This window comes from Cherax quadricarinatus, chromosome 64 (assembly GCF_038502225.1).
Source record: "Cherax quadricarinatus isolate ZL_2023a chromosome 64, ASM3850222v1, whole genome shotgun sequence".
Classification (NCBI taxonomy): domain Eukaryota; kingdom Metazoa; phylum Arthropoda; class Malacostraca; order Decapoda; family Parastacidae; genus Cherax; species Cherax quadricarinatus.
Genome location: NC_091355.1, coordinates 9,214,680 through 9,358,858, shown reverse-complemented (window position 1 = coordinate 9,358,858; position 144,179 = coordinate 9,214,680). Strand labels below are relative to the sequence as shown.

The following is a 144,179-nucleotide window of genomic DNA, read 5'->3' as shown; positions in this document are numbered from 1 at the left end:
TATTATGTCAGTGAGTTTAATTTATCATCAGCATTTATTTAACCGGTTATTTTTATATAGCCAGACTTGAGTCCTGGAAATGGGAAGTACAATGCCTGCACTCTAAAGGAGGGGCTCGGGATATTAGCGATTTGGAGGGGTATGTTGTGTATCTTTATACGTATATGCTTCTAAACTGTTGTGTTCTGAGCACCTCTACAAAAACAGTGATTATATGTGAGTGAGGTGTAGGTGTTGAATGATGATAAAAGTATTTTCTTTTTGGGGATTTTCTTTCTTTTTGGGTCACCTGCCTCGGTGGGAGATGGCCGACTTGTTAAAAGCAAAACTTTATAAAAGAAATATTTTGTTCACTTACTAGTTTGATTAATTACTTAGGACAGCAACACCTCAAATTTTACCTCTCTTTAAGATCAGATCTCCAAAAAGTCCTGAAGCTTAAGGTGCACCATGTAATAACATGTATTTCCAGTAAAGGAAGAGAAAATTGTCAAAGTAAATATAAACTAAAATCCAGTAAACAACTTTATATTAATCACTTTGACATGTCAGGGTGTGTCAGTAGGGACACTGAGCAGTAGTAGTAGTCATAGAAGCAGCACCAACAGTCTAGAGCGGCGGGGTTCCAGCAGCAGGACTAGCAGCGGATCCTGTATAGTGACTGTTGCTGAGGTCTACTCTTCACCAACACCATGCCTTACTCCTGCAAATACAGGTACTATTTCTAATGTCCCCTTCTCCACATATACTATCTTAATTATTATGTTCACAAACTCTTTACGTTAAATAAGTGAGAGGTTTTTCATTAGTAGATGATGTGGATAAGTGTCTTATACATATTTAATGCCACATGAAAATTAAGGATATACATTCAGAATTATATTGAGAGTTACGAAAAGAATTTTCTTGCGTTATTCTTATATGTTTTGAACAGTTTGAATTGGGAAACTAGTTCTGTACAGCAATTGATGTATTAGGCCCTTTCAATTGGCTTATGTTTGGTAGCTGTTTACAGAGAGTGATGCAGTAAAACTTCTAGCACGGAAACTAACAAATGTGCTGCAGGGCAGTGAAGCTCATCTGGAAGATAATCTTCCAGAGTCCACCCTCAGTGACTCTAGTCTCAAGGATGCTGCCATGCCAGACATGTCTAATGAGGTATGGAAGTCATATTGAGTTGACTGCAGACAACTGTATCAGTTTTATAGGAACCATATGTTTTTTCAGTATCTATGTCAAGAGATGAAAATTGCAAAATTTTTCTTATTTGGTCTCTTACTAATTGTGATGTTCTGATGTAATTTGCTTAATTTCAGAATTTGTTGTACAAGCAGTCATCTGCCTGTCTTTAATATTTATGCCATAAGTGAAACTCTTGGTGTATCTCATAAGAGCTCAATAATTAGTTTAACAAACTGCTATAAAAATATGTTAAATGTTTAATTGATGAACAAGGAGGCTTTAGGAAAGGTAGGGGGTGTGTGGACCAGGTGTTTACAGTGAAACATATAAGTGAACAGTATTTAGATAAGGCTAAAGAGGTCTTTGTGGCATTTATGGATTTGGAAAAGGCGTATGACAGGGTGGATAGGGGGGTAATGTGGCAGATGTTGCAAGTGTATGGTGTAGGAGGTAGGTTACTGAAAGCAGTGAAGAGTTTTTACGAGGATAGTGAGGCTCAAGTTAGAGTATGTAGGAAAGAGGGAAATTTTTTCCCAGTAAAAGTAGGCCTTAGACAAGGATGTGTGATGTCACTGTGGTTGTTTAATATATTTATAGATGGGGTTGTAAGAGAAGTAAATGCGAGGGTCTTGGCAAGAGGCGTGGAGTTAAAAGATAAAGAATCACACACAAAGTGGGAGTTGTCACAGCTGCTCTTTGCTGATGACACTGTGCTCTTGGGAGATTCTGAAGAGAAGTTGCAGAGATTGGTGGATGAATTTGGTAGGGTGTGCAAAAGAAGAAAATTAAAGGTGAATACAGGAAAGAGTAAGGTTATGAGGATAACAAAAAGATTAGGTGATGAAAGATTGAATATCAGATTGGAGGGAGAGAGTATGGAGGAGGTGAACATATTCAGATATTTGGGAGTGGACGTGTCCGGAGATGGGTCTATGAAAGATGAGGTGAATCATAGAATTGATGAGGGAAAAAGAGTGAGTGGTGCACTTAGGAGTCTGTGGAGACAAAGAACTTTGTCCTTGGAGGCAAAGAGGGGAATGTATGAGAGTATAGTTTTACCAACGCTCTTATATGGGTGTGAAGCATGGGTGATGAATGTTGCAGCGAGGAGAAGGCTGGAGGCAGTGGAGATGTCATGTCTGAGGGCAATGTGTGTTGTGAATATAATGCAGAGAATTCGTAGTTTGGAAGTTAGGAGGAGGTGCGGGATTACCAAAACTGTTGTCCAGAGGGCTGAGGAAGGGTTGTTGAGGTGGTTCGGACATGTAGAGAGAATGGAGCGAAACGGAATGACTTCAAGAGTGTATCAGTCTGTAGTGGAAGGAAGGCGGGGTAGGGGTCGGCCTAGGAAAGGTTGGAGGGAGGGGGTCAAGGAGGTTTTGTGTGCGAGGGGCTTGGACTTCCAGCAGGCATGCGTGAGCGTGTTTGATAGGAGTGAATGGAGACAAATGGTTTTTAATACTTGACGTGCTGTTGGAGTGTGAGCAAAGTAACATTTATGAAGGGATTCAGGGAAACCGGCAGGCCGGACTTGAGTCCTGGAGATGGGAAGTACAGTGCCTGCACTCTGAAGGAGGGGTGTTAATGTTGCAGTTTAAAAACTGTAGTGTAAAGCACCCTTCTGGCAAGACAGTGATGGAGTGAATGATGGTGAAAGTTTTTCTTTTTCGGGCCACCCTGCCTTGGTGGGAATCGGCCAGTGTGATAATAAATAATAAAATAATAAAATGTTTAATTTATTTAGTGATCCTACTTGTGTCATTGTTTGTACTGGCTAGTTATGGAGCAATCAAGAGGAGTTGTATGCACCACACCCCCTTTCTGGTTGTGAGTGTGTAGTGTGCGCACACTTGGCTGCAGACCCAAACTCTCACCTTTATATTCTCACCACAAAGTAAGTGTTATCTCAGTATATTCTGCCTACTTAATTGTTATCTGAAGCACTTGCATGTATAGTACAATATTTTGAAACATAAGACTTTTTTTTTTTCAACAAGTTGGCCATCTCCCACCAAGGCAGGGTGACCCAAAAAGAAAGAAAATCCCCAAAAAGAAAATACTTTCATCATCATTCAACACTTTCACCTCACTCATACATAATCACTGTAATGCCTCATGCACCTCCCCCACACACACATCCTGCTCCTCTTCACTCCTAAAAGATGTTATACCTCCCTGACATTTAAAAGTTCCTCAAAAATATTTCCGCCATCTACCCAATACCTCCAGTTCCCCATCTACTAATTCCCCTACTCTGTTTTTAACTGACAAATCCATTCATTCCCTAGGCTTTCTTAACTTGTTCACCTCACTCCAAAAAATTTTATTAATTTCAGCAAAATTTCTTTTTTGGACTCACCACTCTCTTCACCATTTTTTTTTACTCTCCATATACTCTGCTCTTCTTACAACATTTCTGCTTTGTAGAAACCTCTCATAAGCTACCTTTTTCTCTTTTTATCATACCCTTTACTTCATTCCACCAATCACTTCTCTTTCCTCCTGCACCCACCCTCCTATAGCCACAAACTTCTGCCCCTCATTCTAATACTGCATTTTTAAAACTATCCCAACCCTCTTCAACCCCTTCCCCCACTACTCATACTTGCATTAGCCCACCTTTCTGCCAATACTTGCTTATATCTCACCCTAACTTCCTCCTCCCTTAGTTTATACACTTTCACCTCTCTCTTACTTGCTGTTGCCACTCTCCTTTTGTCCCATCTACCTCTTACTCTAACTGTAGCTACAACTAAATAATGATCCCCTCTATAAACATGTACATCCTGAAGCCTACCCATCAACCTTTTATCCAGCAATACATAATCTAACAAACTACCTTTATTATGTGCTATATCATACCTTGTATACTTATTTATCCTCTTTTTCATAAAATATGTATTACTTATTACCAAACCTTTTTCTACACATAGCCTCCCCATTTTCATTTATCCCTGGCACCCCAAATTTACCTACTACTCCCTCCACAACATTTTTACCCACTTTAGCACTGAGATCCCCAACAACAAGTACTCTCTCACTTGGTTCAAAACTCTCCACGTACTCATTCGACAATTCCCAAAGTCTCTCTCTCTCTCTCTCTCTACACTTCTTTCTTCTCCAGGTGCATAAACACTTACTGTAACCCACTTTTCACATCCAACCCTTATTTTACACCATATAATTCTTGAATTTATGCATTTATATTTCCTCTTTTCCTGCCATAACTTATCCTTCAACATTATTGATAGAACTAAAGAAGGAGTAACTCTATTTGAAACCCCTGACCTAATCCCAAAAATCAGCTATGAACTTGTATTTAAATCCTTTATTTTCATTTTTTTTTTTTTGTAGTAATTGTGTACATGTAAGTTGTGTGTACACTATTAGGTGTACAGTAGAGTACTTTAGTGCTGCTGTTTGCTGTTTTGTAATATTCTGATTTAACAGATTTTCATATAGTCCTTTTCTGATTAGTCCATTATTTTTATCCACAGAGATGGATTACTGTTGCCACAGGGAAGTACAGTTTTGGTTCAAGGTGATCGCATAGGCACTGTTGTCTACTTTGGCCATTGTAAATATCCGTCAAGAAGTTCAAGTGTCCCTCAGCATCATCTACAGGGATCATCCATTACCAGCATCAATGAAAAAATAATTCCTGAAAATAAAGTTGAATCTTCCAAAAAGATTGCTGAAGATGGATGGTATACGTCTGAAGTTACTACTGCCAGTCCTCTCGGAGTAACTATTACACTCTGGCCACCTGGTAAGTTTGTTTCTTGCTGTTTGCCTCTTTATTGTGAGTACAGTATAATAATAATTATAAATAACAAAAAAAAGCACAATACTGTGACTGGAACAAAACACAAATAACCCACACCTAGAAGAGAGGAGTTTACGATGACATTTTGGTCAGACTTGGACAACTTGAAACAACTGCCTCTGGTTTTCATTTTACATGATGGTTGTAACATCAGATATTATGTAACTCATGAACTAGGCATCCTTTGACCTTCAGTAAGTTCATGTTTATTATACTGTTAGGAACATTTTGTCATACTCTACCCAGTTGCCAGCATAGACCTCAACAGATCAACTAGTTAAGGATATATTTGCTTTCATGAAAATTGGCGTTTTGTAAAAAAAAAAAATTTTTTTTTTTCAGATTATGGGGAAGTATTTGTTCCTCTAAGTGCTGTTGTCTGCCAATTGGATGATGAAGTAGACATTGCGAGAAAAGACCATCTCCTTGGTCTGGACTTAGAATATGTGGATATTGATAGATGTATAGCAGAAACTGGACCATCTGTTTTCCCGGATGTTCAGATTCATCCCACAGATATGACCATTGATGGAAAACATAGCGAAATAACAAGTGTGCACCAACCAGATGGCTCTTGTCCCTCTCAAGTGTATGAAGGTACAACTGGAAGGAGAAAAAACCCTGACGAATCCCAGGCACAGAGTATAAATATGCCACCAAACAACTCAGACTATGTCCAAAGATTACAGGATTTGTCACTGTGTGATCAAGAGAGTGAAGATGATGCTATTACAGCTTGTGGAAGAGTTAGTCTCCAGGTTCCTGAGCAAGGAAATAAAACAAGTAATTGCATTATATACTCACATGAAAATGGTCTGAACTCCACTTCACCTCATCATAAAAATACAACTAAATTAATCAGAAACTTCAAGTCTCCTTGTCTTAAAACAGCATTCCTTAATCATATTGAAAATGAGGACAATGTCACAAGCAAAAAGAAAGATACTAAATCTAAAGTTTTTCTGTATGATACTTCAGACTCTGCAATTAGTCTCACTTTTAGCCAAAGACCTCAGAGCTCTGAGGATAGCAGCCAACCCCCAAGCCTTACTGACCCAGACAAAGAATCTCTTAATTTGGGAGACACTTGGGATTCAGGCTGTTGCATGGAAAGGGAGAGGTATTTAAGTGAGTCATCTGAACAGTTTTCTGATGTTGAAGGTGAAAATATTAATTTAGGATCCCCATGGGCACTTAATCTGAGAGAAGCTCTAGAGTCAGTATGGGAAAAACACAGAAATCATGAAGATTTCAATCTGAATGGCACCTACAGCACAAATTACATAGATTTGTCAAAAAGAGAAGCTCAGGAGCGAGGTTACAGTAATCGCCTTCAGTTACTTCTTGAAAACACGGACTTTATATCAGTTCACTGTGATCACAGGTATGTTTGCATTGGAGTATTATTTATTAATTATGATGTTCATTACTTTTAACCCTTTCATTGTTGAGACCTCTGATCCTGTGTTGAAAAATATTAAAAAAAAAAAAAAAAAAAGTTTTTCTTACCAAAATATTTTCCTGATTGTTTTAAAAGAAAAAAACTTTTTGCAATCACCACTTACCAAGATATACAGGTGTGAAGTTGACGGAAAGTGAACCGCTTATGGCAACATCAGCGACTGCCGCTCACTCAGACTCAAGAGTCGTGTGGTATCCATTAATGCAATAAGATCACAGTAAACAGGTGATTTCAGAATATGCAAAACAACCACTGTGAAAGAATAGAGAAATTCCAAGCGCTTTTGTGACTACTCACATTATCAAGGAACAATAATTTTTTTTTTTTTTTTTTTTCAACAAGTCGGCCGTCTCCCACCGAGGCAGGGTGACCCAAAAAAGAAAGAAAATCCCCAAAAAGAAAATACATTTATCATCATTCAACACTTTCACCACACTCACACATTATCACTGCTTTTGCAGAGGTGCTCAGAATACAACAGTTTAGAAGCATATACGTATAAAGATACACAACATATCCCTCCAAACTGCCAATATCCCAAACCCCTCCTTTAAAGTGCAGGCATTGTACTTCCCATTTCCAGGACTCAAGTCCGACTATATGAAAATAACTGGTTTCCCTGAATCCCTTCACTAAATATTACCCTGCTCACACTCCAACAGATCGTCAGGTTCCAAGTATCATTCGTTTCCATTCACTCCTATCTAACACGCTCATGCACGCTTGCTGGAAATCCAAGCCCCTCGCCCACAAAACCTCCTTTACCCCCTCTTTCCAACCCTTTCGAGGACGACCCCTACCCCTCCTTCCTTCCCCTATAGATTTATATGCTTTCCATGTCATTCTACTTTGATCCATTCTTTCTAAATGACCAAACCACCTCAACAACCCCTCTTCTGCCCTCTGACTAATGCTTTTATTAACTCCACATCTTCTCCTAATTTCCACACTCCGAATTTTCTGCATATTTACACCACACATTGCCCTTAGACAGGACATCTCCACTGCCTCCAACCGTCTCCTCGCTGCTGCATTTACCACCCAAGCTTCACATCCATATAAGAGTGTTGGTACTACTATACTTTCATACATTCCCTTCTTTGCCTCCATAGATAATGTTTTTTGACTCCACATATACCTCAACGCACCACTCACCTTTTTTCCCTCATCAATTCTATGATTAACCTCATCCTTCATAAATCCATCCGCCGACACGTCAACTCCCAAGTATCTGAAAACATTCACTTCTTCCATACTCCTCCTCCCCAATTTGATATCCAATTTTTCTTTAAATCATTTGATACCCTCATCACCTTACTCTTTTCTATGTTCACTTTCAACTTTCTACCTTTACACACATTCTCAAACTCATCCACTAGCCTTTGTAATTTTTCTTTAGAATCTCCCATAAGCACAGTATCATCAGCAAAAAGTAACTGTGTCAATTCCCATTTTGAATTTGATTCCTCATAATTTAATCCCACCCCTCTCCCGAACACCCTAGCATTTACTTCTTTTACAACCCCATCTATAAATATATTAAACAACCATGGTGACATTACACATCCCTGTCTAAGTCCTACTTTTACTGGGAAGTAGTCTCCCTCTCTTCTACACACCCTAACCCAAGCCTCACTATCCTCATAAAAGCTCTTTACAGCATTTAGTAACTTACCACCTATTCCATATACTTGCAACATCTGCCACATTGCTTCTCTATCCACTCTATCATATGCCTTTTCTAAATCCATAAATGCAATAAAAACTTCCCTACCTTTATCTAAATACTGTTCACATATATGCTTCAATGTAAACACTTGATCTACACATCCCCTACCCACTCTGAAGCCTCCCTGCTCATCCGCAATCCTACATTCTGTCTTACCTCTAATTCTTTCAATTATAACCCTACCGTATACTTTTCCTGGTATACTCAGTAAACTTATTCCTCTATAATTTTTACATTCTCTTTTGTCCCCTTTCCCTTTATATAAAGGGACTATACATGCTCTCTGCCAATCCCTAGGTACCTTCCCCTCTTTCATACATTTATTAAACAAAAGTACCAACCACTCCAACACTATATCCCCCCCTGCTTTTAACATTTCTGTCATGATCCCATAAGTTCCAGCTGCTTTACCCCCTTTCATTCTATGTAATGCCTCACGTACCTCCACCACACTTACATTCTGCTCTTCTTCACTCCTAAAAGATGGTATACCTCCCTGGCCAGTGCATGAAATTACCACCTTCCTTTCTTCCTCAACATTTAAAAGTTCCTCAAAATATTCTCGCCATCTACCTAATACCTCCCTCTCCCCATCTACTAACTCCCCTACTCTGTTTTTAACTGACAAATCCATACTTTCCCTAGGCTTTCTTAACTTGTTTAACTCACTCCAAAATTTTTTCTTATTTTCATTAAAATTTCTTGACAGTGCCTCTCCCATTCTATCATCTGCTCTCCTTTTGCACTCTCTCACCACTCTCTTCACCTTTCTTTTACTCTCCATATACGCTGCTAGAGTACAAATGGATTTGTCAGTTAAAAATAGGAGAGGAGAGTTATTAAATGGAGAGTTAGAGGTATTGGGAAGATGGAGGGAATATTTTGAGGAATTGTTAAATGTTGATGAAGATAGGGAAGCTGTGATTTCGTGTATAGGGCAAGGAGGAATAACATCTTGTAGGAGTGAGGAAGAGCCAGTTGTGAGTGTGGGGGAAGTTCGTGAGGCAGTAGGTAAAATGAAAGGGGGTAAGGCAGCCGGGATTGATGGGATAAAGATAGAAATGTTAAAAGCAGGTGGGGATATAGTTGTGGAGTGGTTGGTGCAATTATTTAATAAATGTATGGAAGAGGGTAAGGTACCTAGGGATTGGCAGAGAGCATGCATAGTTCCTTTGTATAAAGGCAAAGGGGATAAAAGAGAGTGCAAAAATTATAGGGGGATAAGTCTGTTGAGTATACCTGGTAAAGTGTATGGTAGAGTTATAATTGAAAGAATTAAGAGTAAGACGGAGAATAGGATAGCAGATGAACAAGGAGGCTTTAGGAAAGGTAGGGGGTGTGTGGACCAGGTGTTTACAGTGAAACATATAAGTGAACAGTATTTAGATAAGGCTAAAGAGGTCTTTGTGGCATTTATGGATTTGGAAAACGTGTATGACAGGGTGGATAGGGGGGCAATGTGGCAGATGTTGCAAGTGTATGGTGTAGGAGGTAGGTTACTGAAAGCAGTGAAGAGTTTTTACGAGGATAGTGAGGCTCAAGTTAGAGTGTGTAGGAAAGAGGGAAATTTTTTCCCAGTAAAAGTAGGCCTTAGACAAGGATGTGTGATGTCACCGTGGTTGTTTAATATATTTATAGATGGGGTTGTAAGAAAAGTAAATACGAGGGTCTTGGCAAGAGGTGTGGAGTTAAAAGATAAAGAATCACACACAAAGTGGGAGTTGTCACAGCTGCTCTTTGCTGATGACACTGTGCTCTTGGGAGATTCTGAAGAGAAGTTGCAGAGATTGGTGGATGAATTTGGTAGGGTGTGCAAAAGAAGAAAATTAAAGGTGAATACAGGAAAGAGTAAGGTTATGAGGATAACAAAAAGATTAGGTGATGAAAGATTGGATATCAGATTGGAGGGAGAGAGTATGGAGGAGGTGAACGTATTCAGATATTTGGGAGTGGACGTGTCAGCGGATGGGTCTATGAAAGATGAGGTGAATCATAGAATTGATGAGGGAAAAAGAGTGAGTGGTGCACTTAGGAGTCTGTGGAGACAAAGAACTTTGTCCTTGGAGGCAAAGAGGGGAATGTATGAGAGTATAGTTTTACCAACGCTCTTATATGGGTGTGAAGCGTGGGTGATGAATGTTGCAGCGAGGAGAAGGCTGGAGGCAGTGGAGTTGTCATGTCTGAGGGCAATGTGTGGTGTGAATATAATGCAGAGAATTCGTAGTTTGGAAGTTAGGAGGAGGTGCGGGATTACCAAAACTGTTGTCCAGAGGGCTGAGGAAGGGTTGTTGAGGTGGTTCGGACATGTAGAGAGAATGGAGCGAAACAGAATGACTTCAAGAGTGTATCAGTCTGTAGTGGAAGGAAGGCGCGGTAGGGGTCGGCCTAGGAAAGGTTGGAGGGAGGGGGTCAAGGAGGTTTTGTGTGCGAGGGGCTTGGACTTCCAGCAGGCATGCGTGAGCGTGTTTGATAGGAGTGAATGGAGACAAATGGTTTTTAATACTTGACGTGCTGTTGGAGTGTGAGCAAAGTAACATTTATGAAGGGATTCAGGGAAACCGGCAGGCCGGACTTGAGTCCTGGAGATGGGAAGTACAGTGCCTGCACTCTGAAGGAGGGGTGTTAATGTTGCAGTTTAAAAACTGTAGTGTAAAGCACCCTTCTGGCAAGACAGTGATGGAGTGAATGATGGTGAAAGTTTTTCTTTTTCGGGCCACCCTGCCTTGGTGGGAATCGGCCAGTGTGATAATAAAAAAAAATAGTATATATATATATTTTTTTTTTCAACGTCGGCCGTCTCCCACCGAGACAGGGTGACCCAAAAAGAAAGAAAATCCCCAAAAAGAAAATACTTTCATCATCATTCAACACTTTCACCTCACTCACACATAATCACTGTTTTTGCAGAGGTGCCCGAAATACAACAGTTTAGAAGTATATACATAAAAAAATTACACAATACAGTGGAACCTCTACCTCTACCTCTGTTTTCCTCATTGAAATTAATTGAAATGCAATTAATCCGTTCCAGTGGAATTCTGTACTTAAATAATTTCGCTAATATCAACTCTACTGCTTGTTTATCTATCTCACTTCATCTAATATGACATAATAAACAATATAAATAACATAGAAACATGATATATACTCTAGAATGAATAAAATATGTCATTCATGTAGTGGTATGGGCGGTGGAGGAGAGTTTGTCTGGAGACTGGGCAAAATACTTCATGAATAATTTCGCTAATATCATCTATACGGCTTATTTATATATCACAGTTCTTCTAATATGACGTAACAGACAATATTAATAACATAGAAGCACGATATATACTCTAGAATGAATAAAATATGTCATTATGTAACAGGTGGAGGCGGCCACAACCGCAAGCCAAGCAATGGAATATTTCTCCTAGGTTGAGCTCTATTTCAAGGTACTTTTCATCATGAAAGCAATAAAAATCATGAAGATTGTCGGTTTTTCAAACCATTCATCACAACTGTCAGACACTGCAGCATCATGGGATCTTGTTACAAAGAATTCTTCAACACTTGTTCAATCTTTGGACGAAGACCTACTTTCACTAGTGGATGGTACCACTATGACCCCGCCTCCGCCTGCTTCACCTCGCCTCTCTACAGTATATAAGCCACGTCTACGGCCCTATGCTGTACATTCTACAAGATTGATGGACTGAACACATCGACTCCAGGCTGAGGGACTGATTACCTCATACTACTCCTCTCCTTATGCCTTCCTCTTTGTATTGGACTGATGAAGCCACTGTTTGGCGAAACGTTTCCTGAATAAATAAAAATCATATCTATTTCTGTAATATATCTTCCATTCTATCAAATGAGACCAAGAAAACGAGAATACAACCATAAAAACCATTCGAAATTACCACTAAGGAGTGGCTAATTGCTGGGAAGTGAACTCCATTATTTATGCTTAGATTTCTTTAATTTTTGGTGTACATTAAGAAGCATCTTTCCATCATACATTGCCCAAGTTTCAATAAGATAGTCCAACAAACAAATGAGATACAATTCCCAAGATCAAGAGCAAGAGCCCCTCACCAGTGTCAAGGAACCTGCCTTGAGGTCTGCTCGCTTGTGGAAATTTTGCTCGCGTATGAAAGCAAAAAATCGACCCATCGACTGCTCGTATTTGGAAAAACTCGCACATGGACACACTCGCGAGTAGAGGTTCCCCTGTATATCCCTCCAAACTGTGTGTGTATATATATGTATTAATTATTTATTTATTTATTTATTTTTATTTATTTATTTTAGTCTTATTTGATTCAGAAAAACAAACTATTGATCTGTAAGAATTTTTTTTTTTTTTTTTTCAAAATTTTCCCCTACACACAGGAAATTTTTTTCCAGGGTCTCCCACTGTTAAAGGGTTAATAAACATTTTTATCGATTAGGGTTTTACCAAATGTATTCGTGTTTTGAAAATGTTAAGGCATGCTTTCAAGGTAGATATTTTACAAGGCAAACTCATTAAAGGAGTGTCTCTAAATCTTGCTCAACTTTGTGTTGTTTATGTTTCTGCAACTTTTTTTTTTTTTTAATTCTTACCTTCTTCTTTTTTCAGTTTGACAGAATATACAGAAGTTTGAACATTAGCACTCAAGAATTTGCAGGAATGCAGGCAACAGGTTTTAAGTGATACAATCATGTTTTATTTTAAGGAATTGTTTTGAATTTTCGATAATTTTGATATTGTAAATCGTATGTGCCCTTTTTCCCGTTTTTTTAACTACAGTATTCCAGGAGCATAATTATAGTATCTGTTTGTTTAAACATTAAGAAAATCTACAGCTGTTAGTGATAAACACTGAAAAAAAAATTGTGTAAAATGAACTGAAATACAGTCTTGTCATTACCAGAATTTTTTATTGAATTATTAAGCACTGTATTTTGCCCATTGAGTGATTGGGTATTATATACAAGAAAAGTGTTTGTGACATAACTGCATGATATGCTTTATTTCAGTTTACAGGATTTTGTTTGACTTTTTAGTTTGCATGATCTTTTCACCTTGTGGTATCCAAAAGAATCATACATGAGAGTGGAAATCAAAATACTCTAGTATATGCATAGACCATCACCACATAAGAGGTAGAAATACTGGAATCATCTATTACAGTATATTAATGTACTCCATTATGTACTTCATTTTATCCAATGCTGTATCAATTTTTCAAAATTTTGTTTTATTTGTCAGTTCTGTTGTACAGTGCTTCCAGTTACCATTATTATTGAATTATTAATTTACAGTATAACTTGTAGTAATAGCTCAGTATAATTTTTTTTTGTTTTCAATTTGGCAGATACAGCATTTTTTTAATCCTAATTTTGGCTAAATGTTGCATGTAATAAAATACAAGGAACCTAGTATTCTCTTGTGATACACACACTTAAGAAATACTGCCACTATTAATATCATTTATTTAACCAGTGTGTTAGTGTATTGATAGTTATTTACAATTTCTTACCTTAACTTGCCATATACTGTGTCTACTTTTAAAGAAATCTTGCTTTATGTTCATTGGTAGGAGCGCTGTTATGCAGGCTCTCGCAGTTCTGCATCTTGACGGATCCTTTAAATAAACAATATTTTTCTTTTTATATTATGAAAGGGGTTGTGAAAAGTTTTGATTTTTCAATTCAAGTATGATTTTACTCCAATTACCAAAGTATTTTTTTAAATGTCATTTTAGCATTTTCTCAAGACAGTTTTCCTTTTAGCATTATTATTGATCTAAATGACATAACATTTGTGTTTGTAATCAGGGCGGAATATAAAAGATAAAAATAAAGTTTTAACTTTTGTGGAATATACTGCAGTATGAATTTCATCCTGAAAAACTTACATTTTTATTTTTTATGAACACACTGGGCATTCTCCACTGAGGCAGGGTGACCCAAAAAAGAAGAAACACTTTCTTTAATATTCACACCATCACTGTCTTGCCAGAGGCATGCCTATACTACAGTTAAAAAACTGCAACATATTAACACCCCTCCTTCAGAGTGCAGGCACTGTACTTCCCACCCACAGGACTCAAGTCTGGGTAACCAGCTTCCCTGAATCCCTTCATAAATGTTACTTTGCTCACACTCCAACAGCATATCAAGTCATAAAAACTATTTGTTTCCACTTGCTCCTATCTAACATGCTCATGCACGCTTGCTGGAGGTCCAAGCCCTTCACACAAAACTTCTTTTACCCCCTCCCTCCAACCTTTCCTAGGATGACCCCTACCTCACCTTCCTTCCACTACAGATTTATATGCCTTCCAAGTCATTCTATTTTGTTCCATCCTCTCAGTAACCCTTCCTTTGCCCTCTGAATAATACTTTTAGAAATCCCTGCACCTCCTAATCTCCAAGCTATGGATTCTCTGGATTATGTTCACGCTGCACATTGCCCTCAGACACGACATCTCCACTTCCTCCAGTATTCTTGTTGCAACACTCACTACCCATTGATACCACTATACTCTCATACATTCTCCTCTTTGCTTCCATGGATAACACTCTCTGTCTTCACAGACTCCTTAGTACCCGACTCCCCTTTTTCCCCTCATTAATTCTATGATTCTCACCTTGTCTTTCATAGCCCCATCTGCTGACAAAGTCTACTCCCAAATATCTGAATACATTCACTTCCTCTATACTCCCTCCCTCCAATCTGATGTCCAATCTTTCATTACCAAAATTTTTTGTTATCCTCATCACCTTGCTCTTTCCTACATTCACTTTTAATTTCCATCTTTTACATACCTTTTGAAACCCATTCACCAACCTCTGCAGCTTCCCTTCAGAATCTCCCAAAAGCTCAGTGTCATCAGCAAAAAGCAAGTATGACATCTCTTACATCTGTGTTATAATTAATCTTGCTTAGCTGAATTAACCCTTTGAGGGTCGCCAGACCCTCTCAGAGACTTGTTCTCAGGGTTGCCAAAATTTAAAAAAAAATAATTATTTTTTCTTATGAAAAGATAGAGAATCTTTTCCCGATCATAATGACACCAAAAGTATGAAATTTGATGGAAAACTTAAGGAATTGTGCTCTCGCGAAGTTACCAGTCTCGACGATGTTTACGCATTGGCGATTTCGCCCACTTTGAGCCCTATTTTCGGCCAATTCCAATGTACCAGTCGACAAAAATCATAACTATTTCGCTAGAACTCCATTTTTTCTATCGAATGAGTACAAGAAACCACCCATTTACCGATTTCAACTATCCAATAAAGTGGTCAGAAATTGGCAATTTTGACAATTTCATACAAATTTCAAAAGACGCCAATTTCCAAATATGGTCCAGAATAAACAAGACAGACATTCCTGGCACTAAAATAAAAATTTTTCTGTTCATTAGTCACATCTTCAGGCCTCTCTTACATTTCTTTTGTTTTCCACTTTGAATTTTTATTCTCACAAAAAAATAGAAGATTTACTGTTATGCAGACTACTGCATCAGTATAGAAATGGTATAAATAATATCAGCGCACTTGTGAAAGAATATCAGATTCACCAGTTAACGTGTATTGGACGCGTGGCATGATTTGTTTACTTTTGAACTTTGGCAAAAATTGAACATTTCTGCTATTTTGAGCTCAATTTCAAGGTACTTTTCATTGTGAAACCAATCAAAATCATCTCAAGTTCTGTAATATGTCTTCCATTCTATAAAATGAGACCAGGAAAACTAGAATACAGCCATAAATAGCATATGAAAATACAGTGCAAAGTCGCTGTTTTAAAGCAAAAACACGGTTGGAGTTGTTTTTGTTCTCATTATGCACTGTGTGCTGCAAGATTTTTTTTTTATACTGTGCACACTGACCACATAGACCCATTCTTTCATATGTAGACCTACCAGCTTTCTCTCGCTAGATATGAAGGCATTAGAATTTATGCATACTAGTACGGCACCAACCCGGGCGTACAAGCCGTACCAGTACAGCACCAACCCTGAAAGGGTTAAACCTAATGAACCAGTCATGATCATAACCATCAGTATTACTATATATGGCTTTGTTATTTCAATAATTTTATTATTGTAGTAGTGAAAATATATATAGTACTCAAGAATTTTATATAATGGTGTACCTTTATACCAAAATTACATGGTGCTAGTTTATTTTCTAATGTTTATTAAATGTCCTTAGAGAGGCTGCCTAGGATTATCAATCAATCCATACATTTTTTCTTTCTCTTGAGACAGCAGGATAATGTTTAACATTACGTAACTGATTGCTATATACATATATATTTTCTTTTTTTTTAACAAGTCGGCCGTCTCCCACCAAGGCAGGGTGACCCAAAAAGAAAATACTTTCATCATCATTCAACACTTTCACCTCACTCACACATAATCACTGTTTTTGCAGAGGTGCTTAGAATACAACAGTTTAGAAGTATATACGCATAAAGAATACACAACATATCCCTCCAAACTGCCAATATCCCAAACCCCTCCTTTAAAGTGCAGGCATTGTACTTCCCATTTCCAGGACTCAAGTCCGGCTATGTAAAATAACCGGTTTCCCTGAATCCCTTCACTAAATATTACCCTGCTCACACTCCAACAGCTCGTCAGGTCCCAGATACCATTCGTCTCCATTCACTCCTATCTAACACACTCACGCACACTTGCTGGAAGTCCAAACCCCTCTCCCACAGAACCTCCTTTACCCCCTCCCTCCAACCCTTTCGAGGACGACCCCTACCCCGCCTTACTTCCCCTACAGATTTATACGCTCTCCATGTCATTCTACTTTGATCCATTCTCTCTAAATGACCAAACCACCTCAACAACCTCTCTTCAGCCCTCTGACTAATACTTTTATTAACTCCCCACCTTCTCCTAATTTCCACACTCCGAATTTTCTGCATAATATTTACACTACACGTTGCTCTTAGACAGGACATCTCCACTGCCTCCAACTGCCTCCTTGCTGCAGCATTTAAAACCCAAGCTTCACACCCAATATAAGAGTGTTGGTACCACTATACCACTGCAACATTCATCACCCATGCTTCACACCCATATAAGAGCGTTGGTAAAACTATACTCTCATACATTCCCCTCTTTGCCTCCAAGGACAAAGTTCTTTGTCTCCACAGACTCCTAAGTGCACCACTCACCCTTTTCCCCTCATCAATTCTATGATTCACCTCATCTTTCATAGACCCATCCGCTGACACGTCCACTCCCAAATATCTGAATACATTCACCTCCTCCATACTCTCTCCCTCCAATCTGATATCCAATCTTTCATCACCTAATCTTTTTGTTATCCTCATAACCTTACTCTTTCCTGTATTCACTTTTAATTTTCTTCTTTTGCACACCCTACCAAATTCATCCACCAATCTCTGCAACTTCTCTTCAGAATCTCCCAAGAGCACAGTGTCATCAGCAAAGAGCAACTGTGACAACTCCCACTTTATGTGTGATTCTTTATCTTTTAACTCCACACCTCTTGCCAAGACCCTCGCATTTACTTCTCTTACAACCCCATCTATAAATATATTAAACAACCACGGTGACATCACACATCCTTGTCTAAGGCCTACTTTTACTGGGAAATAATTTCCCTCTTTCCTACATACTCTAACTTGAGCTTCACTATCCTCATAAAAACTCTTCACTGCTTTCAGTAACCTACCTCCTACACCATACACCTGCAACATCTGCCACATTGCCCCCCTATCCACCCTGTCATACGCCTTTTCCAAATCCATAAATGCCACAAAGACCTCTTTAGCCTTATCTAAATACTGTTCACTTATATGTTTCACTGTAAACACCTGGTCCACACATCCCCTACCTCTCCTAAAGCCTCCTTGTTCATCTGCTATCCTATTCTCCGTCTTACTCTTAATTCTTTCAATAATAACTCTACCATACACTTTACCAGGTATACTCAACAGACTTATCCCCCTATAATTTTTGCACTCTCTTTTGTCCCCTTTACCTTTATACAAAGGAACTATGCATGCTCTCTGCCAATCCATAGGTACCTTACCCTCTTCCATACATTTATTAAATAATTGCACCAACCACTCCAAAACTATATCCCCACCTGCTTTTAACATTTCTATCTTTATCCCATCAATCCCGGCTGCCTTACCCCCTTTCATTTTACCTACTGCCTCACAAACTTCCCCCACACTCACAACTGGCTTTTCCTCACTCCTACAAGATGTTGTTCCTCCTTGCCCTATACACGAAATCACAGCTTCCCTATCTTCATCAACATTTAACAATTCCTCAAAATATTCCCTCCATCTTCCCAATACCTCTAACTCTCCATTTAATAACTCTCCTCTCTTATTTTTAACTGACAAATCCATTTCTTCTCTAGGCTTCCTTAACTTGTTAATCTCACTCCAAAACTTTTTCTTATTTTCAACAAAATTTGTTGATAACATCTCACCCACTCTCTCATTTGCTCTCTTTTTACATTGCTTCACCACTCTCTTAACCTCTCTCTTTTTCTCCATATACTCTTCCCTCCTTGCATCACTTCTACTTTGTAAAAACTTCTCATATGCTAACTTTTTCTCCCTTACTACTCTCTTTACATCATCATTCCATCAATCGCTCCTCTTCCCTCCCGCACCCACTTTACTGTAACCACAAACTTCTGCTGAACACTCTAACACTACATTTTTAAACCTACCTCATACCTCTTCGACCCCATTGCCTATGCTCTCATTAGCCCATCTATCCTCCAATAGCTGTTTATATCTTACCCTAACTGCCTCCTCTTTTAGTTTCTAAACCTTCACCTCTGTCTTCCCTGATGCTTCTATTCTCCTTGTATCCCATCTACCTTTTACTCTCAGTGTAGCTACAACTAGAAAGTGATCTGATATATCTGTGGCCCCTCTATAAACATGTACATCCTGAAGTCTACTCAACAGTCTTTTATCTACCAATACATAATCCAACAAACTACTGTCATTTTGCCCTACATCATATCTTATATACAGTGGACCCCTGCATAACGATTACCTCCGAATGCGACCAATTATGTAAGTGTATTTATGTAAGTGCGTTTGTACGTGTATGTTTGGGGGTCTGAAATGGACTAATCTACTTCACAATATTTCTTATGGGAACAAATTCGGTCAGTACTGGCACCTGAACATACTTCTGGAGTGAAAAAATATCGTTAACCGGGGGTCCACTGTACTTATTTATCCTCTTTTTCTTAAAATTTGTATTACCTATAACTAAACCCCTTTCTATAGAAAGTTCAATCAAAGGGCTCCCATTATCATTTACACCTGGCACCCCAAACTTACCTACCACACCCTCTCTAAAAGTTTCTCCTACTTTAGCATTCATAAGAACATAAGAATGTAGGAACACTGCAGAAGGCCTACTGGCCCATACGAGGCAGGTCCTTATCAAAACGACCTCTACCTAAAGCTACCCAAGAAATAACTCCCTTACCCCATGACACCAATCAAACCCAGCCCCTCCCACTCATATATTTGTCCAGTCTCTTCTTAAAGCTACCCAAGGTCCTAGCCTCTATCACCCCACTGGGAAGACTGTTCCACGCATCTACAACTCTGTTAGAAAACCAGTACTTACCTATGTCCTTTCTAAATCTAAATTTATCCAACTTATATCCATTATTTCTGGTTCTTACCTGGTTCGACACCCTCAGTACTTTATTAATATCTACCTATTTTATTAATATCTACCTATTATATCTACCATTCAGGTCCCCTACCACAATTACTCTTTCATTTGGTTTAAAAGCTCCTATACATTCACTTAACATCTCCCAAAATCTCTCTCTCGTCTACATTCCTCTCTTCTCCAGGTGCATACACGCTTATTATGACCCACTTTTCGCATCCAACCTTTACTTTAATCCAAATTCTTGAATTTACACATTTATATTCTCTTTTCTCCTTCCATAACTGATCCTTCAATATTACTGCTACCCCTTCCTTTGCTGTAACTCTCTCAGATACTCCAGATTTAATCCCATTTATTTCCCCCCACCGAAACTCCCCTACCCCCTTCAGCTTTGTTTCGCTTAGGGCCAGGACATCCAACTTCTTTTCATTCATAACATCAGCAATCATCTGTTTCTTGTCATTTTGTGTGTGTAAAGAAGGATGAATAATGTTGAAGGTTTAATTTTGGCGGGAAAAAGGGGGACCCCTTGCATAAATTAAAGGGTTATGGGGGTAAAAAAAAGGTTGGATGTGAAAAGTGGGTTATAAAAGCGTGTATGCACCTGGAGAAAAAAAGAAAAGGGAGGGGAGAGATTCTAGGAAATGTTGAGTAATCTTGGGGAGTTTTGAATCAAGTGTGGGAGTAATGGGTGGTTGGGGTTTCAATGCAAAAATTGGGAAAAAATGTTATGGAGGGGGAAATGGGTAAATTTGATTTTAAGGGGAAAATTTAAAAAGGGGGAGCCTTTAATTGAGCTATGTGTAAAAAAAATTTGGTAAAAAAGTCCCCATATTTTATAAAAAAGGGGAAAAATAAATTACAAGGTATGATGTTACCGTAATAAAAGTAGTTTGTTAGTTTTGTATTGGTGGAAAAAAGGTTGATGGTGGGCCCCAGGATGTACATGTTTATAGAGGCAACTGAAAATTAGATCATTATTTATTTTGTAGCTACAGTTAGGTAAAATTAGATGGGAAAAGAAGGGGGAACAACAAGTGAGGAGGTGAAATTTATAAACAAAGGGGAGGAGGAAGTTAGGCGAGAAAAGCGACTATTGGCAGAAGGTGGGCAAAGTGAAAAGATGAGAAAGGGGGGTTAAAGGGTTGGAATAGTTTTAAAAATGCAGTATTAGAATGTGGGGCAAGTTTGTGGTTTATAGGAGGTGGGGACAGGGGGAAGAGGTGTTTGGGGGAATGATAAATAAAAGGGTGTGATAAAGAAAAAAAAACTAGGGGGGTTTTTACAAAGCAAAAGTGTTATAAAAAAGGGGCCGGGATATATAGAGAGAAAAAAGAAAGGTAAAAGGGGTGGTGAGGGGGAATTCAAAGGAGGCAGATGAAAAGGTGGGAAGGCACTGTCAAGAAATTTTAATGAAAATAAGAAAAAATTTTGGAGTGAGTTAAACAAGTTAAGAAAGCCTAGGGAAAGTATGGATTTGTCTATTAAAAACAGAGTAGGGGAGTTAGTAGATGGGGAGAGGGAGGTATTAGGTAGATGGCGAGAATATTTTGAGGAACTTTTAAATGTTGAGGAAGAAAGGGAGGCGGTAATTTCATGCACTAGCCAGGGAGGTATACCATCTTTTAGGAGTGAAGCAGAGCAGAATGTAAGTGTGGTGGAGGTACGTGAGGCATTACGTAGAATGAAAGGGGGGTAAAGCAGCTGGAGCTGATGGGATCATGACAGAAATGTTAAAAGCAGGGGGGGGATATAGTGTTGGAGTGGTTGGTACTTTTGTTTAATAAATGTATGAAAGAGGGGAAGGTACCTAGGGATTGGCAGAGAGCATGTATAGTCCCTTTATATAAAGGGAAAGGGGACAAAAGAGATTGTAAAAATTATAGAGGAATAAGCTTACTGAGTATACCAGGAAAAGTATACGGTAGGGTTATAATTGAAAGAATTAGAGGTAAGACAGAGTGTAGAATTGCGGATGAGCAAGGAGGCTTCAGAGTGGGTAGGGGATGTGTAGATCAAGTGTTTACATTGAAGCATATATGTGAACAGTATTTAGATAAAGGTAGGGGAAGTTTTTATTGCATTTATGGATTTAGAAAAGGCATATGATAGAGTGGATAGAGGAGCAATGTGGCAGATGTTGCAAGTTTATGGAATAGGTGGTAAGTTACTAAATGCTGTAAAGAGCTTTTATGAGGATAGTGAGGCTCAGGTTAGGGTGTGTAGAAGAGAGGGAGAATACTTCCCGGTAAAAGTAGGTCTTAGACAGGGATGTGTAATGTCACCATGGTTGTTTAATATATTTATAGATGGGGTTGTAAAAGAAGTAAATGCTAGGGTGTTCGGGAGAGGGGTAGGATTAAATTATGGGGAATCAAATTCAAAATGGGGAATTGACACAGTTACTTTTTGCTGATGATACTGTGCTTATGGGAGATTCTAAAGAAAAATTGCAAAGGTTAGTGGATGAGTTTGAGAATGTGTGTAAAGGTAGAAAGTTGAAAGTGAACATAGAAAAGAGTAAGATGATGAGGGTATCAAATGATTTAGATAAAGAAAAATTGGATATCAAATTGGGGAGGAGGAGTATGGAAGAAGTGAATGTTTTCAGATACTTGGGAGTTGACGTGTCGGCGGATGGATTTATGAAGGATGAGGTTAATCATAGAATTGATGAGGGAAAAAAGGTGAGTGGTGCGTTGAGGTATATATGGAGTCAAAAAACGTTATCTATGGAGGCAAAGAAGGGAATGTATGAAAGTATAGTAGTACCAACACTCTTATATGGATGTGAAGCTTGGGTGGTAAATGCAGCAGCGAGGAGACGGTTGGAGGCAGTGGAGATGTCCTGTCTAAGGGCAATGTGTGGTGTAAATATTATGCAGAAAATTCGGAGTGTGGAAATTAGGAGAAGGTGTGGAGTTAATAAAAGCATTAGTCAGAGGGCAGAAGAGGGGTTGTTGAGGTGGTTTGGTCATTTAGAGAGAATGGATCAAAGTAGAATGACATGGAAAGCATATAAATCTATAGGGGAAGGAAAGAGGGGTAGGGGTTGTCCTCGAAAGGGTTGGAAAGAGGGGGTAAAGGAGGTTTTGTGGGCGAGGGGCTTGGATTTCCAGCAAGCGTGCATGAGCGTGTTAGATAGGAGTGAATGGAGACGAATGATACTTGGGACCTGACGATCTGTTGGAGTGTGAGCAGGGTAATATTTAGTGAAGGGATTCAGGGAAACCGGTTATTTTCATATAGTCGGACTTGAGTCCTGGAAATGGGAAGTACAATGCCTGCACTTTAAAGGAGTGGTTTGGGATATTGGCAGTTTGGAGGGATATGTTGTGTATCTCTATACGTATATGCTTCTAAACTGTTGTATTCTGGGCACCTCTGCAAAAGCAGTGAAAAAAAAAAAAAATATATATATATATATTTCTTACATAATATGGTACAAAAGGCTTAAGAGATACATTGTTGATATAAAAATGACATATGCAGTACATGAGATGTGAGAGATACATGTCTGGTACATATTGTTATGTGTTTGTTACTGATTATAATGCGAAAATCTCATCCAGCTCTTCAGAGCTGGGGCGTGCCCAAAATACAGCATGCATTACCCCTCTGAATAGCCACACTGAGTTGGAACAGAAAATTAGCTGCCCTGGGATCCCTAATTACCCTGATGAGTCTTTTGCCTAGCTCCTTAAGGAACTTAGATGCACTCTTTACCCATGAGTGAAGGGTCTCTGAGCCTATGGGAACAAATGTATAATGATGGGCAAGTTCTCCATATTTTCTAGACTTTTGGGACTCCCTGAAGCTGGCGGCTGCCCCTCCTTCCTCCCTGGTGTATTGGAGATAGGTATCAGCCAAGGTAGATGCACATGTGTAGTCCCACACAACCTGCTTACCGTCTGTCCAGGCTTGAAGTGTGATACCATCTGGACGCTTCTGGCTGCCATCAGATCTGGATAGTTGGGGTAGCTTCCTTACTGCTGGGCATCCAGCTGTTGTGAGGCTCCTCTTGATAATGTTATTTATCTCCTCATGTCTTGCAATCTTTCCCTCGGATTTACAGCACATAAGACCATGGTACCCGAATCGGTCTGCTGCTTCACTGCCACAAATACACCTGTTCGGCGAGAACAGGGGCGGCAAGTTGAAGGGCAACACCAATGCAGATGGTCTGTGGGTCGAGGCGTGTGCCAAGGCTGGAGTTGGCAACAACCAACAGAAAGTCCCCTGCATGAGGAGCTCTCACTGCCAGGAGGTGGGCTCTATCCTTCCCTGAAGGATAGAGCATTGTTGAGGCTATTTTCTCCTCTATCGGGCCATTCCAGTGTGACTGTTAGTAGTTGTTGGGGGAGCAGGTCTGGTTTCAGAGCCCATTAGATTATCCCAGATCATGGCTCCATTAATGAACTTTTGGTCCTGGACTCCAATCTTGTCCCTAAGATGTTCAGGGAGAATCGCTGCTACAAGCCCTCTGGATGCAATGCACGAGGACAAAAAAGCATGTAGCGCAATTTGTGATGACTTGCAGACACCAACGCATCCTAGTCTGACTGGAAGTGTAGCTTGATTCCACTGCCCGTAAAAATCTGCCTCAGGATACTGTCATATTCGTGCAGTGTAGGGTTATATGAAGGTGCACATCTTAGGAAATATGTCAACCTGGGCAGACTCAAGCACTTTGTGAGAAGGTACAAGGCATCGTGGGTGTCAAGATTGCCTATTCGTTGTTCCATTCTCCTCAATTTTTCCAATTTCTTCCTGAGAATTGTGTCAATGGCATCGCTTCCCAGAGGTGCTCCAAGCAAGACACTATTTGTAGGGGCAATGACTGATGCTCCTGGTAGTTTTGATCTCACTGCATTTATCACTTGTTGACTGAGATGATTTCACATTTGGATGGATTCAGGATGAGACCCATTTCTTGTCCTTGTGTCATCACTTGTGTAAGATCATCTAGGAGGGACTCCTTTGTACCTGCTATTGTGCCATCATCCAGGAACCAGATGTTTAACTCACTGGTCAGTCTGACTGTGATTTCCCTAACCGCTATACAGAAGAGAAATGGTGCAAGAGGATCCCCTTGCTGGACACCCTCTGATGATGTGATTTCATGCTCTCCAAACAGGAGCACTGATTCCTTGCTATATCCAGCTGAAACAAAGGGGAAGAGACCAGGGAAATGTTCTTGTACTTCTGCTAATACCACATCTCTTTTCAGGATATTAAATGCATTCTTGGAGTCTAATTTTACCACTGCATTGTCCTCAGGCAGGTTGTAATAAAGTTGGTAGAATTACCGACAATATGTAAAGTAAAGGACACAAGTGCAACTAATGTGACATTTTATTGTGGCAACGTTTCGCTCTCCAGGAGCTTTGTCAAGCCGTTAATGGCTTGACAAATAAAATGTCACATTAGTTGCACTTGTGTCCTTTTAGTCAGGCAGGTTGTTGATACACACCCTTGTTGCATGAACTGCTGCTTCACTTCCTTGAGACCCTCCAAAGCCAAGCTGGTTTGGTTGAAGCATCATGGCTGCCTCTGCGCGAATGTTTCGGACAGCAGCTTTGGAAACGAGGCGGCGAAATAGGCCTAATTCCTCCATCCTTCTTTTTAAGTGCACAAAGTGTTGCACCAAACAAGAAAGGTTTAATTTCGTCAGGAATCAGACCAGCCAAGGAATTGTTGACAAACATTGTGATCTCTGAAAGCAGTGTCTCTGCAATCTCCCCAATAACTGGATTAACCACTTCCTTTAAATGCTGTGGCCTTATTCCAGTGTAACCCCTAGCAGAGCCAGATGGGAACAACATTATTGCTTTGTAAATGTCCGAGTCTTCCACAATCAATGGTTCCACAGTGGGGACAGGTGTTGGAACTGTTGGTGCCCCTGGTTTCCCTGGCAGGGTGCTTTCCTCTAAGTGCTTATGCTGTGTCAGCATCCCTGGGGGCAACTCTATCTTCACCGGTAATAATTCTGATTGCTCCCACTGTGTTGCCCTCTTCAATTTTCTTGCTTACCTGAACTCTGACTTTTTCACTGTCAGTGGAGTGAGTGAAGGTTCTGCCTCTCCCGTTTGTGTATTGATGGGGAAGGCGAATGAGGTTATCAGTTCTAGAAAAGTCTCTTAAGGATTTGATGATCATTGAGGCTAGCCTCTTTCTCTTTCTTTCTGGCACAGCTAAGCAGACACTGCCAAAAACAAGCAAGTTGTATCATGCCTTGATGGTTGGTGGAACATTTAGGATAGTGGAGCCATTGTTTACTTTTTTTAAGAGGTCTGTAAGTTTCCCAGCTGCATGTGGACAGGCTGCTTTGGGAATGTGTGAGTGTCCTAGTACCTGTTGCTTTAATTGCTCCTAAGATATCATCTGATGAGATGAGATCTGTTGGAGTGGGTTCAGGTACCTGAGGTGGATCTGGATCATCGCTTTCTACAGGAGGACATCCTGAACCAGGGCAACTACTGTGTTTGCGAAGGAAACCATTAGAGTTGAGACAACGAAGCTGTAAGCACGACCGGCACTTGCCTCTCCTAGTATGTATTGCCAGCCGTGCCATTTCCCTGGCTGTTTGCTTCCTCCTGGTTGGCTGCCTCCTCCTGGTTGGCATCCATCTGGCTAGACTGGACTGTAGAAGTGGAGTATGACATATATATATATACAGTGGAACCTCTACTTACGAGTGCGTCTACGTTCGAGTTTTTCCAGATACAAGCAGCTGCTCGGTTGATTTTTTGCTTCCAGACGCGAGCAAAATTTCCAGATGCGAGCGGGCCTCAAGGGAGGTTAATTGATACTGGTGAGGGGGCTCTTGCTCTTGATCTAGGGAATTGGATCTCAGTTGTTTGCTGGACTATCTTATTGAAACTTGGGCGATGATGAAAAGATGCTTCTTAACATACACCAAAAATGAAAGAAACTGGACCATAAATAACAGAGTTCACTTCTCAGCCATGAGCCTCCCCTTAGTGGTATATTTTCGTATGGTTTTTATGGTTGTATTCTCGTTTTATTTGGTCTCATGTGATAGAATGGAAGATATACTACAAAAATAAATATGATTTTAATTGGTTTCATGATGAAAAGTATGTTGAAATTGAGCTCAAAATAGCAGAAATGTTCGATTCTTTGGCGACATCAGTGGTAGACATCATGAGGTAGCAGTGGCAGACAACATGAAGCAGCAGTGGCAGACATCATGAGGTAGCAGTGGCAGACAACATGAAGCAACAGTGGCAGACATCATGAGGTAGCAGTGGCAGACAACATGAAGCAGCAGTGGCAAAGTGTAGCATTAAAAGTGTAGCAATTAAGTGTAGAATTAAGAGTGTAGCAATTAAGTGAAGCATTAAGAGTGTAGCACTTGTAAGTCACTCTGACTTTTTTGGGTTATCCTAGGTTCTCTACACATGTAGTCAGGAGCAGGAATGTCCGCTGTGGTGGCCCTATAAATCCCAGCAACAATAGCTGCTGTCACCCCCACTAGCCAGATACCTAATGACATGTATTTTATTCATTCTAGTGTATATATCATGTTTCTATGTTATTAATATTGTTTATTATGTCATATTACATGAATTGTGATAGATAAATAAGCTGTAGAGTTGATATTAGGGAAATTATTAAAGTATTTTCTTGTGCCTCGAATTCCACTGGAACGAATTAACTCCATTTCAATTAATTTAAATGAGGAAAATTGACTCTGCAAATGAGTGAGCAAGGTCATGGAACGGATTAAACTCGTAAGTAGAGGTTCCACTGTATATACATATATATTTATTTATATTTATATTAGATAGATATTCTGTATATTATTTACAGCTTCCTTTCAGTGCTTCACAAATATTTTCCTAGCACTGGAATAGAAGCCAATATGTATAAGTATGGGCAGCAGTTTTTCTGCTGTCCATATCTACACTTTTCTCAGAACATTCCTCCCACACCACACACTCAGTCACTACAGTCAGGGGGTAGTGAGACTATACAGTGTTGTATCAGATGCAATGAAAGAGAGAGTGGATGGAAGAGGAGGCAGCAAGAAATTAGGAGAGGAAAAGAATGGGAAGAGTGAGGAACTCATCTGAATAATATAACATGTATATTTTTTAAATTAATTTTATGTAACATATATGAAAGTAGATATAAAATATGGCTCAGGAACACTAAGGTTTCTGAGTGTCTATGGAAAAATAGGTTCCAAATTCCAAACACTTGAGTTATGGACAATATCCAAGACCACATTTCATCTTAAGTTGGGGGCCTACTGTATAGTATGATAATAATAATAATAATAATACAGTAATATGGTAATTCTATATATGTAAACCTAATGTATTGTCATTTGCTATCTTGAGTGATATCGTTGTAAGACCCACACGGGCAGGTCCTTCTCAAACCCAACCTTTCTCTTGTATATTTATTCAGCTTATTTTTAGAGCTACCCAAGGTCTCAGCTACAGTGACTACTTGGCAGATTTTCTACTTGACCCCAAATCTGCTGCTAAACCAGTATGTACTTTCTTATGTGCTTTCTAAATCTGGTTTTATTCAACTTACAGACAAAAGACACACTCCATGAATATAATAATAAAAGCAACTGTAAAAGATGTCATAGTTTTTAGAGGTCACAGTGTTTAGTGTTCTGCTCCAAAACTGGTTAAACATATTCTACATATTCTATACACACACAGATAGTTACTTTAAAATAAAACTGAAAAAACTCATTAGCTGAAATGGAGGATTTCCTCGCAAGATCTAAGCATCTTCTCCCAATATGGCCACTGTATGTGGTGGCTGTCAGTAGAAGAAGGTAAATACTTTATTCTTGCTAAGTAAGGCAACAGTGAAGATGTCTTAAAGTTCCTCATTTCGAATCTTCTTGTATGACACATGTCTGTCTCTTACCAACCACACACTATCAAGTATTTTTCCATTCTGGAAAGACAAAGAATTACATTAATCTTTCTTTCAACACACCGGCCATATCCCACCAAGGCAGGGTGGCCCAAAAGGAAAAACGAGAGTTTCTCCTTTTACATTTAGTAATGTATACAGGAGAAGAGGTTACTAGCCCCTTGCTCCCGGCATTTTAGTCACCTCTTACAACATGCATGGCTTACGGAGGAAGAATTCTGTTCCACTTCCCCATGGAGATAAGAGGAAATAAACAAGAATAAGAACTAGAAAGAAAATAGAAGAAAACCCAGAGGGGTGTGTATATATATGCTTGTACATGTATGTGTAGTGTGACCTAAGTGTAAGTAGAAGTAGCAAGACGTACCTGAAATCTTGCATGTTCATGAGACAGAAAAAAGGACACCAGCAATCCTACCATCATGTAAAACAATTACAGGCTTTCGTTTTACACTCACTTGGCAGGACGGTAGTACCTCCCTGGGCGGTTGCTGTCTACCAACCTACTACCTAGGAATTACATTAATGTACCTGTTTAATTAACAACACAGCAGCTATTTACCATCAAGGCAGGGTGACCCAAAGAAGTAGACTGGGGATACTACAAGTATACTGGGGATATTACAGTATAATTATTGGATTCATGGAGAATTGCTGAACCCATTAGGGTTTAGCAATTCTAGAGAAATGGGAGGTAATCAGGTTTGATTCAAGGAACGTGACGGTATACCTAGAGAGGGTTCCTCCGGGGGTCAATGCCCCCGTGGCTCAGTCTGTGACCAGGCCTCATGATGAATGAAGACCTGATCAACCAGGCTGTTACTGTTGGCCACACACAACCTGACCTACAAACCACAGCTTGGCTGGTCAGGTACTGACTTTAGGTGCCTGTCCAGTGCCTGCTTGAAGACAGCCAGGGGTCTATTGGTAATCCCCCTTATGTATGCTGGGCCCCTGACACTTATTGTGTTGTCTCTTATTGTACTAGTGGCACGCTTGCTTTTCATTGGGGGGACGTTGTGTCATCTGCAGAGTCTTTTCCTCTCATAGGGAGTGATTTTCATGTGCAAGTTTAGTACTAATCCCTCTAGGATTTTCTATGTGTATATAATCATGTATCTCTCCTGTTTGCATTCTAGGGAGTACAGGTTTAGGAACTTTAAGTGTTCTCAGTAACTGAGGTGGTTTATCACAGTTATACGTGCCATGAAGGTTCTCTTTACATTTTCTAGGTCAACAATTTCACCTGCCTTGAAAGGTGCTGTTAGTGTGCAGCAATATTCCAGCCTAGATAGAACAAGCGACCTGAATAGTGTCATCATCCCTAGTTTTGAAGGTTCTCATTGTCATTTTTCTAGCAGATGCGACTGATACAATGTTATGGTCTTTGAAGGTGAGATCCTCTGACATGATCACTCCCAGGTCTTTTACATTAGTTTTTTGCTCTATTATGTTGTTGGAATTTGTTGTATATGTACTTCGATGTAGTTTTAATTTCCTCACATTTTCCACATCGGAGTACAGTGGAACCTCAGTTTTCATATGCCCTAGTCTGTATGTAAAACTATAATTATTCTCTATAAAATGTCTTGCGGTGTCTTCAATGGAGGACACTGTCATGCAAATCCAGGTGTCATCTGCAAAAGAAGACATGGCACTATGGCTTATATACCTGTCTATGTCAGATATGAGGATGAGAAACAAGATGGGAGCGAGTACTGTGCCTTGCGGAACAAAGCTTTTCACCGTAGCTGCCTGAGACTTTACTCTGTTGACTGCTACTCTTTGTGTTCTGTTTGTGAGGAAATTATAGATCCATCTACCAACTTTTCCTGTAATGTATTCCTTGATCACTCATTTTGTGAGCTATTATACCATGGTCACACTTGTTGAAGTCTTTTGCTAAGTCTGTGTATATTACATCTGCATTCTGTTTGTCTTCTAGAGCATCCAGGACCTTGTCATAGTGGTCCAGTAGTTGGAACAGACAGAAGCGACCTGCTCTAAACCCATGCTGTCCTGGGTTGTGCAACTGATGGGTATCTAGATGGGTGTCGATATTGCTTCTTAGAACCTGTTCAAAGATTTTTATAATATGGGACGTTAGCACTATTGGTCTGTGGAGTGGGGCTATGTCTGTTGCTTTTAGCAGCTGTGGGATGACCCCTGTGTCCATGCTTCCTCTCCATAGGATGTTAAAAGCACATTATAGGGGCTGCTTGCAGTTCTTGATGAGCGCAAAGTTCCATGAGTTTGGGCCTGGGGCAGAGTGCATGGGCATGTCATTTATTGCCTTTTCGAAGTCATTTGGTGTCAGGAATTCAGACAGGTTTGTGTCTACCAAATTCTGTGTCTCATAAAAAATTCATTTAGGTCTTTGACTCTCAGTCTAGTTACTGGCTCGCTAAAAACCGAGTCATATTGGGACTTGAGTAGCTCATTCATTTCCCTGCTGTCATCTGTGTAGAACCAATCTTGTTTAAGTAGGGGCCCAATACAGGATGTTGTTCTCGACTTTGGTTTGGCATAAGAAAAGAAATACTTTGGGTTTCTTTCAGTTTCATTTATGGCTTTTAGTTCTTCCCACATTTTTTGACTAATGTAAGATTCCTTTAGCTTTAGTTCGATGTTTGCTATTTCTCTGACCAGTGTCTCACTACGTATTGCAGATATATTGCCTCTTTTAGCCGCTCGGTTATTTTTTGCCTTCGCCTGTACAGGGAGCGCCTTTCTCTTACTAGTTTACATCTTCTCCTCCTTTTCCTTAAAGGAATATGCCTTGAGCATACCTTGAGTGCCACTGAGTTAATTTGTTCTAGACATAGGTTGGGATCCATGTTGCTTAGGCTATCTTCCCAGTTTATATCATTTAGGACTTTTGGTTTTTGTTATTTAAGTTGAATTTGGTGAAGGCTCCCTCGTGACTGATCACGTTTTGTCGGTCTGGGGCCCTGCGCATACATGTCTGAACCTCTATTATGTTGTGATCTGAGTATATTGTTTTTGATATGGTGCCATTTTGTATCAGATCATTGTTATTAGTGAAGATGAGATCCAGTGTATTCTCCAGTCTTGTAGGCTGATTTAAGGTGAATTTGGTGAAGAGATTTAAAAGCTTGTGTGTGTGCAAATTTTCATTTGAGCTGCCTCCTGGTGTTATCTCTGCTACAACATTATTTGCTATATTCCACCATTTTAGGTGCCTTAGGTAGAAATCCCCCAGGAGCAAGATGATGGGGCCAGGAGCCCCCAAGAGCCCTTCACCATCACACCATCCCTTTTCTTCCCCACTCAGCCCTTCATATAATATTGTAGATGCTGACCAGCTGCTAATCCTAAAGTAATGACTAGCAATACACAATACTAAGAATCAAACTTCATTGTGTAATGTTTTGCCAAGGATCTAATATGGCTAGACTTAGAACTTCAAAGTATATAATGTGCAGTACAATGGCAAATTGTGCTTACATGTTTATAATGCACTGCATTTAAAAAATTAATATGAACTGCAAAAGATTAATCTTGAAATATCAAACTCACAAGACTGACTTTATGACAATATCAACCTTAAAAATTCCCGAAAAAATATAGCTACCTGATCATCAGAGACCTGCTCCCAGTAGAGATGTGTGTTGTTGTAGACACTGAGGCGGGTGTAGCCATAATCAATGGCACGGAAGGCTGACCAGTAAGGCTGCTCTGGCATGAAATGGTCGTGGTTTTCATCACAGCCTGCAGAGCCTGTTGTGAAGTGTACCGGTGCCCTGAGAAAATTTACATTACTGGCAAAACTTAAACATCACAATACTCTTTTTCTGTTTCTAACGCAATGGGATGCAGTAATAAGTTTTGAAGAATTATTAAATTTATGGGGATATGCTAAGCCCATAATTATTATTATTATTATTATTATTATTATTATATATCATAAAGTTATGAATAAGGTCATAAAGCACCTGGGAAATGGGAGATGATCAAGCTTCATCTGAGAAAGGGGAAAGTAGATCCAATAGCACCAAATCAATCCCCTCGAAGGGTTGAATGATTGTACTTATGGGAAAGCACTGAACCTGCACTAATTTTCCAAGGTATACCTTTCTCAGATTTTTTCAGTGGACCATCAGAACCCAAAAACATGTATTAGAATTGTACACTAATTACATTTCAGTACAGTACTAGGTATTATATAATCTACCCTTCTGAAATACTTTTCCCCTTACTTTGCCTAGAATGATGTTTATAAGACTTAACTGACAATCATACTTAGCATTAGTGTAGGGCTTTGATTCTGAGCCATTCATGACAGTAAAGTTGTACATGGGCCACAACCGCTCATATGAGTGTTCGTGTGCCCAGATAGCCAAGTCTACTCCATATTTATCAAGGACTTCCTCCATTGCATACCTGCAGAGAATTATGGAAAAAATCTAAAGAGGAATTCAGTATTGGCAAACACAAGTAAGGCTGCTGTCTATCATACATTTGCACAAGTTTGTCAAAATTAATTACTAATAGACAACATGTTTGTACAGATGACAACATATGTGTACACAAGTTTCAAGTCAACATTTATTGCACAACATACATGTGCACGAAGGGCACCATACATGTAAAAAGGGTAACATATGTGCACAAAGAACAATGTGTGTAAAAAGGACAGTATATGTGTGTAGAAATAGCAATTTATGTGCTCAGATAGGTCAGTACATATTTTTATATAAGTGTAACCACGAATGAGTGGTATTAAATCAATAACAACACTGCAACTAGCCGAGGATTTGAACCCATGTCATTTTGGCCTACCTCATGGTAAGTAAAAATCACATGACGCTCTAACCCACAGTACCACGCAATCCAACAAGAATCAAGCACCCAGCAGAGCTAGGTGTTATACCTTGATCCAAGGACATGTGGTGTGGGTGCCTCTGAGCTAATTTTATTCTAATCCCCGTTTGGTGTACTAGCCTTCATGAGCAGTATTGTAACCAAGAATGAGTGGTTACAATAATATATATATTATTGTAACCACTCATTCTTGGTTACAATAATATATATACTGCTCGTGAATGCTAGTACATCAAACGGGGATTAGAATGAAATAAGCTCAGAGGCACCCACACCACCATATGACCTCAGATCAAGGTAAAACACCTAGCTCTGCTGGGTGCTTGGTTCTTGTAGGATTGCGTGGTCCTGTGGGTTAAAGCATCATGAGATTTTCGCTCACCATGAGGCGGGCCAAAACGACATGGGTTTGAATCCTCAGCTAGTTGTAATGTTGTTATTGATTCAATACCACTCATTTGTGGTTAAAATAATATATATACTGCTCATGAAGGCTAGTACACCAAACGGGGATTAAAATGAAATTAGCTCAGAGGCACCCACACCACCACATGTCTTCGGATCAAGGTAAAACACCTAGCTCTGCTGGGTGCTTGATTCTTGTTGGATTATGTGGTCCTGTGGGTTAGAGTGTCACATGATTTTCGCTCACCATGAGAAGGGCCAAAACAACGTGGGTTCGAATCCTCGGCTAGTTGCAGTGTTGTTATTGATTCAATACCACTCGTTCGTGGTTTTATGTATATATACTGCTCGTGAAGGCTAGTACACCAAACAGGGATTAGAATATTAGCTGAGAGGCACCCACACCACCATATGTCCTCAGATCAAGATAAAACACCTAGCTCTGCTGGGTGCTTGATTCTTGTTGGATTGCATGGTCCTGTGGGTTAAAGCATCATGTGATTTTCACTCACCATGAGGTGGACCAAAACGACATGGGTTTGAATCCTCAGCTAGTCTTAATGTTGTTATTGATTCAATACCAATCGTTTGTGGTTACAATACATATATACTATATACATGTATCTTTCTTCTTTCAACACACCGGCCGTATCCCACCAAGGCGGGGTGGCCCAAAAGGAAAAACGAAAGTTTCTCCTTTTACATTTAGTAAAATATACAGGAGAAGAGGTTACTAGCCCTTTGCTCCCAGCATTTTAATCGCCTCTTACAACACGCATGGCTTAGGGAGGAAGAATTCTGTTCCACTTCCCCATGGAGATATATATACACCTACCATCCGACTTATGACCGAGTTCGGTTCTGAGAAACCAAGCAGAAGAGAAGCGGAGCTAGTGGGTCACCCTGCTGGACACCTTTTGATGAGAGAATTTCATGTTCTCCAAACAGAAGAATTGAGGGTTTGCTGTAGCCGGCTGAAATGAAGGGAAAATGACTGGGGAACCGATCCCGAACAGCTGGCAAGACAGCATCTCTCTTCACCATATTAAAGGCATTTCTAAAATCAAGTTTGACTACGGCCTTGTCTTCTGGTAGGTCCCTGATGTAGGCCCTTGCCGCATGAGCTGCAGCTTCACTGCCTTGAGAGACCCCAAAGCCCAGTTGGTGTGGCTGGAGTAAACTGGCAGCTTCTAGGCAAATGTTTCTTACTGCTGCTTTGGCAATGAGACAGCGAAGAGTGTTTCCAACCGCAATGGGTCTGATTTCCCCATCCTTCTTCTTCAACGCACATAGTGAGGCTCCAAAAAAAAAACGTTTAATTTCTTCTGGGATTCGCCCAGCCAGGCAGTTGTTGACGAAAGTTGTTAACTCGGTGAGAAGAATTGATGCAGATGCACCGAGTACTGGATTTACCATCTCTTTGAGGTGCTGAGGTCGAATTCCAGTGTAACCTCCTGCAGATCCTGCTGGAAATGACACAATCACTTTATAGACTTCTGATTCTGGCAAAATTAATTGTTCAGTGATGAGGTCTTCCTCAGGGTTGTTGTTGATGGCTATGGTGTCCCTGGTTGGATGCTTGTCTCTTAGTGCTTGGGCTGTGGTCTCATCTTTGGGGGCTACAGTGTTGTCACTTGTAATTATTCGGATTGCTCCCACTGTGTTGCCTTCTTCAATTTTTTTGCTAACCTGTGCGCAGATTTTCTCATTTTCAGTGGGACTTTTCTTGGGTCTACCTCTGTGATTCCTGCGATGATGGGGCAGAGGGACACAATTATCCGTTCTTGGGTAGTTGCGCACTGCCTTGATAACTGACGTGGTTAGCAGTTTGCCTTGTCTCTCAGGAACTGCAAGACAGACATTGCCGAACAGGAGTAGGTTGTGCCATGCTCGGATGGTGCCTCGGGCTTCTAAGTTGACTGCTCATGAAGGCTAGTACGTATACCAAACGGGGCATAGAATGAAATTAGCTCAGAGGCACCCACACCACTGTATGTCCTCAGATCAAGGTAAAACACCTAGCTCTGCTGGGTGGTTGATTCTTGTAGGATTGCATGGTCCTGTGGGTTAGAGTGTCATGTGATTTTTGCTCACCATGAAGCAGGCCAAAATGACATGGGTTCGAATCCTCGGCTAGTCACAGTGATATATGTACAGTGGTACCTTGACTTATGAGTGCCCCAACATACAAGTTTTCCGAGTTATGAGCCCTTGCTCAGTAAATTTTTTGCTTTGAGTTGCAAGCCAAAATCCAAGTTACGAGTGAGCCTGAGATACGCCGCCACTAATTGGCGGTACGTATATCTAAAGTCAAATCCAACTCTGTACCCAGAGGAATGTCAGGTACTTTGCCCTATTCCTCATGCTCTTCGAAGACATAACTGGAAGGGTAATACTCCCACATTAATCCCAGATTGTAGTGAGGCACCTCGTCCCTTGTTTGGTTCTCGTATAAATCCGGGGAAGAGGTAACCTCCATTTTGACACTCAGAGTTTTTCTAGAAACATGAACTAAGGTGGGTGGAGTACTGATAGTGGTGGGTGGAGTTGTCATAGTGGTCAGTGGAGTAGTGATGGTGGTGGGTGTAGTGATAGTGGTGGGTGGAGTAGTCATGGTGGTCAGTGGAGTAGTGATCGTGGTGGGTGGAGTAGTGATAGTGGTGGGTGGAGTAGTGATGGTGGTGGGTGGAGTACTGATAGTGTGGGTATAGTAGCGATGGTGGTGGGTGGAGTATTGATAGTGGTGGGTGGAGTAGTGATAGTGGTCGGTGGAGTAGTGATAGTGGTGGGTGGAGTAGTGATGGTGGGTGGAGTACTGATAGTGGTGGGTGGAGTAATCATGGTGGTGAGTGGAGTAATGATAGTGGTGGGTGGAGTAGTCATGGTGGTGGGTGGAGTACTGAAAATGGTGGGTGGAGTACTGAAAATGGTGGGTGGAGTAGTGAGAGTGGTGGATGGAGTAGTGATACTGGTGGGTGGAGTAGTGAATATGGTGGGTGGAGTATACAATATTTCTTATTTATAAATACATTTTTCTTATTTAAAAACCCATAACAAAAAAACTGGGGTGGTTTTCTGGGGGCTAGAACGGATTAATGGCATTTCAATTAATTTCAATGAGGAAAACTAATTTGATATATGAACGAGCAAATTGAGTTACTAGCTCGGTCACAGGACGAATTAAACTCGTAAGTCAAGGTACCACTGTATATACAAAGGCAACATAGGTGTACATAAAATGAAACATTTGTGCAATTACCTATTTGTAGCTACAAGAGCAGACCTATGCTCATGGTGTCTCATCATCATGTATGGTAATTTTTAAAAATTTCCTACGGTTGTTGTATTTACTATATCTTATGATTTATTCCGTCAATCTAACGCTCTGTGAACAAAAATTTTCTTAGTATCCTTCTGACTCCACTTTTTTCTTGTCATTCCTGTTGCTGGTACAAATTGCTACATACATGTGGATGATGGCAACAAAAGTACAGCCTCTCCTCACTTAGGTTAGGTTAGGCTTATTAATGAATTCGTTTACCGACGTTGTCTTAGGAACAGAACTCCATCATTAAGTGAGGAGAGGCTGTACATACAATTAGTATATATAAATGGCACAGCACTGTGTGACCCTTGTGGGTTTAGCACTTAGTTATGATTATAATAACAAAGGGAAACATACGTGTGCATTAAAGGCAGGCCAACACGGGTGAGACAGTTCACTTTGGTACAGTCATCGTGGTCATTGTTAGAGCAATACATAGGGCGGTGACCAAACAATATAATCCAGGGGTATACAGCACGAACCTCTGGTTTTGTTGCTTCCTGTAAATAAAAAAAAGATGACCCCTTTTATTTAGTGATAAATGTATAACTTTGTACTATACCTCAAATAAGTTTTATTAATATAAATGATAAATTAATCAAATAACACATGCAATACAGCATGGGTGTTCACAGAAATTTGTTCAGGTTAGTAAAAATATGTAACCTATTTAGGGGGTCAGCCATAACAAAGTAATAATTATGTAGAGGTCCGATAGAGAACCAAATTTTACACAATAAGTCCTCTTCGGGTATAGTGCCTATCTTCATTATATTATTACAGTGTATTACATATTAGGTCAATTACAAGAGATTATAGAAATTCTTAAGGTGGAGGCTACACTATCCCATGTGAATAATGTGATAATTCAATTCAAATTCAAATTCAAAGTTTATTCTCTATAAAGATTACAATGTTGAATTTACAGAATTTGGTTGTTGTGTGGTTTACATGTAGTTAAATAATGATTACAGAGTGTACCACTAGAACGCCTAGCATGGCTAGGCATTTTGGGCAGACTTAATTTAATTCTTTATTTTAAAATACAGTATTACAAATTATGAGGTAAGTTGGTATTATGGCTAAGTGACTAAATACTAGTTTGTGAGTTTAGCAATGTGAATGCTTTTGTTTTGGCACAGTACATAGTTTCAGTATTGGAGTATCATAGGATTCATTATTTTAAGATTGAGATTAATATTTCTGTTTATGGTCAAATGGGTGAGTGAGTGTAAGTGTGAACCACCAGGTGGTATTCGTGTAGTTAGTTGATGGGGTTTATCAGGGAGATAAGATGTTTTCTAATGGTAGTTTTGAAGGTGATGAATGTGTCTGCAGTTCTAGAGTTCAGAGGTAGGGTGTTCCAGATTTTAGGGCCTTTGACATACATTGAATTTTTGTAAAGGTTTAGTCGGAGATGGGGAATGTCGTAGAGATGTTTGTGCCTGGTGTTATGCCTGTGGGTTCTGTCACAACTATCAAGAAAGCGTTTTAGGTCAAGGTTGATATTGGAGTTTAAGGTCCTGTAGATGTAGATTGCACAGTAGTAAGTGTGGATGTACTGAACAGGGAGTAAGTTTAGATCTATGAAATGGAGAAACACCCAAGTTATCCTTACCAAACAGGAATTAAAAAACAAGTCACTGCTTAGGACACTCCCTTAAAAGACCCCAATGGAAATAAGTCACTCTGTCTAACTTTTTTGGGTTACCCTAGGTTCTCTACACATATGCTGCTATGCATGATAATCTATGTAACTGTATTTGTGTACACCTGAATAAACTTACTTACTATCTCCATTTCAAACATTGTTGAAAAGAAAGCAGGTAATTACATCTTAACAACATTGTCTCACATGATTATTGACCACACCTACATTGCAACATAGCTGTCAGGTGACCTCAGTTCCATAAAGCTTAACCTGACCTAAACATGCTTTGCCTCACATGTGCCTCAGCCTATATGTATATTGTATATATATACATGTATAGTGGTACCAACACTTATATTGGCGTGAAGCATGGGTTGTAAATGCTGCAGCGAGGAGGCAGCTGGAGGCAGTGGAGATGTCGTGTCTAAGGGCAATGTGTGGTGTAAATATTATGCAGAGAATTCGTAGTGTGGAAATTAGGAGGAGGTGTAGAGTTACTAAAAGTATTAGTCAGAGGGCTGAAAAGGGGTTGTTGAGGTGGTTTTGTCATTTAGAGACAACAGAACGAAGTAGAATGACTTGGAGAGCACATAAATCTGTTGGAGAAGGAAGGAGGGATTGGGGTTTTCCCTGAAAAGGTTGGAGGGAGGGGGTAAAGGAGGTTCTGTGGGCGAGGGGCTTGGACTTCCAGCAAGCATGTGTGAGTGTGTTAGATAGGAGTGAATGGAGACGAATGGTTTTTAGGACCTGACAAGCTGTTGGAGTGCGAGCAGGGTAATATATTGTGAAGGGATTCAGGGAAACCAGTTAGCCGAACTTGAGTCCTGGAAATGGGAAGTACAATGCCTGCTCTTTAAAGGAGGGGTTTAGGATATTGGCAGTCTGGAGTGATGTCTAAACTGTCGCATCTGAGTGCCTCTGTAAAAAACAGTGATTATGTATGAGTGATGGTGAAAGTGTTGAATGATGGTGAAAGTTTTTTTCTTTCTTTTTGGGTTTTTCTTGTACCCTGTGTCACTGAAGTGAACAAAGTCTCAGGATAGATTTTTTTTTTTACCATGTTGACTGCCACCTCCTACTGAGGCAGGGTGACCTAAAAAAGAAACACTTTCACCATCTTTTACACTATCACTGTCTTGCCACAGGTGCACTTACAACAATTTAGATGTCCCTCTAAAAAGCAAATATCCCAATTATTATTATTATTATCAAAACAAATCACTAAATCCACTAGCGTCAATATCCCAAACCCTTCCTTTAGAGGGGTTTGGGATTTTTGGGATACTTGGGAAACCACTCTTATATGGGTGTGAAGCATGGATTTTGAACTTTGCAGCAAAGAGGATGGAGGCAATGGAGATGTCATGTCTGGGAAATGTGGGGGTGTGAATATTATGCAGATAATTCATACTTTGGAGATTAGAAAGAGGTGCAGGGTTACTAAAAGGGAGGAATTGTTGAGGCGGTTTAGACGATCAGAAAGGATGGAGCAAAATAGGATGATTTGGAGGGTGCATAAATCTGTAGTGGAGGAAAGGTTGGAGGGAGGAGGGTAAAGGAGTTTTTGTGTACAAGGTGTATGTACGTGCATGTTAGATAAGACTGAGTGGAGGCAAGTAGGTTTTATGATTTTATGTGCTGTTGGAATGTGAGCAATATGCCATTTATGAAGGGATTCAGGGAAACCAGTTGATCAGACTTAGTCCTGCAGATGGACAGGAAGTACAGTGTCTGCACTCTGAAGGAGGGGTATATTGCAAGTTGGAGAGGTATTTGACCTGCAGGGGTCGGCACGCCTTTAGCAAGACAGTGATGGAGTAAGTGATGGTGAAAACGTTTCATCTTTTTAGGGCTACCATGCCTTGGTGGGAGACGACTGGTGTTAAAATATGAAAAATAAACTATATCCTACAATTTACGCAGAGAATATGAAGTACAATAGGCTTCGATAATGAGTGAGTTAGCTCAAAAACAACTCTCACCACATTCAAAAGGAAGGTTCATACAGCCATCCTAACCCTTCAACCCAACAACATTTATAGAACGTTCATCTGGCAATGCGACTGAATTCAAATTCGTACCCATTTAATCTCACCATTACATGGACACAAATGAAAATACAAGGATTTTATTGGTGAAACATAGACCCCAATGACATTACAATAACGTAAATAATTAAATTATTTAATTTGTCTTATCCAGAAGTGCACAAATGTTACAAAAATGTGACATTTATATTACATGGAAACTCACTTGTTATGTAGAGCACTTTAGGCAAACTAAAATTAGGCCTTAAAACTATTGGGTTGCCTGAAATGTTCTGCATTTCAAGCAGACTTAATGTTGGTGAGGGGCTCTTCATTTAGGGAATTGGATCTGTTTACCTGGAGAGTTTACCTGGAGAGAGTTTCGGGGGTCAACGCCCCCGCGGCCCGGTCTGTGACCAGGCCTCCTGGTGGATCAGCCCCTGATCAACCAGGCTGTTGCTGCTGGCTGCACGCAAACCAACGTACGAGTCACAGCCCGGCTGATCAGGAACTGACTTTAGGTGCTTGTCCAGTGCCAGCTTGAAGACTGCCAGGGGTCTGTTGGTAATCCCCCTTATGTGTGCTGGGAGGCAGTTGAACAGTCTCGGGCCCCTGACACTTATTGTATGGTCTCTTAACGTGCTAGTGACACCCCTGCTTTTCATTGGGGGGATGGTGCATCGTCTGCCAAGTCTTTTGCTTTCGTAGTGAGTGATTTTCGTGTGCAAGTTCGGTACTAGTCCCTCTAGGATTTTCCAGGTGTATATAATCATGTATCTCTCCCTCCTGCGTTCCAGGGAATACAGGTTTAGAAACCTCAAGCGCTCCCAGTAATTGAGGTGTTTTATCTCCGTTATGCGCGCCGTGAAAGTTCTCTGTACATTTTCTAGGTCGGCAATTTCACCTGCCTTGAAAGGTGCTGTTAGAGTGCAGCAATATTCCAGCCTAGATAGAACAAGTGACCTGAAGAGTGTCATCATGGGCTTGGCCTCCCTAGTTTTGAAGGTTCTCATTATCCATCCTGTCATTTTTCTAGCAGATGCGATTGATACAATGTTATGGTCCTTGAAGGTGAGATCCTCCGACATAATCACTCCCAGGTCTTTGACGTTGGTGTTTCGCTCTATTTTGTGGCCAGAATTTGTTTTGTACTCTGATGAAGATTTAATTTCCTCATGTTTAAATCTTCATCAGAGTACAAAACAAATTCTGTGCTCCAGTTCCCCGAATTAAGCCTGAATGCCTTCCACATATCCCCCCCCCCCAGGCGCTGTATAATCCTCCGGGTTTAGCGCTTCCCCGTTGATTATAATAATAATAATCAAGCAGACTTAGTATAGGAATATTAATAGTAGAACATAAAAATATACAAACCTCAACGTTAATGGAAATGACATTCTTTGATAATATGTAAGTATATATAAGCCCTTAATACTTGTGTGCCATTGTGAGGCCTTAATATTTCTGTGTCATTATGAACCCTTACTACTAGTGTGCCATAACTAACCAGCAGAGAGCTGAGAGCCCTGGACTCACAGTAACCCTTCAACCCAACAACAACAAACATTCAAAATAGGCTTCCGGTGAGACGGCACTCTTGCAGTTATTAAGGTCTTGGCCTTTATCAAACACGTTGAATATACCTTCAAGTGAGGATGGAGCAAGAGGGAAACAAGAGGAAACCTATAATGAGAGATAGTACAGAGAGGACTGAGAAGAAGCTTTCCTTTGCCACAAGATTGTCACAAGTGTTTGAGAGTCCAGTAACTGGAAGCAGCCGTTTACAAGCTGACATTATACCCACTAATATACAGGTTGTCTTCACTAACACTTTCACTCTGTTAAAGCTATGGGATGCTGTTGCTATGGGGGAATAATAGTTCTTAATTTAATCGGTTAAGTGTTTAGTTATGATTATCTTAATTTAACGCTGTATAGCCCTTGTGGCTTAGCGCTTCTTTTTGATTATAATAATAATAATCTTAATTTAACCAATATGACTAGTGCCACGAAAATCTTTTTCACTTCACCCACAGTCAAAGTTCATTTCCACTTACTACAGTGTTTATACAGAAATGAATAACATTTAAATGCATGCAGAAAGCCCATGATTATGTACGGCAATTTGAGCAAGCTTAAGCCTTAAGACTACGAGGGCAATAAACACTAAGTTCTATCTACAGCAAAATGTAGTATATGAATAAAGTTAAATCTTCTTATAGTGCCTCTTTTTATCATGTTTGTTGGCATGTCTTACTGACACACTGAAGGTCAGGGATCAATCCCAATACGAGTGGAATGAGCATGGTTTCTTAGACTTGCTGTCCCTGTTCACCTAGCTGTAAGTAGGTACCCAGGTGTTAGTTAACTTGTGGGTTACATCCTGGGGGGACAAAATTAAAAGACCCCAAAAGGAATAAAACAAGACAGTCCCTCATGACACATTAACTTGTTGGATTATCGTGGGTGGCTAACACTCCAGGTTAAAAATCTGACAGAAAAATGGTATAAAATACTGACATCATGGAAAATGACAAATACAGTATAATGCAATCCTTTGTTGACAATGTTACCTTCCAGGGAGGTTTCTTGATGGCATAAACCTTGGTAATAAATACTGACAAGTTGGTTTAGAAAGACACGTAAGCAAACACTATGACATGATACTTAAGCAGGCTAAGCACCACCAACCCAACAACACTGGAGTGACATGATCTCATCTTCTACCCAACCTCATTCCAACAGGGCATTCTTCAGGTCACCATGTGTCACTCACACCTCACTCTGCGCCTATATATAATGTCTTTCTACCTCTGTGTGTTAGAAGCGATCAAGGTCCCAGGACTGAAACGTTTTCTAATAAATATGTCACAGTGTCTGCTTACGTGTCTTTCTAAACCAGGTTTATTTATTTATTTATTTAGAAATTTAGCATACAAACAGAGGTACAAAAAATACAGGTAAGAGCAGCATGATGTTGGTGAGAGATTCTTGATTCAAGAAATTGGACCTGCCCTTCCATTCCTTGGATCGAGCTTAAATTCCCCCCCATTTCCCCAGGCACTGTATGACCTCTACAGATTTAGTGCTCCCTCATGAATGGAGTAATAAAAACACGAGCAAAACAGTATCAATAAAGTATTGCATTATACTGCATTTGTCTCTCATTAGTGACAGTGAATTTCACGGCTAACTTGAGCTAGAAGCAATCTATAAAACTGTTATAGTTATTTATTTACATACATACATAACCTTGGTTATACATACATACATTCATTACATACATTCATTCATTACATACATACATTCATTACATACATACATTCATTACATACATACATTCATTACATACATTCATTACATACATTCATTACATACATACATTCATTACATACATACATTCATTACATACATACATTCATTACATACATACATTCATTACATACATACATTCATTACATACATACATTCATTACATACATACATTCATTACATACATACATTCATTACATACATTCATTACATACATACATTCATTACATACATGCATTCATTGCATACATACATTCATTACATACATACATTCATTACATACATACATTCATTACATACATACATTCATTACATACATACATTCATTACATACATTCATTACATACATACATTCATTACATACATACATTCATTACATACATACATTCATTACATACATACATTCATTACATACATACATTCATTACATACATACATATTCATTACATACATACATTCATTACATACATACATTCATTACATACATACATTCATTACATACATGCATTCATTACATACATACATACATTCATTACATACATACATTCATTACATACATACATTCATTACATACATGCATTCATTACATACATACATTCATTACATACATGCATTCATTACATACATACATTCATTACATACATACATTCATTACATACATTCATTACATACATTCATTACATACATACATTCATTACATACATACATTCATTACATACATTCATTACATACATTCATTACATACATTCATTACATACATACATTACATACATACATACATATATACATACATATATACATACATACATATATACATACATACATATATACATACATTACATACATATATACATACATACATACATATATACATACATTACATACATACATACATACATTACATACATACATTACATACATACATTACATACATACATACATACCTGGAGAGAGTTCCGGGGGTCAACGCCCTCGCGGCCCGGTCTGTGACCAGGCCGCCTGGTGAATCAGAGCCTGATCAACCAGGCTGTTACTGCTGGCTGCACGCAAACCAACGTACGAGCCACAGCCCGGCTGGTCAGGAACCGACTTTAGGTGCTTGTCCAGTGCCAGCTTGAAGACTGCCAGGGGTCTGTTGGTAATCCCCCTTATGTATGCTGGGAGGCAGTTGAACAGTCTCGGGCCCCTGACACTTATTGTATGGTCTCTTAACGTGCTAGTGACACCCCTGCTTTTCATTGGGGGGATGTTGCATCGTCTGCCAAGTCTTTTGCTTTCGTAGTGAGTGATTTTCGTGTGCAAGTTCGGTACTAGTCCCTCTAGGATTTTCCAGGTGTATATAATCATGTATCTCTCCCTCCTGCGTTCCAGGGAATACAGGTTTAGGAACCTCAAGCGCTCCCAGTAATTGAGGTGTTTTATCTCCGTTATGCGCGCCGTGAAGGTTCTCTGTACATTTTCTAGGTCAGCAATTTCACCTGCCTTGAAAGGTGCTGTTAGTGTGCAGCAATATTCCAGCCTAGATAGAACAAGTGACCTGAAGAGTGTCATCATGGGCTTGGCCTCCCTAGTTTTGAAGGTTCTCATTATCCATCCTGTCATTTTTCTAGCAGATGCGATTGATACAATGTTATGGTCCTTGAAGGTGAGATCCTCCGACATGATCACTCCCAGGTCTTTGACGTTGGTGTTTCGCTCTATTTTGTGGCCAGAATTTGTTTTGTACTCTGATGAAGATTTAATTTCCTCATGTTTACCATATCTGAGTAATTGAAATTTCTCATTGTTGAACTTCATATTGTTTTCTGCAGCCCACTGAAAGATTTGGTTGATGTCCGCCTGGAGCCTTGCAGTGTCTGCAATGGAAGACACTGTCATGCAGATTCGGGTGTCATCTGCAAAGGAAGACACGGTGCTGTGGCTGACATCCTTGTCTATGTCGGATATGAGGATGAGGAACAAGATGGGAGCGAGTACTGTGCCTTGTGGAACAGAGCTTTTCACCGTAGCTGCCTCGGACTTTACTCTGTTGACGACTACTCTCTGTGTTCTGTTAGTGAGGAAATTATAGATCCATCGACCGACTTTTCCTGTTATTCCTTTAGCACGCATTTTGTGCGCTATTACGCCATGGTCACACTTGTCGAAGGCTTTTGCAAAGTCTGTATATATTACATCTGCATTCTTTTTGTCTTCTAGAGGCATTAGGACCTTGTCGTAGTGATCCAATAGTTGAGACAGACAGGAGCGACCTGTTCTAAACCCATGTTGCCCTGGGTTGTGTAACTGATGGGTTTCTAGATGGGTGGTGATCTTGCTTCTTAGGACCCTTTCAAAGATTTTTATGATATGGGATGTTAGTGCTATCGGTCTGTAGTTCTTTGCTGTTGCTTTACTGCCCCCTTTGTGGAGTGGGGCTATGTCTGTTGTTTTTAGTAACTGTGGGACGACCCCCGTGTCCATGCTCCCTCTCCATAGGATGGAAAAGGCTCGTGATAGGGGCTTCTTGCAGTTCTTGATGAACACGGAGTTCCATGAGTCTGGCCCTGGGGCAGAGTGCATGGGCATGTCATTTATCGCCTGTTCGAAGTCATTTGGCGTCAGGATAACATCGGATAGGCTTGTGTTAACCAAATTTTGTGGCTCTCTCATAAAAAATTCATTTTGATCTTCGACTCTCAGTCTGGTTAGCGGCTTGCTAAAAACTGAGTCATATTGGGACTTGAGTAGCTCACTCATTTCCTTGCTGTCATCTGTGTAGGACCCATCTTGTTTAAGTAGGGGCCCAATACTGGACGTTGTTCTCGACTTTGATTTGGCATAGGAGAAGAAATACTTTGGGTTTCTTTCGATTTCATTTATGGCTTTTAGTTCTTCCCGCGATTCCTGACTCCTATAAGATTCCTTTAGCTTAAGTTCGATGCTTGCTATTTCTCTGACCAGTGTCTCCCTACGCATTTCAGATATATTGACCTCTTTTAGCCGCTCTGTTATTCTTTTCCGTCACCTGTAAAGGGAGCGCCTGTCTCTTTCTATTTTACATCTACTCCTCCTTTTTCTTAGAGGAATAAGCCTTGTGCATACATCGAGTGCCACCAAGTTAATCTGTTCTAGGCATAAGTTGGGGTCTGTGTTGCTTAGTATATCTTCCCAGCTTATATCGGTTAGGACTTGGTTTACTTGGTCCCACTTTATGTTTTTGTTATTGAAGTTGAATTTGGTGAATGCTCCCTCGTGACTAATCTCATTATGTCGGTCTGGGGCTCCACGCATACATGTCTGAACCTCAATTATGTTGTGATCTGAGTATATTGTTTTTGATATGGTGACATTTCTTATCAGATCATCATTGTTAGTGAAGATGAGGTCTAGTGTATTCTCCAGTCTAGTAGGCTCTATTATTTGCTGGTTTAAATTGAATTTTGTGCAGAGATTTAAAAGCGTCGTGTGAGTGTAATCCAGAGATTTAAAAGCTCGCGTGATTTAGATTTTTTTAGATTTTGCCACCGAAGTGGCTAGTTTATTGTGCACCCCATTTCATCAGAGCTGCCTCCTGGTGTTATTACTGCGACAATATTATTTGCTATATTCCTCCATTTTAGGTGCCTTAAGTTGAAATCCCCCAGGAGCAAGATGTTGGGTGCAGGAGCTGGAAGATTTTCCAGACAGTGGTCAATTTTTAACAGCTGTTCCTGGAATTGCTGGGATGTTGCATCCGGAGGCTTGTAGACTACCACAATGACTAGGTTTTGGTTCTCGACCTTTACTGCTAAAGCTTCCACTACATCATTTGAGGCATTAAGCAGTTCTGTGCAAACAAGTGACTCTGCAATGTACAGGCCAGCGCCCCCCCCCCCCCCCCCTTTTGCCTGTTCACTCTGTCACATCTGTATAGGTTGTAACCTGGGATCCATATTTCGTTGTCCAAGTGATCCTTTATGTGGGTCTCAGTGAAAGCCGCGAACATTGCCTTTGCCTCTGCAAGCAGTCCACGGATGAAAGGTATTTTGTTGTTTGTTGCTGGCTTTAGACCCTGTATATTTGCAAAGAAGAATGTCATCGGACTGGTGGTATTGTTGGTACTGGGGGGGGGGATTTTTTTTCCGGCATTAGTATCTGTATCTGTTGGTTTGGAGTGGAGGCCATTGACTGTGGTTCCACTCCAGGAATGACTGGATTTGGTGTACGATTTCTGCCATTTCCTGCCAGTTTTTTTTCCTTCCTTGGCACTAAAAAACCTCTCCCTCTTGAGTGGCTGCGGCTACCCAGGTTATCCCATGGCCTGGATGTTTTGTATCTTTTTGTCCCCTTTAGATGGTGTGCCTGGCAATTTAAGTTATAGCACAGTCTTTCCTGTACTGAAGAGGTACACATTTCAGGGTGAAGAAGCTTACAGGAAGGGAGTTTGCATTTTCCTGTTGTCATATGGGCACGGCATTTTCTAGGGTGGTCATAGTTGCACGTCCCGTCTGTTTTTCCAGATATCCCATGCCTGCAGATACCAAGTGCATAGTATGTGCACAGGCTTGGTTTTTCCTTCTGCCTTGGGTTTCTGTGACTGTATTCCCTGTTGGTGCATGTTTACCTGTCTTATTCCTATCCTCCCTAGCACAACAATGGAACTCCCACCAGTTGTTTTTGGTAATATATCCTCACTATTGCTAGTGGAGTCCTCTTGTTTGCTATTTCCTGTGGTATTTCTAGTTTGCAATATTGGTTTTATCTTATCTTTGACTACACTTGTTTCCCCACTACGGCTCCTGTCCCCTATGAGGTCATTTATATGTATTCCTTCCTGCGTAAAATTCCCGACTACCTGGACAAAATCTCCAGCTTCACCATTACTGTCTCCCAGGACAGCACCTCCAGCTTCACCATTACTGTCTCCCAGGACAGCACCTCCAGCTTCACCATTACTGTTTCCCAGGACAGCTTCACCATTACTGTCTCCCAGGACAGCACCTCCAGCTTCACCATTACTGTCTCCCAGGACAGCACTATCAGCCCCACATTTACTGACTACCAGGACATCACCTCCAGCCTTACAGTTTCTGACTACATGGCCAGTATCAAGGGCAGTACCATTCAGCCCAGACTTTTTATGTTCCCATCTGTTGTAGAAAGCTTCCAGGTTTTCTATGAAAGCAGCTTTGATGTTATCCTCTTTTAATACCCTTGTGATTTTAGTCCACAGATTTATCTCATTTGGGCATACCCAAAAACACTTCCCTGTTTTAATACTGCTTGTAGCTAGTTCTTGGATATCTGCACAAGGGGCGTGACACCAATTTCCACAAAAATGACAATTTATCCATGTGGAAGCCCGTTTGTTTGATTGACTGCAGACTACACAGAGCTTCATAATGATTTGAATGGTTGATTTACTGTAATTCTACTAGCAACCTCTTGAATACTCTATTAATAACCTCCTTAAATGAAGCTCTAGCTATTTGTATTTCTATTTCTAACTGTACTTGTATATTGGACAGCTTACCGTATACGTTCCTGATTTATATTTATTGTTTGTGTTTGATAAGGGCGCCTACAACCCATCTGTTTACAGTCTGCTTTATTGTCCAACAAATCCATTTGAAACCAGTCAAGGGTTCGGACCAGTCAAGGGTTCGGACCAGTCGAGGGTTTGGAACCAGTCGAGGGTTCGGAACCAGTCGAGGGTTCGGACCAGTCGAGGGTTCGGAACCAGTCGAGGGTTCGGAACCAGTCAAGGGTTCGGACCAGTCAAGGGTTCGGACCAGTCGAGGGTTCGGAACCAGTCGAGGGTTCGGACCAGTCGAGGGTTCGGACCAGTCAAGGGTTCGGACCAGTCGAGAGTTCGGAACCAGTCAAGGGTTCGGACCAGTCGAGGGTTCGGAACCAGTCAAGGGTTCGGACCAGTCGAGGGTTCGGAACCAGTCAAGGGTTCGGACCAGTCAAGGGTTCGGACCAGTCAAGGGTTCGGACCAGTCGAGGGTTCGGACCAGTCGAGGGTTCGGACCAGTCAAGGGTTCGAACCAGTCAAGGGTTCGGACCAGTCGAGGGTTCGGAACCAGTCTGATCTGATCAGTGGGTCACTTATTTAAAATATACTGGTCGGTGATTTGGGCTAACACATGAAGGATCTACTTGAAATTATCTACCCGGGTAATATGTGATTTGATTGATACAAAAGTATAACTTGCGTGTTGAAGAACCGGTGATTACTGGCAGCTCCTACAATGACGAACGGTCGAGCCTCAACCCTTATCAATCGCTAGGTTTTTTTTCGTCTCCACCACAATAAATGCTATATTATCACTATAGTTGACTGGTGGAAATTTTGGAGGAAGGACGCTTTTTCTGTAGTAATAATTGCTTCTCGTTGTGTATATTGCGACCGCTGGTAACTACAGGTTATATGAGATTCATAGTATACATCTGGTATTTCAAGAAAAAAGAAACTAATGAAAGTCACTCCACTCCACTAAGTACCATTATAATACTGGTTAGTTGCTACTACAACATACATACATTACATACATACATACATTACATACATACATACATTACATACATACATACATACATTACATACATACATACATACATTACATACATACATTTTTATTTTTTTTATTTTTTTTTATTTAGTAATTTAAGCATACATACAGAGGTACAAAAAATACAGGTAAGAGTAGCATGCCAAACCCACTTATATGCATAGCATTACGGGCTGGCTTAAAATTAACTTAAGATTAACTAAGCAATGATGAAATCAGTGATAAAACATTATTGTAAACAGATAACTATAAAGCACAAATGAGTACGTATTACAAAGACAGGTCATATGGTTGCTTGCATTGCTGTACATTCAGTCGAATGGAGTATTCTGTTAGGTAGTGTATTTAAAAAAATAATAAAGTTAGATTGGGTCCTAGGTTTAACATTTGTGTGATATAATTGTGAGTAACATATAGGATATACAATTTATAAGGTTCAGTTATTCAGTATTTATTTGGTTTTGAGTGAGTAAGTGATCTTTGAGAAGAGACTTGAATTTATAAACAGGTAGTGTTTCTTTTATATTTACAGGTAATGAATTCCAGATTTTAGGGCCTTTTATGTTCATTGAGTTTTTGCATAGTGTGAGATGGACACGAGGAACATCAAAGAGTGATCTGTGCCTTGTGTTATGGTCATGTGTTCTGTTGAGGTTGGCAAGGAGATGTTTGAGGGGAGGGTTAATATCAGAGTTAAGTGTTCTATGTATGTAATAGATGCAATAATAAGTATGGATGTTTTGTATGGTGAGTAGGTTGAGTGTTTTGAATATTGGTGGAGTGTGTTGCCTGTAGTGAGATTTTGTTATCATTCTAACTGCAGCCTTTTGTTGGGTAATTAGTGGTCTGAGATGGTTAATTGTTGTTGAGCCCCATGCACAAATTCCATAGGTGAGATAGGGGTAAATAAGAGAGTGATATAGGGCCAGGAGGGCTGACTGTGGAACATAGTACCATATCTTCGATAGTATGCCTACAGTCTTGGAAATTTTCTTAGAAATTTGTTGTATATGTGTATGAAATTTGAGTCTATTATCGAGGTGGATTCCTAGGAATTTTCCCTCTGTTAGCTTTGTGATAGGTGATGATACATAGATGATACATACATACATTACATACATACATACATACATTACATACATACATACATACATACATTACATACATACATACATACATTACATACATTACATACATACATACATACATTACATACATACATACATTACATACATACATTACATACATACATACATACATTACATACATACATACATACATTACATACATACATTACATACATACATACATTACATACATACATTACATACATACATACATTACATACATACATTACATACATACATTACATACATACATACATACATACATTACATACATTACATACATACATTACATACATACATTACATACATACATTACATACATTACATACATACATACATACATTACATACATACATACATACATTACATACATACATTACATACATACATACATACATTACATACATACATACATTACATACATACATTACATACATACATACATTACATACATACATTACATACATTACATACATACATACATACATTACATACATACATACATACATTACATACATTACATACATACATTACATACATACATACATTACATACATACATTACATACATACATACATTACATACATACATACATACATTACATACATACATTACATACATACATACATACATACATTACATACATACATTACATACATTACATACATACATACATTACATACATACATACATACATTACATACATACATTACATACATACATACATACATTACATACATACATACATACATTACATACATACATTACATACATACATACATTACATACATACATTACATACATTACATATATAACATACATACATACATACATACATACATTACATTACATACATACATTACATACATACATACATTACATACATACATTACATACATTACATATATAACATACATACATACATACATACATTACATACATACATACATTACATACATACATTACATACATTACATATATAACATACATACATACATTACATACATACATTACATACATACATTACATACATACATACATACATTACATACATACATTACATACATACATTACATACATACATACATACATTACATACATACATTACATACATTACATATATAACATACATACATACATACATACATTACATTACATACATACATTACATACATACATTACATACATACATACATACATTACATACATACATTACATTACATACATACATTACATTACATACATACATTACATTACATACATACATTACATTACATACATACATACATACATACATACATTACATACATACATTACATACATACATACATACATACATACATTACATACATACATTACATACATACATTACATACATACATACATACATTACATACATACATTACATACATTACATATATAACATACATACATACATACATTACATTACATACATACATACATTACATACATACATACATACATACATTACATACATACATTACATACATACATTACATACATACATACATTACATACATACATTACATACATACATACATTACATACATACATACATTACATACATACATACATTACATACATACATTACATTACATACATACATACATTACATACATACATTACATACATACATACATTACATACATACATTACATACATTACATATATAACATACATACATACATACATTACATTACATACATACATTACATTACATACATACATACATTACATACATACATTACATACATACATACATACATTACATACATACATTACATACATACATACATTACATACATACATTACATACATACATACATACATTACATACATACATTACATTACATACATACATTACATTACATACATACATTACATACATACATTACATACATACATACATACATTACATACATACATTACATACATTACATATATAACATACATACATACATACATACATTACATTACATACATACATTACATTACATACATACATACATTACATACATACATTACATACATACATACATACATTACATACATACATTACATACATTACATATATAACATACATACATACATACATTACATACATACATTACATTACATACATACATACATTACATGCATACATTACATACATTACATATATAACATACATACATACATACATACATTACATTACATTACATACATACATTACATACATACATTACATACATTACATACATACATTACATACATACATTACATATATAACATACATACATACATTACATACATATATTACATACATACATTCATTACATACATATATACATACATACATATATACATACATTACATATATACATATATTACATATATACATACATTACATATATACATTACATACATACATTACATATATACATTACATACATACATTACATACATACATACATTACATACATACAATACATGCATACATTCATTCATTCAATAACACTTTCCATGAATATATAATAACTGTAGACCAGCTGTCTCACACCAGAGCAGGATAACCCCAAAAATAACTATGCTGGATGACTGAGAGGGGCTCAACCAGACTACGGGCAATAACATCATTATAATCAAAACAAACTGCTAAACGAAGACAAGAAGCAACACCCTGACTGATCAGGCAGTCTCCAAGCCATTTCAGTCTTCTAACACTAAATAGTCATAATTGTATCATAGTTCCAACAAATTACAGTAGACTGTTGTTTAACATGGTAGTTACCTTCCTGAAAAACGCCATTTTAGTTAAAACCATGTTAGACAAATGAAGAACTTATGGGAAAATAGGGCTACATTCCTGGGGGCCCCCAAAAATCCAAACAACTTTTTTTAGACCAACAGGTCTTACAAAAATAAAAGTGAATATGTAATTGTAGGTCATTGTCGTGATATATTACTGCTTAAGACTATAAATTCAATAGAAATAATAGTATTTCTTACCTTAGCCCTTAAACGGTCCAAACGTATATATGTATATGTTCTCTCGCGTAGCGCCCCAAACATATGTAAACGTTTCATTTGTCATTCATTCAACATTGGCACGATAGGCCTGAGTCACCTAGACATGAGAGAATGGGTGTGCGCACTCAGTGTGTGCCATATGAAAAAAAATTGGGGAGTGCCTGGGTACCACATGCTCTTTTTTTCCTATATTTTTTTTTTTTTTCCTCAAAATGTTTGGGGCACTGCGCAGGTGAACACATATATACGTTAGGACCGTTTAAGGGTTAAATTGTGGGTAATGGTGTTTGTGGATGATTGTGAATAGAGTGGATATGCATGGTGTGGCCCTACTGGGCTGAGGTGGATGGTTGTTGGTTGTCGGCAGAAGTGGATGGTAGAGGTTTTTGTACTAAAGTTGATAGTTGTATTGAAGTGTGCATAAATTCTGTAATGGATCTCTAGGCTCTTTTACCCTGTAGTACATTATACAGCTGATGGTAAGGCATCATCAGCTGGTCAACACCCCATTTCAAAGCACTGCTTCTAGATTTGTCAGGGTCTTCTTCAGTGAAAAAGTCTGCTAGTTTATCAGCAACATGGAACTGCTCACTTAATTGCTGCAGTGCTAACTGTTTTTCTTCAGGTTCTTCATTTTCTTTTGTTATGTGGCTCCCTAGTATCTGTGCATCGACCTCTGCCACCATTTCCTTAGGACTCCCCAATCCAGTGGTTGTATTAGAGATGTATTTGGAGGTAAAAATACAGTGGACCCTCGATCAACGATATTAATCTGTTCCTGAGAGCTCATCGTTAATTGAAATTATCGTTAGTCGAGTTAATTTTCCCCCATAAGAAATAATGGAAATCAAATTAATCCATGCAAGACACCCAAGAGTATTGAAAAAAAAAAAATTTTTACCACATGAAATATTAATTTTAATACACACAAACTGAAGACATGCACAGTTACATGACACTTACCTTTATTGAAGATCTGGTGATGATTGATGGAATGGGAGGAGGGGAGAGTGTTGATGGTGTTAGTGTTTAGAAGGGGAATCCCCTTCCATTAGGACTTGAGGTGGCAAGTCCTTTTTTGGGGTTACTTCCCTTCTTCTTTTAATGCCACTAGGACCAGCTTGAGAGTCACCGGACCTCTGTCGCACAACATATCTGTCCATAGAGGCCTGTACCTCCCGTTCCTTTATGACATTCCTAAAGTGTTTCACAACATTGTCAGTGTCACAATTAAACACTTGTTCAGGTTTCAATTCTTCATTGTCTATGTACTCCTTGAATTCCTGCACATATTTTTCAGCTGCTTTTTGGTCCAAACTGGCAGCCTCACCATGCCTTATCACACTATGTATGCCACTACAATTCTTAAATCTCTCAAACTAACCTTTGCTGGCCTCAAATTCACTCGCATCACCACTAGTTGCTGGCATTTTTCTAATTAAATCGTCATGCAACTTCCTAGCCTTTTCACATATGATCGCTTGAGAGATGCTATCTCTTGCTATCTGTTTTTCGTTTATCCACACCAATAACAGTCTCTCAACATCTTCTATCACTTGCGATCTCAGTTTCAAAAACATATTTGCACCTTTGGCAAGAACAGCTTCCTTGATTGCCGTTTTCTTGGCCACAATAGTAGCGATGGCTGATTGGGGTTTTGTGTACAACCTGGCCAGCTCGGAGACACGCATTCCACTTTCATACTTAGCAATGATCTCTTTCTTCATATCTATAGTAATTCTCACCCTTTTTGCTGTAGGGTTGGCACTAGAAGCTTTCTTGGGGCCCATGGTGACTTAATTTGCAGATGCAATCACTAAAAAGGCTGTGATAATATGAAATGTTCCGATTGTATGCTTGGAAGCGACCACGGTGGCTGGCTGGCTTGTAAACACTAGCCAGAAGTGGACGCATCTCGGACCGAACGAATAGCGTTGGTCGAGTTTTTTAGCGCTAGTCGAGGCAAAAATTTTGCGTTAAAATGTATCGCTAGTCGGATTTATCGTTAATCGATGCCAACGTTGGTCGAGGGTCCACTGTACAACTTTTACATGTGGGGTCGCATCCAGCAAAGCTTGTAAATGAGTACAGGAATTACGTATTAAGAATGAAAAGGGTCTTGAATGCAAAGGTTCTTGCTATGCAGGTAAAACTTGACTTCAGGAATAAAGTGATGCTTAAACCAGTCAATAAATATTTCCTCTGTCATCCATGCTGACTGGTTTGCCCTCCAAATTATTGGTAAGGTGTTTTTATCTACACCTTTCAAAGCATGAGGATTCTTAGAGCGGTAAATAACCATGGGCTTACACTTGAAATCACCTGATGCATTACCACAAAGGAGCAAAGTGAATCGATCCTTTGCTGTCTTGAACCCCAGTGCACTTTTCTCTTGCTGACTGATATAAGTTCGTGTTGGCATTTTCTTCCAAAAAACACTTGTCTCATCAGCATTAAACACTTGACGTGGCTCATAGCCACCCTCAGAAATAATTTCCTTCAATTGAGAAGGGAAATTACTTGCTGCTGTATGATCAACTGAAGTACTTTCACCAGAAAACTTCATATTATGTAACTTATTACACAAGTTAAAGTTGTGGAACCAGCCTGTGCTAAACATACACTCTTTTTCAGGCCTTCCTTATCACACACATTGCTTTAAACAACTGTAAGGCCTTTTTCCTTATTAAGATGAAATTAAGTGGTGCAGAGTGTATCCCGTGGGCGATGTGCTCTCCAAATTTTTTCCCCTCCTGCAAACTGAGCCATGTTAAGTTAATTTTATGAAGTGTTATACAAAAGTATGCCAAAATTCTTCAATAGTGCTATAACCAAAACCTGCCAAACAAAACTGTGTTAAACGATGGTCTAATGTATTCTAAAACTGATTTCTTCAAACAGGAGAGATTTCACGAACTTCAAGTCACCCCTCAGAAAAAAATGAAGAGGGCAACTATAGATTCCACAGTCACATCCTCTCCAGGAACTCAAGCCTCCAGAGTCAGTGGTCAGTCAGAGCTGCACACAAGCACAGCTATTGCTGCTCCCTTTTGCAAGTCCATCAGACATACTTCAATGGGTTTATGTTATGTTCCTGAGGAAACCTCTGTTACCCCACACTCAAACCACCTCCCAACTGTACCCATGAAGGACAATACAAGAAATGTGTTTAGGTCTATACTAAATAACACTTTTACAACCAAAAATGCTGCAAATGTTTTGGTAAGGAGAATATATTTCTTCAGTTAATTTGTTCTATAAATTGTGTGCAAATATTTGTTTTAGGGCAATTCAATAAAATCATATGTATGAGTCATTACCTGACCCTCACACAGTTATATAGTCAATTCAATTAACTATTCATTCTTTACTTCATTAGTTTTTCCTTTAAAGTAGAAGTTTGAGTATGAAGCTGCGTAGTAATTCACAGTATTGCAGTTATATTAATCACTTTGAATTCTGATAGCAGAAAAGTTCCCTGAAATACTTAGAAGGCATCTGAGATGGAAATGTTTAATTAAATAGTTCAGTTATGTATGGCATCATGTCCATACCAATAATTTTTATAAATGCATTGCATATATGAGGCATTGAAATATTTACAGAATACAGGTTTATTATACAAAAAGCTCTATTATAAAGCTTCTCTATATAGGGATGGTTTTTGCAAATGCAATTCAAAAAGTGCATCCAAAATTGAACAGCTAGTGAGGAGACCTTCATAGTACATGCTGTACAATTTTGGATGCAATTTTCCAATTCAATTTGCAAACAAACTACACAATATGGATCAACCAGACTGTGATGGATATGTGGGGCAGTAGGCCTCCAGCAGCAACAGCCTGGTTGACCAGGCAAGCACCAGACGAGCTTGGCCCATGGCTGGGCTCCGAGATTAGTGAGACTCTTGAAACTCATCAAAGGTATAGAACAGCTTTATAAGAGAGCTTACTGTACTAAATTGGGGTTTCTATTACACATGATGTAATGAAAATAGATGTAATTAACTAATGTATCCAGTTGCTATTAATGAGGTTTTTAGTTTTAGTAGATTTGCAGTTTTTATACCTTGACTTAATTCCACTTTCAGATACTTGGAGATAAACTTCATGGGGAGAAGATAAAAAATAATCTGTTATATCAGCATAGTCTTCAAAAAACAACAAGTTCTCTTGCATGTAGCAGCATAAACTTAAATATGTAAGCTTAACTAATTTTTTTTTTAAGACCAAGACACCAGTGTATTTTTTTTAAATATTGCCCATTTCCTTTCAAAGAATGAGTCGTGTGGGCTTATCTCTTATTTTGAGTATAATAATAATAAGAATAATAGTAATAATAGTAGGCTTGAAGACAGCAACCGCCCAGGGAGGTACTACCATCCTTCCAAGTGAGTTTTACATGATGGTAGGATTGTTGGTGTCTTTTTTCTGTCTCATAAACACGCAAGATTTCAGGTATGTCTTGCTACTTCTACTCACACTTAGGTCACACTATGCTTGCATGTACAAGCATATATACACACACCCCTTTGGCTTTTCTTCTATTTTCTTACTAGTTCTTGTTTATTTTCCTCTTATCTTTATGGGGAAGTGGAACAGAATTCTTTCATAAGGGATGTGTGTCATAAGAGGCGACTAACATGCCATTGGAGTACAGGAGGGCCCCACAAGCCGTAAAGCGGAAATCGGGCATACAAACACTAGATAACAAGTTTTAACATATATTAAGTTAGCAATAGAACCAGTCTTAATCTAGGGTGAGACAAGTAGTATTTATTGTAAGAAATCAAGTGTGGTATGTATTGTAATAGCCTCACCAGGCCACCCCACCCACACATACTATTCTAATTACTTACCCTTAATGTAGGGTCCGAATAAATGAGAGAGAGAAAGAATGAGTACATGAGAGGTGACAGGCCAGGCACAGAGTCTCCTGTGTGACTATTGTTATTATACATATTTATCTTATTTATATGTTATACTAAACTTGTGGAAGTCGTCTGCTACCACAGCTCACATTTATGTTTATTTATTCTACTGTGGGGTGTATTTATCTTATTTATATGTTATATTAAAAAGAGAAACTTTTGTTTATCTTTTTGGACCACCCTGCTTCGGTGGGATGCGGCCAGTTTGTTGAAATAATAATAATAATAAAAATACAGCCTCTCCTCACTTAACGAATTCATTGCTAAAACATAATAGAGGAAATCAGCTCTAATATACATGTACATTATTTAGGTATGAATACTGGTCAGAGAGCCCATCGTAAGTCCGAGTCATCAGTAAACGAGTACGTTGTTAAGTGAGGAGAGGCTGTAATAATAATAATAATGCTACCCAGGTATTAACAGACCATGTCTCCTGTTCCTATCTTGGTCAGCGAGTGGAGATGGACTGTGAGTGCATTAGAGTGAATGGAGATCAGTGATTTTCATGGCTTAACATGATGTTGGAGTGAGCAAAGTAACATTTACTAAGGAATTCAGGGAAACCTGTTAGCTGGGGTTGAATCCTGGAGCTGTTACAGCAAATACAGTGCCTGCACTCTGAAAGAGGGATGGGGATGTTGCAGTGTGGAGGGTCATCTGAATTATGATGTCTGCATATTTCTGGCAAGACAGCTAATTTTTTTTTTTTTTTTTTTTTTTTTTTTGGGGGGGGGGGTTCTATCTCAGTTTCTTTTCAAAAAGAAATGCAAAAGTGGTGCAGCATATAGAGCAGGTGTAATATAGGATTGCCCAATCACCTACCACAAATGTTGCTTTTCTTTTTATATTTTATTGTTTTCTAGCATATGAAAATAGCATAATTTTGGTTTGAAGAAAAAATCATTACTTCCTGGGCAATAATTCTTCACCTTGAGTTTGAAAATTATATACAGTACATTGTATTATTATCTGCTTTGGGCCAGCTAGCTTGTATCTTGAGCTAAACACTTCAATTTCTTATTCGCCAAAATAATATGATTTCAGAATATCACTTATTATGATTATCATCATCTAGATATGGGTTTTATTACCTATATAGTAATTTCCATACTTAGGGCACCTCTTGCATGCATTATTTTGAGAATGGCAAGTGATTACCAGTAAATTTTAATTGTAATTAATTATATATGTATACACCTTTTGATATGGAGGCAAAAATTTTGACATATTTTCAGAATCTGTGAGGAAAATCCACCAGAAAGCATTCTGCCAGATGTCCACTTTTGTTTCATTCTTATTTGCATGGATGACTTTCATGGGTAAGCATTATATAGTAGGCCAATTCGTTTTTTTTTTTTTTGTATATAGTAAACAGAACCTCATCTACGACTGAATATTTTTGGAGATGGATACCATAGTTCAGACAGTCATATGTTTTACTGTCTATGCAATGGATTAAATGTTTTTGGATTTAGACTGTGTGGGTGCATCTTTCTCAAATACTAACAGGGTTATTAAGCTTATAATTTTTGGATTTTGTGCAGAACTGGAGAATGCATCTTTTGATCACTTAAGACAGCTATGGAACAAATAATGGTGAGTGCCTTTCTTTCTTTGGATTATGCAGTCACTTGTTTGCACAGAAACGAAAACCCCCTCAATGATGTAGGGGAAGTTTTAGCAAAACAAAAAACCCAAAAAAAATTTGGGGATAGTCTACAAGCCTGGATGCAACATCTCCAGAAAATTCCAGGAACAGCTGTTAAAAATTGACCACTGTCTAAAAACCTTCCAGCCCCCTGCCCCCAACATCTTGCCCGGGGGGATTTCAACCCAAGGAACCCAAAATGGAGGAATATAGAAAATTGTTGCAAAAAACCCGGGAGGAGTTTTCTGATAAAAATAAACTCACGCAGCTTTTAAATCTTTTGCAAAAAAATTCTTTTTTAAAAACCAAGCAAAATAGAGCCTACAGACGGAGAATACACTAGCCCTCATCTTCACTAACAATGATGATCTGAAAAGGGGAAATCACCATAAAAAACAATATACTCAGATCACAACATAATTTAGGTTCAGTCATGTATGCGCCGAGGCCCGGGGCCCCCCAAAAATGAGATTAGGGGGGAGGAGCATTTTACCAAAACAACTTCAAAAAAAAACATAAAGTGGGACCGGAAAAACCCAAACCTAACCGAAAAGGGTGGGGGGATATATAACAACACAACCCCCAAATTAAGCCTAGAATAGATTAAATTGGTGGCACTCGAATGTTGCACAAGGCCCATTCCCTCTAAGAAAAAAGGGGGAGTAGATGTAAAAAAGAAAGAGAAGGCCCCTTTTCAGGCGACGGAAAAGAATAACAGAGCGGGAAAAGAGGTCAAATATCTGAAACAAAGGGGACACTGGCCCGAGAAATAGCAAGCATCGAACTTGCTTAAAAAAACCCAGAGCCCGAATCGCGGGGAAAAACCTGCTATAAAAGAAATCAAAAGAAATCCGTATTTCTTCCCATCCCAAAACAAAATCGAGAACAACGGGCCCCCCAAATTGGGGGCCCCCACTTAAACAAGATGGGTCCTTTAAAAAGATGACAGCAAGGAAATGGGGGAGCTTCTCAAGTTCCACATGACCCAGTTTTTAGCAACCCCAAACCCGACTGGGGAGTCAAGATCAAAATGAATTTTTAGAGAGCCACCTTTTATTAACACAAGCCTAACCGAGGGTTTTCCTGACCCCAAAGACTTCCAACAGGCAAAAGACATGCCCATGCACTCCCCCCAGGGCCAGACTTTATGGAACTCTGGTCAAAACTGCAAGAAGCCCCCATCACGAGCCTTTCCCTCCTATGAGAGGGGGGATGGAACGGGGGTGCTCCCACAGTTACTAAAAAACAGACATAGCCCCACCCAAAAGGGGGGAAAACAACAGCAAAAAAACTAAAACCAATAGCACTAACATCCCAAAATCATAAAAAACTTGAAAGGGGGCCCGAAGCAAGATCACCCCGCATCTGCCATCAGTTACCAACCCAGGGGAAAATGGGGTTTTGGAACAGGCCCCCCTGTCTGTCTCAACTATTGAACCCCCTACCCCAAAAGGGCCTAAAAAGCACTAGAAGACAAAAAGGGAAAGAGATTTAAAATATACAGACTTTGCAAAAGCCTTCGAAAGGGTGACCATGGCGAATAGCGACAAAAAAGCGTCAAAGGAATAAAAGGAAAAACCTTTGGTGGATCTATAATTTTCACTAACAGAACACAGAGAGGTCCCAGGCAAAACAGTGAAAAGCCTGTTCCCAAGGGACAGACTTTCCTTTCCCCTCTTTGTTCCTCATCCCATATCCCAAAAGAACAAGGGGGTGCCCGCTACACTGGGTTCCTTTCCCTTTTCAGATGACACCGAACCCGATGACAAAGGGCTTCCATTGCAAAACTCCCAAAACCCAGGCAGACATCAACCCAAAACCTTTTAGTTGCAGAAAAAATATGAAGTTCAACGATGAGAAATTTTGTTATCAGATATGGGGGAAAAATTAAAAAAAATCTTCATCAGAGTACAAAAAAAAATTTTGGCCCAAAATAGAGGAAACACCAACGTCAAAGACCCCGGGGGTGATCGTCGGAGGATCTCACCTTTAAGGAACCCTAACATTGTACCAACGTGATCTGCTAGGAAAAAAGACAGGATGGATAATTTAAATTTTTCCCCAAAACTAGGGGGGGCCGGCCCCTGATGAACTCTTCATCACTTGTTCACCCAGGCTGGAATATTGTTTCACACTAACAGCACCTTTCAAGGCAGGGAAATTGGGACCCAGAAAATTTCAGAAATTTTTGGGGCGATAAGGGGATAAAAACACCCCCAAAAATTTTTGGGGGCGCTTGAGGGGTTTCCTAAAACCCGTATTCCTGGAACGAGGGGGAGAAACAGGGTTATATAACCTGGAAAAAACCTAGAGGGGCTAGTACCGAACTTGCAAAAAAAATCACCTACTACGGAAAACAAAAAAATTTTGGGAGACATTTCACCATCCCCAATGAAAAGGGAGGGGGGTCAATAGCACGTTAAGAGACCACAAGGTCAGCCCAGACTGTTCAACTGCCTCCCAGCCCCACATAAAAAGAAACAAATTGAAATATGATATGTTAAAAGACAAATACAGGTACCATCCGACTTACGACCGAGTTCGGTTCCGACAAACCAGTCGAAATGGACGTAAGTCAAACCTTACTACTGAATATCAACATCACATTTTTTAAACGAGTTTATTTTATTTTTTTATTTTGGTATTTCATTTTTTACTTTACTTTTTATGCTGTTAGTACTGTATTTTATACTGAAAGGTTTACGATAAACACTATGTACAACACAGACAGTTGTTTATTTCCCAGAAATTTGGCATAGACAACACGTCCATAAGTCGAATGGTCGTATGTCGAGCAGGTCGTAAGTCGGATGGTAGGTGTATAGATAAACAATACAATTGGTTTTGTGAATATGAAGATGGTATCAAAAGGTTTATTCAAAAATGGACTAAAAGACCTAGCAGCAAGAGATGTATTAATAGAAGGTACTAGAGAGTTGTGAAAAAGAAAGGGTGGACTTGAAACAAATATAGGAAGTGTTCCAACCCACTCTGTGACATTACAGTACAGTATAGTATATAATATTTGAAGGTATATTACAAGATTCAATTATCTGATTATCCTTCACATAATTTAATTTCAAAATAAAGTACAATATAATGAATTTCTTGCAGTCTGACTTCTGCTTCAGATGGCCTAATGAAGTTACACAAGGCTAGTGTCCCTGTTCATCACATGTTAGTCCTGTCTGTATCTAATGCAAGAGAAGTATGTAAAAGTGTCATTGATCAGGAGGAGTATGAAGCATTCCTTGATGACCACAAACTAGCAGAGTTGCCATGGCAAGAGCAGGTTTGTGGAATACCTTTAACCTGTCTTTCTGGGTTGCACTATGTCTCTGTATTAGGACTGATGAAGACACCAGTAATAAAATATCTCCAAGAAATGTCTTGATTGTGCATGTCTGATTTCCACAATCTGTCAGTATAAACACACAGTGGAACCTCGGCTTTTGTGATTAATCCATTCTAAAAAGTGACAAAAACCAAATCATATGAAAACTGAAGCAATATTTCCCATAAAAAAATAATGTAACTCCAATTAATCCGTTCCAGACACCCAAAAAGTATGAAAAAAAAAACATTTTATAGAGAATAATTATAGTTTTACATACAGAAAACAATGAGGAATAAATATAAATGACTAATGAAATGGATAAATGAACATTTAACATCACTTTTACCTTTACTGAAGATTGAGACACTTATGCAGCATATGGGAATCTTTATTCAGGAAACATTTCGCCACACAGTGGCTTCATCAGTCCAATACAAAGAGGAAGGCGTAAGGAGAGGAGGAGTATGAGGTAATCAGTCCCTCAGCCTGGAGTCGATGTGTTCAGTCCATCAATTCTACAAGATTGATGGAGTGAAGACATCGACCCCAGGCTGAGGGACTGAATACCTCAGACTCCTCCTCTCCTTACACCTTCCTCTTTGTATTGGACTGATGAAGCCACTGTGTGGCGAAACGTTTCCTGAATAAAGATTCCCATATGCTGCATAAGTGTCTCAATCTTCAACTTGTCGGTTTTTCAAACCATTCATCACACCTTTACTGAAGGTTTGTTGGCATATGGAAGATGGTGAGGAGGGGAGAGGGAGGAGGAGAGGTAATTGTTTAGAAGGGGAGTCCCCTTCCATAAGGACTTCAGGTATCAAGGCCCTATCCAGGGTTACTGCCCCGGATAGGGGAAGTACAGTGGACCCTCGTTTTTCATAAGCATCGGAAATCATAATTTTAAAAAATCGTAACGTTTTCTTCGTCAAAATATTGACTCAGGAATCATTTGATTCGCAAATAAGTCATTCATCCCAGATGCATACACACTGCCCCACACGGCCCCACACTCCGTTCACAGCCAGTGTGCCACTGTTTATCAGCAAGTGAGGACAATCCCACGCGTTCATATGATACATTTCGTAATATTCCATTCGTTTTAGTGCTTGCAACTGCTAAATAAACCACCATGGCCGAAAAGAAAGCTCCTAGTGCTAGGCCTTTGGTAAAGAAGGTGAGAAACACAATAAAATTCAAGAAAGAACTTGCAGCAAAGTACATAAGTGGAGGAGGAAGAGAGAGAGGAGAATGTACCTTATTCAGTAATTCTACAATATGTACGACACTAAAGCAGCACGAGTCGATAAAGACTATAGTGCCAGCCAGCGATAAAGTGTAGCATTAACAGTGTAGCAAGTATGTTAAGCGATTAATCGATAGAAAAAGGACAGCACGAACCTAACTCCTCCAATGTTGTTGGAGTTATATAGGGCTGCTGACAACACCGCTGCCCTCCACCACCATTATGTACAGCTTATGCTCTCAGTAGCCCTTATACACCCAGTAACAAAATACAACACCACTCGTGACATACGTAATGACATTTTTTATTCATTCTAGAATATGTCATGTTTCTGTTATTAATATTGTTTATTATGTCATATTAGATGAATTGTGATAGATAAATAAGCTGTAGAGTTGATATTAGTGTCTTATTGAAGGACTATCTTGTCTTGCTTCCAAACACACACCCCTGCTGCCGCCACAGTTCCTAACATATGTAATGACACATTCATACACCAACAAGAGTCTTCAATAAAGGTAAGAGTGATATAATTATTGTTTTATTCTTCATGTCTCATTGTTTTCTGTGTATGTAAATCTATATTTCATGTAAAAAGAAATATTTCTTTTGTTAATACTTTTGATCTGAAACAGATTAATTGGATTTACATTTTTCTTGTGGGGAAAATGGTTTCGCAAATCATCAATTTTGCCATTAGTCACACTCTCTAGAACGGATTAATTATGAAAAACAAGGGTCCACTGTACATCTCGGCCAGATGTACTTCCCGTACATCCTGGTGAGATTGGCCATGCGTACGCCACTTGCGTACTTTACTATGAGTTCTTTCTTGAATTCTATCGTGTTTCTCGCCTTCTTTATCAAAGGGCACTTGGAACTTTCCTTGGCCTCATGGTGGCTTATTTAGCAGTCATACACAAACAAGCACAAAAAACAATGGATTATTATGAAATGTTTTAGATGAATGCTCAGGGTTGTGCTCACTCAATGAGAAACGAAGGCAGACTGAGTCACAAATATATGGAACGCTTTGTGTGGGCGCTTGAGTGGCCGAGTCACGCAGACGCGTTTGGTACAGACCATTTTCAACTCTACAACAACCAAGCAGATGTATGAAAACTGGGACAAAATTTTGACGAGAAAAGTCGTCGAAAACCGAATCCTATGAAAACTGGGGCATAGGAAAACCAAGGTTCCACTGTATCTGAAATTGTAGAACTCCTTAACCTTATCTAGATATTGTCCCTATAAATACTTCAGTGGAGACACAAAGAACTTTCACGCACACATAAGTACGATAAGGCACCTAAATTACTGGGAACGGTTGAAGGTCCTTGACCTGTATTCCCTGGAATGCAAGCGAGAGAGATACATGATAATATACACATGGAAGGTCCTGGAGGGATTGGTGCCAAACGTGTACACGAAAATCACTCCCTATGAAAGCAAAAGACTCAGCATGAGATGCAGCATTCCCCTAATGAAAAGCAGGAGTGCCATGAGTATATTGAGAGACAACACAATAAGTGTCTGGGGCCCAAGACTGTTCAACTGCCTCCTAGCATACATAAAGGGGATTACCAATTGATCCCTTATTGTCTTCGAGAAGGCACTGGACAGGCACCTAAAGTCAGTACCTGAATAACCGGGCTGTGGTTCATATGTCAGTTTGTGTGTAACCAGCAGTAACAGCCTGGTTGATCAGACTCTAGTCCACCATGAGGCCTCGTCTCAGATCGAGCCACGGGGGCATTGACCCCCAAAACCCTCTCCAGGTAAACATGATCTACACATCTCTTACCCCTTTCTAAACCTTCCTTGTTCCTCTACATGCCTATTTTCTGTTTTATCCATAATTCTTGCAATAATAATTCTACTATTTATTTTACCCAGTATACTCATCAGGTTTATTTCCCTATAATTCTTACACCCCCTTCTTTTTTTTTTTTTTTTTTTTTTCATAAGAGGTGTTATTTATGCTCTCTCTCGTGCATTTACTAAACAAATACACTAGCCACCCCAAAACTGTGTCCCCACAGTTTTGGGGTGGGCTGTAGCTGTTCCTTATTTCTATCAGATCTTATTTCTCCCTGCCTAGTGAAGAAATCTACTGTCTCCCTTTCATCATCCCCATTTAAGACCTCAAACTATTTCCCTCATTTCTAGCATCTCTACCTCATCAAGCATCTTCCATTTTTTGGTTCTTAACTGATAATTCCATTTGCTAATCAGGTTTTCCCAACTTACTAATCTCTCCAACACTGTTCCTTATTTTCAGCAAAATTTCCTGACAAGAGACTTACCCATTTTCTCATTTGCTGTCCACTTGCATGCACCACTTGTTTAACGTTATTTTTTTTATCTCCATATGCTCTGCCTTTTGTTTGTCATGCTTACATTTTAATAAACCACTCATATGCTAATATTTTCTCCCCTACCACTCTTTTCATTTCATCATGCCATGAATAATTTTTTTCCCCACCCGCACCCATGCTGTTATAACCTCAAACCTCACACATTAGCACTACACTTGACCTCATTGCCTGTATTCTTTCTAGCTTAAACATCTTACTTAATTGCTTATACCACCCACTAACTGATCCCTTCTTTAGTTCATTCACTTGCACTTCTCTTACCAGCTGACACCATCTCCCCGTACTCCATATACCTTGTACTTTTACTGTAACTACAACTTAATAATAGCTTGACATGACAGTCGCTCTAAAAACATACACATTCGGAAGGCTATTTAACACCTTTTTATCCACCATATGTAGTTTTAGGAAAGGTTGGAGGGAGGGGGTAAAGGAGATTTTGTGGGTAAGGGGCTTGGACTTCCAGCAAGCGTGCATGAGCATGTTAGATAGGAGTGAATGGAGTCAAATGGTTTTTGGGATCTGATGAGCTGTGTGAGCAGGGTAATATTTTGTTTGGAGTGAATCTAAACTGTCGTATCTGAGTGCCTCTCCAAAGACAGTGATTATGTATGAATGATGGTGAGTGTTGAATGATTTTTTTTTTTTTTTTTTTTTTTTTTTTCGGGGGGGGGGGGGGGGGGGGGGGGTCACCCTGCCTCGGTGGGAAACGGCTGACATGTTAAAAATATATATATATATATATACAGTGGAACCCTGAGTTTCGGCCATAATTCATTCCAGAAGGCTGTTCAAGTGCCGTTACCAAATAAAGTTGTTCCCATAAGGAATAATGTAAATTAGAGTAGTCCATTTCAGACCCCCAAAAATACACTTACAAAAGCACTTACAATAATACACTTACATAATTGTTCGAGTTGGAAGGCAGCCGAAACTTGGGGTACCACTGTATAGTCTTAGCAAATTACTATCATTAGGCACTTCATAATACCTAGTATGTATGCATTTTTTTTTCATCCTCTTTTTCTTAAAATAAGTGGCTGGTTTGTTAAAAAAAAAAAGTATAATTCAAAGTTTCTAACTATGCCATCTATAATAGTTACTCTCACTTTAGCTTATTATGACAGTAGAATGAAATTGAGAAAGAATATTTCAATAAATATTTCAAAAAAAAATATCAATTCTTGATGAATATACTTTGTAGACTATTACCTAAACTTTATAATATAATCAAAATGTTCTGTGTAGTGAATTTTAATTTTAGTCCTGAATGACAAACTGTTTTCTCTTTATTCTCAAACCTTAAGTTTAGTATAACATCTCTATTTCAGGAGAGAGCATGTGAGCGGCGGGTCATGCAGCTGCTGAACTTCATATACAGTAGTGTAGGATTTTATTCTGGGTCATCATTATTATTGAACTATACATTTCTGCATGGTGTCAAAGAAGTTTATTAACCAGGGTGTATAGATGGAATTGTGTATTTTGAGCTGCACTGTATTATTTCAATATCCAACCTCAACAGCAGGATAGCACCTAAATACAGTGGTACCTTGACTTACGAGTGCCTCGACTTACAAGTTTTCAGAGTTACGAGCCTTCGCTCGGTCAATTTTTTGTTTTGAGTTATGAGCAAGCTTCAGATACGCTGCCACTCGCAGGAGATACCGATAATAACCAATAATAACCAATGTGTAACATCCTTTCAGTTTTCATACCACTGGTAATGTCATCCTGCCAGAATGTTCTATAACATATGCCATAAGTAAAGAGAAACAATTCTGGAACATGTGTAATACATGTTCTGCTGGTTGGGTGGCCAGCTGGCTGATTTGCTTTGGCTATCTCTCCTTCTGTCTGTATCTATCTGTGTCTATCTCACAGGTACACATAAATACAGTTATACATAGTATAAATTACTTAGGATAACCCCAAAAATCCAGACTAAATGCTATGCTATGCTTGTAGATATAAGGCATAATAAGCATGACTGGCAAGTAATACACATTTTTACTTGTTAAGGAATCAGACGTGATGATTCTGCATCATGTGTAATACTTGTTGGTTCATGAGTGGCTCTCTGAGACAGAGACAGAAATACAGGCAGACAGATAAACATAGAAACAAACAGATAGACCAACATGTTTATGTGTAACAGTGAAAAATAAAGCCAAAGCACGATCATCAAATGTCACTCCACTGCTGCACTGTCAGCAGTGGAGTGACACTCATCTTACACTTCTTCAAAGAGTTTCATATATACTCCAGCATTTCTAAAACACTGCTGGGACCTGGCAAAAATCATATTTATAAATACATTTTTCTTATTTAAAAACCCATAGCAAAAAAAATTGGGTGGTTTTTTGGGGGGCTGGAATGGATTAGTGGCATTTCAATGAGGAAAATTGATTTGATATACGAGCAAATTGAGTTACGAGCTCGGTCACAGAACGAATTAAACTCACAAGTCAAGGTATCACTGTATATATAGAAAGGCAAGTATGTTTAGTACAATGTGGAATAAAACCATATGAAGAAACCAAATATTTTTTTTCTGGGTTAGGAGTCTTAATTATAGTTGAATATTATACAGTACAGTGGACCCCCACCTTACGATCAGCTTCCAATGCGACCAATTATGTAAGTGCTTTTGTACGTGTATTTTTGGGGGTCTGAAACGGACTAATCTAATTCACAATATTCCTTATGGGAACAAATTCGTTCGGTAACGGCACCTGAACATACTTCTGGAATGAAATTATATCGTAAGGCAGGGGTCCACTGTATTGTGTATTAAAAAATCAAGTAACACCAATATAATGTTGTGCTTGTAGTTATTTTTGTTATACAGTGGAACCTCAAATTTCAAACTTAATCCATTCCAGTAGCTAGTTCTAAATTCAAAAAGTTTGAAAGGCAAAGCAATATTTCCCATAAGAAATAATGGAAATACAATTAATCCGTTCCAGAAACCCAAAAATGTTCACAAAAAAAATACATTTTATAGATAGTATTACATTATAGTTTTACATACACACAACAAATATAGTGTACAATTATTAATAAATTTAAATAAACATATAAAATAACATTTTTACTTACCTTTAGTGAAGATTGGTGATGGCATCTAGAAGATAGGGAGGAGAGAAGGAGTTGGGGTTAGTGTTTGGAAGGGAAATCCCCCTCCATGACGTTAGGTATCAAAGATCTCTCTGGGGTTACTTCCCTTCTCTGTCTTTTAATGCCACTAGGACCAGCTTGAGAGTCAGGGGGCCCCTATCTCACAAAATAACTGTCCACAGTCCTCTGTTTCTGGTGCCTCTTGAAGATTTCCCTAAAATGGGACATGGTTCTGTCACTGAACTTGCTGCAGCTTACTCAGGGTGGTACTTCTCCACAAACATTTGGGAAAATTGACGATTCATTTGATCTTCCCATTCCAGCCAGCGATTTCATCGACCTTGTTGAACTATGTGTTGGCTTTACGTGTTTCTCTTTCGAAAATCACCTCTTTCAGCAGACTTTTGGAGTACCCATGGGTTCGCCACTCAGTGCAGTCCTGGTGAACCTATACATGGAACATCTAGAAGCCGAACGTTTCTCCACCATTATTCCTTCGTCTGTCACCTGGCTCCGTTATGTTGACGACATTCTCCTCATAACTCCTAAACGCTTCAACGTTCAAGCTCTCCAAGACAAGCTCAACCAGGTCGAGCCTTCAATCCAGTTCACACTTGAAAAAGTCGACAACACTCTTCCTTTCCTTGATGTTCTGCTCTGCAAAGCTGACCACGAACTTCGTTTTAAAGTCTATCGAAAACCCACCAACCAAAACGATCTTCTCCACTTCTACTCTCACCACGACACCAAAACCAAACGTGGTGTAATTATAGGCTTCTTCCTGCGTGCACTCAGAATCTGCAGCAATGAGTTCCTTGAGGAAGAATGCACTATAATTGAACAAGTATTTTCTAAACTCCACTATCCTCGTCACTTCATCAGAGACTGCAGACGGCGGGCATTAAACATCTTCAACACACCCAGAGAAGACACTGCCGAGAAGAGATACATAGTCCTCCCCACCAACTCCATTGCCAGACATGTTTCCAACATCTTTTCCAATACATCATTCCAAGTATCTACCTCCACAACCACGACCATCAAGGACATCACCAGTAGTAGACAAGACAAGCCTCCATCCTCTGCAGGGGTATACATAATCCCTTGTAATGACTGCAACAAATTATATGTGGGCGAAACATCAAGAGACCTCCAAACACGTATTTCAGAACACCAATATGCAAGCAGGACTGACGATACAAGGAATGCCTGTGTACAACATCGCAATTCACACAACCATTTAATTAACTACAGAAACTCAAGACTTATCGCCACAGAAGACAACACTCAATACCGAAGAATACTGGAATCATCGCTTATCTCTATAACCAACAATTTCAACCAGAACAACGGCTTCTATAACATAGCTGAACCACTCGCCAAGAAACTTCTTCATCGCTATCTCACATAAGAACATAGAACACTGCAGAAGGTCTACTCACAACTTGTCCAATACCCCTGCCAAGCTACCCAAGACTCTATAACTCCACCCGGTAGATCATCAGATGCAGCATTCTCCACCTGACCTCAACATTCTGAACATGACTATAAATACTCCTGTACTTTCCACCCCAGGTAGATCTGTGTGTGACTTGAAAAAGCCCACTGTGTGGGTGAAACGTTGTCAATAAAGGATCACATTATACTGCATATGTGTTTATATTTATTTCACAGTCCCACAAGCACTAAACACAATGAATTAATCGTAAAATATTTGAATGAGACCGCAGGTTAGTGTTCACTTAAACATCAACAAAGCCAGACTGGCTCATGGTGCCTGCGCTGGGACGTGAACAGAGCGGGCTGGCGGACGGGTCTGGTACCTGGCGATTCGAAAATAGGGGCGAGTTCGATAATAGGGACAAAGTTGGTTTGAAAAAAGCGGTTGATTTTCGAAGAGTTCAATAAGCAATACGTTCGAAATTTGAGGTTCCATGTTATATATATATATTTTTTTTTGTGACGAGGATTAACCCTTTGACTGTCGCGGCTGTACGTATATATACGTCTTACGAGGTACCGTGTTTGACATATATATACAGTGGACCCCCGCATAACGATGGCATCACATAGCGATTTTTCCGCATACCGATTACTTTTATCGCAAAATTTTTGCCGCGCATACCGATTAAAAACCCGCTCACCGATTTTCGTCCGAGACGCGTCCAATGTGCCCTCAGCCAGCCTCACATGTGCCGCCCGTCCCATTGTTTACCAGCCAGCCTCCGCGGTAACATCCAAGCATACACTCGGAATATTTCGTATTATTACAGTATTTTCGGTGCTGTTTCTGGAAAATAAGTGACCATGGGCCCCAAGAAAGCTTCTAGTGCCAACCCTACACCTCAAAGGGTCATAAATTCTAGCGGCTTCAAATCAAGGAGGAGAAAGCTGGTAGGCCCACATGTGAGTGAAGTGCGTATAGCCGACCTAGTCAAGCTGTACAAGAAACCCCAATCAACCATCGCTACTATTGTGGGCACCAGAAAGACAATCAAGGAAGCTGTTCTTGCCAAAGGTTCAACTGTGTTTTCGAAACAAAGATCGCAAGTGATGGAAGATGTTGAGAGACTCTTATTGGTGTGGATAAATGAAAAACAGCTAGCAGGAGATAGCATCTCTCAAGCGATCATATGTGAAAAGGCTAGGAAGTTGCATGAGGATTTAATTAAAAAAATGCCTGCAACTAGTGATGATGTGAGTGAATTTAAGGCCAGCAAAGGTTGGTTTGAGAGATTTAAGAAGCGTAGTGGCATCCATAGTGTGATAAGGCATGGTGAGGCTGCCAGTTCGGACCACAAAGCGGCTGAAAAATATGTGCAGGAATTCAAGGAGTACATAGAAACTGAAGGACTGAAACCTGAACAAGTGTTTAATTGTGATGAAACAGGCCTGTTCTGGAAGAAAATGCCAAGCAGGACCTACATTACTCAGGAGGAAAAGGCACTCCCAGGACATAAGCCTATGAAAGACAGGCTTACTTTGTTGATGTGTGCCAATGCTACTGGTGATTGCAAAGTGAAGCCTTTATTAGTGTATCACTCTGAAACTCCCAGAGCGTTCAGGCAAAAGAATGTCCTCAAGGATAATTTGTGTGTGCTGTGGAGGGCAAACAGTAAGGCATGGGTCACTAGGGAATTTTTCTATAACTGGTTACACCATGCATTTGCCCCCAATGTGAAAAATTACCTAACTGAAAAGAAATTAGAACTTAAGTGCCTCCTGGTGTTAGACAATGCCCCTGGTCATCCTACAGACGTGGCAGAGCGACTTTATGGGGACATGAGCTTCATTAAGGTGAAGTTTTTGCCTCCTAATACCACGCCTCTCCTGCAGCCCATGGACCAGCAGGTTATTTCCAACTTCAAGAAACTGTACACAAAAGCTCTGTTTGAAAGGTGCTTTGTAATGACCTCAGAAACTCAACTGACTCTAAGAGAGTTTTGGAGAGATCACTTTAATATCCTCAATTGTGTAAACCTTATAGGTAAGGCTTGGGAGGAAGTGACTAAGAGGACCTTGAACTCTGCTTGGAAGAAACTGTGGCCAGAATGTGTAGACAAAAGGGATTTTGAAGGGTTTGAGGCTAACCCTGAGAATCCTGTGCCAGTTGAGGAATCCATTGTGGCATTGGAAAAGTCCTTGGGTTGTGTGGTCAGTGGGCAGGACATAAAAAAGTTCCTGGAGCATGCAGTGCACAACTAACCACTGATGAGCTGATAGATCAACTTCAAGAGCAAGAGGCCAGACCTGGGGAAACTGGTTCAGAGGAGGGGAGAGAGAAATTGAAGAAGTTGCCTACTACAAAGATAAAGGAAATCTGTGCTAAGTGGCTTGAAGTGCAAACCTTCATGGATGAAAATCACCCTCATACAGCTATTGCAAGCCGTGCTGGTGATTATTACACTGACAATGTTGTGAAACACTTTAGGCAAGTCATAAAGGAACGAGAGGTACAGGCCACTATGGACAGATATCTTGTGCGAAAGAAGTCCAGTGACTCTGAAGCTGGCCCTAGTGGCATTAAAAAAAGAAGGGAAGTAACCCCAGAAAAGGACTTACTACCTCAAGTCCTAATGGAAGGGGATTCCCCTTCTAAACAGTAAGAAGATAAAATCAATCATCACCAGATCTTCAATAAAAGTAAGTGTCATGTAATTGTGCATGCCTTTTTCAGTTTGTGTGTATTAAAATTAACATTTCATGTGGTAAAAAAAAATTTTTTTCATACTTTTGGGCGTCTTGCACGGATTAATTTTATTTTTTTTTTTTATGGGGAAAAATTAAAATGCCGACTTTGTGGTCTATTTTCATATAGTATTTATGGTTATATTCTCGTTTCCTTGGTCTCGTTTGATAGAATGGAAAAAATATTATAGAAAAAGGGATGATTTTGATTGATTTTACTATAAAAAGAACCTGGAAATGGAGCTCAAAGTAGGGGAAATGTTTGATTTTTGCCGATGTTCAAAAGTAAACAAATGACATCATTGTCCAATAAATGTCCAACTAGCCATTCTAATATGCAGTCATGAATTGGTTCATGTTATTTATACAATTATTACAGTATTGGAGTAGTCTGCATAATAGTAAATCTTCTATTTTTTGTTTGAATAAAAATTCAAAATAGAAAGCAAGAGTAATATCAGAGGGGCCTGGAGACATGACTGATGAACAAAGAAAATTTTATTTTAGAGCCAGGAATGTCTGCATTGTTAAAAATTATCATATTTTTTAATTTTCGTGAAACTGGCCAAATTGCAAATTTCTGACCACGTTATTAAGTAGTTGAAATTAGTAAATGAGCAGTTTCTTGTACTCAATCGATAGAAAAAACGGAATTCTAAAGAAATAGCTATGAGTTTGGTCGACTGGAACAATGGAATTAGCCGAAAATAAGGCTCAAAGTGGGAGAAATCGCCGATTTGTAAATATCGCCAAGGTCGCTAACTTCGCGAGAGCGTAATTCTGTCAGTTTTCCATCAAATTTCTTTTTTTTTGTGTGTCATTACAATCGGGAAAAGATTCTCTATCATTTCATAAGAAGAATCTTTTTTTTTTTTTTTTTTTTTAATTTTGTGACACCACGAGACACCTCAGGATTGGAGGTTGCGACAGTCAAGGGGTTAAGCAATCCCACAGGTCAAAGCACATTTTGAATCTTACAACTTCTTTCCAATGTTGAAGCTATGTCACCTCTACTTTTCTCCTGGTTCAGTGGATTGCTAAGATTCAAATTTTTTTGTGTGTACGTGCGCATGCAGTTGTACGACCTGTATAAATTTGGTCAACACTGTATGACCCTAGTGGGTTTAGCACTTGGTTTTAATTATAATAATACAAGTTTATTGCTTCCCAATGTGTATAGTAATGTGGTTTAGCAGATGTCAATCCTGGCACTCCACTGAATTTTTATACATTCATGTATCAATTTTCAGCACATTACCTCTAGGTCGTTGATGAGCCAGTCATACTGACGAGAGAGCGGCTTCATCCCGTACTGAAGGTAGTAGTAGGCCTCAGTGTTGACAGCAATAAAATGTGCTTTACCCATGTTCCAGCTGTAGAACAAACTCTCTGTATCCTCATAATTGGGCATGCTGAATCTTGCCCGATAGTTACTGAAATTGCTGGAGGAAAATGTAAGTAGTATATTATTTTTTATTAAGCAAATCTTTAAACTATACTGAAAGGTAACTGTAGCTTTTATGATAAAAATAAATATGAACATAGTCTAAAAGCTATAACAAAAGTAGAGCATGTTGAATCTATGCTGATAAATAACTTACAGCATGAGCAAAGTTGTGTATTGTATAACAGGAGCCAGAGTGTATCACTACAATTAACCCTTTCAGGGTTTCGGCTTACGCACCAGGGTTTTTGACGTACTAGTACGCCTAAATTCTAGCGCCCTCAAATCTAGTGAGAGAAAGCTGGTAGGCCTGCATATGAAAGAATGGGTCTATGTGGTCAGTGTGCACAGTATAAAAAAAATCCTGCAGCACACAGTGCATAATGAGAAAAAAAAAACTTTGACCGTGTTTTTGGATTAAAACAGTGACTTTGCACTGTATTTTTGTATGGTATTTATTGTTGTATTCTAGTTTTCCTGGTCTCCTTTTATAGAATGGAAGACATATTACAGAAATTGAGATAATTTTGACTTGTTTTACAATGAAAAGTACCTTGAAATTGAGCTCAAAGTAGCAGAAATGTTCGATTTTTACCAAAGTTCATAAGTAAACAAATCATGCCAAGCGTCCAATACACGTCGACTGGTGAGTCTAATATTCTTTCACAAATGCGCTGATATTATTTATACCATTTCTACACTAATGCAGTAGTCTGCATAACAGTAAATCTTCTATTGTTTGTAAGAATAAAAATTCAAAGTGGAAAGCCAAAGAAATATAATAGGGGGCCTGGGGATGTGACTAACGAACAGAGAACTTGTTATTTTAGTGCCAGGCATGTCTTTCTTGTTTATTCTGGACCCTATTCGGAAATTGACATCTTTTGAAATTTGTGTGAAATTGGCAAAATTGCTAAATTCTCACCACTTTGTTAGATAGTTGAAATTGGTAAATGGGTGGTTTCTTGTACTCATTCGATAGAAAAAATGGAGTTCTAGCGAAATAGTTAAGATTTTTGTCGACTAGTACACTGGAATTGGCCGAAAATAGGGCTCAAAGTCGGCAAAATCGCCGATGTGTAAACATCGTCGAGACCGCTAACTTCACGAGAGCATAATTCCGTAAGTTTTCCATCAAATTTCATACTTTTTGTGTCATTATGATCGGGAAAAGATTATCTATCTTTTCATTGGATTTTTTTTTTTTTTTTTTTTTTTTTTTTTTTTTTTTTTTTTTTTTGGTTTAGGGTTTAGGATCTGGAATCACTACTACCACGATAGCCAGTTTCAACCCTGTCCAGGGAAATATTATCATGGAAAAAAATAAACCTGTATGCATTAGTCAGTGCTACACAACAGAGATGAAGCAATAGAGATGGAAAGTTTGAGGGAAGGACATCATCAGAAAGGAACCTGGGGGAGAATCATAGTTGGTGTAGTAAATTAGTGTCATTTTAATATGCATTCAAAGTGGGATAATCAGAGACAGCAGCCACTGTATTACCCCTAAGGGTTAGCACTTCCCTGTGATTATAACAGTAATAATGAGAGGTAGGTAGTAAGCATGTTAAGGAATGTAAGATAATGTCTGAGGTTAAAGCTGCAATCCTCTCTAATGAGTACAAGTGATCCAGAGATGTTGGCCTATCAGGATGACATTACAAGTCTTGCAAAGTGGCACTGAACATGTGTGAGTCAAGTGTGTCCAATGTACAGGAATGCAAGTATATTCTCTCAACTGGCAATCTACAACAGAAAAATCACTTGCCAGAAATTTGATATTAGAGTGATTACTTGATCAAGTTCCAGGCAATACCCCTCCCTTATTCGAAAATTAAAATTTGTTCACCATACAATTTTTTTTTTCCTCCAAGCTGGCCATCTCCTGCCTAGGCAGGGTGATAAAAAAAAAACTTTCATCATTCACGCATAATCACTGTCTGCAGAGGAGTGGAGATATGACAGTTCAGATGCCACATCATATAGTCACAATGCTTTATTTGTAAACTTAGATTAGTGTGCTGCAAGCTTAGAAAATTTTTGAGTAAATGCAGTGGTATCAATAGCTTTGTAATGCCTCTATTATGCAGTGCAGGCATTGCACTTTCCATCTCCAGGACTCAAGTCTGGTTAACATACAAAAATCTATGCATTATTATGAAACCCCTAAACTTTATACCCTAACGTGCATGCACTCAGCACAAACATTAAGCCAGGACTCAAACTCTTTGGCAGCTGCAACAATGCACACAGACAGTACAAGAAACAAGTACTATATCTCTCTCTATGGCATACCATGTGTTTCAAATTCAAATTCAAATTCAAAGTTTATTCTCTATAAGGATTACAATGCTGAGTTTACAGAAATTTGGTTACTGTTTGGTTTACATGTAGTAAAATTGTGATTACGGAGTGTACCACTAGAACGCTTAGCATGGCTAGGCATTTCGGGCATACTTAGTTTTATTCTTAATTGTAAAATATTACAAATTATGAGGTAAGTTGGTATTATGGCTAAGTGACTAAATACTAGTTTGTGAGTTTAGCAATGTGAATGCTTTTGTTTTGGCACAGTACATAGTTTCAGTATTGGAGTATCACAGGATTCATTATTTTAAGACTGAGATTAATATTTCTGTTTATGGTCAAATGAGTGAGTGAGTGTAAGTGTGAACCACCAGGTGGTATTCGTGTAGTTAGTTGACGGGGTGTATCAGGGAGATAAGATGTTTTCTAATGGTAGTTTTGAAGGTGATGAATGTGTCTGCAGTTCTAGAGTTCTCAGGTAGGGTATTCCAGATTTTAGGGCCTTTGACATACATTGAATTTTTGTAAAGGTTTAGTCGGACACGGGGAATGTCGTAGAGATGTTTGTGTCTGGTGTTATGCCTGTGGGTTCTGTCACAACTATCAAGAAAGCGTTTTAAGTCAAGGTTGATATTAGAGTTTAAGGCCCTGTAGATGTAGATTGCACAGTAGTAAGTGTGGATGTACTGAACTGGGAGTAAGTTTAGATCTATGAAGAGTGGGGGGGTGTGTTGCCAGGGATGGGATTTAGTGATTATTCTTACTGCAGCTTTTTGTTGGGTTATTATTAGCTTTAGGTGTGTTGCTGCAGTTGATCCCCAAGCACAAATAGCATAGGTGAGGTATGGATAAATAAGTGAGTGGTATAGTGTGAGAAGGGCATTTTGCGGCACGTAGTATCGTATCTTGGAGAGGATCCCAACCGTTTTGGATACTTTTTTGGCTATATGCTGGATATGGGTGCTGAAATTCAGGTTGTTGTCAAGGTATAAGCCTAGGAATTTTCCCCCATTATTTCTGGTAATTAGAGTGTTGTCAATCTTAATGTTAATTTGTGCATCTCCTGCTCTGCTACCAAACATAATATAGTAGGTTTTGTCAGTGTTAAGCGTAAGTTTATTGGCTGTCATCCAAGTCGATATTTTAATCAGCTCCTCATTCACAATGGTGTTGAGGGTGGCAAGATTAGGGTGAGAGATGACATAAGTCGTGTCATCAGCAAAGAGAATGGGTTTCAGGTGTTGGGATACGTTTGGAAGGTCATTGATGTATATGAGGAAGAGCAGGGGACCAAGGACACTTCCCTGCAGAACTCCAGTATCAAGTGGCCGTGTTGCTGATGCTGTGTCTTTAATGGTGACGTACTGATACCTATTAGTAATGTAAGATTTGAAATAAGCAAGCGCATGGCCTCTTATACCGTAGTGATCAAGTTTGTGGAGTAGGATGTCGTGGTCTACTGTGTCAAAAGCATTTCTTAGGTCAATAAAAATTCCTAGTGGATATTCCTTATTTTCCAATGCTGTGTAAAGCAGATCTAGCATTTTTATGATTGCATCATTAGTGCTTTTATTTTTCCTGAATCCAAACTGGCAGGGGTTGAGTATGTTTTGAGCCGTTATAAATGAATACAGTCTCCTGTGCACGAGTTTCTCAAAGATTTTGGATAGCAATGGTAAGTTAGATATTGGCCTATAGTTGTTTAAGTCTGTAGGGTCACCACCTTTATGTATTGGTGTAACCCTTGCCATCTTGAGTAGTTTCGGGAAGGTGCTAGTCTCTACTGACTTGTTAAAAAGTAATGAAATAGCATGCGAAAGGACATGGGCCGCTCGCTTGTACAGTAATGGTGGGACATGAGACAGATTCCCCGAGTTATTTTTAAGTGACTTTATGATCTCAATGACTTCCGTGGGCTCAGTTGGTGCAAGATAGAAGGAATTAGGGAAATTTCCATCTAGGTAATCCCCAGCATGGGCATTGGTATGTGGGATTTTACTGGCGAGATTAGATCCTATGTTTGAGAAGAAGTCGTTTATCTTGTTAGCTGTGTCAGTGGGATGTAGTGGTGTTTCATTAGGTTTAGTTAGGACAATATTCTTGGTTTTTCTCAGTTTGTGGGTCCCTAGAATCTGAGAGAGTGTTTTCCAGGTCTTTTTTATATCTCCTCTAGTGTCTGTGAATCTACTGGAGTAGTATAGTTGTTTGGCTTTTTTTATCACTTTGGTGAGAGCTGATGAATAGTGTTTAAGAGTATCTTTGTGTATTAAGCCCTGTCTCTATTGCTTTTCATATTGGTGTTTCTTGTCAATGGATTTCAGAATGGTGCTGGTTAGCCATGGGCAACCAAGCCGTTTGTTTGTGATCTGTTTTGTTTTTATAGGACAATGTTTGTTGTATAGTCTAAGTAATTTGTTAAGAAAAATGTCTGTCCAGTCATCAATACCATTGGCCTTGGAGAATTCTGTAGGCCTATTTAAAAATTCCATGCAGATAAATGTCTGAATTGCTCTATTACTGCTGTATTGTTAAAAAAAAAAAAACCTAACTAATGCACAGTAAATGTTAGATATTTAAATTGATTGTAAATGCTTACACATTATTGTCACCACTTTATATTCTGCCACTAAAACATACATCATAGATCCAATGTAAATTTAATTTAGATAACATCTGTAAATGTACATTATTGTCACTCTTACCACCACCCTAAAATTAAAACCAAAATTGTTAATACAATTAAAATTATTATCTCTTCATATCACATATTAAGTTAAATTTTGCTTTCAAACAATCTAATTCTTAACTATGCAGTACATATAGACTAGTCTTAAGTCCCAGTTTTAAGCAGCTCATCCATGTAAAATTTTAGTAATTAACATTAAGCCTAGTTTAAATATGCCTGAAATGCTGTGCATACTGTTTGAGAAATAAATTTTGTTACTGTTTTACGATCTACCTGGAGTACCTGGAGAGAGTTCCGGGGGTCAACGCCCCCACGGCCTGGTCTGTGACCAGGCCTCCTGGTGGATCAGAGCCTGATCAACCAGGCTGTTACTGCTGGCTGTACGCAAACCAACGTACGAGCCACAGCCCGGCTGATCAGGAACCGACTTTAGGTGCTTGTCCAGTGCCAGCTTGAAGACTGCCAGGGGTCTGTTGGTAATCCCCCTTATGTATGCTGGGAGGCAGTTGAACAGTCTCGGGCCCCTGACACTTATTGTATGGTCTCTTAACATGCTAGTGACACCCCTGCTTTTCATTGGGGGGATGTTGCATCGTCTGCCAAGTCTTTTGCTTTCGTAGTGAGTGATTTTCGTGTGCAAGTTCGGTACTAGTCCCTCTAGGATTTTCCAGGTGTATATAATCATGCATCTCTCCCGCCTGCGTTCCAGGGAATACAGGTTCAGGAACCTCAAGCGCTCCCAGTAATTGAGGTGTTTTATCTCCGTTATGCGTGCCGTGAAGGTTCTCTGTACATTTTCTAGGTCAGCAATTTCACCTGCCTTGAAAGGTGCTGTTAGTGTGCAGCAATATTCCAGCCTAGATAGAACAAGTGACCTGAAGAGTGTCATCATGGGCTTGGCATCCCTCGTTTTGAAGGTTCTCATTATCCATCCTGTCATTTTTCTAGCAGATGCGATCGATACAATGTTATGGTCCTTGAAGGTGAGATCCTCCGACATGATCACTCCCAGGTCTTTGACGTTGGTGTTTCGCTCTATTTTGTGGCCAGAATTTGTTTTGTACTCTGATGAAGATTTAATTTCCTCGTGTTTACCATATCTGAGTAATTGAAATTTCTCATCGTTGAACTTCATATTGTTTTCTGCAGCCCACTGAAAGATTTGGTTGATGTCCGCCTGGAGCCTTGCAGTGTCTGCAATGGAAGACACTGTCATGCAGATTCGGGTGTCATCTGCAAAGGAAGACACGGTGCTGTGGCTGACATCCTTGTCTATGTCAGATATGAGGATGAGGAACAAGATGGGAGTGAGTACTGTGCCTTGTGGAACAGAGCTTTTCACCGTAGCTGCCTCGGACTTTACTCTGTTGACTACTACTACTCTGTGTTCTGTTAGTGAGGGAATTATAGATCCATCGACCGACTTTTCCTGTTATTCCTTTAGCACGCATTTTGTGCGCTATTACGCCATGGTCACACTTGTCGAAGGCTTTTGCAAAGTCTGTATATATTACAGCTGAAGATTAAATTGTCCTGAATGAAGAATGCACAGAAGCCTCTAAGTTCATTTCCTCTAGCTCCCATGTGGCCAAACAAAAGACAATTTTTTGTGTGTCTGCTAAAGATGCAGCACAGCCAACAATGAATGTGAACGGTGGTGAGATGCTTGGAATCAACCAATTGAATGGCCTGTAGTGCCCTCCAAGAATCTGATTACAAAAGTGAGCTGCAGACTTAAAAGCATTTATCCTCTCTCCTTCCCTGTTTATAAATTGCCAGCATCTATCCCTTATTAATTTTTTTCTCCACTGCCATCACCTACTTCTTGTATCCTTCCTACCCTAGCTTCACATACTTCCATCTAACCCTTTTCTATATCTCGTCTGCTCTTTTTTTAACAGCTTACCTTCCTGTTGTGGCATATCTTCTTGGCTTCTCATATGTGGAGACTCTCTATATTTCATGTGGTTACCTGCTTCCTTACAAGTACGTACTGGGTTTGGTTCTGGTGCAACATGCCCTTTGTCATCTGCTTCATGGCTTACTACTCAATGACTGATAAATTAGACACATGTGCAACTCTTGGGTATCTTTATTGAGGAAACGTTTCGCCACACAGTGGCTTCATCAGTCCATACAAAGGAGAATCTTGAAGAACAGGAGGAGAATGAGGTAATCAGTCCCTCAACCTTGAGTCGATGTGGACTGACCACATCGACTCAAGGTTGAGGGACTGATTACCTCATTCTCCTCCTGTTCTTCAAGATTCTCCTTTGTATGGACTGATGAAGCCACTGTGTGGCGAAACGTTTCCTCAATAAAGATACCCAAGAGTTGCACATGTGTCTAATTTATCAACATGTCGGTTCTCTGAACCATTCATCTACAAATACTCAATGACTGCTGAATATTCCTGTGATGGTGTATACACTTCGCCTCTCCACTGAGACTGCCATACCCACATTTACTCTTGAGGTGGGTTTGTTCTGTGTTCTCTTTTCAAATTCCAGATGGTGCTCCAATCTTCTCTTTAGATTCCCTGAAGCTAACAACATTAGACTTTTTCTTCTGAGCATCCTGTATTACCACAACAACTGTAAGTTCATTGTTGTTTCAAATACTCTGATAGATTAGTTGAATTTCTTTATCAGGCAGGCATTCCATATGCTAGCAATAACAGTATAGGAACAAATGCTAGGATCTTTGGTCATCGTCACTGGTCTCCCCAGGGTAGTTGGGTCCTTAAATACAAATGACTTAACTCCCTTACACAACCATGCCAAATCAGCCTTAGTGTCTCCAGCACACCTCTCCTGGTTTAATTATGGCATTTGGGGTGCTGGGCTCTGTAGACATTCAGGAGCAGCTTTGACGGCCAGACTGATCTAGGAGCTTGTGGCCTCAACATGTTCTTGTCTGCAGTTGCTTTTCATGGTGTTTGTGTGTAAGCAAAGGCAGGGTCTTTCAACCTTGAAGGATGCCTTCTTTACTTGCTTTATTCCAATGCCAGCTCAGCCCTAGGCAGAGTACTGTACAGAGATCCAGTTTCACATTGAATTACAGAAGACTCTCTCTGGTGATAATGAAACAATCTCATGTACTTCTCAGATCATGGCCCCATTTTACCATGGGGCCACCTGCTCTCTGCAGCTCTAGGATGGTAAGACTTGGTTCTTTCTTGAGTTTATGAGGCTCTTCCTAGGCTGAATCCTATTAACTACCCTGTTTCCTTGAGGGCTACATCTGTTGACTGCTCTACTGCACAAACCACGTGTTTTCCTAAGATGTGACTAATAACAGGCAACTAACTCCTAGGTATAGTATCTATAAACTGCTAGATGAAAAGAGGCAGCAGGTGTAAATATGTCCAGTTATCTTCTATGAGCTGGGTTCCATGATACTATTTTGTCAGTTTTTCTAGTGTTGTTTCTTTATCATGTGCATTCATTTTTTATAAGGAAAATGGTGAATGTATATGTTCATAATTTTTTGGTACTAGTTTCTTATGAAACTACTGTATATGCAAACACAGTTAGTGATATTTAAAGAGATATGTTTACTGAGTATACCAGGAAAAGTGTACGGTAGGGTTATAATTGAAAGAATTAGGGGTAAGAGAATGTAGGATTGTGGATGAGCAAGGAGGTTTCAGAGTGGGTAGGGGATGTGTAGATCAAGTGTTTATATTGAAGCATATATGTGAACAGTATTTAGATAAAGGTAGGGAAGTTTTTATTGCATTTATGGATTTAGAAAAGGCATATGATAGAGTGGATAGAGGAGCAATGTGGCAGATGTTGCAAGTATATGGAATAGGTGGTAAGTTATTTAATGCTGTAAAGAGTTTTTATGAGGATAGTGAGGCTCAGGTTAGGGTGTGTAGAAGAGAGGGAGACTACTTCCTGGTAAAAGTAGGTCTTAGACAGGGATGTGTAATGTCACTATGGTTGTTTAATATATTTATAGATGGAGTTGTAAAGGAAGTAAATGCTAGGGTGTTCGGGAGAGGGGTGGGATTAAATTTTGGGGAATCAAATTCAAAATGGGAATTGACACAGTTACTTTTTGCTGATGATACTGTGCTTATGGGAGATTCTAAAGAAAAATTGCAAAGGTTAGTGGATGAGTTTGGGAATGTGTGTAAAGGTAGAAAGTTGAAAGTGAACATAGAAAAGAGTAAGGTGATGAGGGTATCAAATGATTTAGATAAGAAAAATTGGATATCAAATTGGGGAGGAGGAGTATGGAAGAAGTGAATGTTTTCAGATACTTGGGAGTTGACGTGTCGGCGGATGGATTTATGAAGGATGAGGTTAATTATAGAATTGATGAGGGAAAAAAGGTGAGTGGTGCGTTGAGGTATATGTGGAGTCAAAAAACGTTATCTATGGAGGCAAAGAAGGGAATGTATGAAAGTATAGTAGTACCAACACTCTTATATGGGTGTGAAGCTTGGGTGGTAAATGCAGCAGTGAGGAGACGGTTGGAGGCAGTGGAGATGTCCTGTTTAAGGGCAATGTGTGGTGTAAATATTATGCAGAAAATTCGGAGTGTGGAAATTAGGAAAAGGTGTGGAGTTAATAAAAGTATTAGTCAGAGGGCAGAAGAGGGGTTGTTGAGGTGGTTTGGTCATTTAGAGAGAATGGATCAAAGTAGAATGACATGGAAAGCATATAAATCTATAGGGGAAGGAAGGCGGGGTAGGGGTCGTCCTCGAAAGGGTTGGAGAGAGGGGGTAAAGGAGGTTTCGTGGGCGAGGGGCTTGGACTTCCAGCAAGCGTGCGTGAGTGTGTTAGATAGGAGTGAATGGAGACGAATGGTACTTGGGACCTGACGATCTGTTGGAGTGTGAGCAGGGTAATATTTAGTGAAGGGATTCAGGGAAACCAGTTATTTTCATATAGTCGGACTTGAGTCCTGGAAATGGGAAGTACAGTGCCTGCACTTTAAAGGAGGGGTTTGGGATATTGGCAGTTTGGAGGGATATGTTGTATATCTTTATATGTATATGCTTCTAAACTGTTGTATTCTGAGCACCTCTGCAAAAACAGTGATAATGTGTGAGTGTGGTGAAAGAGTTGAATGATGATGAAAGGATTTTCTTTTTGGGGATTTTCTTTCTTTTTTGGGTCACCCTGCCTCGGTGGGAGACAGCCGACTTGTTGAAAAAAAAAAAAAAATGTCCAAAATACTAAAAATGATGTGCAAAGAAAAATGCGATCATAATGAGTTTTTTAACGAACTGGCCATATCCCACCAAGGCAGGGTGGCCTAAAAAGAAAAATGAAAGTTTCATTTTTTTTAAATTTAGTACTTTATACAGGAGACAGGGTTAAAGCAGTGTTATCTGGCATTATTGAAAACCTTTCCCACTCCCCTCCATCAGCACTGGATATCTAATACTGATAACCACTAATTTGATATTGGCAATTATTAGTTTAAAACAATGATGGGTTTATATACTAAGAGTCAAAGTTATGAAAGAAATTGGAGACTTACTACTTTTGTTCGTGATTACCCGGGCAGGTCATATATGGAACATAGGCAGCAATTGGTTGAATCTGTCGCATGAACTCATCACCAACACGAGCATTGTCCTAATTAAAAATAAAACAATGTATTACTATTAAAGAGTTAGGATAACTTTCTGAATATTCATTATTGCATACAGAACAGTTTACATCATATACAGTCACAATGCTTTATTTGTAAACCTAGATTAGCTTGCTGCAAGATTAGAAAATTTTTGAGTAAATACAGTAGCACCAATAGTTTTGTAATGCCTCTATTATGCTATTTTAGGTAAATCTAAATTTTTTAATTCACCTTTTCAGTCACTCTCTGCATTACTGAATTATAATAAAGTTTTTAAGAAATTGGCTAGCCAAAGATACTCGTTTAGGAAAATTGTGCAGGAGATATATATGGCGTGATCGTTCTTTCAGTGTAAGAAGTTGTTCACTTGTTATTCTCACACTTTGTAGCACTATGTGCCGATATTTTACAAACAGATACTGGCAATCACAAACTGGAATAAGTTCTGACTTGTTTGCTCTTGTGGTAATCAAGTCAAAATGTAGTCTGCAATCTTAAAAGTTATAACTACTCACTGAATCTTCAAAACTTTCAGATATATAAAAAAATAAAACAGAAAATGATGTATTAAAGTAATATTGTGCAGTATCTATTAACTGTCTTGCCTCTGGGAAGACAGTGATGGAGTGAGTGATGATGAAGTGTTCCTTCCTTTTTTCTTCATTATTGGTAGTGAAGAAAAAATTCTTTAGAGGGGAAAAGGGCTCTATATACCAAGGAATTGGAGCCACCTCGCTGTTTCCTTGAACCCAACTTAATTGCCTCCTATTCCCCAGGCACTAGCTGACTTCTAAGGGATTAGTACTTTGTCGTAAGCATAAAGAAAATTACTGGAGAAACACAAAGACTGACTGATATGTAGATACTAACTGAGTCCATGTCATAAGCGAAGTCTCCAACATGAATTATAGCATCATACATTCCCTTCTGTGTCTCCTCCTGCAGCCTGAAATAGTCAATGAGAATACACTAAGAACAGACAACAACATCAAGGTACTAAGATGTCTTACAGAAGACACTGTCATTACATCATCTATATTTACAAGGATTACAATTAAGGCAAAGACGTTATCTAAGTTAATTTTTTTTAGATATAATGAACATATATAGTGATTCTCCATGGGGAAGTGGAGAAGAATCCCTCCTCTGTAAGTCATGCATGTTGTAAGAGGCAAGTGAAATGCCAGGAGCAAGGGAAGATTCTGGCAACTTGTAACAAATTACTGTAAAGCTATATATTTTGGGGCTTGAGTTATGCTAGTTTTGAGGTACGATACATCTGGAACAGATTAATGTCGTAACTCGAGGGACCACTGTACAGGCATACCTCACTAATACTACAGGGGGTCAGGCGGTATTCACTTTACGACAGTGGTCGTAAAGTGAATATTGCCTTCCAGTGAATTGCAGCTTTTTTTTCATTTGCCAGGGCATATAAAAGCCTAAAAAGATCTTTATACTTAAATTTATTTGTGCACAAAAGCAATAGGCCTCGAAAAATAATTATTATGATAAAAAGAAGTGCTAAACCTACAAGGGTCATACAGCACTCAAAAAACAATGCAAAAGTAAAAATAATGAAAAATTGTCAAAAACCATCTTAAGAGCACGGCAAGTGCCAAAAATAATAAACATGAACATAACTGAAAAGTGCCGTATTAGCGAGGCACTCTAGAGCAAGCGCCGTATTAATGAGGTATGCCTGTAATCCTCATTTCATTCAAAACTACAATAATTAACAAAATAATTTCAATATTACCAAATCACAAACCGAAGTACAATTTGCCTTACAAAAACTGTTCCTTATGAAACAAAGCTTGGATTACTATTCCACTAAACATCTTTTGCAGTTTTCCCATTGTTTGCCAGAAATTCCTAGCATTTCATGTCACATTAAATGTTAAATAACATACTACAGTACATACTTACCTAGAGAGAGACTGTGCATTGACAGCTCCCATGTCCCCATACATGGCAACAGAAACGGGCCAGTCAGTTCCATTTTTCCAAGTCTTGAAGAAAAAAATCTCAGACCAGCCAAGAGGACTTCCACAATGGTAAACTGTTGAAAATAAAACTAATAATGAACTGTCCGAAATGCACTGCATACCAGTATCTTTCTTTCGTGCCTAACAATGTTGTATTATACGTAAACTACATTGTTTTTGTACCGCATGAAAAGAAATAGAAGATTGAACATGATTTTGTATGCTCAAACAAAGTAAAATAATTAAATATATATAAAGTAACAAGAACATTTTGAACCCTGAAAGCTGCTTTTCTACATCAGGGGCACTTGGGGTCAACCTGGAATCATACCATAAGTATCCAAAAACAGAAGCAACTCTTGAGCAGATAGAATCTAGATGGGTAACTCCATCAGACAAGAACCCAAGAAATATGTGCCAGCAACTGTACGCAAGAGAATTTCTACACTCTACCCGGAGTAAAGTTCATACTTGAACACTTTACTGTGTTGGTAATGACATCCTGGGAGGTGAGTAGACCATGCTGTTACATGCGTACACAAGCACCAGAACATACAACAACAGGCAAGCACATGAGTATAGTTAATGTACATATACTAGAGGGGTTGGATTCAAGTATAAGTATGTACAGTAATTAAATACAGTACCAAAGATGGTGCTCCATCTCTGTTATATAACTGATCAAAAAAATTATGAATTTCCAATACATTAATCTTCTACTTCACTGTGATGGGATTAGAAACTTTTATCAGTTTTTCTGTATCCTATTACAACAGTAATTTCTTGTAAGGCTCTTCTATATAGTGTAATTTTTATGTAAATGTGATTGAAAAAGCACATTAAAAGGCATTCATAGAACAGGCTACTCAATTTTCAATGTACTTTTTCAATTACATTTACTAAAAAATCACACTATATAGAGGAGCTTTATACGAGAACTGACTGTATAATCTCTCATGTGGTTATGTCTCATTTTTCCTTCAATCAGCCAGTAAGGCATATTAAATGCCCTTACCCTTTCTTTGTAGCTCATATATTTTTTTAGTTCTGGAAAGACAACTACTGATTGAGTGAGGAAGACTATTTTTTCTTCATTGGGTCACCCTTCCTTGGAGGGAAATGGTCAGTGTAGTAAATCATATACAATATATTCCATTATGGGTATCATGGTGCCCATCACAGGAACATATTTTTCATAATTTTTCAAACAGATAATATAACACATGTACCATATCTTAACCATCATAGACATCTAGAATTTTATACAATATACGAGTCCTGTACTTATCAAAGTTATCTTGCCAAGGATGAGAAATATCGCCTGAACACATGTCACTTATCAAAGTTATCTTGCCAAGGATGAGAAATATCGCCTGAACACATGTCCACATTAAAAGTGTTCCCACCTAAAATGAGCTATGTGAGTGAGCTTTTGTGAACTCGCTTTTTCTTGCTCACTGATTAGATTATGGTCTCCACACTATTGTTTTTATGCCTACATAACAAAAATAAAATGCTACTGTATTGGTTTTGTGTAATGTTTATCAATCAGTGTTTGTGACACCAATATGTATGTGCATGCATGTGTATGTGTGTAAATTAACATTTTTACTTAATTATATAAAAAAAAGCAGAGCATAAATACAAAAAAAAAAATGCAATTTTTATCAAAAAGCTGAGGAAAAAGAGTCAAAATTCAATAGGTTTTGCCTGACATAAGAGGTACTTGTATGACTGAAAAATTTGCTCCAAGAGCAAGGTCTTAGGGTTTTCAGTTGCTATTTAAAATTACTATGGGACTGACTGTACATAACTCAAAATGCCAAGTGTTGCAGCATAATACAGTGCAGTACATGTATTATACATTAACATACAGTATGTAGTATTTGGCTGCAAGGTCTTCAGAGTCACTCTATGTATCCACATCTGCCGGTGTTCATCGCCTCCATCAGTAAATTCCTTCCTGCTGCCCAATGTAGAGTTGCTCAAATCTGTTGTCCCAAATTCGACTACTGATGAAGGCGTTTCATTTACTGTTAACCAGGTGATCACCATGTCTAGGTTGGATTCTGAAATAAAATTTAAATATAGTTAACATATGCCTACAGTAGGTGTCATAAATATGCACACACACTAACAGATCATACAGAAAATGAGACCACTTACAATAACCCATTAAATATATAATACTGAAATATGTATGTGTTCCTCACCTCAACTAGCATTCTGTAGGATTACCTTTCCTCTTGATGCACTCCTTATATCACCTAGGCACTGATAAGGTTAACTTATGAAGGACAGAAAAATCATTACCCTCTGTACCTGCTTAATGGCACTCAAAATTTTGGGGTTAGATGACATGTCCATGCCACAAAGCTTACGCTTAATAAGTTTTTAACCCTTTGACTGTTTCGGTCATATCTATACATGTACGTCTTACGAGCCACCGTTTTTGACATATATATACTCATAAATTCTAGCGGCTTCAAATCAAGCAGGAGAAAGCTGGTAGGCCCACATGTGAGAGAATGGGTCTATGTGGTCAGTGTGCACCATATAAAAAAATCCTGCTACACACAGTGCATAATGAGAAAAAAAACTCAGACCGTTTTTTTTTAATTAAAATGCCGACTTTGTGGTCTATTTTCATCTAGTATTTATGGTTGTATTCTCGTTTTCTTGGTCTCATAGAATGGAAAATACATTATAGAAATAGAGGTGATTTTGATTGGTTGTACTATGAAAAGAACCTTGAAATGAAGCTCAAAGTAGGGGAAATGTTTGATTTTTGCCAATGTTCAAAAGTAAACAAATGATGTCATTTTCCAATAAATGTCCAAGTAGCCATTCTAATATGCAGTCATGAATGGGTTGACAATATTTATACAATTATTACAATATTGCAGTAGTCTGCATAATAGTAAATCTATTTTTTGTTTGAATAAAAATTCAAAATAGAAAGCAAGAGTAATATCAGAGGGGCCTGGAGACGTGACTGATAAACAAAGAAAATGTTATTTTAGAGCCAGGAATGTCTGCATTGTTCATTCTAGACCCTATTTTGAAATTGTCATATTTTTTAATTTTCGTGAAATTGGCCAAATTGCAAATTTCTGACCACATTATTGGGTAGTTGAAATCAGTAAATGGGCAGAGTCTTGTACTCAATCGATAGAAAAAATGGAGTTCTAAAGAAATAGCTATGAGTTTGGTCAACTGGAACAATGGAATTAGCCGAAAATAGGGTTCAAAGTGGGCGAAATCTCCAATTCATTAACCCTTTCAGGGTCGACAGGCCCTCTCAGAGACTTGTTCTCAGGGTCAGCCAAATTTAAAAAAAAAAAAAAAAATTTTTTTATGAAAAGACAGAGAATCTTTTCCCGATCATAATGACACCAAAAGTATGAAATTTGATGAAAAACTTGCGGAATTATGCTCTCGCGAAGTTAGTGGTCTCGACGATGTTTACGCATCGGCGATTTTGCCCACTTTGAGCCCTATTTCGGCCAATTCCAGTGTACTTGTCGACAAAAATCATAACTATTTCGCTAGAACTCCATTTTTTTCTATCGAATGAGTACAAGAAACCACCCATTTACCGATTTCAACTATCCAATACAGCGGTCAGAATTTAGCAATTTTGCCAATTTCACACAAATCTCAAAAGATCCCAATTTCCAAATAGGGTCCAGAATAAACAAGAAAGACATTCTTGGCACTAAAATAACGAGTTCTCTGTTCATTAGTCACATTCCCATGCCCCTCTTACATTCTTTTGCTTTCCACTTTGAATTTTTATTCTTACAAAAAAACAGAAGATTTACTTTTATGCAGACTACTGCATTGGTGTAGAAATGGTATAAATAATATCAGCGCACTTGTGAAAGAATATTAGACTCACCAGTTGATGTGTATTGGATGCATAGCATGATTTGTTTACTTTTGAACTTTGGTAAAAATCAAACATTTCTGCTACTTTGAGCTCAATTTCAAGTTACTTTTCTTTGTAAAACCAGTCAAAATCATCTCAAGTTCTGTAATATATCTTCCATTCTATAAAATGAGACCAGGAAAGCTAGAATACAACAATAAATACCATATGAAAATACAGTGCAAAGCCACTGTTTTAATCCAAAAACACGGTCAAAGTTTTTTTTTCTCATTACGCACTGTGTGTTGCAGGATTTTTTTTATACCACGCACACTGACCACATAGACCCATTCTTTCATATGTAGGCCTACCAGCTTTCTCTCACTAGATTTGAGGGCGTTACAATTTAGGCGTACTAGTGCATCAAAAACCCTTGCAAGCCGTACTAGTACGGCTGAAACCCTGAAAGGGTGAATATCGCCTAGGTCGCTAACTTCATGAAAGCTTAATTCTGTCAGTTTTCCATCAAATTTTGTTCTTTTGGTGTCATTACAATCGGAAAAAGATTCTCTATCATTTCATAAGAAAAAAATAATTTTTTTTTTTTTTTGGGGGGAAATTTTGCAACACCAGGAGACACCTCAGGATTTGGGGGTTGCAACAGTCAAGGGGTAACATTCTCTGTCGAATTTAAGTCCTGTGAGTTTACAGTCCAGTCATTAAAGTACGGAAAAAAATCAAAATAATTTAGTTAATTCTTTGTGTTTTTGGCACTTACTTTATCTATCATTCAAATAGTATCCTTATGGACATGTATATTTATGATGTCTACTGTACACTGTACCATATTTCTACTTGTAATCATTCCCTTAATTCTTGTAACATTAATTCTGCCATACACTATACTCAGTATACTCAATAGTCTTACTTTCTTATAATTCTTATACACACTTTTGTCCCCTTTTACTTAAAATAGCCTAAAGGAAATATGCATGCTCTCTTCAAAACTTTACAAACCTTTTCTTCTTTCACTCATATAGTATGTAAATGCACTAAGTTATTTTTTTATTAACACATTGGCCATTTCCCACCAAGGTAGGATGGCCCAAAAAAGAAACTTTCACCATCATTCACTCCATCACTCTTGCCAGAGGTGTGCTTACACTACAGTTATAAAACTGCAACATTAACACCCCTCCTTCAGAGTGCAGGTCCCCTCAAGGAAGGATCCTTGATATTGGTGAGGGGCTCTTGATGTATGGAACTGGATCTCTGCTCCAGTTCCCTAAATTAAGCCTGAATACCTTCCACATCCCCCCACAGGCACTGCATAATCCTACGGGTTTAGTGCTCCCCCTGATTATAATATCAAAGTGCAGGCACTGTACTTCCCATCTCCAGGACTCAAGTCCAGCCTGCCAGTTTCCCTGAATCCCTTCATAAATATTACCCTGCTCACACTCCAACAACACATCATGTCCTAAAAACCATTTGTCTCCATTCGCTCCTATCTAACACGCTCATGCATGCTTGCTGGAAGTCCAAGCCCCTTGCTCACAAAACCTTCTCTACCCCCTCCAACCTTTCCTAGGCTGACTTCTACCCTGCCTTCCCTCCACTACATATTTATATACTCAGTCATTATATTCTGTTCCATCCTCTCTACATGTCCAAACTACCTCAACAGCCCCTCCTCAGCCCTCTGGATAATGGTTTTGGTAATCCCGCACCTCCTAATTTCCAAACTACAAATTCTCTGTATTATATTCACACCACAAATTGCCCTCAGACATGACATCTCCACTGCCTCCAGTCTTCCCCTTGTTGCAATATTCACCACCCATGCTTTGCAACCATATAAGTGTGTTGGTATAACTATACTCTCATACATTCCCCTCTTCGCTTCCATGGACAAAGTTCTTTGTCTCCACAGGCTCCTCAGCACACCACTCGCCTTTTTCCCCTTGTCACTTCTGTGAGTCACCTCATCTTTCATAGGCCCATCTGGTGAAACGTCCACTCCTAAATATCTGAATACATTCACCTCCTCCATACTCTCTCCCTCCAATCTGATATCCAATCTTTCGTTACCTAATTTTTTTGTTATCCTCATCACCTTACTCTTTCCTATATTCACTTTTAATTTTCTTCTTTTACATACCCCATGAAACTCATCCATCAACCTCTGCAGCTTCTCTTCAGAAACTCCCAAAAGCAGTGTCATCAGCAAAGAGCCACTGTGACAACTCCCACTTTATGTTAGATTCTTTATCTTTTAACTCCACACCTCTTGCCAACACCCAAGCATTCACTTCTCTTATAACCCCATCTATAAATATATTGAACAACCATGGTGACATCACACATCCTTGTCTAAAGCCTACTTTTACTGGGAAATAATCTCCCTCTCTCCTACATACTCTAACCTGAGCCTCACTATCCTCATAAAAACTTTTCACTGCTTTCAATAACCTACTTCCTATTCCATACATTGGTATTCTAAAATTATATTGCCACCTTCTTTAAGCATTTCAAGTTTTAATCCCATCCATTCCTGCTACCTTACCCCCTTTCAACCTTCCCACTACCTTACTACTAGTATACACCTCTAGCTTCCACTTCCTCCTCCTAGTTGATCTATCTTATTCTACCCTGCCCCATGCATGGAATTACAGCTACCCTTTCATCCTCTACATTTAAAACCTCAAAATATTCTCTCTATCTTCTTAATATCTCTATCACCCCATCTAGAATAGATATCCTTAATTGCCCTACTGATATCTATGTATGCATGCATACGTATGTGTTTGCATTTGCATGTGTGTATACACATACACATATACTGCACATGCACGCATATACTCATGCACACACATTAGTTACTGGTCTCAGAAAATGAAAATGGTCATAGTGCACACTCATCCTTAGACTTAGTTTTAGGGTATTATGAACTAAGACAAAAGAAGTACAATTGACTGCATACAATGCAAGCCTATGATGTACAAAAGAGAGTTTGCACTTGACACTGCTTCAGTGCATATCATCACATAAGGTTTGTATCATAATTTGAAAGGAATGAAATCAGATTTGCAGGCAATCTAAAGTGAGTAATAAAAACTTTCTTACCTCCTATGGAAATATGAACCTGCTGAGGTTGAAAGTCCTCTGTTGCAAGGTTATCAATTTCAATAACAATGGGAACAGCTGCTGATGCACAACTGATCAGCATTGGAATTGCCAAAATGACTCCAGACACTTTCATCTTTCCTAATACTGTAGGAAACCTGGAGAAAACAAAGTATTGATTTTGAAATATGTAGTGTATTGTACTTAATGCCAAGGATAAAAATGCTGCAGCAAATATCTGTCATCTGCCTGGATATCTATGTAAGTACTACTGTGCTACAAAAATATAGCAGGCACTCATTTTTTCTCTATGTATATTTTAAAGAAATTTCTCCCTCCATGTTTTTCTGATTTTTTCTGGAAACATCAAAGACAGATCCATTGTCAGTACTGACATCCAAATAAAAATTAAACTGCCATATGATCAACAGAAAAATTTCCCTTTGCATCTAAAATAAAAATTAATAGTACTGTATCACTAAATACTATATATAAATCATAGTACCATTGAAATTTGCAGCAGGACATTTGCAGTACTGTACAGGAAGGTCCTGCTTATATTGCAGGTTAGGTTCTAAGCTACCACTGTAAAGCAAAAATCTCTGTAAAGTGAAACAGTTTTTTTCACCTTCAAATGCACATAAAAGTCTGGTAACATGTTTACACTATCATATATTAAGTGAGCAATAGAGCCAGGCCTAAAAAATGCATATACATGCACAGTACACACACATTACCTACTTTAAAATATTTTTGTCCTTAGCCTTTAGCGAGTGGTGAATATATTTACTGTAGGAAGTCTGACTAAATAAAGAATTGGTATAAATGAAAACTGCTGTATTAGCAAAATGCTGTAAAGCAGGGACCACCTGTACTACACAGTACAGTAGCAAGAACTCGCAACTAACTTCAGTACAGGTGTCCTTTGTTTTATGATGTTACCTGGAGAGAGTTCTGGGGGTCAACACCCCCGCGGCCCGGTCTGTGACCAGGCCTCCTGGTGGATCAGAGCCTGATCAACCAGGCTGTTGCTGCTGGCTGCACGCAAACCAACGTACGAGCCACAGCCCGGCTGATCAGGAACCGACTTTAGGTGCTTGTCCAGTGCCAGCTTGAAGACTGCCAGGGGTCTGTTGGTAATCCCCCTTATGTATGCTGGGAGGCAGTTGAACAGTCTCAGGCCCCTGACACTTATTGTATGGTCTCTTAACGTGCTAGTGACACCCCTGCTTTTCATTGGGGGGATGTTGCATCGTCTGCCAAGTCTTTTGCTTTCGTAGTGAGTGATTTTCGTGTGCAAGTTCGGTACTAGTCCCTCTAGGATTTTCCAGGTGTATATAATCATGTATCTCTCCTGCCTGCATTCCAGGGAATACAGGTTTAGGAACCTCAAGCGCTCCCGGTAATTGAGGTGTTTTATCTCCGTTATGCGCGCCGTGAAGGTTCTCTGTACATTTTCTAGGTCAGCAATTTCACCTGCCTTGAAAGGTGCTGTTAGTGTGCAGCAATATTCCAGCCTAGATAGAACAAGTGACCTGAAGAGTGTCATCATGGGCTTGGCCTCCCTAGTTTTGAAGGTTCTCATTATCCATCCTGTCATTTTTCTAGCAGATGCGATTGATACAATGTTATGGTCCTTGAAGGTGAGATCCTCCGACATGATCACTCCCAGGACTTTGACGTTGGTGTTTCTCTCTATTTTGTGGCCAGAATTTGTTTTGTACTCTGATGAAGATTTAATTTCCTCGTGTTTACCATATCTGAGTAATTGAAATTTCTCATCATTGAACTTCATATTGTTTTCTGCAGCCCACTGAAAGATTTGGTTGATGTCCGCCTGGAGCCTTGCAGTGTCTGCAATGGAAGACACTGTCATGCAGATTCGGGTGTCATCTGCAAAGGAAGACACGGTGCTGTGGCTGACATCCTTGTCTATGTCGGATATGAGGATGAGGAACAAGATGGGAGCGAGTACTGTGCCTTGTGGAACAGAGCTTTTCACCGTAGCTGCCTCGGACTTTACTCTGTTGACGACTACTCTCTGTGTTCTGTTAGTGAGGAAATTATAGATCCATCGACCGACTTTTCCTGTTATTCCTTTAGCACGCATTGTGTGCGCTATTACGCCATGGTCACACTTGTCGAAGGCTTTTGCAAAGTCTGTATATATTACATCTGCATTCTTTTTGTCTTCTAGTGCATTTAGGACCTTGTCGTAGTGATCCAATAGTTGAGACAGACAGGAGCGACCTGTTCTAAACCCATGTTGCCCTGGGTTGTGTAACTGATGGGTTTCTAGATGGGTAGTGATCTTGCTTCTTAGGACCCTTTCAAAGATTTTTATGATATGGGATGTTAGTGCTATTGGTCTGTAGTTCTTTGCTGTTGCTTTACTGCCCCCTTTGTGGAGTGGGGCTATGTCTGTTGTTTTTAGTAACTGTGGGACGACCCCCGTGTCCATGCTCCCTCTCCATAGGATGGAAAAGGCTCGTGATAGGGGCTTCTTGCAGTTCTTGATGAACACAGAGTTCCATGAGTCTGGCCCTGGGGCAGAGTGCATGGGCATGTCATTTATCGCCTGTTCGAAGTCATTTGGCGTCAGGATAACATCGGATAGGCTTGTGTTAATCAAATTTTGTGGCTCTCTCATAAAAAAATAATTTTGATCTTCGACTCTCAGTCTGGTTAGCGGCTTGCTAAAAACTGAGTCATATTGGGACTTGAGTAGCTCACTCATTTCCTTGCTGTCATCTGTGTAGGACCCATCTTGTTTAAGTAGGGGCCCAATACTGGACGTTGTTCTCGATTTTGATTTGGCATAGGAGAAGAAATACTTTGGGTTTCTTTCGATTTCATTTATGGCTTTTAGTTCTTCCCGCAATTCCTGACTCCTATAAGATTCCTTTAGCTTAAGTTCGATGCTTGCTATTTCTCTGACCAGTGTCTCCCTATGCATTTCAGATATATTGACCTCTTTTAGCCGCTCTGTTATTCTTTTCCGTCGCCTGTAAAGGGAGCGCCTGTCTCTTTCTATTTTACATCTACTCCTCCTTTTTCTTAGAGGAATAAGCCTTGTGCATACATCGAGTGCCACCAAGTTAATCTGTTCTAGGCATAAGTTGGGGTCTGTGTTGCTTAGTATATCTTCCCAGCTTATATCGGTTAGGACTTGGTTTACTTGGTCCCACTTTATGTTTTTGTTGTTGAAGTTGAATTTAGTGAATGCTCCCTCATGACTAGTCTCATTATGTCGGTCTGGGGCTCCACGCATACATGTCTGAACCTCAATTACAGTGACCCCCGGTTAACGATTTTAATCCGTGCAAGAGGGATAATTGTTATGCGAAATAATCGTTATGCGAATGAATTTTCCCCATAAGAAATAATGGAAATAAAATTAATCCGTGCAAGACGCCCAAAAGTATGAAAAAAATTTTTTTTTACCACATGAAATGTTAATTTTAATACACACAAACTGAAAAAGGCATGCACAATTACATGACACTTACTTTTATTGAAGATCTGGTGATGATTGATGGGATGGGAGGAGGGGAGAGCATTATCTTCTTACTGTTTAGAAGGGGAATCCCCTTCCATTACGACTTGAGGTAGCAAGTCCTTTTCCGGGGTTACTTCCCTTCTTCTTTTAATGCCACTAGGACCAGCTTGAGAGTCACTGGACCTCTGTCGCACAACAAATCTGTCCATAGAGCTCTGTACCTCCCGTTCCTTTACGATTTGTCTAAAATGGGCCACAACATTGTCATTGAAATAGTCACCAGCACGGCTTGCAACAGCTGTGTCAGGGTGATTTTCATCTATAAAGGTTTGCAGTTCAACCCACTGTGCACACATTTCCTTAATCTTTGAAGTAGGCACAATGGATTCCACAACTGGCATAGGCTTCTCAGGGTTAGCCCCAAACCCTTCAAAATCTTTCTTAATTTCCATACTAATTCTCACCCTTTTTACCACAGGGTTGGCACTAGAAGCTTTCTTGGGGCCCATGGTCACTTATTTTCCAGAAACAGCACCGAAAACACTGTAATAATACGAAATATTCCGAGTGTATGCTTGGATGTTACCGCGGAGGCTGGCTGGTAAACAATGGGACGGCCGGCACATGTGAGGCTGGCTGAGGGCACATTGGACGCGTCTCGGACGAAAATCGGTAAGCGGGTTTTTAATCGGTATGCGCGGCAAAAATTTTGCGATAAAAGTAATCGGTATGCGGAAAAATCGCTATGTGTGATCTGAGTATATTGTTTTTGATATGGTGACATTTCTTATCAGATCATCATTGTTAGTGAAGATGAGGTCTAGTGTATTCTCCAGTCTAGTAGGCTCTATTATTTGCTGGTTTAAATTGAATTTTGTGCAGAGATTTAAAAGCTCGTGTGAGTGTGAGTTTTCATCAGAGCTGCCTCCTGGTGTTATTACTGCAGCAATATTATTTGCTATATTCCTCCATTTTAGGTGCCTTAAGTTGAAATCCCCCAGGAGCAAGATGTTGGGTGCAGGAGCTGGAAGATTTTCCAGACAGTGGTCAATTTTTAACAGCTGTTCCTGGAATTGCTGGGATGTTGCATCCGGAGGCTTGTAGACTACCACAATGACTAGGTTTTGGTTCTCGACCTTTAATGCTAAAACTTCCACTACATCATTTGAGGCATTAAGCAGTTCTGTGCAAACAAGTGACTGCAATGTACAGGCCAACCCCCCCCTTTTGCCTGTTCACTCTGTCACATCTGTATAGGTTGTAACCTGGGATCCATATTTCGTTGTCCAAGTGATCCTTTATGTGGGTCTCAGTGAAAGCCGCGAACATTGCCTTTGCCTCTGCAAGCAGTCCACGGATGAAAGGTATTTTGTTGTTTGTTGTTGGCTTTAGACCCTGTATATTTGCAAAGAAGAATGTCATCGGACTGGTGGTATTGTTGGTACTGGGGGGGGATTTTTTTTCCGGCATTAGTATCTGTATCTGTTGGTTTGGAGTGGAGGCCATCGACTGTGGTTCCACTCCAGGAATGACTGGATTTGGTGTACGATTTCTGCCATTTCCTGCCAGCTTTTTTTCCTTCCTGGCACTAAAAAACCTCTCCCTCTTGAGTGGCTGTGGCTACCCAGGTTTTCCCATGGCCTGGATGTTTTGTATCTTTTTGTCCCCTTTAGATGGTGTGCCTGGCAATTTAAGTTATAGCACAGATAGATACATAGGTAGATACACAGGTAGATACATTCCAGGGCTATACCAGCTCTACTAAGCATTAATCAGGTCACTGATATTTAATTCTGCATAATAAGACTTCAAAACACTTTGTAAACTGTATCACTGTATATGGCATATGTACATTGCATAATTAGAATTATGTACTAATAAATTCAAAATCACATAATAGAAGTTCATCTGTATGAATTTAACTAGCCTATCAACTAAATTTTAAACTACTGTACAACCAAAACTAATACACACACTTCAGATTTTATTATTATCATGGGAAGTGCTGAACCCATGATTACCTATTTCTGATACCCTACTTGTAGCTACAGACACAATTTATGCTCATGGTCCATCAAACTACAATTGGGCTATTGGTCATCCTCTGTCATTCTTGTTGTGGGAAATGGTTCTTGCATGCCTATACATTGACCACACTAGACTCAAATATGATCATCCTATGGAGGAGGTGAGCAAGGAATATCAGACTGCCTTGACAATCTAACATCTCTGAACCAACTACCCTATTCGTCAGAGAACATGCCAATTTTTATTTCAGATACCCTCTCCAATGCCCAGACTTGCTTGCTTTGAATGCCATCCTCTCTTAAAATTCCATCTTTTCTGCATCAACTCTTTGATTTCCTAACTGACACTGTATTGCTTCATGGACTGTAACCACTTTGTCAACCAGTAATCTTCCCTCAACACTTCCACCTCTCTTTATCCCCTTATGATCCTTATAACACTTTCCATAAATATAATAATAAGTTCCTGGTATTCTGAGTAAAGTGTATATTTTTTAGTTTACAATGGCTAAAGACAGAGTGAAATTAAACTAGAGGTATGCCTACAAAATTGCTACAAATTATATCCAAACTATTTTGCCTCAAATTTAAGGAACTGGAACCAAAATCAATATTGTACCATAGGTGGTGATCATTATTTTGCATTACACATAATGTGCAACTAAGTACTACCTTCCATACAGCTCTAAAAATCTGGAATGAGTAACAATCATGGCAAGGCCAGTAATATTACAGAGTAATTTAATACTGAAGTTGAACTGTGCCTAATAAATGAAATTGCAGAAAGGGATAAAGGTAATTTCTTGTATATTAACATACAAGCAGCTTCTGTATAGTTTATATAGTAACCTTAAAAATTTAAATATAATATTTTTTCATTATCTGTAGTAAGTAAAGCCTCCATTTAATGGAGTAATAAGGGGAAAAGCAAGTGGGGTGATAATGGTGATCGTGGAGTGAAATGTGGTTGTTTTGTGATCAATGAAGAATTCTGTAGCCAATGGACTTTGTCCATTATTTCTGAATCAGTTGATTCAGCCAATTTTATTATATATATATATACAAAATCTGTTAAACTGCAATCCATCAAATAAGGTTTTACAGTATTATTTATGGAACACAGATAGGAAGGATACAAACAAAGGAGACCTACAGTGGAAATAAATCGCCTGTTATGCTATCATAGACTAAATCTTGATCATTTGTCACCACAGTATGCTTAAAATAATTATATATATGTGATATAATCTTTGTTGAAATTTAAACTATATAGTTAAGCTAAATATAACTTATCTTTGCCTTAGATTTGGCTAGGTTACCCTGGATTAGGTTTCTTAAAGTTAGACCCTAGGTTGTTGCCTTCATTTTGGCACTAACATAGGTTACCCTAGGTTAGGTTAACTTAGGTTACTGTTCGTTAGAGTACTCTTGGTTTGGCCACCCTAGGTTAGGCCATTGAGCTGAAAAAAAAAACTATATTAAAATGTTTACAAGAAGAAAGTTGATACAACTGTCGCTTTGCTTTTCGGTTTTCAAGCATGTTTCTGTTGGCTCATACAGACAGTGTGTTCCACTGTTCTTGTGGCACCTGAAAAATGAGTTTTATACAAAAAAAAAGTTTGTATAACTTAAGAGGGAATATGCAGTTTCAAAATTTCTTTATAAATAATGGTGGGAAAATAGAAGAAATTAAAATGAGGGGGTAATAAGTACTACAACCATTAGAAACTCAAATATAAATTATATATATATATATATATATATATATATATATATATATATATTTATATATTTATATATATATATATATATATATATATATTATATATGGAACACCTAAAGAATAGCATATTTCTGTTTCTTTAACAAAAAAAAAATTGCCAGTAGTTAATTAAGTTGACTTTTGGGTTATCTCAGGTCAAAAACCACAATTTACCACCAATATATGTCAATAAGAACTGTGTTTATTACAAATACTGTATTAATGTATTGGTATAGTAAAATTACAATATCATGGGTTATGAGCATGACTAATGCTTGACTTATCATGACGTGTGCAGGATAAAATTTTTATGCATGTGTATAGAACAGGAGAGAGGCGGGGCCCAGAGCTGTGACTCAACCTCTGCAATCACAACTAGGTGAGTACACACACACCAGGCAATACACAATATTTTTATTAAAATTATTTTTATTATTGTAGTAGAGTAAGTAGTAGTATGTACAATCATGAAGGAGCACTAAACCCATAAGAGTCATACTGTGAATGAGGGATGGAAAACGATCACATTTGTTCCCAGGAAAGCGAGAAACTCGCCATAAGTCACAACACTAAAGTTAAAATATATATATATATATATATATAATATCAATGTTATTCACTACAAAGAGCATTATTAATTACCTCATATTAAACGATATAATGAAGGCAGCAGATTATTATTATTATAATCAAGGGGAAGCGCTAAACCCGGAGGATTATACAGCGCCTGGGGGGGGATGTGGAAGGCATTCAGGCTTAATTCGGGGAACTGGACCCCTCAAGGAAGGTTCCTTGATGTTGGTGAGGGGGGGGGGGGGTTCCCCGAATTAAGCCTGAATGCCTTCCAATCCCCCCCCCCCTGGGCGCATCCTCTGGTTTAGCGCTTGATTATAATAATAATAATCGGGGAACTGGAGCACAGATCCAATTCCCTAAATCAAGAGCCCCTCACCAACATCAAGGAACCTTCCTTGAGGGGTGAAGGCAGCAGAGCCTCTGATTCTGTAGAATGTCACTCGCTCGGGTTTAGCGCTTCCTCGTCAATGTAATAATTAAAATCCCCCTCATGAGGTTCCTATAAGTCGCTGAGGGCTCTTGATCCAAGGAATTTGACATATCCCTCCCTTGGTATGATTAAACCTGATTACCTTCCATTCCTCCAGGCGTTATATGACCCCCAACGTGTTTAGCGCTTTCCCTCAATACAATAAAAGTGACTCACTGTGGTGTGGCACCCTGACACTCCCTGTGGCACTCTGCTACTAACAATAATATCAATGTAGACTATTTGATCATATATATAAAACTGTGGCGTCCCGGTCGTCATGGTAATGGTCAGATAACGATTAAAAAACTTGTAATAAAAATATAAACTGGAGTTATATTTAAGTTTTGTGTATTTATAACAAATTTTCAATTTCTCGACGAGAATAAATTTTATAATAGATTTGTTTGATTATAAAGTTACTGTGTGAGGTGTAAGGATGTGCTATGTAAATTTAGCTCTTGTTGCAACATTATAAAATGTTTAGGTAACATCCTGGATGTTGCTGAAGGACTCTTGATCCAAGAAACGAGATCATTCTTCATCCCTTAAAAACCTGAATGTCTTCCATTCCTCAGACGATGTATGACCACATTAAGAGTCATACAGCGTCTGTATAATTTACGTCTGTACATTGACGTAGTAAGTTTTTTGTTAATGAAACAAAAGTTTACCTCACAGCGCACCCCTCCCGGTGAGGGGCTCTTGATCCAAGAAATTTTGGATTAATCCTAACTATTTAACATTCCTTAAGGTCTGTCTGGCCCCAATGGAAATAAGTCACTGGCTTTTTTTGAGTTACCCTAGATAATTCACGCTGTATGAAAATTGACCTTATATGTACCTGTGCCTATATAAACTTAAGGGTTTAGCATTTCCCCCAATATAAAAATGTACCTAGGTTACTGTTATTGGTCCCCTCAGGGAAGGTTCCTTGATGTTGGTGAGGGGCTCTTGATTTAGGGAATTGGATCTGTGCTCCAGTTCCCCGAATTAAGCCTGAATGCCTTCCACATCCCTCCCCCCGGGCGCTGTATAATCCTATGGGTTTAGCGCTTCCCCCTTGATTATAATAATAATAATCCCCGAATTAAGCCTGAATGCCTTCCATATCCCCCCATGCGCTGTATAATCCTACGGGTTTAGCGCTTCCCCTTACTATAATAATAATACTGTTATTGGTATTTCATTGGTAGGACTTTCCACGCCTTATATCTGATAATTGCTCTTGTTCACCTAGCAGCAAACAGGTATGTGTTGAGTCACATCCTGGGCAGCAGCTGGAAGGAAACCATTAGAAATAATCCATATTACTCAACTTTTCTCGAAGGTAAGCTGTCCAATATACAAAAACAGTTAGAAATACAAATAGCTAGAGCTTCATTTAAGGAGGTTATTAATAGAATATTCAAGAGGTTGTAGTAGAATTGCAGTAAATCAACCATTCAAATCATTATGAAGCTGTGTGTAGTCTGTGGTCAGTCAAACAAACGGGCTTCCACTTGGGTAAATTGTCATTTTTGTGGAAATTGGTGTCACGCCCCTTGTGCAGCTATCCAAGAACTAGCTACAAGCAGTGTTAAAACAGGGAAGTGTTTTTGGGTATGCCCAAATGAGATAAATCTGTGGACTAAAATCACAAGGGTATTAAAAGAGGACAACATCAAAGCTGCTTTCATAAAAAACCTGGAAGCTTTCTACAACAGATGGGAACATAAAAAGTCTGGGCTGAATGGTACTGCCCTTGATACTGGCCATGTAGTCAGAAACTGTAAGGCTGGAGGTGATGTCCTGGTAGTCAGTAAATGTGGGGCTGATAGTGCTGTCCTGGGAGACAGTAATGGTGAAGCTGGAGGTGCTGTCCTGGGAGACAGTAATGGTGAAGCTGGAGGTGCTGTCCTGGGAGACAGTAATGGTGAAGCTGGAGGTGCTGTCCTGGGAGACAGTAATGGTGAAGCTGGAGGTGCTGTCCTGGGAGACAGTAATGGTGAAGCTGGAGGTGCTGTCCTGGGAGACAGTAATGGTGAAGCTGGAGATGCTGTCCTGGGAGACAGTAATGGTGAAGCTGGAGATTTTGTCCAGGTAGTCGGGAATTATACGCAGGAAGGAATACATATAAATGACCTCATAGGGGACAGGAGCCATAGTAGGGAAACAAGTGTAGCCAAAGATAAGATAAAACCAATATTGCAAACTAGAAATACCGCAGGAAATAGCAAACAAGAGGACTCCACTAGCAATAGTGAGGATATATTACCAAAAAACAACTGGTGGGAGCTCCATTGTTGGTGCTAGGGAGGATAGAAGTAAGACAGGGAAACATGCACCAACAGGGAATACAGTCACAGAAACCCAAGGCAAACGGAAACCAAGCCTGTGCACATACTATGCACTTGGTATCTGCTGGCATGGGAAATCTGGAAAAACAGATGGGACGTGCAACTATGACCACCCTAGAAAATGCCATGCCCATATGACAACAAGAAAATGCAAACTCCCTTCCTGTAAGCTTTTTCACCCTGAACTGTGTACCTCTTCAGTACAGGAAAGACTGTGCTATAACTTAAATTGCCAGGCACACCATCTAAAGGGGACAGAAAGATACAAAACATCCAGGCCATAAGAAAACCTGGGTAGCCACAGCCACTCAAGAGGGAAAGGTTTTTTAGTGCCAGGAAGGAAAAAAAACTGGCAGGAAATGGCAGAAATCGTACACCAAATCCAGTCATTCCTGGAGTGGAACCACAGTCGATGGCCTCCACTCCAAACCAACAGATACAGATACTAATGCCGGACAAAAAATCCCCCCCCCCAGTACCAACAATACCACCAGTCCGATGACATTCTTCTTTGCAAATATACAGGGTCTAAAGCCAGCAACAAACAACAAAATACCTTTCATCCGTGGACTGCTTGCAGAGGCAAAGGCAATGTTCGCGGTTTTCACTGAGACCCACATAAAGGATCACTTGGACAACGAAATATGGATCCCAGGTTACAACCTATACAGATGTGACAGAGTGAACAGGCAAAAGGGGGGGGGGGGTTGGCCTGTACATTGCAGAGTCACTTGTTTGCACAGAACTGCTTAATGCCTCAAATGATGTAGTGGAAGTTTTAGCAGTAAAGGTCGAGAACCAAAACCTAGTCATTGTGGTAGTCTACAAGCCTCCGGATGCAACATCCCAGCAATTCCAGGAACAGCTGTTAAAAATTGACCACTGTCTGGAAAATCTTCCAGCTCCTGCACCCAACATCTTGCTCCTGGGGGATTTCAACTTAAGGCACCTAAAATGGAGGAATATAGCAAATAATATTGTTGCAGTAATAACACCAGGAGGCAGCTCTGATGAAAACTCACACTCACACGAGCTTTTAAATCTCTGCACAAAATTCAATTTAAACCAGCAAATAATAGAGCCTACTAGACTGGAGAATACACTAGACCTCATCTTCACTAACAATGATGATCTGATAAGAAATGTCACCATATCAAAAACAATATACTCAGATCACAACATAATTGAGGTTCAGACATGTATGCGTGGAGCCCCAGACCGACATAATGAGACTAGCCACGAGGGAGCATTCACCAAATTCAACTTCAATAACAAAAACATAAAGTGGGACCAAGTAAACCAAGTCCTAACCGATATAAGCTGGGAAGATATACTAAGCAACACAGACCCCAACTTATGCCTAGAACAGATTAACTTGGTGACACTCGATGTATGCACAAGGCTTATTCCTCTAAGAAAAAGGAGGAGTAGATGTAAAATAGAAAGAGACAGGCGCTCCCTTTACAGGCGACGGAAACGAATAACAGAGCGGCTAAAAGAGGTCAATATATCTGAAATGCGTAGGGAGACACTGGTCAGAGAAATAGCAAGCATCGAACTTAAGCTAAAAGAATCCTTTAGGAGTCAGGAATCGCGGGAAGAACTAAAAGCCATAAATGAAATCGAAAGAAACCCAAAGTATTTCTTCTCCTATGCCAAATCAAAATCGAGAACAACGTCCAGTATTGGGCCCCTACTTAAACAAGATGGGTCCTACACAGATGACAGCAAGGAAATGAGTGAGCTACTCAAGTCCCAATATGACTCAATTTTTAGCAAGCCGCTAACCAGACTGAGAGTCGAAGATCAAAATTAATTTTTTATGAGAGAGCCACAAAATTTGATTAACACAAGCCTATCCGATGTTATCCTGACGCCAAATGACTTCGAACAGGCGATAAATGACATGCCCATGCACTCTGCCCCAGGGCCAGACTCATGGAACTCTGTGTTCATCAAGAACTGCAAGAAGCCCCTATCACGAGCCTTTTCCATCCTATGGAGAGGGAGCATGGACACGGGGGTCGTCCCACAGTTACTAAAAACAACAGACATAGCCCCACTCCACAAAGGGGGCAGTAAAGCAACAGCAAAGAACTACAGACCAATAGCACTAACATCCCATATCATAAAAATCTTTGAAAGGGTCCTAAGAAGCAAGATCGCCACCCATCTAGAAACCCATCAGTTACACAACCCAGGGCAACATGGGTTTAGAACAGGTCGCTCCTGTCTGTCTCAACTATTGGATCACTACGACAAGGTCCTAAATGCACTAGAAGACAAAAAGAATGCACATGTAATATATACAGACTTTGCAAAAGCCTTCGACAAGTGTGACCATGGCGTAATAGCGCACACAATGCGTGCTAAAGGAATAACAGGAAAAGTCGGTCAATGGATCTATAATTTCCTCACTAACAGAACACAGAGAGTAGTCGTCAACAGAGTAAAGTCCGAGGCAGCTACGGTGAAAAGCTCTGTTCCACAAGGCACAGTACTCGCTCCCATCTTGTTCCTCATCCTCATATCCGACATAGACAAGGATGTCAGCCACAGCACCGTGTCTTCCTTTGCAGATGACACCCGAATCTGCATGACAGTGTCTTCCATTGCAGACACTGCAAGGCTCCAGGCGGACATCAACCAAATCTTTCAGTGGGCTGCAGAAAACAATATGAAGTTCAACGATGAGAAATTTCAATTACTCAGATATGGTAAACATGAGGAAATTAAATCTTCATCAGAGTACAAAACAAATTCTGGCCACAAAATAGAGCGAAACACCAATGTCAAAGACCTGGGAGTGATCATGTCGGAGGATCTCACCTTCAAGGACCATAACATTGTATCAATCGCATCTGCTAGAAAAATGACAGGATGGATAATGAGAACCTTCAAAACTAGGGAGGCCAAGCCCATGATGACACTCTTCAGGTCACTTGTTCTATCTAGGCTGGAATATTGCTGCACACTAACAGCACCTTTCAAGGCAGGTGAAATTGCCGACCTAGAAAATGTACAGAGAACTTTCACGGCGCGCATAACGGAGATAAAACACCTCAATTACTGGGAGCGCTTGAGGTTCCTAAACCTGTATTCCCTGGAACGCAGGAGGGAGAGATACATGATTATATACACCTTGAAAATCCTAGAGGGACTAGTACCGAACTTGCACACGAAAATCACTCACTACGAAAGCAAAAGACTTGGCAGATGATGCACCATCCCCCCAATGAAAAGCAGGGGTGTCACTAGCACGTTAAGAGACCATACAATAAGTGTCAGGGGCCCGAGACTGTTCAACTGCCTACCAGCACACATAAGGGGGATTACCAACAGACCCCTGGCAGTCTTCAAGCTGGCACTGGACAAGCACCTAAAGTCAGTTCCTGATCAGCCGGGCTGTGGCTCGTACGTTGGTTTGCGTGCAGCCAGCAGCAACAGCCTGGTTGATCAGGCTCTGATCCACCAGGAGGCCTGGTCACAGACCGGGCCGCGGGGGCGTTGACCCCCGGAACTCTCTCCAGGTAAACTCCAGGTTAACCAGATTAGACGAAGCGCAGTTATTGCAGATATAGCAGGCCAGAAAGCTTGAAAAGGTCCAGGGTTTGGAACCAGACTAGTACCAGAACTGAAAGAAATGAACCTGACGACTTTAACGAAGAGGAAACATGATTACTACATACAAAATCTTAAGAGTAATTAATAGGTCAGATAGTGGCAAACTGAATTAAGTGGACCAGGATCAAGGGAACAGATGGAAGTTGAAGACATAGATAAGGCAAAGGGATGTAAGAGTGGTTAAAAAGTGAATGACTTTAATGGGACAGTGGTTGATGCAAAATCAATTTACAGCCTCGAGAGTAGATATGACAAATTCCAAGAGGCAAGAAATCAGTGATGCATATCAAAGTGGTCTCGGAGGCGGGGTTAGGAGCTAAGACACGACCTCTCACAAACACAATGGGTACACACAGAGCTGCAGTGATCGACCCCTGCAACCACAAATAGGTGAATACACACCAGCGTTGGGTAAGTCTAGTTCTCACGCTTCTTATCACACATGGGCAAGTGTATATACAGTTTACACTTTCGCTCCATTACACTATCTGACTATCTACCTTTTTTGTTTATTCATTAAATATGAGTATTTGCTAGTCTAGATATCGGTGTATACCTATCTAGATACGAGAAATGTACGCATCTAAATATGTGTCATGAGGTACGGTTGTACAGTTGTATACTCGTCGGGGTATGAGTGTGTCCATAGACATATGGGTGTTACACCTATATCAAGATGAGTACACACAGGGTGTTCTCCTAGATACGAGCTTTTTGTTCTTTTAAAAAGGCACCTCATTCGTACCCTGGTGGTAAGTCACCCATGTCCACCACGTGGGGTGGTAGTCAAAATATTTGAGGTATATCATGGGCTCAAGAAACACGTCTCTGCATTATTTGCTAAGCAGGTTACAGTAGTAATGAACTGTTAATAAAAAAATACATGGTTGCAGTAACAAAGGTTCGGTTTCCCAACTATTTATCACAAACATTACAACAACAGCCTGGTTGATCAGGCGCTGATCCACCAGGAGGCCTGGTCACAGACCGGGCCGCGGGGGCGTTGACCCCCGAAACTCTCTCCAGGTAAACTCCAGGTAAATCATATCCAAAAAGTGATATAATACATTAGGTTATAGTAGAAGTTGCCCTGCTAGATTAGATAAGTTCCAATGGATATGAATTATTCCAGCTCCGCTATATGACTCTTGTAAGTTTAGCGCTTCTTTTTTATAATAATGATAATAATATGAGCTATTCCAGTCAAGGGAATAACTCATACCCATGTAGTTTCTTCATCCAAAGAATTGGAGTTGCAGTTCCTTTCCTCGGATCAAACCTGATTTGCTTCCATTCCTCAAGCGCTGTTACGAACCTTACAGGTTTCGTGTTTACCTGGAGTTTACCTGGAGAGAGTTCCGGGTGTGTGTATATATATGTATATATATATATATATATATATATATATATATATATATATATATATATATATATATATATATTATGTATATCAATAACAACACTGCGCTAGCCAAGGATTCGAACCCATGTTGTACTGGCCTGCCTCATGGCTAGCCCAGTGTTGTTATTGATCAATACCACTCGTCCGTGGTTACAATAATATATAAATGCTGCTCGTGAGGCTAGTACACCAAACAGGGATGAGAATGAAATTAGCTTAGAAGCTCCCACACCTCCGTATGCCCTCGGATGGCGGCCCAACAGCTAGCTGTGTGCTGGCTGCGCCATTCTTGTAGGGTTGGGTGGTCCTGTGGTTTAAAGCGTCATGTGGTTCTCGCTTACCATGAGGCAGGCCAGTACAACATGGGTTCGAATCCTTGGCTAGCGCAGTGTTGTTATTGATCAATACCGCTCGTTTGTGGTTACAATAATATATATATATATATATATATATATATATATATATATATATATATATAAATGCACCACGCAGAAACAAGCGGGTATATACAGAGAAAGATCGCAGGCAGCAGGATTCCATACTACTACTGAGAGACTGGCAAGGTTCCCAGGCAGAGCTCTTATCCACTCGGCCACAAATGCTTCAAAAAGCTGGGCAGCCTATAATAATAATATCTTTATTTCTACAAGTACATGTACAAGGTATACAGGCCTAGCTGACATCAATGACATACTACTATATAGAAAACCCCTTGTTATTACCTAATGCAGAGCATTTCGGGCAAATTAAGTCAGTTTTGTCCCAGGATGGGACCCACACCAGTCGAGTAATTCCCAGGTTCCCATTTTACTGATGGGGATCATAGACAACCGGTGTAAAGAAACATACCCAATGTTTCTACCCTCGCTGGGAATTGAACGCAGACCCTCGCCGTGGCTAAAGAGCTTTAGCCACCAGGCCACAGGGCACCGTAGCTCATTAGCCATATTTTTTTCCCAGCCCGGCACGTCAGTGAGCCTCAAGCATGGATTTAAACTATTTCAATCTCCTCCTGTATATTCTGACCTCTCAAGGGATTTTTATATCAATGCACCACGCTGAGTGGTGACTGAGTGAATAAGAGCTCTGCCTGGGAATCTTGCCTGTCTCTCTGTAGCGGTTTCAACTACTCCATTATGGAAAACTGTAGGAAATAATAGCTAGAACTGAGTATACTACAAACTCTGGTCACACAATAGTGGATAAGCAGTGTGAAAACCCTGGGAGTGTTAATGTCAGAGGATTTAACATTCAAGGATCACAACAGTGTCATTATCACATCTGTGAGGAAAATGATAGGATAGATAATAAGAACCTTCAAAACAAGGGATGTCATACCAATGATGATCCTTTTTGTATCACTTGTTTTATCTAGGCAAGAATACTGCTTTACACTAACAGCCCCATTCAAGGTAAGTGATATAACAGATCTAGAGAATTTACAGATAACCTTTACTGCGCATATCAGTTATCAAGCACCTTAATTACGGGGAATGCTTAGAATCACTTGACTTGTATTCACTGGAGTGCAGGCAAGAGCGATACATCATAATCTACACCTGAAAAATTCTAGAGGAACTGGTCCCAAATCTGCACACAGAAATCACTCCCTACGAAAGCAAAAGACTGGACAGACAGTGTAACATACCCCTCAATGAAAAGTAGGGGCGCCATTAGTATGAATCTTAGTTCTGGCTTTGTCTCTGTAGATGCCTTCCTTTCCCATTACATTGTAAAATGCTCCAAACTTCAGAACACCCGTGACTTTACCTGATTCTTTTTCATCCTTCTCCCTCTACCCCTTTCCTCTTTCTTCTTTCTCCTTTGGGTTTTCTTTCTTCTGCCTTGGGCGTTTGGTCCATTATTATTCCCCCCCCCCGTCTGTTCTTGTTCCTACCCTCTGTGGGCCCCTAGCTCCCTTGCAGTGTTCCTCTTTCTTAGTCTTCGATTGATTCTACTACTACTACTACTTCTACCACCTCTACCGCTACCTCTCTTCCTTTCCTGCTACCTCTCTTGTCCCGTCCGTCTACTGGCCTATATATACTCCCTTCTCTTCTTTATGTTAGTATGACTTTGTAAATGGTCCAAGTCGGACCGAAACGTCGTCGTAAGCTCCTCTCTCGTGTGCGGGTTATTTGTGTATTAATCCAATCACGGTGTTGTGCCTTTATGTTATTTAAGGGGAATTACCATAGAACCCCTGGCTGCCTTCAAGAGGGAGCTGGACAGATACCTAAAGTCAGTACAGGATCAGCCGGGCTGTGGTTGAACTACGTGTGGCCAGCAGTAATTGTCTGGTTGATCAGGCCCTGATACAACGGGAGGCCTGGTCAAGGACTGGGCCACGGGGACGTTGACCCCTGGAGCACCCTCCAGGTAGACAACAGCTGGTAGTACAAACTTAGATATAGCCTTGTTGAAGGTGAGTGCAGATAGCGCCCGAGAGTCTTAGAATTTGTTGAATGATCCATAGACATATGGCTCTTCTGCATAACAGAATAATAGATGAAGTGACTGGTGCCAAATTCGCTCTGTCTTAAGTCTGTAAGTACTAACAGTTAAGGTTCTTTCCGTAGTATTGTCTTCAAACTGCTATTAGACAGTTTAGCTGTAGTAGGCTTTCCTTGAGGCCATACATTCCTGATAGCTTATCAGTTTTATGAAGTGTCTGAGGGCCATTGGTGCGTGGGAATTAGACGGTGGACTTTGATTCCATTGTTCACAAATTTACCATACCTATGTTTAACCTGTCACAAGCATGCCTTTAGAGGTTTGGAGTATTTGGGGATTACAAAGTAGTATTTACAAAATGCCCGAAGTGACTCGGCATGATAGCAGCTTTCTTTGCTCCAGTCATATTACGTATATGTAAACACATTGTTGATAAATTAGACACATGTGCAGCTCTTGGGTATCTTTATCGAGGAAACGTTTCGCCACACAGTGGCTTCGTCAGTCCATACGTAGGAGAAACTTGAAGAACAGGAGGAGAATGAGGTAATCAGTCCCTCAACCTTGAGTCGATGTGTTCAATCCATCAATCTTGATAGATTCTATTCAAGATTGATGGACTGAACACATCGACTCAAGGTTGAGGGACTGATTACCTCATTCTCCTCCTGTTCTTCAAGTTTCTCCTACGTATGGACTGATGAAGCCACTGTGTGGCGAAACGTTTCCTCGATAAAGATACCCAAGAGTTGCACATGTGTCTAATTTATCAACATGTCGGTTCTCTGAACCATTCATCTACAAAAAACACATTGTAACCTTAGCAAAGAAATATATATTTTATTTTAATTAAGGTATCAAGATGGCCGCATTTAAGTGTTAGGAGGACAGAAAGCAATTTGCTCGAAATGCTCTTCATAACAATGAGCTCTCTGCATGCACAAACAAATGTCACCCATCTTTGTACAAACATTGTATCATATGGAAATAAATCCTTAACTCTGAAAAGGTACAAGACCAATTATTTTTGGTGGTCCCAGTTACTGGGTAGGAGCCGTCACTGGGTTTCACTAGCAGCTACACCGCTGGCTGGGAGCATCAGTGAACCTTAAGGTTACCTGGAGGTTATTCCGGGGATCAACGCCCCCGCGGCCCGGTCCATGACCAGGCCTCCCGATGGATCAGGGCCTGATCAACTAGGCTGTTATTGCTGGCCGCACGCAGTCCAACGTACGAGCCACAGCCCGGCTGATCCGGCACTGACTTTAGGTATCTGTCCAGCTCTCTCTTGAAGGCAGCCAGGGGTTTATTGGCAATTCCCCTAATGCTTGATGGGAGGCTGTTGAACAGTCTTGGGCCCCGGACACTTATGGTGTTTTCCCTTAGTGTACCAATGGCGCCCCTACTTTTTATTGGGGGCATTTTGCATCGCCTGCCCAGTCTTTTACTTTCGTAGGGAGTGATTTCTGTGTGCAGATTTGGGACCATTCCTTCCAGGATTTTCCAAGTGTAGATTATGATATATCTCTCCCTCCTGCGTTCCAACGAGTACAAGTCAAGTGCTTCCAAGCGTTCCCAGTAGTTAAGGTGCTTGACAGAACTTATACATGCAGTAAAGGATCTCTGTACACTCTCTAGATCTGCGATTTCACCTGCTTTGAATGGAGATGTTAATGTACAGCAGTATTCCAGCCTAGAGAGAACAAGTGATTTGAAAAGGATCATCATTGGCTTGGCATCTCTCGTTTTGAAAGTTCTCATTATCCATCCTATCATTTTCTTTGCACGTGCGATCGTGGTACTGTTGTGATCCTTGAAAGTGAGATCCTCAGACATTACTACTCCCAGGTCCCTTACATTATTTTCCGCTCTATTGTATGGCCGGAGTCAGTAGTATACTCTGTTCTAGTTATTATCTCCTCCAGCTTTCCATAACGGAGTAGTTGGAATTTGTTCTCATTGAACATCATATTGTTTACCGTTGCCCACTGGAAAACTTTGTTTATATCTTCTTGGAGGTTAACCGCGTCCTCAGCAGATGACAGCCTCATGCAGATCCTAGTATCATCCGCAAAGGATGATACGGTGCTGTGGTGTATATCTCTGTCTATGTTTGATATGAGGATGAGGAATAAGATGGGGGCGAGTACTGTGCCTTGTGGAACAGAGCTCTTCACTATGGCAGCCTCCGATTTAACTCGGTTGACCACTACTCTTTGTGTTCGATTTGTTAGGAAGTTAAAGATCCATCTCCCTACTTTCCCAGTTATTCCTTTAGCACGTATTTTATGGGCTATTACGCCATGATCGCATTTGTCAAATGCTTTTGCAAAGTCTGTGTATATTACATCTGCATTCTGATTTTCTTCCAGTGCATCCAAGGCCATGTCATAGTGATCCAGTAGTTGTGAGAGGAAGGAGCGACCTGCCCTGAACCCATGTTGCCCTGGATTTGTGCAGATTTTGGGAATCCAGGTGAATGTTGGAGAATGTTATAACTATAGTATCTGTATAACTTTAGGCGTCATTTTTTCCAAGACGAATCCTGGTTTAATTAAAAAAAAAATATTTGAGGGCAAATGGAAAATAACATAGAAAGGTAATTTTCCATACTGCAGAAAAGTGTCGTTGTTGTCTTGGTATAGATCAAGGATGGGCAAGTTCTTCGATAAGAAGAACCACATATAATACTTTTCATCCATTTTTGAAGGTTCAAGAGCCACAGAAAATATTAGTCTTAAGTATTTATTAACCAGAAAAGTACTTATGTACACTGCACAGCACCAATTATATTCCGCTACCACCGCAAGTTTACTGCATAAAGAGTGATAGAGGAAACTACAGTTGCATGCATCATCCGTACTTGTTTAAAACATGTTTTGATTATGTTCAGCGAGTTTAAACAGCAGTTTGGATGTTAGAAAAGACAAAGCGAATCACCCCGTGCACACAGACACACACACACACACACACACACACACACACACACACACACACACACACACACACACACACACACACACACACACACACACACACACACACACACACACACACACTAACATAACGACATTTATTTATTTATTTATTTATTTAAAAATTTGAGCATACATACAGAGGTACAACAAATACAGGTAAGAGCAGTATGCCAAAGCCACTTATACTATGCATAGCATTACGGGCTGGCTTAAAATTAACTTAAGATTAACTAAGCAATGATGAAATCAGTGATAAAACATTAATGTAAACAGGTTACTATAAAGCACAAGTGAGTATTACAAAGACAGGTCATATGGTTGTATGCATTGTTGTACATTCAGTAGAATGGAGTATTCTGTTAGGTAGTGTATTTAAAAAATAATAAAGTTAGATTGGGTTTTAGGTTTAACATTTATGTGATATAATTGTGAGAAACATTTAAGATATACAATTTATAAGGTTCAGTTATTCAGTATTTATTTGGTTTTGGGTGAGTAAGTGATCTTTGAGAAGAGACTTGAATTTATAAACAGGTAGTGTTTCTTTTATATTTACAGGTAATGAATTCCAGATTTTAGGGCCTTTTATGTGCATTGAGTTTTTACATAGTGTGAGATGGACACGAGGAACATCAAAGAGTGATCTGTGCCTTGTGTTATGGTCATGTGTTCTGTTGAGGTTGGCAAGGAGATGTTTGAGGGGAGGGTTAATATCAGAGTTAAGTGTTCTATGTATGTAATAGGTGCAGTAGTAAGTATGGATGTTTTGTATGGTGAGGAGGTTTAGTGTATTGAATATTGGTGGAGTGTGCTGCCTATAGTGAGAATTTGTTATCATTCTAACTGCAGCCTTTTGTTGGGTAATTAGTGGTCTGAGATGGTTACTTGTTGTTGAGCCCCATGCACAAATTCCATAGGTGAGATAGGGGTAAATAAGAGAGTGATATAGGGCCAGGAGGGCTGACTGTAGAGCATAGTACCGTATCTTCGATAGTATGCCTACAGTCTTGGAAATTTTCTTAGAAATTTGTTGTATATGTGTATGAAATTTGAGTCTATTATCAAGGTGGATTCCTAAGAATTTTCCCTCTGTTAGCTTTGTGATAGGTGATCCGTTTATCATTATGTTAAGAGGGACATCTGTAGCTCTGTTACCAAACTGAATGAAGTAGGTTTTGTCAATGTTTAGTGTAAGTTTGTTAGTTCTCATCCAGGTAGATATTTTCTGTAATTCGGTATTTACAGTATTGGCTAGCGTGACTGGGCTCGGGTGGGAGAAGACGTATGTAGTGTCATCTGCAAATAGTGTGGGTTTGAGTAATTGCGAAGCATTTGGTAGGTCATTTATGTATAGGAGAAAGAGAAGAGGGCCAAGGACACTTCCCTGTGGGACACCAACTGTAATTGGTTGTGCAGAGGAGTTTGCCCCATTTGCATACACATATTGGCTTCTGTTGCTGAGGTATGACTTGAGGTAGTTGAGGGAGTGCCCTCTTATACCATAGTGTGACAATTTTACGTGGAGCAAGTCATGGTCAACTGTATCAAAAGCTTTACGTAAGTCAATGACATACAAGATACTGCGAGGAATAGACAAGGTGGACAGAGATAGGATGTTCCAGAGACGGGAAACAGGGACAAGGGGTCACAACTGGAAGCTGAAGACTCAGACGAGTCACAGGGACGTTAGGAAGTATTTCTTCAGTCATAGAGTTGTCAGCAAGTGGAATAGCCTAGCAAGTGAAGTAGTGGAGGCAGGAACCATACATAGTTTTAAGAAGAGGTATGACAAAGCTCAGGAAGCAGAGAGAGAGAGAGAGGACCCAGTAGCGATCAGTGAAGAGGCGGGGCCAGGAGCTGAGTCTCGACCCCTGCAACCACAATTAGGTGAGTACAATTAGGTGAGTACACACAAATATATATATACTTTCGTTTTTCCTTTTGGGCCACCCCGCCTCGGTGGGATACGGCCGGTGTGTTGAAATATATATATATATATATATATATATATATATATATATATATATATATATATATATATATATATATATATATATATATATATATATATATATATATATATATATATATATATATATATATATATATATATATATATATATATATATATATATATATATATATATATATATATATATATATATATATATATATATATATATATATATATATATATATATATATATATATATATATATATATATATATATATATATATATATATATATTCTAATATTGGTACATACTATACTACTATAGGTTATTAATATAAAATTTTAGGAAAAATGACAATGAAACCCAATATTGTCTGGGAAGCCGAAGAGAGCAGCTTGGCGAGCCGCAGCTGGTCTAGCGTTGGAGACTGTGTAGCTCATTCATTGGGTAGTCAGTTGCAGGTTTTGATTCGTTTGGAAAAATTCCGAAGAAAGTTTTGATGGCTTCTGTTCAAGGGCTAGAGGAGAGTTTGCCTGAGCATATTTCCAGTAAGGACATTACTTTCAAAAAGTCTATGAAGGTTGGAATATGATTTTTTTTTTTTGGCAAGTATTTTGGTAGTTAATAGATTTCCTAGCATGATTCGCATCGTTTTGCTTTGCATTTTTTCAAGTCCTCCAAGCAGTTTATTAAGACATCAGTTCAAGTCCGGCATAGTCACCAAAGGATCATATTATGATATACTACATATAACAATTCTGGTTTTAGCACCATGTTTGGGGTGTAACTAGTGGCAGACCTACATTTTTGGGGCCCTAAAGCTTGAACTGTTATGAGGGGCCCTTCGCAATTCCTTCTCATACAGTAGACCCAAAATTTTTAAACAATGTGGACTAAAGTGGCTTCTGGGGCCCCTCCGGGATTAGGGGCCCTGAAGCTTTAGTTTCATGGTAGATCCGCCCCTGGGTGGAACCCTGCCACAACCGCTCGTAGCCTTTTTGTATTGGCGACAACGCTTAATTACTGCAAATCCAAATAGATGGACCGAAAGTTCAAGTTATCTGCATCTGGTTACATAAACTGAGACCAACAGCGCAGCTGGATCCTGCAGATTTTGCCTCTGTTGGGAAGTTGGATCCTGCAGATTGTGCCTCTCTGTACTCGACTGAAGAAGCCTGCTGTGTAGGCGAAACGTTTCGAAATAAAGATACCTAACTGTTGCATATGTGTCTTACCTAACAACCTGTCGGTATTTTATACCATTTTAATGTTCAATAAGGGGGATTACCAATAGACCCCTGGCTGTCTTCAAGCAGGCACTGGACAAGCACCTGAAGTCGGTACCTGACCAGCCGGGCTGTGGCTCGTACGTTGGATTGTGTGCAGCCAGCAGTAACAGCCTGGTTGATCAGGCCCTGATCCACCATGAGACCTGGTCACAGAATGGAGCGCGGGGGCGTTGACCCCCGGAACTCTCTCCAGGTAAACTCCAGGATATTTTGAGTGTTGACAGATCCGGTGACGTGAATCATATCAGTAAAGTTAATCAAATAAAAGATGAGGTTGCAAAGGAAAAGAATTTAGTAAAGAATTGTTTGAAATGCTAAACCAAGTTGGGATTTTGGACACCTCGCTGTGGGACGCTTAGTTCAGAATCTTTAGTTACATTTTTATTACCCTAGAATAGCAAAGAGCTTTTGACATGCAACATTTGATCTACAGGTGAAGCCATCCAGTTGAACACGTTCTGAAAAGTTAATTTATGATAACACGTCCTTTGGCAATATAAAATGCGGATTTAAGATCAAGGAAGGTAGTTCAAGGAATGTGCTTCAAGGAAACACATTTCTCCAAGCATGAATCCATTACCTGGGGGGATGACACAGATGCTTTGATTTTATAGAGACGGTATAAGACCATCCTCACAAATGCTGAGTACATACAACTAGTGAGAGACATTGGACGAAACACGTTTTGTTAATTGGATTTAGTATTAGGAAAATACGACATGGAACTGTGTAATTACTTATTTGCTTTCTTCACGAGAGTTAATGGTGACTCTTGATTCCAAGAATTGGAACTACTTTGTCTTTCCTTTGAATTTGATTGCCTCCTGTTTCCCTAGCGCTCCATGAACAATATGGATTCTATAGCATTCTTTATTTGTAATTGCCTATTTATATGTACAGGGTACAGGTACAAGGAGTCGTGCTCTCGGTGTCATGTCTTCAATAATTTGTTCATATATCTGTGTGAAGTATGACAGGCACACGAAAATCACTCACTACGAAAGCAAAAGACTTGGCAGACGATGCAACATCCCCCCAATGAAAAGCAGGGGTGTCACTAGCACGTTAAGAGACCATACAATAAGTGTCAGGGGCCAGAGACTGTTCAACTGCCTCCCAGCATACATAAGGGGGATTACCAACAGACCCCTGGCAGTCTTCAAGCTGGCACTGGACAAGCACCTAAAGTCGGTTCCTGACCAGCCGGGCTGTGGCTCGTACGTTGGTTTGCGTGCAGCCAGCAGTAACAGCCTGGTTGATCAGGCTCTGATCCACCAGGAGGGCTGGTCACAGACCGGGCCGCGGGGGCGTTGACCCCCGGAACTCTCTCCAGGTAAACTCCAGGTATTGTGTGAAGGAGTATGACAAACCATTCTTGTGAAATATATCATGGTAGAAAAGTAAGGCTAGGCAGATTATTAACCAGGACTAGTAATTCTGCTAAAGCCAGTCAGTGAGACATTCTATTGAAGATCTTGGGTCTTCTTCCCATGATGCAACCCACAATTTCCAGCAAACACCCAGATAAAATGTTTGTTAGCAAACATGTCTAACATCTCCCCTCGCCCCAAGATAGAGTCCGAGTCATATAGTTGGGTATATTTCCTTACAGTTCCTGTCCCTGTTCACCTAGCAGTAAGTAGGTACCTGGGTGTTAGTCGACTGGTGTGGGTAGCATCCTGGGGGACAAGACTGAAGGACCACAATAGGAATAAGACAGACAGTCCTCGACCCGCTGAAGGTTTTCAAGTTTTAGGTAAATGGCATCCGCACATAGCGATATATCTAATTACAGTATGTTTATGAAAAAATGTGTAATTTTGCTAAGAAAATTCGCAGACTATTAGAACAAAGCACTATTAAGGGAAAATAAGTTCGAGCTCTCTATATATAAAATAAGTTCAACATTTTAGTGTTTCAGAACTTGCAAGGTTCTCATACATTCTAGTTAGGTGTTCTTTGTGACTTCTTATACAATTTCTTTCTTTCACGACGCAATTAATTTACCACTTAATAATTTTATATTTTGTAAATCAGTTTAAGAAATACTGAATACAAGACAATACATGTGTATATTGAGGTGACATACCTGCAAATACCGATAAAGTTTAACATTATTTTTTGTCATCTTCGCTGTATGCGGTATCAAAACCCGCATTTATAAGAATACGCATACTTATATATATTTTATATAATAAGACACGCAGCATAAAGTTATATATATAGTGTCTGTAGTTTATTCTGGAATATTCGCCTCGGGATCCCTGGTTGGAGGTAAACATTGGCTGGCAGTCACTGTACATCCCTCCACTGGAATAGTATCCTCTTTTTTCCCTCTTAACCCTGACTACCGGTCTTCGGCACTATATATCTGGCAGATATTATCGCCAGAGGAAGCCTTAAGGGATATATTACAGGGCGGGAAAAGCCTCAATTACGAATTATCAAGGAGTAATAGCAGGTGGATATCACGCCGGTCCTCTGACCCCGGTCTGACCTGCTGATTTTACCTGCTACATACACTAATTGACCCGTAATGGCCAAGTGGGGAGAAGGTGACCCCAGGTGGATTGTTGAGGAACGACCCGATGCTACTAATGTTAACAACTGGCACTGGTAAGTTCTCTGACCTATCTAACTGTATTATGTCATACTTCAGCCTCTTATATCCTTGATAAGTAAGTTTATTTAGGCATAGGTAAACATAAGTATAATTATCATACATAGTGTAAATTACCGAAGATAACCCAAAATAGTCAGTGACTTATTTCCATTGGGGTCCTTGGATTTCCCTTGGGGTCCTTGGATTTCCATTGGGGTCCTTGGATTTCCATTGGGGTCCTTGGATTTCCCTTGGGGTCCTTGGATTTCCATTGGGGTCCTTGGATTTCCCTTGGGGTCCTTGGATTTCCCTTGGGGTCCTTGGATTTCCATTGGGGTCCTTGGATTTCCCTTGGGGTCCTTGGATTTCCATTGGGGTCCTCGAGTACAGCGTCGTTTAGATTATGCTACTCAGTTCCTGTTTCCATATTACAGAGTGGACATAACTGTGCTGGAAAATATACAGAGGAGAATGACAGAGTTTATGCCATGTATCAGAAACCTTTTCTATGAAGATATGCTGGAGGCATTGAACTTCAACTCTCTGGAAAGACTTAAAATTGGAGAAGGGGAAGATTTTATTTAAGTGTGTAAATGGAAACCAAAAAATAATAAAGGGATATTTAGATAAGCTTGCTGAATATCTAACAAAGACAAGACTTGCAGCATTGAATTTAAAGTTGGACAGATTTAGATTTGGGAGTACTGCATTGGCATAGCATCATGGAGTCAAACTATGGGTAGTTTTACATAGAGGTTAGATGGGTACATAGAATGGGTGTGGTTGGATATATTTTTTGACCTGCCTAGCATAGGTTAGTAGGCCTATAGTGCTTCACCATTATGTTCTCAGTGGTTGTTCCTGACACTTATAACCCAAGGACTTGAGTTCAATCTTGGGGGCAAATGAAAATGTTGGGCATCTTTTCTCATACCTATTGCTCTTGTTCACCACACAGTAAATAGATATCTCAGTGTTAGCTGACTATTGTTGGTTATATCTTGAGAAGATGTCACTTTCCTTGACTTTCTTAGGGTTACTAACTTTCTTGGTTAATAATACTATTGAGAAATTCTAGGGATATTCTATTTTATGTCTTCATGTCATTTTTTGTATATTTTTATTCAAAGTATGTGATACAAATGACTTGTAAGTTGTATAATATGTTTGCTCTAAAAAATAAAACTTGCCTATCTGCATAAATGAGTATCAGTTGTTCTAACATCATAGCTTAGTGATAGAGATTCAGAGCATAACTGAAAGGATCCAGGCTCACTCCCCAAGCTAGTCATGATGTATGGGCAAGTCTTCTTAAAACTACCCATGTTTAGATAGCAGTAAATAAATACCTGCATGTTTGTTGACTGTTTAGGGTCTGAGTGGTGTGAGATGCATGCTGAACATGGTGAGGGTGTGTGAGCACGAGGAAAGGAAAAGAAGTTGTAGATGTGAATTCTGTGAAGAAATTCTAATTTGCCTATAACTATAGCCATGGGGTTTGATTGGATACCATGCTGGTTGGTTAATGGTATGGGCCTTTCAAGGAAAGCACCTTGATGCTAGTGAGGGGATTCTTGATCCATGGAATTGAACCTATCTTTGGACTGAACCTCATTACCTCCCATGTTTACAGGTTCTGTAAGATCCTTAGGAGTTTAGTGCTCCCCCTCCATGTTTGTAATATGGCAGTAGAGAACACAAGCTGTAGCTTTTGGGCTACATCATGTCTTTTGAGCCAAAGTTATTAGGCAGGACATGAACTAGAATTTCACCTCCCATAAATTAGGTTAGCATAGCAGGCAAACACACCTTTGGTCAAGGGAGGAAGCTGTTTGTAGCTTGTTTTAAGAGTTCATTTACTTGTTAGTTTAATAACTGCCTGATCAGTAAGGCTGTTGCTGCTTGCTGTTCATGAACCTACATATCTGACATCTGGCTGATCAGACCCTACCTGTACCTTTGTTCTAGTTTGCATTTATTTTTTTATTTATTAACACACTGGCTGATTCCCACCAAGGCAGGGTGGCCCGAAAAAAGAAAAACTTTCACCATCATTCACTCCATCACTGTCTTGCCAGAAGGGTGCTTTACAATACAGTTTTTAAACTGCAACATTAATACCCGTCCTTCAGAGTGCAGTTACTGCCAGTTTCCCTGAATCCCTTCATAAATGTTACTTTGCTCAAACTCCAACAGCACGTCAAGTATTAAAAACCATTTGTCTCCATTCACTCCTATCAAACACGCTCGCGCATGCCCGCTGGAAGTCCAAGCTCCTCGCACACAAAACCTCCTTTACCCCCTCCCTCCAACCTTTCCTAGGCCGACCCCTACCCCGCCTTCCTTCCACTACAGACTGATACACTCTTGAAGTCATTCTGTTTCGCTCCATTCTCTCTACATCTCTGAACCACCTCAACAACCCTTCCTCAGCCCTCTGGACAACAGTTTTGGTAATCCTGCACCTCCTCCTAACTTCCAAACTACGAATTCTCTGCATTATATTCACACCACACATTGCCCTCAGACATGACATCTCCACTGCCTCCAGCCTTCTCCTCGCTGCAACATTCATCACCCATGCTTCACACCCATATAAGAGCGTTGGTAAAACTATACTCTCATACATTCCCCTCTTTGCCTCCAAGGACAAAGTTCTTTGTCTCCACAGACTCCTAAGTGCACCGCTCACCCTTTTCCCCTCATCAATTCTATGATTCACCTCATCTTTCATAGACCCATCCGCTGACACGTCCACTCCCAAATATCTGAATACATTCACCTCCTCCATACTCTCTCCCTCCAATCTGATATCCAATCTTTCATCACCTAATCTTTTTGTTGTCCTCATAACCTTACTCTTTCCTGTATTCACTTTTAATTTTCTTCTTTTGCATACCCTACCAAATTCATCCACCAACCTCTGCAACTTCTCTTCAGAATCTCCCAAGAGCACAGTGTCATCAGCAAAGAGCAACTGTGACAACTCCCACTTTGTGTGATTCTTTATCTTTTAAATCCACGCCTCTTGCCAAGACCCTCTCATTTACTTCTCTTACAACCCCATCTTTTCTTCTTCTTTCAACAAACTGGCCGTATCCCACTGAAGCAGGGTGGCCCAAAAAGGAAAACAAATGCTTCTCTTTCCAAATTTAGTAATTTATACAGGAGAAGGGGTTACTAGCCCCTTGCTCCTGCCATTTTAGTCACCTCTTACAACACGCATGGCTTACGGAGGAAGAATTCTGTTCCACTTCCCCATGGAGATAAGAGGAAGTAAACAAGAACTAGAAAGAAAGTAGCAGAAAACCCAGAGGGATGTGTATATATATGCTTGTACATGTATGTGTAGTGTGACCTAAGTGTAAGTAGAAGTAGCAAGACGTACCTGAAATCTTGCATGTTCATGAGACAGAAAAAAAGACACCAGAAATCCTACCATCATGTAAAACACTTACAGGCTTTCGTTTTACACTCACTTGGCAGGACGGTAGTACCTCCCTGGGCGGTTGCTGTCTACCAACCTACTACCTAGAACAACCCCATCTATAAATATATTAAACAACCACGGTGACATCACACATCCTTGTCTAAGGCCTACTTTTACTGGGAAATACTTTCCCTCTTTCCTACATACTCTAACTTGAGCCTCACTTTCCTCATAAAAGCTCTTCACTGCTTTCAGTAACCTACCTCCTATACCATACACCTGCAACATCTGCCACATTGCCCCCCTATCCACCCTGTCATATGCCTTTTCCAAATCCATAAATACCACAAAAACCTCTTTAGCCTTATCTAAATACTGTTCACTTATATGTTTCACTGTAAACACCTGGTCCACACACCCCCTACCTTTCCTAAAGCCTCCTTGTTCGTCTGCTATCCTATTCTCCGTCTTACTCTTAATTCTTTCAATAATAATACTACCATACACTTTACCAGGTATACTCAACAGACTTATCCCCCTATAATTTTTGCACTCTCTTTTGTCCCCTTTGCCTTTATACAAAGGAACTATGCATGCTCTCTGCCAATCCCTAGGTACCTTACCGTCTTCCATACATTTATTAAATAATTGCACCAACCACTCCAAAACTATATCCCCACCTGCTTTTAACATTTCTATCTTTATCCCATCAATCCCGGCTGCCTTACCCCCTTTCATTTTACCTACTGCCTCACGAACTTCCCCCACACTCACAACTGGCTCTTCCTCACTCCTACAAGATGTTATTCCTCCTTGCCCTATACACGAAATCACAGCTTGCATTTAATACTCATTAAATAACGTGGAATAATTTTCATTTCTGCTTGATATAGCGTAAGATCTTGACACATTTTGCCATAATTTATATAAATTACAGTAGTACATTAACAATTCTTTATTTTAGTATTAGAATTAGTTAATTGTCATTTAATTTTAATTTCTCTCAAGCAGTCAAGACATAACTATAATAGATAAGTAAATAAAGCATGCTGTGTAAAAATTCTATTAATGAGGACTGTTTCATCCCTGAAGGTCGGAGAAGAATGCCAGTGGCTGGAGTAAAGAGAAACTGAAGTCTTTGTTTGAGGGCATGATCATTGAAGAACCAGGATTAGGTAAGGTTTGCCTTACAGTGTTGATACCTACATAAGTGCTGAATGTTTCCAAAATTAAATCTGTGATTAAAACCTTATTCTACACACTGTAGCATAAAATAAAAGGTTGTTGGATGTTATTTTACATTGTTGTAATTAATTTTCCTTAAAATTATATTAATGTGGTTTAAAAATTTAGTTTGCCATTTATGGAATGCTTATGTATTTCTTCATTTTCTGTATATAGTGGAAATATAAACACACATGCAGATTAATGTGATCCTTTATTGACAACATTTTGCCCACACAGTGGGCTTTTTCAAGTCACAAACAGAAAGCCCACTGTGTGGGCGAAATGTTGTCAATAAAGGATCACATTAAACTGCATATGTGTTTATATTTCCATTGTGTCGGTATTTTATACCATTTATTTCCATTCTGTATATAGTACATATGTACTTACTGATGGTACTGTAGTCCTCTTGATGTTCACCACAATACTTAATTTCTCAACAGATTGCCAGGGGCTCCTTCAAGAAGGAAGTATTTACTGGTAGTAATTTGATGCGCCTGAAGAATATACATGTGGGCCACCCGTTAAGGGTGGGAAATAGCCTGCATAAGAATAATACATGTACAGTGGACCCCCGGTTAACGATATTTTTTCATTCCAGAAGTATGTTCAGGTGCCAGTACTGACCGAATTTATTCCCATAAGGAATATTGTGAAGTAGATTAGTCCATTTCAGACCCCCAAACATACACGTACAAACGCACTTACATAAATACACTTACATAATTGGTCGCATTGGGAGGTGATCGTTAAGCGGGGGTCCACTGTACTGTATATACATAGAAGTGTGATATTGAACCCGTAGGTTTGTGCTAGTAACATAAACTTTGTCAACACTTGTTGATATTCTTTTAACCCTTAAACTGTCCAAATGTAGATCTACGTTCACTTGCGTAGTGCTCCGAACGTAGATCTACGTTTTTTTTACGTGCTTTCAAATGTAAAAAAAAGTGGATCTACTTTCGGAGTGCTACGCACGTGAACGTAGATCTATGTTTGGACAGTTTAAGGGTTAAAAATTTTAATAAATATGATCTACTGTGGTACCTCAAGGGATGCTTCAGCTTGAAACAAGATAGTAAGCAAATAGTAACATATTTTGTGTTCAGGCAATGAAATGGTGCTTCAGTTTGTTAGGAAACTGTTTTTTTGATAGACATTATTGTCCTGTGATTACTAGAGTAGCATTGCCATCCATTTTTTTTTTTTTTTTTTTTTTTCCACTTTTTAAAAAACTGCAAATAAATTAATGTGTTTCTTTGACTTTCAGGTATAATTACAATAAAGGAATTAACAAAATGTGAAGGTGAAGCCACTGCTAGTAACCGCAAAGGTAAACTTATATTCTTCTACGAGTGGGTGGTGCATTTGGATTGGACTGCCATAGTGACTGAGGATCCTGAAAAGGATATCAAAGGCACTATAGACATACCCAACTTATCAGAGGAAAACGACCCTGAAGAAATTGATGTAAGTCATTGTCTGTATTTTAGCTTTTCTATGATCATTAAAAATAAAATACAGTATCTGATGGCACAGCATGAGATAAATGAATAAAAAAAGCCTAATTAGAGTAAAACAAATGCAGAGAACAGACCTCTGTTCACTTAAATTTTGCCACAGTGACTTCCTCAGGACAGTATCGAAATACGAATGGAAATTGTCTTGGTAGGAGACTCACAAATTACAAACAGATATCAACCATATTTTCCAGTGACCAGTGGAAAATAACTTGTTCAGCTGTGACATATCCCAACTGCTCAGATTTGGAAAGAATGAAGAAATTAAAAGAAGCATTAGACATCAATATGGGAGGACCATCTTGTAGAATGAAAGGACAAGTACAAGATTTGAGTAAAATAATGTCATATGTCATTTAGAGAATGCAGTAAAGGAAGTGCCATAAAGGCCAGGAAAACTGTCAGGGTGGATAATGAGAATTTTCATAATGAGGAACAATGTCAGTTGTGATATTATTCAAATCCTTTTTCTCTTTAAGAATATTGTTTAATGTTCACAGTTCTGGTCAAGAAACCCCTTAAGGGAGGATACTTTATGCTGGCAAGGGGCTCTTGATCTAAGGAATTGGACCTGTGCACCAATTCCTTGAAATAAGCTTGAATGCTTTCTATTCCCTCAGGTGCTGTATAACACCAGCATGGCTGGCCATGCTGGTGTGAGATTCACTTGTAAAAACCATCATTTGTGGTCATGGTGTGGCCCCCATGCTAACTTTCCTATAGTGTATAGAACTATATCTAGTTGAATGAGTCTTATTAGAGCCAGCTGGCCAAGAGGTTAACACACTGGTCTGCAAGTTTTAGAAGTTACTTGCCATGGGTTCAAATCGCACCTGTTCCCTAATTTAATTTAATCAAAATTGGATTGCATGTACCAGTAACACTAATTTTGAGGTGATTTACTCTCTTAAGTTGCCCGTTGCCAATCTTCCCTTTGGACTATTTCTAATAACTGTTTCTTTAAGACTACAACAATTGATAATTTAATAGTTCTGATTTTATTGCTTCAGGTTAATGTTACTCTGTCTGCCGGAGGATCACTTGGGGACAAAGTGAAGGAGTTTCTCAGAAAGAAGGGTGCCAATAATATTAGGGAGAAGATTCGTGAATATATTGAGACACTAAAGAAAGGTTAGTATGGATTATTAGAAATTATATATATTTCAGAAATCACTTCCTAAATTGGGTTTACTTTTATCCATGTTGGGTTTTGGACTTTCACATGTATTTATTAATAATAATTTGTAACTTCTATACTGAAATATAAGACCTGGTGGTAGAACTTACTCTGCCATAGTTTGAGCAACTTGTATATTTCCTTTCCACTTTCCATTGTATCTTAAATCTGTAGGAGGTAGAAAATTAATTTCTGGATTTCTCTTGCTTTTTCCTTTTACTGTTTTTTTTTTTTTTTTTTTTTAACCCGCTGGCTGTCTCCCACCAAGGCAGGGTGACCGGAAAAAGACACTCTCACCATCATTCACACTATCACTGTTCCTTTTATGTCTAAAAAAAAATTGTGTAAAGTTTTGTGATGGTTGGACTTCTTTTAGAGATACTCTAGAACTTTGAATATCCACTCCCTCATTATTCTTATGCAGTGGTCCCTCGATAATAGTCGGGCTCGATAGTCGTCCTTTTCGGAAATCGTCGCATTATTTTAGTCCAAACATTGGCTCGCCAATGGTCGGTTGACTCGCTAATCATCGTTCATCCTGGACGCGTACTCACGGCTCTGAGCCGCCTCGGTCTCCCTTCCCAGCCAGTGTGCCATTGTTTACCAGTGAGCGACGGTCCCCTCACGTGTTCATACGAAATATTTCATAATATTCCATTCATTTTAGTGCTTGCAAGTGCTAAGTAAGCTACTATGGCTCCAAAGAAAGCTCCTAGTGCCAAGCCTTTGGTAAAGAAGGTGAGAAATACAATTGAATTTAAGAAAAACATCATTGAACAATATGAAAGTGGCATACACGTGGCCGAACTGGCCAGAATGTATAACAAATCCCGTACAACCATATCTTCCATCGTGGCCAAGAAAAAGGAAATCAAGGAAGCTGTTGTTGCAAAGGGGGTAAATATGCTGACAACAATGAGATCACCAGTACTCGAAGAGGTTGAGAAGTTATTATTGGTGTGGATAAACGAGAAACAGTTAGCAGGAGATAGTCTTATGACGTTGATTATTTGTGAAAAGGCTAGGCAGTTGCATGATGATCTGGTAAAGAAATTACCTGCAATGAGTATTGATATTTGTGAATTTAAGGCCAGCAAAGGTTGGTTTGAGAGATTTAAGAACCGTAGTGGCATACACAGTGTGACAAGGCATGGTGAGGCTGCCAGTTCGGACCAAATTGCAGCTACAAAATTCGTAAGTGAATTCAAGGAGTACATAGAAGCTGAAGGACTGAAACCTGAACAGGTGTTCATTTGTGACGAAACAGGCCTCTTTTGGAAGAAAATGCCAAAGAGAACCTACATTACTCAGGAGGAAAAGGGACTGCCAGGACGCAAGTCTATGAAAGACAGGCTGACGTTCATGTTCTGTGCTAATGCTAGTGGGGATTTCAAAGTGAAGCTGTTACTAGTGTACCATTCTGAAAATCTCAGAGCGTTCAAAAAAAACAATGTTATGAAGAGTAAATTGTGTGTGCTTTGGAGATCTAATAATAAGGCATGGGTCACGAGGGAAATTTTCGCCGAGTGGTTCAATGAAGTGTTTGGCCCTAGTGTGAAGAATTACCTCCTGGAAAAGAAATTGGATCTCAAGTGCCTCCTAGTAATGGACAGTGCACCTGCTCATCCTCCAAACTTGGATGACCTAATTCTGCGGGAGTTTGGGTTCATCACAGTAAAGTTCTTGCCCCCGAATACCACTCCTCTCCTCCAGCCCATGGACCAGCAGGTCATTTCAAACTTTAAAAAACTCTATACCAAAGCAATGTTTCAAAGGTGCTTTAATGTAACCTCAGACACTCACTTGACCCTAAGAGAGTTTTGGAAAAAACACTTCAGTATCCTCCATTGCATAAGCCTTATAGGTAAGGTTTGGGAGGGGGTGACTACCAGGACTTTGAACTCTGCTTGGAGAAAATTGTGGCCAGATTGTGTCCACAAGAGGGATTTTGAAGAGTTTGTGGCTGACCCTGATGAGCCTGTCAGTTGTGAACTTTCTTGTGGTATTGGGGAGTTCCATGGGGTTGGATGTGAGTTTGGAGAATGTGGAAGAGTTGGTGGAGGACCACAACGAAGAGCTAACCACTGAGGAGCTGCAAGAGCTTCAGCAGGAAGAGCAACAGATTGCAGCTCAGAATCTTGCTGCAGAGGAGGAGGAAGAGAGATGGAAGAAGGTGCCTTCAGAAATTAAGGAGATTTTTGAAATGTGGGGTAGGATGGAAAGATTTATGGAGAAACATCACCCTAAGAAGGATGTTGCAAGCCATATCGGCAACTTGTACAGTGACAGAGTCTTGTCCCATTTTAGGGAAGTGTTAAAGAGATGCCAGAAACAGAGCTCTCTGGACAGTTATTTTGCGAGGCAGGACTCCAGTGACTCTCAAGCTGGTCCTAGTGGCATTAAGAAACAGAGAAGAGAAGTAACCCCAGAAAAGCACTTGGTACCTGCGGTGTTGATAGAAGGGGATTCCCCTTCCAAAGAGTAACTAATGCAATCTCTCTCCTCCTCCAGTCTTCCATACACTAAGAAGAATCGCCAATAAAGGTAAGTGTTATGCTGTTAATGTTTCATTCATCATGTCCCATTGTATTGTTTATGTACTACATCTATATTTCATTTAAAAAATTTTTTTGTTTTAATATTTCTGGGTGTCAGGAATGGATTAATTGTATTTACGTTATTTCTTATGGGGAAAATTGATTCGAAAATCGTCTTTTTCGATAATCGTCGCACTTCCAAGAACAGATTAACGACGATAAATGAGGGACCACTGTATTATTATTTTTATTTTTCTAATTTATTTTCTGTTGTGCTAATGCTGCACAGAAGAGTGGTTTTGGCTGCTCTTGATTTCATTTTCTTCTAGAGAAAAAAAGATAATTCCTGCCAAATGGGGGGAAAGTTTTTAAAGCTTGTCATGGATTTTTTTTTTCTTAAAGTGGAAGTTAGTGACAAGGTGAGACAATAAAATTTCAAACTTGTATTTTTGTAGACTACCCTAATATATCAACTTACAGTGGCCCGTGGCCTGGTGGCTAAAGTTCTCACTTCACACACTGACTGTCCGGGTTCGATTCCCGGCAAGGATAGAAACATCAGGCATGTTTCCTAACGCCGGCTGTCTATGTTCACCCATCAGTACAATGGGTACCTGGGTGTTAGTCGACTGGTGTGGGTTGCTTCCTGGGACAAAACTGACCTCTGCATAACAAGTGGCTTTCTATATATAGTAGTATGTTATTGATGTCAGTTAGGCATGTATACCATGTCATGTACTTGTAGATATAAAGATATTATTATTATTATAAAATAAAGTGCTATAATTACATATACACAGATGAAATAGGGTGATGAAAAGGAAAAACCTAACCGATATACACTGAAATCATATGGCACACATCTTGATACATTGACCCACATGGAAGGCTGTTTGTTTACATCCCTTCACTTTGCTTCACACCCTTCCCCACACTGTTAAAACAATGGAGTTGTCCAATGTGTGAGGAGGAGGAGGAGGGTCTTCCTGCCTGCCAGCCCTAGCACTCCTAAACGGAAATACATGCCACCACTGAAAATGAGTTCTGCTGCATCATTCCTTAATGGAAATGGCACACTTCTGTCATGCTTAAACTTGATCTTTCAGCAAGTTCTACTTCAGTTGTGTGAAACCTTTCTACTTTTGGGCAATTTCACACCAAAGTAAGAAAGAGATTAGGTGATGAAAAAGTGAAAAAGCTGTATAATAGGATACTTAAGGGCAAAGCAAACGACTGGTAAATACTACAAGGCATACGCATACTGACAATCTTCACTCGTCAGTGTCATAACATACTGGTGTTAATAAAGTCTTGTTAATTTAAAGCTATATTTGTTGGTTGTAAATTTGTAATGTTGAATTCCTTAATTTCATATACAGCAGTACCCCAAGTTTCGTACAGCTCCCAACTTGAACATTATGTAATTGTATTATTGTAAGTGCTTTTGTAAGTGTATTTTTGGGGTCTGAAATGGACTAATCTAATTTACATTATTCCTTATGGGAACAAATTCATTTGGTAATGGCACTCAAACAGCCTTCCGGAACGAATTAAGGCCAAAATTCTGGGTACTACTGTATTGGTATAGTTGCCACTTAGGTTGCTTCATATATTGGTGTAGTTGCCACTTAGGTAAAGAAACATTGTTTCTTTAAGAACAAGAAGAGTGAAAGTATAAAATTAAGAGCACATTTTTTAATAATACAGGGAAATAGTATTGTACTCAAATAGCTTTTTTTTTCTTTCCAGAATATGCAGTTGATCTCATTAAACCTACCAAAGGCCAGGCTGTGACCAAGCCAGTTAAAACACACAACCCACCATCTACCGATATTTCCTTCAACTCCAATGTAAGTTATGCAGTAAGAATATTATTGCCCACTATAAGAGATTCTCATGCCTTTTAATTAGTACGTATTTACATAAAATAGCTATAACTACTATATTTCAGTACTAAAAGTTCATAATTGAAAATAGATTTAATGTTGAGTTAATGTCTGTTTATTCTAAAGTTATCTTTCATTTACTTGAGCTGGCTTATGCCACCTTGCATATTTTTCTCTTTAAGCCTCAGTCAGAGTGATCTCTATCCTAATATTGGTGGTGGCTATCCACATAGTCTGTGTTTGGGGCTTACTTGAGGTTTCTTGCCAAATGTTGCTTGTTCAGGTGGATGGTTATGCATACAGTTGTCAGGGTCTTGGCAGTGCCTGACTGGCATCCAGGCTGATGTAGTTGTGTGAATTTCTGTCTCTTTGACATGGCTCTTGGATACCATACTCTGTTCTGCAGCTGCCTCCACCATGATTTGGGGTTTTAGTGATAGTTCACAGTGGGTCATTAGAGCTTAAATGCAAAATGGAAAACAAATTTCAGCAAAATGGCCTGATGGTTCATAGAGACTGCCATCTTCTCCAGCTGTTCTGCACTGGTTGTCAACTGATGGTTCATTTAGCAGGCTGCAACTAGATGGCTCAAGTCATAGTAAAACAACAAGCAAAATGGAGACGGGGCAAAACTTTAGTGGAAAAGTGAGAGATGCGGTTATACTTACTGGGGTATCTATAGTTGTGTGGAGTATGATGGTTGTTCGTGGATCATCAAGTCCTGATGTGGAAATGCATTTTTTATTCGTCAGAACCATTTATTCATAGTATCATCAACAGACAAAACAGAGGGTGCAATTAATAAACTGGAATAGCATTAAAGATGTATATGTTAACTTTTTGGGTGCTTCACAAATTTGAGAATACCAAATATTGAAAGAAGACCACAAGCATAGATGTGCTCTTGTAACAAATCCTGTAATCTTGTAATGTTTCATTGCTGGCACATGGTGATTATTCTTCCATGGTAGTTTTCTATTTGGAGGGTGAAAGTAGCCATGGAAAAACATGTATTCCTAATGTAGCTATATAATGTCTTCTGTAAATGACCATCACTTTTTTTTCTTCAGATGAAAAGCACAACCAATGATATACAGAAGATGGAGCTAGGATGCAAGATAAGTACCTCCAAGATCAATGTCAGCCAGACCTTTAAATGCACAGCAGATGAGCTTTATAGAGCACTTACACAGCGAGAGGTAAGTGCACTAGTTTATCTCGTCTCTTTTACACATCTTTTTTGTTTTTTCTTCTTTTCTATTACATTGAGGCAAAAATTTTCTTTTTTTTTTTTTTTTTTTTTTTTTTTTTTACATTTGTAATAATTTTCATTTTAAAAAGCCATATTGAAGTGTTAAAATATAGTGACATTATATGAAAGGTACAGTACATATTGGAGAGTATATTTGAACACCACTATTTTAGACTCATTAGGGCTACTAACTTTCTCTTAATGCTGTAATTATGTTAGTACAACACACACTCCTTTCCTTATCATTATCTCTGCTTGTCTCTCTCTTCTTTCGTATCAAACAAATACCTATATGACAATGCATGAGGGAATGACTTCTCTTGCCTCCCTAGCAATGTATTGCCTTAGTTATTTACAAGCTAGCTAAAGAAGAAATCAGTACATTACTTTCTCTATGTGATGTCAACACCTGTGTCTTTATCACAGTCACCAGTGTGCAGAACTAGCGTAGACTTACCATCCTCAGTAACATGATGGGATAGTGAGTTAGAAATTCTGTGTTGATATAGGCTTAAAATATTTAACACTGCAGTGCTTATAAACTGCTAGTGAATGCACCTCATTTTTTCTTTAACTATGGGAAATTTGAATAAGACTGGAAAAGTGTTTTTTGACCAAAGATGTAATTTTTTTAGTTTGCTTGTAGTATTGGCAAGCAAGTAAAATAAAAAAAAAAATATTTTTCAGATGGTGGTTGCTTTTACAAGAGGTGATGTGAAGTTAAGAGTTGAAAAAGGAGGCAAGTTTGAGTTCTTTGGTGGTAATATTTCGGGTGAATTTGAGTCCTTGGTAGGTGATTCTTCCTTTTGTTCAAACTGGTTAAAATAATAAGGCAAATTATGCATTTTATAATTTAACAATAAAGATAAGCTTTATTCATCTATATTGCACAAAACTAAGGCAAAGGCAGGTACAGTCTTCACATTTCATTGTAAACCATTACCAAAATTACTTAAATTGACATATAGCATGTTAAAATGTAATGTAAATTTCTGAATTGTTATGCCAAACAAGACTAATAAAGCAGCTGCACCTGTGTGAAGACATGTATGCAGCATAAGATTTTTGTTGAGACATATCACTTGCAGGAGCTTTATGCAATACAAATATTGGAATAAAGTGGATATAAATAGTGGTCAAGGGTGATTATAATTATACTCCAACGAAATGCTAATCCATGAGGATCATAGTGGTCATTAGATGTGGGGTTACTACGTATCTGATCAGAGTCTTGCCAGGGTAGAATCTCTCTAGCTAAAACCTGGAAGGTTCTCCCACATAACATTTCACATACTTTACACTGGATTATGTATTTTCCTGCCAACTGGCAGAACAGTAAATCTCCCAGATAAGTGCTCTTTCCTAGTTATGTCAGTGATACACATTGTTCTACTGTTATTATTAATAGCATGCAAAGGAAACTGATGCTGGCTGAATGTCTGACAAATGCATGTGGACTTCATGGTTTGGACGATGTGTTGGTAATTGAACCCTAAGCAGGAACGTAACCGTTTTACTCTCCAAACTTTAACTCCGTGGAACCTTCCATTAAGTTTACTGTGGATGAGAAATATGATATTTGGCTTCCCTGCCTTGATGTCCTACTCTGTAGAGATTGAGATAAGCTAAACTTCAGGGGTTTATAGAAAAACCTACTAACAAAGATTGTTGTTTTGTTATTTATCATCATGACAAGAAAACCAAATGATAAGTCATCATTGGTTACTTAGAGCATAGGTTTTTAACCCCTGGTTTCCTTGAAGAGAGGTGCACTTAAATTCATAAAACACTCGCCTAGTTCTTGTTGAGTGTTATGTATTTAAGTGCACTTTATCAATGGTAGTAGAAGAGCACCACCTATTACTAACAACCATTCAGTAGTGCTGACCTGGGAGATTTATTTTTCTACCAATTGAAGTGGATAACAGTATTGCTAGCATACTCTAACAGCAGTGTTAATTTAGCCACTGTGACTTCACCACAATTAAGGGTCTAGTTAGAAAGAAAGCCATCAGACTCTGAATCTCAAGCTGGATTATGTGTAGTCCCATCAGTAAGATAAGTAATATGTGGGAGAATCTAGAAGCCTGGAATGCGTGAGAAAACGTATGTATGCATGCAGAACAGAAAACCAGAACAATCTTTGCATTATCCACTGTAATTCTCACAGTTGCCTTGTAAGATTTAATGAAGCCCAGCTTCTCATCACTGCAGAGGATCTATACAAAAGTTAGTGTTTGGAATATGTGGCTTTTTACAACCACATACTCTTTTCCAGAACACAGCAATCGAATAAGTAGTGGACTTGTCCTTCTGCACCTCTTGACCATTATTATTTTTTTTTTCTTCTTCTTCAACAAGTCGGCCGTCTCCCACCAAGGCAGGGTGACCCGAAAAGAAAGAAAATCCCCAAAAAGAAAATACTTTCATCATCATTCAACACTTTCACCTCTCTCACACATAATCACTGTTTTTGCAGAGGTGCTCAGAACACAACAGTTTGGAAGCATATATGTATAAAGATACACAACATATCCCTCCATTTATTCCAGTTTCTGTATTGAAGTGATATTTCCTGTGAGTGAAGAACTTCTAAATGTCCTAATACAGTACTGTAATACATGTAGTGGGTAAAGGAGGTTTTGTGTGCGAGGGGCTTGGACTTCCAGCAGGCATGCGTGAGCGTGTTTGATTTTTTTTTTTTTTTTCTTCCAACAAGATTCAGGGAAACCGGCAGGCCGGACGGTCCTGGAGATGGGAAGTCTCCCACCAAGGCAGGTGTGCTTCTAATTTATTTAAATATTTGTCAGTATTTATATAATTTCAATGGCAACACTTAAAAAATTTGTAACTTGTGCTGTGCTGGTTTTCCTTTCTCTGCTCTTTGAATTAGCATTAGTTATTCATCCATTTATTATTGTTTATAATTATTATTGGTTTTCCTGGTAGTAACAGCATAATTGCACTAGAGAAAAATACTGAAGGAATAGTACACACCTCACTTTTCCTGATGTAAGCACCCCTTTCTCTTGTAAAGATGTGTAATCATTATGGGTTTAGCCTATTTTTTTAATACTGGTATAATAATAATCTCTTCTAGCACCTCTGTCACAATCTTTCTGTATTCTCCCTATTGATAAAATTTGCCACCTAAATCTGTACAGTAATTTGTCTGGGATAACCATCTTGTAAAGTCTGATATTTTGAAAGAATGTTAGTACCACTGGCTTTTTTTTTTTTTATTTTAAGGAACCGAATAAACAGATTGTACAAAAGTGGCGCTTCAAATCTTGGCCAAATGGGCACTATTCAACAGTTACAATAGATATTGAGCAGAAAGATGACTGTACAGAACTACGATTGTCTCAAACAGGGGTTCCATCAAAGTGAGTATAAATTTTACAATTCCTACTCTTGCCGTATATATATGCATGTTTTATTATGTAGTACATTTCACAAGGTACAAAAAATGCGCTGGTGGTGCAAAGATGTTAGATATCAAATACATTAGGTTAGAATTACATCACAAGTACACAAATGTGTTCATCAGTAGTCACATTCAAACACCTCATTCAGCTCCTCAGATCTGGGGTACATACCCAAGATACAGTGGGCGTTACCTCTTTCAGCTGCAACGTTTGCAATGCTGAAACAAGAAACTAGCCGCTCTGGGATCCTTGGTTTTCCTGATGAATCTTTTTGTCTAGCATCTTCAGAAGTTGATGTGCTCTCTCCCCATGATCTGAGGGTATCTGACCCTTTAGGAACAAATATGTAATGATGAGTAAATTCACTATATTTTCTAGTCTTTTGGGATGCCTTGAAGCTGGTAGCTGCATCTCTTTATCACTGCTGTGTTGGAGATTTGTACTCAAGTTATGGTGAATGACCTATGAAGAATAAATGAAAAAGCTAGGCCTCTAGTTGATTGAAGAACCAAGACCCAGAGCATATGGTGATGGTATGAAAAATTCTTTAGGGCATTGACAGAATAGACTAAGAACACACTCTTTTTCAGGGATTTAAGAGTGCAAAGTTAGTTACACACCTCGTTGACCCATACACAGGCTTAAAAATAGATATGACGAAGCTATTTCATGTCAGTATAAAGGTAATAAGTAAATCTGAGAATTCAAGCCTTTTCATAACAAAGTCTAATAGGTTATTACATACCTCATTTATGTATTTGACTGTTATAAAAATGATTTTGCAGCTGAAAACAGGGATAAATACCATACTGTATTACTACTATAAACAAACCAGCCATATCCCACCGAGGCAGAGTGGCCCAAAAAGGAAAATGAAAGTTTCTCTTTTTAAATTTAGTAATAATTACAGGAGAAAGGGTTATTAGCCCCTTGCTCCTGGCATTTTAGTTGCCTCTTATGACACATGTCTTATGGGGGAAGAATTCTGTTCTCTTTCCCCATGGAGAACAAACTATATTACTATTATTATTATTTTTTGTTAACAAACTGGCCGTATCCCACCGAGGCAGGGTGACCCAAAAAAAAAAATGCTTTCACCGTTATGCACAATTATCGCTGTCTTTGCAGAGGCACGTAGATATGACAGTTCAGATGTCACTAAACGGCAAAAATCCCAAATCCCCTCTTTTAGAGTGCAAGTGCTGTACTTCTCCATAAAATGTAATTAGAGAAGTTTCTTGTTATGTTAAGAAATTTTATGATTTGAAGTGTCTTGGAAATGTGAAATTTAGATGCAACTCATTTTTAATGATGAACAGCTTTGTTATTATTTACTATTCAATTTTTTTTTCCTTACAGTGAAGTCGAGAAAACAAAAGAAGGTTGGCAGAACTATTACTGGGAAAGCATTAAGAGAACTTTTGGATTTGGAGCAATTCTTCTTTGAAGTAGAGCATCCCCCATGCTAGCAGCACATGTCAAATGTTTACCTTGTTTGTGTTGCATCAGCGCAAAACTATTTTTCGGTAATAAAAGGTTCGAGTTATCAGAAGTGGTAACTCACTCTTGTACTGTTACACTTAGATCAAAGACAGTGCAGTGGTATGTTTTTAAAATGGGTCAGACTTGAGCTGGCCTTCAAGCTGCATGCAAGATGTTAAACATAACAAGTTACTGTGGACATAGCATGAAAGCTAGCCAATGTCACCATCACTTAAATTCGATAATGCATTTCAAATGAGTGCAAGCTCTTAGTGTTTCACTGAATGACATTCAATTTATTACTGTATAGAGATGTAGTATGCAGTAAAATAATTGAATAAACTGTATAATAATAAGCTTTATGTTAATTTATGAATTTACTTGTTAGAAAAATTGTGTTTGTGAAAATACATTCGCCAGAGTTATCATAATTTTCATATCCTAACAGTTTAATCCATAGGGAACTCAAATATTAGGAAAAAATAATTAAATAATATTGAGAGGATGTGATCTATAAAGGCAGTTATGCTATTCTTTCAGCAAACCGGCCGTATCCCACCGAGGCAGGGTGGCCCAAAAGGAAAAACGAAAGTTTCTCCTTTTACATTTAGTAATATATACAGGAGAAGGGGTTACTAGCCCCTTGCTCCTGGCATTTTAGTCGCCTCTTACAACACGCATGGCTTACGGAGGAAGAATTCTGTTCCACTTCCCCATGGAGATAAGAGGAAATAAACAAGAACAAGAACTAGAAAGAAAAAAGAAAACCCAGAGGGGTATGTATATATGCATATATATGCTTGTACATGTATGTGCAGTGTAACCTAAGTGTAAGTAGAAATAGCAAGACGTACCTGAAATCTTGCATGTTTATGAAACAGAAAAAAGGACACCAGCAATCCTACCATCATGTAAAACAATTACAGGCTTTCGTTTTACTCTCACTTGGCAGGACGGTAGTACCTCCCTGGGTGGTTGCTGTCTACCAACCTACTACCTTTAGTTATACTATTATTAATATATAAATATAAAAATATTTGTAACAGCAATCACTTTGTATGACCTTTTTACATCTACTGTGGTTATCTTTTTTTTTTCAACCAAGCTGATTAATTAGGTAATGTTCAAGCTTTCATTTCCCAGTTTTCTCTCCACAGATAAGTACCTCTTTCTGAGGGAAGGGGAGCAGATGGAAATCTCCCTAAATGATATGGGTTATTCTGACTGGAACTTCTTATGCCAATGGAGCTGTGACTGCAAAGATTGTGTTGCCTTCACATGTGGTGTGCACTGCAACCCTTAAGACTTCATGAAAAGAGATGCTGACCTAAGATCAAATTTATTGACAAGTCAGTCAGACTTTTGGTCCCATGGTTACTGTAAAACTTTTCAAGACTTCCTTAGATGTCACACTTTTTTCTTCTTTCCTCTCTCTCTTTCTCTTACCCTTTTTCTCTTTCTCTCCTGGGGCCAAATGTGTGTACTTAGGTTCCTACATGACATTGCTCAAAATAACCCCAGTGTCAGTCCCCTTCTCCCACCCTATGCAAAGAATGACCTCTTTACTTCAGCCCTTAGATCAAGGGATTATTGCTACTTTCAAATGGTAGTACACAACAGGCAAAATGTGACTGTGCATGTGCCTGAAGTTCAAACATACAGCTAGTTATGCCTTTCTACCCTACAAAGAACTCTACCAAAAACTTCAGCACTCAGCCAGGCAGAGGTTCATCAGACTTCTTTACAACAGTCAGCACTTCACCTAGTACTGTTGTATGATCCATAGAGGTTTAGTGTTTATTTTTATTATTGTATACTCTACCCAGTACTTCAGGCACCATCATAACCAGCACCTCTGACACTTGATTCTACAAAGGAATCATCTTGCTGGCTTATGGAAATCATCAAAAGTGAGTTTTTTCTTATGATTAATGTACTATACAGTAATCTCCACATATTTGTGTGGCTGTTGAGGTAAAAAATTATATAGTATAATGAAGTTAGGTGCTGGAATGTAATTTTCAGTACAAACTTGCTAATTTGATTTGGTCTCGACTGGCTTTTAGATACGTTGAAATTTACCTTGGATTCTGAGTGCTGATTTCATCATCATTTATGTGGGCTGTCAGTTTTGTGTGTGAGGTTAACTTCATTCCAATTCATGGTGTGGTTGAGAAGCTTTATGTGTTATAAGATAGCCATTCCTTCCAGGCTGTATCTAATTGATTGCATGTGCTCAATCGTTTTTTTCTTTTACACAGAATCCAGTCTAGCCTATATAGAGCAATTCAGAATTGTTGCAAGGGATGAATTCTTGTGAT

At 39.2% G+C, this 144,179-nt stretch overlaps 4 protein-coding genes across 9 annotated transcripts in view; 3 read left to right on the top strand and 1 right to left on the bottom strand.

The window, feature by feature from the left end:
- Positions 1 to 14,053, top strand: part of LOC128700005 (uncharacterized) — a 22,336-nt gene extending 8,283 nt beyond the window's left edge. For both annotated transcript variants that reach the window (XM_053792890.2, XM_053792889.2), the window contains exons 4-9: positions 553 to 715; positions 1,016 to 1,158; positions 2,961 to 3,076; positions 4,680 to 4,951; positions 5,351 to 6,392; positions 12,806 to 14,053. In XM_053792890.2, coding sequence (XP_053648865.1) covers positions 553 to 715; positions 1,016 to 1,158; positions 2,961 to 3,076; positions 4,680 to 4,951; positions 5,351 to 6,392; positions 12,806 to 12,830 — 1,761 coding nt within the window. In that variant the 3' untranslated portion in view covers positions 12,831 to 14,053. The remainder of the gene's footprint in view (positions 1 to 552; positions 716 to 1,015; positions 1,159 to 2,960; positions 3,077 to 4,679; positions 4,952 to 5,350; positions 6,393 to 12,805) is intronic.
- A 13,950-nt stretch (positions 14,054 to 28,003) lies between these two features.
- Positions 28,004 to 105,596, bottom strand: LOC128700001 (acid phosphatase type 7). 3 transcript variants are annotated; one of them, XM_053792883.2, is made up of 11 exons: positions 105,453 to 105,596; positions 96,943 to 97,100; positions 91,820 to 92,014; positions 89,887 to 90,019; positions 88,828 to 88,903; positions 87,862 to 87,959; positions 77,184 to 77,367; positions 37,750 to 37,892; positions 33,081 to 33,221; positions 32,413 to 32,581; positions 28,004 to 28,838 (listed from the first exon to the last, which is right to left on the bottom strand). In XM_053792883.2, the coding sequence occupies exons 2-11, from the start codon at positions 97,076 to 97,078 to the stop codon at positions 28,758 to 28,760; spliced, it is 1,356 nt and encodes a 451-aa protein (XP_053648858.2). In that variant the 5' UTR covers positions 97,079 to 97,100; positions 105,453 to 105,596; the 3' UTR covers positions 28,004 to 28,757. The 3 variants fall into 3 exon arrangements, with proteins under 3 accessions (XP_053648858.2, XP_053648859.2, XP_053648857.2); XM_053792884.2 differs by having other exon boundaries at positions 105,379 to 105,465; XM_053792882.2 differs by lacking the exon at positions 105,453 to 105,596 and adding an exon at positions 104,873 to 104,940.
- On the top strand, positions 42,556 to 72,018 carry LOC138854605 (uncharacterized). Of its 2 annotated transcripts, XM_070098749.1 has the most exons (7): positions 42,556 to 42,884; positions 57,788 to 57,844; positions 57,977 to 58,297; positions 59,166 to 59,275; positions 61,244 to 61,327; positions 64,771 to 64,948; positions 69,949 to 72,018. In XM_070098749.1, the coding sequence occupies exons 1-7, from the start codon at positions 42,726 to 42,728 to the stop codon at positions 70,072 to 70,074; spliced, it is 1,035 nt and encodes a 344-aa protein (XP_069954850.1). In that variant the 5' UTR covers positions 42,556 to 42,725; the 3' UTR covers positions 70,075 to 72,018. The 2 variants fall into 2 exon arrangements, with proteins under 2 accessions (XP_069954850.1, XP_069954851.1); XM_070098750.1 differs by lacking the exon at positions 57,788 to 57,844 and having other exon boundaries at positions 42,568 to 42,884; positions 69,949 to 72,015.
- An 18,006-nt stretch (positions 105,597 to 123,602) lies between the features above and the next one.
- On the top strand, positions 123,603 to 142,283 carry LOC128700003 (activator of 90 kDa heat shock protein ATPase homolog 1). Of its 2 annotated transcripts, none has more exons than XM_053792887.2 (9): positions 123,603 to 123,933; positions 128,442 to 128,524; positions 129,847 to 130,046; positions 131,107 to 131,227; positions 135,560 to 135,660; positions 136,767 to 136,895; positions 137,636 to 137,737; positions 140,198 to 140,334; positions 141,736 to 142,283. In XM_053792887.2, the coding sequence occupies exons 1-9, from the start codon at positions 123,854 to 123,856 to the stop codon at positions 141,821 to 141,823; spliced, it is 1,041 nt and encodes a 346-aa protein (XP_053648862.1). In that variant the 5' UTR covers positions 123,603 to 123,853; the 3' UTR covers positions 141,824 to 142,283. The 2 variants fall into 2 exon arrangements, 1 of the variants encoding a protein (XP_053648862.1); XR_008408694.2 differs by having other exon boundaries at positions 123,711 to 123,933; positions 137,636 to 137,687; positions 141,736 to 141,747.
- Positions 142,284 to 144,179: the final 1,896 nt, after the last annotated feature.

Excerpts from the sequence above, each read along its gene's own strand:
- LOC138854605 (XM_070098749.1), top strand. The coding sequence starts at position 42,726 with ATGGAGCAAGAGGGAAACAAGAGGAAACCTATAATGAGAGATAGTACA. Across the intron at positions 42,885-57,787 it reads TTATACCCACTAATATACAG|TGTATCCCGTGGGCGATGTG; the intron begins GTTGTCTTCACT and ends AGTGGTGCAGAG. Across the intron at positions 57,845-57,976 it reads CCTCCTGCAAACTGAGCCAT|GAGAGATTTCACGAACTTCA; the intron begins GTTAAGTTAATT and ends TTCTTCAAACAG.
- LOC128700001 (XM_053792882.2), bottom strand. Across the intron at positions 77,368-87,861 it reads GGTAATCACGAACAAAAGTA|CAATTTCAGTAACTATCGGG; the intron begins GTAAGTCTCCAA and ends ATTTTCCTCCAG. Across the intron at positions 28,839-32,412 it reads AGCAGGTCTCTGATGATCAG|AATGGAAAAATACTTGATAG; the intron begins GTAGCTATATTT and ends TTGTCTTTCCAG.
- LOC128700003 (XM_053792887.2), top strand. The coding sequence starts at position 123,854 with ATGGCCAAGTGGGGAGAAGGTGACCCCAGGTGGATTGTTGAGGAACGA. Across the intron at positions 123,934-128,441 it reads AATGTTAACAACTGGCACTG|GTCGGAGAAGAATGCCAGTG; the intron begins GTAAGTTCTCTG and ends TCATCCCTGAAG. Across the intron at positions 140,335-141,735 it reads CAAACAGGGGTTCCATCAAA|TGAAGTCGAGAAAACAAAAG; the intron begins GTGAGTATAAAT and ends TTTTCCTTACAG.